General features: G+C 38.8%; 4 protein-coding genes, 1 non-coding gene and 1 pseudogene across 6 annotated transcripts; 1 reads left to right on the top strand and 5 right to left on the bottom strand.

Annotated features, from left to right (window-relative positions):
* Positions 1 to 5,997: 5,997 nt before the first annotated feature.
* On the bottom strand, positions 5,998 to 28,514 carry LOC128531400 (cyclic nucleotide-gated cation channel beta-1-like; annotated as a pseudogene).
* A 2,540-nt stretch (positions 28,515 to 31,054) lies between these two features.
* On the bottom strand, positions 31,055 to 33,735 carry LOC128531401 (cyclic nucleotide-gated cation channel beta-1-like). The gene is made up of 5 exons (XM_053505213.1): positions 33,664 to 33,735; positions 33,363 to 33,390; positions 31,582 to 31,858; positions 31,363 to 31,506; positions 31,055 to 31,106 (listed from the first exon to the last, which is right to left on the bottom strand). The coding sequence occupies exons 1-5, from the start codon at positions 33,733 to 33,735 to the stop codon at positions 31,055 to 31,057; spliced, it is 573 nt and encodes a 190-aa protein (XP_053361188.1).
* A 7,561-nt stretch (positions 33,736 to 41,296) lies between these two features.
* Positions 41,297 to 61,923, bottom strand: mmp15a (matrix metallopeptidase 15a). Its single transcript, XM_053505529.1, has 10 exons — positions 61,396 to 61,923; positions 58,067 to 58,215; positions 57,259 to 57,381; positions 56,018 to 56,322; positions 55,724 to 55,885; positions 54,307 to 54,680; positions 53,515 to 53,653; positions 48,913 to 49,060; positions 46,276 to 46,391; positions 41,297 to 45,832 (listed from the first exon to the last, which is right to left on the bottom strand). Exons 1-10 carry the CDS (start codon positions 61,498 to 61,500, stop codon positions 45,399 to 45,401), a joined length of 2,055 nt encoding a protein of 684 aa, XP_053361504.1. The 5' UTR covers positions 61,501 to 61,923; the 3' UTR covers positions 41,297 to 45,398.
* A 2,546-nt stretch (positions 61,924 to 64,469) lies between these two features.
* Positions 64,470 to 71,554, bottom strand: zpd (zona pellucida glycoprotein d). Of its 2 annotated transcripts, XM_053506380.1 has the most exons (9): positions 71,087 to 71,175; positions 70,933 to 70,984; positions 70,747 to 70,851; positions 69,727 to 69,935; positions 68,809 to 68,966; positions 67,043 to 67,285; positions 66,093 to 66,297; positions 65,885 to 65,990; positions 64,470 to 64,700 (listed from the first exon to the last, which is right to left on the bottom strand). In XM_053506380.1, exons 1-9 carry the CDS (start codon positions 71,120 to 71,122, stop codon positions 64,579 to 64,581), a joined length of 1,236 nt encoding a protein of 411 aa, XP_053362355.1. In that variant the 5' UTR covers positions 71,123 to 71,175; the 3' UTR covers positions 64,470 to 64,578. The 2 variants fall into 2 exon arrangements, with proteins under 2 accessions (XP_053362355.1, XP_053362356.1); XM_053506381.1 differs by lacking the exons at positions 70,933 to 70,984; positions 71,087 to 71,175 and adding an exon at positions 71,530 to 71,554.
* Positions 71,555 to 73,902: 2,348 nt separating this feature from the next.
* On the top strand, positions 73,903 to 95,358 carry vac14 (vac14 homolog (S. cerevisiae)). The gene is made up of 19 exons (XM_053506595.1): positions 73,903 to 74,384; positions 75,791 to 75,941; positions 76,500 to 76,667; positions 78,755 to 78,817; positions 78,900 to 79,007; positions 79,682 to 79,791; positions 79,879 to 80,000; positions 80,737 to 80,874; positions 81,408 to 81,548; positions 83,162 to 83,225; positions 84,715 to 84,859; positions 84,955 to 85,020; positions 87,520 to 87,667; positions 87,903 to 88,035; positions 88,359 to 88,533; positions 90,177 to 90,295; positions 91,244 to 91,323; positions 91,934 to 92,084; positions 94,560 to 95,358. Exons 1-19 carry the CDS (start codon positions 74,281 to 74,283, stop codon positions 94,717 to 94,719), a joined length of 2,346 nt encoding a protein of 781 aa, XP_053362570.1. The 5' UTR covers positions 73,903 to 74,280; the 3' UTR covers positions 94,720 to 95,358.
* Positions 82,105 to 82,175, bottom strand: trnag-gcc (transfer RNA glycine (anticodon GCC)). The gene has a single exon. It is a non-coding gene; the product is annotated as a tRNA-Gly (tRNA).
* Positions 95,359 to 102,228: the final 6,870 nt, after the last annotated feature.

Genomic DNA, 102,228 nt, shown 5'->3' on the forward strand with positions numbered 1-102,228 from the left:
TGCACGGGTGTTTCATCCCCCACCCCACCCCCGCGGTAAAAAAAAAAAAAAAAAAAAAGTAACTCGTTAACTTTTACCCTGAGTAAATTTTTAATGAGCTACTTTTTACTTTTACTTGAGTAGATTTTATAAGGGTAACTTTACTTGTACTTCAGTAAAAGTTCACTAAAGTAACAGTACTTTTACTTAAGTACAAAATTTTATTCTCTTTCCACCTCTGGTCAAAACCCATCAAGCACCATGATGAAACTGTCTCCCATTCAGACCTTCCCAGTAAAGCAAGACCAAAACTTACCTCTCTACTGCAGAGAAGTTCGTTTAGAGTTACCAGCCTCGGAACTGACCAATTAACACCATACCTAATTAAAATTATTTAAAAATATTACATTTATTGTCTTTTTCTATTTTATCATCTCTGTATACATGTAAATTTTATGCATTGCACTTTTTTATCTTCTAATCCTGTGCTTTTCAGAAATAGAAATCTCAACCCACCATTAGCCATTACCCAATAACATATATGTTAATCTGTTAGTCCATAAATAATATCAGCTTGAATCTAATGTGTCCTGATGGAAACTTCAGAAATCAAAAACTCAGTGGCTTTAATATATAATCACAGTGTTACTGCACAAAGTGGATATTAGATCATTAGATCATAAGTCCTCTTCATCTGTACTTTATCTCCTGTATCCATGACAGTATGATACTGATGAAGTCCTATAATGGATCCCAAATCTCTTGGCCGTGTATACTACTGTCCCTTATTACTTTACTCACAGGTCTAGGGTTAATTCCATGCGTGGCATCTGCATTTAGAATTCATTGCTCTTAACTTTTGACTTATATATCAAATCCAAAAAAACTGTCCCTGCCAGTAAGGCAAGCCATCATTAGGCTAAAAAAATCTAATTAAATTACTCAGACCAATCAGGAAGATAAGGTGTGGGCAAAACAACTGTATTTGGTGCATTCTTAAAAAATAAAGAAGGCACTGTGATCAACATTTAGAAGAATCTTTCCTCTCATGGTTTCTTCTTCATGTTCTCTCAAGGATTTTCTTTCCCCCAGCAGCATTTGGCCTGAATATTAGGGATCTAACTCTACATTTATATTTTTATAAAATGGCAATGCCAAAATTACAAATAAACGTAATTAATTTGATAAGAAAATGATTTGAAACTTTTTCTAAATCTAATTTAATAAGACATTGTACATTAAGAATTTACGAATACAAACCAGCGTCTCTGTGTATATGCTTAAAATTTGTGTGTTGAAAAATCAAGAGTAAATTAACTGAATTCCTCTGAAGATCATAAAGGGCCACACTGATCTAAAATTTCACAACTATTTATTAAAATACATATTACAAATTTATATAACATAGTGAGAATATTAGTGAGACAAATAGTTTGTTTAGTCCTAATATGTCATTCAAGATTATCAAAAATATCTACATTTGAGGCAGTGTATGCTGCATGTTACAGTAAATGCATTTAATCTACGTACCAAACAAAAGAGTGAGATGTACACTTTTCTTGTAAACACAAAAAAAATCCTCATACATGATTAATAAATAAATACATAAAATAAATAGTCTCTTCACAAAATCAGACACTAAAGATTGAAAGATATGTAATACGTTACTATATAATATTTACAGACAGGTCTAGAAATAGCACTAAAGATGTTTCTCAAAATTATTCTAGAAATTACGTAACAAATTGGAAATAATCGCAAAAAATGTATATCTTAGCAAGTCAAGATATCTTGAATATTATTTCTCATTATGAGATTAAAAGACCATTAAGCCTGTCTGAAGATATAGTTCTTTATTTAACTCTAGAAATAAACATATTAAATAAGTACAATTATACAACAGTTTAGTCGTTTGATTGGAGAAGATGCTTTCCACGAGTGCTGATATAGAGTATAACGGCACTGGGACATTTAACTATGTGTATCATCACTGGTGTTCTAATAACTGTTAATTACACTAACTGTTGGTTCCAGCGTGGGTGAAAATACAGTATGTCTGTATGGTCCGCAGTACTGAAAAGAGGGGGGAGGAACTTCCTGCATTCAATACCAGTCACAGAAGCACGTTCATCAAGAAAACACACCTGATAAGTGTGGGGGCCAGGGGTAGCTCAGTGGTTAAGGCATTGGACTACGGTTCAGAAGATCCCAGGTTCAAACCCCACAACCACCAAGTTGCCACTGTTGGGCCCTTAAGCAAGGCCCTTAACCCTCAACTGCTTAGATGTGTAATGAGATAAAAATGTAAGTCGCTCTGGATAAGAGCGTCTGCCAAATGCCTAAATGTAAATGTAAATGATAATCTTAAGCAATACTTTTTCACCTTAATAATTGCTTTCACATCTGCACCTTCTGTGTTTTGCTGTTCAGGGCTAACGCAACAAGCCTACAAAACTAATTAGCTTCTAACATAAGGCTTAATCCTAAATCCCTCTCTAACAACCTGAACAAGGGCACTGCTTAGTGTGGGGACCAAGGGACTGTACACTCTACAGTACAATACACACTAACTTTCCATTTAACCCTAAACCCAGAAGTAAGATGATATTCTAAAGTAAAATTAATGGAAATATGAAGTTAATCTCATACGGTTCTCAGGACTGTCCACCTCCATGGTTTATTCTCTTCAACTTTTGTCAACATAAAACTGATAATGATTTAAAACTACTTTCACCCTTGTTTCACACTAACTGTGGGGTTGGTAGCTCCGCGAGTCGTGGGTTGTTAGGATAGGATATGTGTTGGTAAAGCAAAATGTAGCCTCACCGTTCCTCTTGGGTTCCTCTCATTCACACACATGTATTCCATCTTGCTGTGGCTAACCTTCATTCCTCTGCTCTCCAAATTTTCCTCGACCTGTTCCCTGCTCTCGCTACAAAGCACAATGTCATCCATGTCGTCCATGGAGACTACTTTCTAACCTCATCTGTCAACCTGTCCATCACCAAAGCAAACAAAAAGGGGATTAGAGCGATCCTTGATGCAGACCCACCTCCATCTTAAACTCTTCTGTCACACCTACAGTACAGCACATCTCACCAGAGTCTTACAGCTCTCATACATGTCCTGCACCACTCTAACATACTTCTCTGCCACTTCAGACCTTCTCATACAACACCACAGCTCCTTTCTCGGCACCCTTTCATACACTTTCTCTAAATCTACAAAGACACAATGCAACTCTTTATTACCTTCTCTGTACTTCTCCGCCAGCATCCTTAAAGCAAAATCTGCATCTGATGTACTTTTTTTAGGTATGAAACCATATAGCTGCTTACAAATGCTTACCCCGGCCCTTAACCTAGCTTCCACTACTCTTTTCCACAGCTTTATTGTATGGCTCATTAGCTTTATGCTGCTGTAGTTGCCACAGCTCTGCACATCTCCCTTGTTCTTAAAAATTGGCACCAATACACTTCTCCTCCATTCCTCTGGAATCCTCTCATTCTCCAAGATCTTGTTAAACAAACTAGTCAGAAACTCTACTGCCACCTCTCCTAAGCACTTCCATACCTCCACAGGTATGTCATCAGGACCAACTGCCTTTCCACTCTTCATCCTCTTCCTCGCCCTTCTCACCTCACTTTTACTAATATTTGCTACTCCCTGCTCCACAACAGTCACGTCTTCTACTCTTTGTTCTCTTTCATTTTCCTCATTGATCAACTCCTCAAAGTACCCCTTCCATCTTCCCATCACCCTCCTGGCATCTGTCAGTACATTTCCATCTCTATCTTTAATCACTCTAACCTCCTGCACATCAATTTTTGCAGCTTATGATGAAAAAAATTCAGGCTTGAATAAATAAACTTAATAAATAAATGAATTCATAAATGCACCAAAAGTTACCTCAAGTAGGTGTGAAAAAGGAGAAAATCTCTTAAGTGTTTCGTTTAAAAATATTTCCACCATCTGTTCCTTGGTTCAAACCCTTCTATATCTTTCGTTTTTATTAACGATGGTCTGTCAAAATAACGCCCAGCCCTGTTTTTCCTTAACATCTGGATGTTATAATGTAGGAAAGTCTGCTTAATGTTCACACCTCAATAAGTGTTCATCATTCCTCCTAAAGTAGGTGTGAACATTTCTTCTGAGTGCTTTCTGTCTCAGGCCTTTTGATTGTTCTTAAAGGTGCAGGGGGTCTTTATTAAAAAGTGCTCTAACTCTGTACAAATAATCCAATAAAAATACTTTTACAAAAAAACAGTGCATTAGTTGTCAGTTAAATGCAAGCTTTAGTGTAGCTTATGCGAGTGTGTGCAATCTCCTGCAATGATAAGTGAAACAAACGAGCACTGTGGTGTGTCACACTATCATGAAGCACAAACTAAATTATAAGAAAAGCAAATAACAGTATGGAGCAGATTTGCCTTCGTTGACTGTTGAACACATGTACATGTCCATAAGGCAATTATAAATAAACACCAAAGCCATTAGCATTTATCCCAGATGCCCAGGCTACTGATTTGTCCATCCCTTATATCACCCGTGTCCAATGAGAATCCAGACAGCATTAAAGCATGACTACAGCCTAATTAGTGCACTACAAGTAGAGAATAAATACACTATAGACTGCGTATAATTTTTTGGTTGTACTTTTCCTTTAAAGATGATGTGAAAGTGCTTTACCAACACTTGACAGTGATCAGGGTTCATTAAGGCACATGGCGGGATATTTCGGAGACAGACAAACATTGTGTTAGCCTGACTAATGACATTTTGCAGGAACGCTATAAAGTCAGTATGCTTCGCTCTAACAAGCACATTGGATCTCAAATGAACTGAAGCTATAACAAATTACATTAAATGTGAAAATCATATGTATTAAATTATATAATTATTTTGTTAATGAAAAATGTATTAATCATTAATCAATTTATCTACACAAGTGTAACATGTGATTGCTATTATCTTAAAAAAATACCTTTAAATGAAAAACAAACCAAATATTTAACATTATTACAGATTCAAAGCTGTGGCATTACATGGAATATGCTTTGGAAGAAAATAATTATAATGGATACTAACAAAAGACTTAAAAATGATAATATTAGGAGGTGGACATTAGAGGATTTATTACTGATTACTGATTTAAACATTCTTGTAATACAGTAGCTAAAACACAATTGATTATTATTTTTCACAAATTATACCATATAGTCTTTTCTTCAGTCGGTTTCTGGAGGTGTGCAAATGTATCCCTATAAAATATAATAAGAATAAACATGAAAAGTATACTTATGGGGTAAGGTAGCTGTAAAAAAAGATGTGCGTGTACTAAAAAACATTCATATAATAAAAATATGTAAAGTAAAATGTGGAATCGTAATTACATGCCTGAGAATTCTGAAATAGGAATTAAAGCACCTCCTACCTTGGCCTTAATTATGGGATAAAGTTAATTAATTCATTTAGTTATCATGAGCTATTTCTTTACACAAAACAATACGATCAATGTACAAATCATGTAATGTCAATTTGCACTGTACTTTATACCTTATACCTGCTCTTGTGCCTTGAAAGATTTAATCTAAGCTTTAAATATGAAGTTGAAACAAATTCTTTGTCTTTATATATTTGCTCTCCCTCGTCATATACAGGTTCAATTAACTCCACACATACTTGTGTTTTTCCTACTAATGGACGACTTTAGGAGTGTGACAAGTGACTCCTATTACCTTAAAAATGACAATTCAAGGAAAACACAAATAAAAAAAACAAAATACAAAACAACAGATTATCACACATATAAAACAATGGTGTGACATGACACATGGGTTGGGAGGCAATTCTATTAAATAGTAATAAAATGTAAAGACTTGTTGTTACAAATATAATGTTGAGAGGTGGATGTTAGAGGATGTACCACTATAATTTCTTAATACAGTATAAAAGATTTGAAGATCATTGTAAATGCTAAACCAGTTTTTTTTTTTTTTTTTTTGTGGTTTATGATGATGATTAGTTCTTGTCCTATTCAGGTTATAGGGGTGTGTAAACTTTTGCATTAATTTATATAGAATATAGTATAACACAAAAATTACATGTTGTAAAACGTGTCATTCTCATGCACGAAAGGTCGGAAATAGAAATGAAACCAACATTAACCTGAGCCTTATTTATGCAAATAAGTTAATTGGTATCTTAAGTCTTTTCTTGAAACCATATTTAATGAAGAAATTCATGTCCTTAACACCTGACACCTAAATGATCTCATGGGTTAAAAGATCATTGGCTATAGATGTACAAATGTTTATTTATTTCTCTTTTAAAGCTGGCATTTTTATCTCTTTATATAGCATACTTATTCATCCATGCGATCTTTACAGGAAAATGAAGATAGAAAAATAACCCAGCTGACCGATCATACCCCTGTTACCTCATCACCTAATACTCTTCTGGGTTACTCGTCTGTCTTGTCCTTCCCCAATACCATCCTCTCGTTTAGCCCTTGTCCTTCCTGCACTGAGCGGCTGTCGTCTTCCAGGCCGGAGGGGCTGATGGGAGCTCCTTGTATTGTACTGTCTGAGATCTGAGAGATGACATCGGCCTCTTGCTCCGAGTGCTGCCTCTCGATCGGAGAGCCAGGTATCACAGAGGAACAGATGGATGGCTGGATAGTAGAAAGGTGGGAAAAAAAGGTCAGCATGACAGAGTCATGTATAATAGGATAAGCTGGCCCTGAATCAATTTAGTCATTAAATAACTTAACTTTAGTTAACAGCTCATACTGGTTGGAGTTATGACAGATTAATGAAAACCGGAAGGCGTCCTTACTGTAGATTTAATGAGACATGCGCTGTGTGTATGTGGATACCTGCAATGAAACACAGGACTTGTTATGCTTTTTTCCCTTCAGCTTGGCCAGAGTGCCTCGCAGACCCGATCTCTCAGTCATTTCCAGCGCTGCCTTTAACAGTTTTGGGGTTTCTGCCCGCGCAGGGATCACCCGCACTGGCTCCTTCTCCTCCTCTTTCTTCTTCTCTGGCTTCTTATCTGCCAGCATTTTCCTTCACAAGACACAGAAACCACAGTATCAGCCAAATAACACACTACTAAGGTCACCTGCCATGCCTTGATAAATCTGTCTACAAGATATTCTGAAGAAGGTAATCAATTGATCTGATTACCTTCTTCAGAATATAATATAATGTTGCCACATCATGTGCATGGCGTCTTACTTTGCTTTCTTGCGTAGCAGTTTCTGAGACTCGGGATAGTGCACTAGGATTTCGTTGAGGCCCTTCTTTTCCAAGATGAAAAGATTAGCAAAGCCGTGCGCTATGACGTTGGCAGTTCGACGGTTTCCTCCTCCAACCGCTAACAAGCTTTATGCCAAAGAGACACAAACAAACACAGGTTAGCTTTGAGTTACCCTGAAGGATACCTGGGGTGAAGGATAACTAGCTAAATGTTTTTACCTGATTTCGCCAAACACAGATCCTGCTTTCAGCGTCACAAATATAGTTTTTCCATCTGGTCCGCCAACCACCTGAACCTCTCCTGACTTTATGATGTACATCTCTCGACCAACTTCCCCCTGCACCAGAACGAGAATGAGTACAACAATAAGCATGGCCTGTCTGTTCTTGTAGCTTTGGGAATAAAACATTCTGTTTTATCCAGCGAAAGCAAGAGTTAAATGTAGAAAAAAGGTGGAGTCTAAGCCACACTTACAATAGATGCATAAAAAATATATATACTATAGATTAAATAAAATCTGCCAAACAAAGAACCCTATTCGCTTAAATGGAAGCAGATAGCTGTTAACAGATTCATATTCATCTGATCTGATTAACCTTGAGAATGTCAAAAGGAAAAAGAAGCTTGGGTCACATCCTCCTGGAACAGCTGCTTCTTATTATTGTTTCAGGACAACAAACTACCATGTCAAATTTTATTATTAAATTCTTATTTTTTATATTCTTTATTTGAATACTTTAAGGTCATGGGCGGTTATTAAAACATTTCACTGCATATCATACTGTGTATGACTGTATGTGAGAAATAAAATTTTCATTTTAAATGGTTTTAAAGAAGGCCATACATCTGTTAATGACGATCCCAGCCGAGGTGACTCGAAGCCCATAAGCGAGTGGAACGCCTGATCCTTGAAACTTTACGAATAACTTGTCACCTTGTCACACTTGCGATAGAAACGTGTCTGTCTGTGAGAACTGTACACACAATCATTCAGCAAAACCACTTGCACATTACAGGAACATTAAAGGAGTTCCTGGGAGGCCAGCGCTTCAGACTTTCAATCATGGTTCCGGCATAACGAGAAATCTTTCTACGGTACCTTGATGGTATCCAAGCACTCGTGAAACACTGGGATAAGTGCATTACAGTAGCAGGGGATTGTAATATAATGTAATATACCATTTAACATGCTAAAAACAAGATAGCAGCTTTTAGCGGTGTATAAAACCAAAATTTTCTCTTGTTACTCAAAAAGTTCAAAAAAACTCTCTGGCTAATGTTGATTGTTTACTAAACCAGAAACCTGTCGCTCCAGGACCATCTAACATCCACTGATTTCGCTCTGCTATTTATATAGGGTTCATGGTATCAAAACTGGATTTGTTCAAAATAAATAAATGTTACACTTCAGTCATTACATTCCTCTGAAGCATAGTTTAGTAACGCGACAACTACCGTATACTGTATGAACATGTATTTAATAAAAAGAATGTCTTGTTAAACCTTTTTGCAGACGTAGTCTCCAGGAAGGTACACGACTGATCTGAGCCTTTTCAGCATGTCATAGATCATCTGCCTGTCACAGCCCTGACATCAAGAAAAGAATAACACAATAAAAAGTCACCTTGAAAAGTCTACAATGTAAAAAATTAGTGCAATATATTGCATTTCAGTATTGTGAATGCTAGTTCATACCAGATGTGCTTAAAATTATATAAATATTTATATAATTTGCATTTAGGGGCTCTTTTAAACATTATAGTTTACACACTGCTATGAAAAATTAATATGCACATGGTTAAGTTACAAAAAATGCGGGCTATTTAAAGGAATCTCAAAGCAGGTTGTTCATACCTCAAACAGTGGCACTTTGCTGACAATTGAGTAATTCACATCCACTGCTATATCAAGCCTCATCTTGTCTGGCAATTGCACAAGCAACTCTTCTTCATCTGGCACAGAATTAGAGAAATGTAAGCTAAAGTAATAGGCCATGTTTTGGTGTCCAGGACAACTCTAATGCAGTATTCTGTTAGTCATTTCCCCCTTTTTCTTCTTTTTAATTCGCCAAACACACTTGATTACAAGGCCTTCTTTAAAGAATCAAAACTAGGAACTGGCACATGGAATAAAAGAAGTGAAAAGATGCTTTTTATGCACGTTATGTTGTCTTTTGTATAGTTCTTAAATAGTTTTTTGTTAATGTATATTGTTAAATTGTTGCTAGTCAGCTAATTAGGTGTCTTAGTTAGCTAGTTATATTCCAATAAAAGCCTACTTGACTTGACTTGACTTGAGGATCTTAGAATCTTACCCAGCATGCCTTGAGACTGCCAGGTGTAGTTGTACCAGGTCTTTACCCGGTACTGCACGTCTTTGGGGATGCGGTTAGCGGCCATGTACTTTGCGGTGCTGTCCATGCATGAGCGGTAGTGTGTCTGATCAGCTGTTGCAGCACCGACCACATCTCTCATCTAGCACAACAAAGAGCGTTTAATTTTATGAGGCTGGAAGTGAGCCATATAACAAAACCTATGCATGATATACTGTATAATAATAATCATCATAATAATAATAATAATAATAATAATAGTACATTTTCTTTATAATGCACTTTAAATTTGAAGCAAATCTCAAAGTGCTACAAATGATTTTCATCCCAAAAGCTCTGATAAAAAGATAAGTTTTAAGACCAGATTTAAAATCATCAACAGTCTGTGGTATCCTCAGATACTCTGGATGAGCATTCCATAGTCTAGGTGCCGCTGAGCAAAAAGTCTGCTCTCACATAGTACAAAGCTCTGTCTTCAGAAGATGAACTGAGACAGAGCGTAGGGTGCGTGTAGATGTATGTGAAGTAATAAGTTCTTTGAGATACGGAGAGGCATCCCCATAGATGCACTCGTGGATAAGAAGGGCAACCTTGTATTCAATTTTGAATGAAACAGGAAACCAATGAAGACACTTAAGGATAGGCATAATATGGTCAAATTTACGTGCCTGCATCAGGATCGTAGCAGCGCAGTTTTGAATATACTGCAGCTTTTAAAGGCATCTTTTTCCAGAAGTCCCAATGAGGAGTGCATTGCAGAAGTCCAGCCTGGAGGAGACAAACGCATGGAAAAACTTTTCCGCATCTAAAAATGAATGTGCTGGACGCAGTTTAGTAATGTTCCTGAGGTGAAAGAAAGATGTCTTACACAGATGTTTGATATGAGCCTCATCTGTCAAATTACAGTCCATTTTAACCCTAAGGTTAATAACAGATGTTGACAACGGGATATCCTGACCAGAAAAGGTGATGCTAGTGATGTAAGATGTCTTAACCTGGTGTGGGGTGCTAAAATAGCTTCAGTTTTAGAGCTGTTCACTTGCAGGATAAATTTTGCTTAATCCATGACTTTACCTTCTCCAAACAGATGGTCAAAGTGGATGATGGCAGAGTAGATGAGAGGTTGATTTTATTCTGAGGTAAAGCTGAGTATCATCAGCATAGCAATGAAATAACATTTTATGCCAGCTGATGACCCAGAGAAGGCATATACAATATTAACAACATGGGGCGAGCACTGAGCCCTGAGGAACACCACAGGTAACACTGTGTGTAGCGGATTTAGCGTCTTCCAGGGCAACATCCTCCGTACTTTCAGCAAGGTAAGATGAGAGCCAATTGTCAACAGAGTCAGAGAGACCTACAGTATGATGTAATCTGTGAAGAAGAATGTTGTGATCAACATTAGCAAAGGCCAACAGAATGAGAAGTGATGGGGAGCCAGCATCAGCCGCCATCAGCAGGTCATTCGTGACTCTAACCAGAGCTGTTTCCACACTGTGGCAGGGGCGGAAACTAGAATGGAATTTCTCAAACAAATAATTTTGTTTTAGATGAGACTGAAGTTGTGCAGCAACAACTTTTTCCAGAACATTTAAAAGGAAAGGGATGTTAGAGATAGGCCTGTAGTTTGCAAGCACTTCTGGATCTAAGGTGGATTTTTTTAAGAAGTGGTCTGATGACAGCAGTTTTCAGTAAAGGGGGAACATATCCATACTGAAGAGAGTGATTTATGATCCTGGTAATCAGGAGACTTATAGCACACTGGTTGGATTCAACCAGAACTGCCGGAAAAGGGTCCAGAGCACAATTTGATGGTTTCATCTTTTTAATAATGACCTCAACCTCTTGCTGCGTAATGTCAGAAAAACAGCTAAAATGTTGCAAAATCCCTGGCCGTTGGTCATCCATCAAGACAGGCAGTGCAGAGGAACTGGATAGAGATGAGGGGAAGGTATCCACTTTTCTCCTGAAGAAAGTAATGATGTTATTGCATCTCTCCTCTGTAGCTTCCAAATGAGATTGAAATTGTGGTTTTAGGAGGCAATTAAAAGAAGAGAACAGTTGCTTGGAGTTTCCAACTTGGAGTTTTGCTTGTTTATGACATTTGAGTAAAACTGTAATCTTGCAGCTCTCAGCACACTTGCATAGGCCTTTTGATGTTCCCTGTAAACTTGCTTGTGAACAGCGAGTCCTAAGGCTTGCAGACAGCACTCAAGAACACACCCAGCTGTGTTCATATCCCATTATTCACAAGTATACCAGGGGGCTGAACGTGAGAAGCAGACAGGGGCATGGAGATTGAGAAGACTGCTGAGGCATTTGTTGTAAAAGTCAACTGACTCGGTGACTGAGGAACATTCAACAGAGGAGAGATCCTAAAGATCTTTGCTCAGGGTGTCTGGGTGGATCTTTTTCAAAATTCTGTAACATATTTGCCATTTTGCTTTTGTGGGAAAACAAGGGAGTTACAGCTCCATTGAAACGACATTGTGGTCAGACATCTTCAGATCATACACAAAAGGTTTGCTTATAGGGACAGAATTTGTAATAACCAGATCCAAAATATACCCTCTGAAATGTGTAGAACCATGAACATGTTGTTAAAGATTGAGGCAGTCCAGTAGTTGCAAAAACTCAGCTGCCAAATGGCAGGAGGGGGTGTCTACATGAAGATTAAAGTCACCAAGGATAATAATGTTGAAAGAAGTGGGACAGAAAGATGTAAGAAAATCGTGGATCTCTGAGATAAACAATGGGTTTGGTTTAGTGGGTCGATAAATAAGCAGTATTGTCATGGGGAGAGAGACTTTACAAAAACAGCATGGGCACAGGAAGGGGACACAGGTCCAGTTGCTGTCGTTATATAATACAGCTAAGCCACCACCACCTCAAATGCTTCGGGCTTTCTCCAGGTAGCTATAACTAGGAGGACAAGCCTAAAAAAAAATGCTAAAAAGACCTCAGGTTGATGCCATGTTTCTGTTAGGCACAGAAAATCCAAGCCTTTTTCAATCAGATTTATTTAAGAGAGATTGTAAATTAAAAAGTAACATTTTTTAGCATTTTTGGTTAAGTATATTTCTGTAAGCCCCGTAATACACTGAGATTCACTCCGTGTTTTCTATCCAGCTTTGTGAGTGGTGATCTCAAAATTTTTCCCAAACTGTCCGACAGAAATCTTGCGGTGTATCCCAAACTACAAACACCTGGTGCGTCATTGCTCTGATGACGTGTTTGATGAGCGACATCGGTCCAGATGGATTGGATGAAACAGAACAGCCAGGATGATGATAAACAAACTTTCGCCGAGAACTTCTATGGACATAGATGGACATGTTCAGCGCAGAAGTCCGAGTTCTCTTATGGCAGCAATGCACGTTGGAATGGAATATTTGCTATGACTTAACAACTGCGGGATAGTGTACTTGAGCTTCATGCCAGTTGCCAAAAGAAAAAACGCCCAAAAAAAGGTATAAACTAGATTTTTTTTTAAATGGTAGCTAAAAAAAAAACATCCTTCGGGTTACCAATAGTATATATAAAAAGGCTAGAAAACATAAAAATGCTAAACTTTTAAACGAGATAAACATAAAAATAGAAGTAAAAGTAGCAAAAGAAGCGGCGAACAGCCAGCGCCAGAGTCCTCTCCCTGCATTTGAAAAAACCTACTACATATTGTCTGTATATAAGGAATTAAACACTTCTAAGGACTATAAGGACTTAAACATGTTTATGGGGTGGTTACATGGAATGGTTACAGGAAAATCATCAAAGACAGAGAAGAGGTTGATTAAGTGTTTAATTGCGCTTATACCATAGAAATAAAAATTCACGAAATAATTATACTTAATTTAGCTCCTATTAACACTTACATTACAGCAGCAATAAATATATGTTCCTCTGATTGCTCCTCTTATTTTTCTTTTTCATAATACAAAAGAATAATGCACTTTACTGGCTTGACTGTCAAATAAATCTCTCACTAAACAAAGTAAAAACATGTGTATTCTTTAATTAACAAGACATCTGTAAATTTTTATTGTTAGCCTTGTTAGATTTTATGGAAGTACAATTCCATGTAAATGAGCAGTTCCTATACAGAAAATTAATTAAAATCTGCTGACCAATTGGAATTGACAATTCCAGTGTGCTCTGGTATACAGTATATAATAATAAACAGCTAATGTACCTGTCCAATCATGATGGAGAAGGCAAGCACGCCAATAAAATAGTTGACAAGCTGAAATATATACTCTTCCTGTGTAGTCGGTTCTGGCAGTCCACCGACCGTGATCAGAGTCTTTACAGCGAAGTAGTAACACCGGATGTATCTGTGGAAAAATTGATACAGAGGATGTTAGGTGGCAGGTAAGAACCCACAGTATGAATTAACATTACAATTAGATATAAAGTTGAATTGATATTAATAAAAAAAAATTAAAACAAAGATTAAATAAATGTATCAATTTATTTTGTAAAAATATATATATGAAAATAGTTTCATTAGTTGTTTATTTTTCCTTTGAATACATATGAGGATGAGTCCAAAATTTTCCACACTCTGGCTGTAAAATTTATTGTTCAACATAATCTCCTTGCTTTGCCCATCGGTCAACAAACTTTTATATTCCTCCATGAAAAAATGGTTAAAACCATGAATGCGCCGCTGTCTTCACTTCTTCATCAGAAGTGAACCTTCATCCTCAAAGGCCTGCTTTCAGGAACAAACAGGTGAAAGTCCAATGGAGCAAGATCAGGACTATAAGCTTTAACACCTCAGAACAAAGTTTTTGCAGAGTGTCGACAGTGAGGGCAGAAGTGTGCGGACGTGCATTGTCATGAGAGAACACAACAATCAGTCCTCTGTCCTCCTTCTGGCCCTTGAGAATCCCAGAAAACTGTAAACACTGATGAATTTTCCAGCTGATGGTCGACTTTTAAACTCTTTCTCGGTCGGCAATTGAGGATGTTTCCATTCCATACGTTGTCGTTTACTCTCAGACTCGTAGTGATGAATCCGTGTCTCGCCACCTCCAGTAATGATTCTCTTTAAGAAACTTTTAGCTTTCAACTTTCAGTCCAAATTTTGTCGCCAGATATCCGAACACTTTCTCTATACTGAGCACAAAGTCTTTGATAAATAACAGCAAGATCACAAAAAAGTAAATCACACCATTACATTTTTGCTTGCACCACAATTACAAATAAACTGATGTAACACGTTAAGACCTGAACAGCAGTGCTGATAAGGCCAAAAGAAATTTTTATATAACCAGAGTATGCATAATTTTTTACTCTACCTTAGTATCTACCTTACATTTATCTCATAAAATTTCTTTTCCGAATGAATTTCTCCTGTTTTTTCTAGACATTTTCTACTTTAAATCCTCCTAGTGAAATGCCAAGATTTGGCCAACAATAGCAACAATCAGTTTTTCTGATTTTGGAGTATGAATACAATTCTCTGGGCCAAAATCATCCCCTATATCGGGAAGGGCATCTGGCGTAAAACCTGTGCCAAGGTGTTGTGCGGATTGGATGGTTTGCTGTGGCGACCCCTCGGATGGGAGCAGCCAAAAGACTAACAACAAATGTAATCAATGTTGATAAAAAATTAACCCTCATTAATAGAATAATAAAAACACCTACGCATTTCCAGTTCCATTGAATACCCACGGGGTAGCTCCAATTCCTCTTAGAGTCGACATCCAGTAATAAAGGCAGGCATTAACATGAATGGAGTACAGAAGGTAACTGGTGGTGCGAATGACTCTGGGAATGGAAAAGAAAAAAAGTAAAATACACTGTATATATTTTTGGGAGTAATTTATTCACAGGAACGTGACCTCATCTAAGACTAATAGTAATTATGTTGTTGTTCAACCAAGAAAAATACCCAAATGTTAATAAATGTCATGCATGTAGAAATTTATTTACCATTTATGGAAAGTTTCAGCAATTTGTAACAATCAGAGATCAAGTGTTTCCACCAAAGGAACATCTTCAAGACAAAGGAGTTGACACCTGCATTTCTGCCTAAGCACTTAACAATAAAGTGAGGAAACCACTGTTTATAGATCTTGTGCAATTATTTTAAACATTGTCATGTGATTTTTGTTGCTACAGCCATCTTGCCTGTTATACTTACACCTCTACAGTCATCAACTTGCCAAGTGCTTGTGCTGAGTTCAGAAAAGTCTGCACTTAACTTAACTACATCTTAACTATAGTAATCTAGACACTGTAGGACTACAAAATAAAGTGAACGTTGTAGACAGCCTAATAGCCTATTAAATGTGTGTTTAGATCCAGATTTAAAGAACTGACTCCAAGACATCTCATTAATTCTGACTATAAAGACTATATAGGGTCACAGGAGCCTAGAGGCTATCCAAGGGGACTCGGGACACAAGACAGGACACTCACACTCCTCCTCACAATACATGCAATTTGGGTCAAATATTAAATGCATGCACGGGGGGCGCAATCCAGTGTCTTCTTGTGCCAGTCCCAAGTCTGGATAAAAGCAAAGGGTTGTGTCAGGAAGGGCATCCCACGTAAAACATTTGCCAAATCAATTATGCAAATCACAAATATCACTTTCATGCCCAGGTTAACAAAGACCGCCACCGGTGCTGTTGACCTACAGGGTGCCGGTGGAAATTGGAGAGAAAAGGAAAGGCAAGAGTTTAGGAGTGATAGTAGGGACTTTAAATGTTGGTACTATGACAGAGAAGGCAAGAAAGTTGGTTGATATGATGCAGAGAAGGAAGGTGTATATACTGTGTGTCCAGTGTATTGGTGCGGATTTTTATGAACAAGGGAGATGAGCAGAGTTGTGGCAATTACAGAGGCATAAAGCTGATGAGCCATACAAAGAAGCTGTGGAAAAAAGTAGTGGAAGCTAGGTTAAGGGCAGGGGTAAGCATTTGTAAGCAGCAATATGGTTTCATATGTAGAAAGAGTACATCAGATGCTGTATTTGCTTTAAGGATGCTGATGGAGAAGTACAGAGAAGGTAATAGAGAGTTGCATTGTGTCTTTGTAGATTAAGAGAAAGCGTACGAAAGGGTGCCGAGAAAGGAGCTGTGGTGTTGTATGAGGAAGTCTGAAGTGGCAGAGAAGTATGTTAGAGTGGTCCAGGACATGTATGAGAGCTGTAAGACAGTGGTGAGATGTGCTGTAGGTGTGACAGAAGAGTTAATGTGCAGGTGGGTCTACATTACAAAAATCGTCTCTAAGCCACTTTTTGTTTGCTCTGGTGATGGACATGATGACAGATGAGGTTAGACAGGAGTCTCCATGGACTATAATGTTTGCAGATGACATTGTGCTTTGTAGCGAGAGCAGGGAACAGATGGAGGAAAATTTGAAGAGGTGGAGGTATGCTCTTGAAAACAGAAGAATGAAGGTTAGCCTTAGCAAGACTACATGTGTGTGAATGAGAGGGATCCGAGTGGAACAGTGAGGCTACAGGAAGCAGCGGTAAAGAAGGTGCAGGACTTTGGGTTAACAGTCCAGTGTGGAAACGAGGTGAAGAGATGGGTACAGGCAGGTTGGAACGGGTGGAGAAAAGTGTCATATGTGCTGTGTAATAAAAGAGTATGAGTGAGAATGAAAGGAAAGGTGTTCAAGACAGTTGTGAGACCAGCGATGCTCTACGGCTTAGAGACAGTAGCACTGAAGAAAAGACAGGAGGCAGAGCTGGAAGGTAGCAGAGCTGGAGATGTTGAGGTTCTCTTTGGAAGTGACGAGGATGGATAGTATCGAGAATAAGTTCATCAGAGGGACAACCCATGTTAGATATTTTGGAGATAAAGTCAGAGAGCCCAGATTGAGGTGGTTTGAACATATTTAGAGAAGAATTTGTGAATATATCGATGGAAGGATGCTGAGGTTGGAACTGCCAGGCAGGAGGTCTAGAGGAAGACCAGAGGGGAGATTTATAGATGCAGTGAGAGAGGACATGAAGTAAGTTGGTGTGAAAGACGAGGATGCAGAGGATAGGATTTGCTGTGGCGACCCCTGAAAGGGAACAGCCGAAAGACAAAGAAGCTTTTAATTTTTAATATTTTAATTTTTCACATTTGGGAAATAACTATAAAACTGTTTGTTTACTGTTTTCCTCTCACAGCCGGAGGCACAGAGAGAGCTGATTGGCCGAGCTCTCTCAGGGGGGAGGGATGAGAGGTACTTGCGCTTCCACAGTAATCACGGCTCTACAGCCAATCAGGGGCGTCTGTGAGCTCGCGCACGCGGAAGGAGTGGCTAGCGCTTTCCTCCAAATGTGTTACTCCGCCCCTAACGGTGCGTGAGCAAGCAGTTCGAAAAGATGCGGAGGTGGTTCGGAGGAAACACGGGATAGTCTTCGCCCTCCCGACTAAGGTGGTAGTAGTAGCCTTAACGTGGGAGCCCCCTAGGGACGGGGAGGAATTGGCCACGACTAAATTAGGGAGAAAAAAAAAAAAAAATAATAATAATAATAAATAAATAAAATAAATTAAAAAAATGTTTGTTTAAAACTGGGTTAAAAAAAAAAAACTTTACAGTGATCACATCAGATAAGCATTTCCGATTGCCTTGGGGTGATCAATACTGTATTCAATTTTTCATCAATTAGAATATTCTGTGTTCACCACACAGCGAGTCTCTGGCATGGTCAACTTAATAAGCCCCGATGATTATCTTTGACTTGCGCTGGAGTGGAAATTTGGTGGCCTCAACAAAGGGACGTCACTAATTACATCACAAGCCCGATAGGAGCTAGAACATATCTCGGGAAGTCAGTCAAATTTTTAACATGAAATAACATCCCACATCAATTAATAATTTAAAAAAAAGGCGAACTGGTATGCTAATATATAAAAAAATAAAACTCAGGTTTAAAAATAAAACAAGGTTTTCTTGTTATAAAATTACATCATTAACCTGTTGTTGATTTATTTTTAATAGCTGCACACTTCACGAGTTTTTATTCCTTACTGTAATGGGAACTTGTCAAAACACTAGAAAAGTATCTCCGAATCCTCAATGCAAGCTTGTGCTCACCTGTAGACATAGGCTTTGGCCAGAATGGCCTCCAGGCGGGTGTTAAACTCAACGAAAGACAAGACCTGAAGCACAGAAAGAGAGATCAAAGTGAATAATTCTTGATTCAGCACTGGGTTTTTAAGTGGTGCAGATTGTTGAAACATGCTGCTACTGGTGATAATCACTCAAAGCTACCAATAGTGTCTCAGCCTGAGAATTAAATTGTGTTTACATACTCTTGAAAGAACTATTTTGGTTAACTGTTCAATTAAAATTAGACACACAGAGAAAAATCTGAGGCCTGCCTTGAGTATACGTGAGCAGCGGAGAAGAGGTTTGACCCCATCTATGAGGTAAAAGAGTTCCAGGGGAAGAAGGCTGATCACATCCAGCTGAAATATATGTAAAGAAAAACCATATAAGCTGCAGGAACCAATGGACATCAACAATTCCAACACAAGTCAGAGTAACTGAGTTGACTGCTGAGAACGACCAAAGCTTTGCTCCAACCTTAAATCGCAAATCTTTCATGTAATTGGCTCTCATTTCCTTCTTGTCACTCTAGAAAAAAGACAAATGCAGAGAGGTCATTTCTGCGGTGTTTAAATCAAATGTACATCAAACTCAAAAATCTCAGATCTAAAATCTCATGTTTGGTTTGACGGCTCTAATTCCTACTGGCTGTGATTTCCCAAACGGCACGTACGACAATATCACCGCCTCGAATGAACTGCAGTCGTGGCTGAAACAGGAGGATGTCCAGAATGTAGATGGTGTCACACAGGTAATCAGCAAGCAGCCACAGGTAAAGGGAGCCATTGATGTCATAGGAGAAAGCCCAGCGCACTGGGATCATCCAGACGTTCCAGTTCCAGGCCACTGTGACTAAAAAGAGCCATAAGACATAGCCCAGATCTACAGACAACAAAAAGACAGGACTGGTCTGTTTATTGCGAAAACATAACAAATTCATTTGAACTGATGGATAGCAAGGTGAATGACAGAAGATGAGATAAGAACTCACTGGTGAACGGGTCGATGCTGGCTGGGAAGCGGTAATGAATCAGGCGCGCAATCCTGGACTGAGGCCTCACCATAAAGCACAGCAGTTTGGTATATTCTTCTTGTTCAACCTTCTCCTCAGTAGGAGCAGGCTGACTCTCATCAGCAGGTGCTGGTTCCTTTGCAGGCTCAGGAGGAGGAGGAGGAGGCGCTGCAGGAGCTGTGGTGGGTTAAAAAACAGCAGTGTGTGGACCTTATTCCTTTTTTAGATAAGAATGAAATGCTTTATACTCTTCTGAGTCTTGGTTCTAAACATTCAAAAAGCATGTTTCTGTTCATGCACTAAATTGTGTTGTTCTATGCATCTTCTTCAGGAAGGTTTATTAGGTGCAATCTGGGAGGATACATTTGTCTAATGAACTGTAAAACGTTGCATTAATTAGGATATTACGTTATTGGACTGGGGAGTGACTAACTATACCCAGCAGGATCTTTAACTTTGGATGAGCGTTGTAACATACTTGTAGAAATGTTTGGGTGACGTCCATCATCAAGACAAAGTCAGATCTCCATTATTTTGACAAAATTCGACTTTAATAAAATGATGCTGAGAAAACATTGAATAAACTGAAACACAACATTGCAAATGCTACCTCGAAACAACAAAATTTAAACCTTTATTTGAAACATTTATGCCGATTTACATCTATTCAAACAACATCCAACCACATCCATCGTCCCTGATGTTTCCAACGCGGTTTAGAATTCTGAGCATGGGACGACACAACAGCTTCCCACACACAGTGTGTGTGTCTCAGGCATCTCATTCTGGTTTTGCAAAACAGATCTCAGATCTTAAGCATTTTTAAAAGTCTATTGGCTGCTTTACAATTTAATATTTTAGTAAATTCCTGTCATCTGCTGTTTTTTTGTGGTGCTTATTATTTTTTACATCCATTTACTAGCCTCAACAACATGTTTCCTAGTGGCAAGTGGCAAAGCTCCCACCGCAGTTACTGGAGTTTGGGAATAATGTTGTTTTGAGGTCGTTTTTGCAACATTGCAATTATTTTATCAAAGTAATTCTAACTTACATGTATATGTAAAAACAGCCTAACATCAACAGTTTTTTTTTTTTTTCAACAAAAAAAACTGGTAAGAAAAGTGAAAAAAACTAAGAAAAGTGAAAATATAAAACTGAAAAAAAGTGAAAAGATAAAGAAAAGTGAAAACTCAAAAGAAATTGAGTCAAAAAAAAGAGAAAAAAGATAATGCATAACCTTGTCTCAAGGAGGCAGGGGATTTCTGTGTTCATGTTTGGTGTTTAAGTTTCGTTTTTGTTTTATTAATAAACCCACGATATCTCCAAATAGGAACCTTCCCTGAAAGTTTGCTCTTCCGTGGCTCACACACACAGCTTCCACGCAAACGCTCTGCATAGGGGCTCTGCATAAAATCATCCAACGTGCTAACACTATGTGCCGTCCCTTCACATCATAACATAAACATGACCTATTTGACATATACTGTATAACTGGGCAGCATCGCACAACGATCAGCAGCAGACACAAGAGAACCCAATTATTCTCTTTTGTATGTATGAAATTGGCAAGAAATAAGATAATTCTGCCACACAGGAGCTTGTGTTTGAATTAAGGTTACAGCGAGTTGAGCTCACTTGCAGGTGGTGTGTCCTCATCCAAGTCGTCAGGATCTATAAGTTTCTCCTTGGCGCGTTCTGTCCTCTCTTTAAACAGTTTGACAAGCTCTTGAAGACGCTCGTTCACCATCATGCTGGCTTGACTGGCGGCTGATGACGGACGCTCCTTCAACCTGTAAATGTCACGTATAAAGCTAAGAACAGAACATACTGAAGCCTACAGGAATATCAGTGCACACTATTTATTTATCTATCTGTCTGTGTATCTGTTTGTCTGTCTATGAAGTGTACTTCAGTCATATAGATAATTTCCATCCATCCAAGTCCCCCGTCTATCCATTCAATCATCCACTTTATCGATGTAGCTACACTCTACTTATCTACCCTACATTTATTTAAGTGTAGAACCACTTTAGGTTCTTTGTACCTTGGGGATATATATATATTTTGGAACATCATAAAATATATTTTATATAAATTGTTATTTACAATACCTTATAATTATTAAGACTAACCAAGCACGCAAAGCATTTCCATAACATTAATACGCACAAAATTATACATTGAACAAAAAACTATTTTGGCAGCTCTACTGTAAGACTTTCATAATAAAACCACACAGTTTTGCCAGACATTCCTCAGAGATGATTATATGTGCCTCTGGCAGGACATCTTAAAGATTAGCTGTTCAGACATGTCTTTCTCACAGCTTTGATGTGTTTTATAGAAACATATTTGATCGTCTGGTACTCAGGTGAGGTGTTATGTTATTTTTGCTTACGGATCTTCACCACTCGTGATGCTGCTCTGGCTCGGCCAGGCCCTGACTGTAGTCTCCAGCTCCTCATCTTCCTCATCTCCTGAAGAGTACAGTTTCTTTCTGTCACAAAATAATATAAACAAAAGTTTTTTTTTTCTTTGTCTTATTCCTCTTATACCACAACAGTTTGCCCACACTGACAATTATTTTGTCAAAAATTATTTTTAAATCAATTAATAATTATTTTTAATGCTATGTAACAACATCAAAACTGTTACCTTTCTCAGTTACAATAATTAATGTTAGCACTGATATTGGAGACTCCTTCCATATAAATATACATTCTAATCAGGATGCTGCTTACTATTTAACTTGCTTATTAAACACTGCTTGTTTATTGTTAGGCTTACATCACGTGGAGCATCCTCCATCAAATCCCTTTAAAGAGCTTTTACTATAGAAACCATAACATATTAAAATAAGTACATCAATGTTAACTCATGATTTGCAGCTGCACTAAAGTGAATAGATGCAGAAATGGAATGAGGGTGGATAAAATGCTTGTCACGCACAAGACACTTTTTATGACTTTATGAGTTTGCGACAATGGGATGAAGCCAGACAATAAATCATATTAAGCTTCTTACATTTTCGTCCAAATAGTTTGTGGCTTTCGGTCCCTTACAGCAGCATAGTTTCCATCGCAGGTTTACAGTATGTGTGTGTGTGTGTGCGTGCGTGCGTGTGTGTTTGAGTATGCAAAAATGAAAGAAAAAAAAATTATATTAGACAAAATAAGTAAGGTCATAAAATAAGGTAATTGCATGCAAATTCATGTAATATATTTTACAGACTTTGCTACCAAACATGAGCTAACCTGTTATTATTCATAAATATCAGCTAAGCTAGCAGAATTTCTGAAAGAACTAACATTTGTAACTGTTAGCTAACTATTTAACCTATACTTCCTGAGATGACGTTTAAAGTCAAATTTATAAATGTTGCTAAAAATGTAAATGCATGTCACAATGCTCACTTGAGTTAATATTTGCTAAGCCTTATTGACAAACATTAATAATATTAATTCCTAGCTCTAGCTAACTCTCTACCCTAAGCTAATATAATAGCTTAGGTGGCTAACAGTATACCTTAGAATATTTAATCCTAAAAGCATAGTCCTAAAAAAAAAAACCAACTAGCATAAGTTTATATGCTTATGCTAGTCAACCATCTAACTTGAGCATATCTAATATCTAACGTAATTTTTTTGGAGCTTTTCCCCCTTACTGTTTATGGTACCTAGGATTTACCAGAAGATTATTAAGGCTATATTTTATTCTTATCTAATTAGCACTACTACCTCACATGAAACTTCTTAACATATCTTTCAGAAAACCTTGGTTTATCTTAATCTTATCTTAATATCTTACGTTTGTTTGCCTATTAATGCTAGCTAGATTGCTTCAAATTTTAAACATTACTATTCATAAACATTTTATTAGTTATTTAGTTTGTTTCAGATGGAAAAGCGAAATATTTCACAAGATAAAGAATATAAAGTAAATCGCTTCATTTTAAAGAAACAACTGCTTTAGATATACAGTATATTAAGAAATATAGCCATTTAATATAATTAATGTGCTTAGTTATGGTTGTGAGTATTGCTATGCATTAAGTAAAGATCTTCAAAATTACAACAAAATATTTATATTGCATTATTTTCTTACTATTAGGATAGTAGTGTTTGTTTGCTACACTTTGCATTCAGAGTCTTCTTACTGACTAGGGGAATAACAGAAAATCCAAACCTGGTTCGGCTTGTTTTGGACGGTCCTGGCACAGTGAGGGTTTTGAGGTTTGGGTCCTGTGGGGTAAGAATCTGAGGCATGTGGTGGGAAGATTTCCCATGTTGCTCATTATCTGAGTCCATGTCTTCCACATTTACGGCTGGGTGCACGCTCAATCTGGAGCTAGCTACAAGTAACAGATCGTAATGAAAATCAACAATGGGATATGGCAAAAATATAAATCCTGGTTTGTTAGTGATGGTTTTACTGTAGTAATTCAGCAGAAAGCACTATTTACAGTATTTAGCATTTATTTTTTAAAGCCTATGTGATTGCATAATGTTCAGCAGATACATAAGAAATTGCTAAAGTTTGGCTTCATTATTGGATTATTGTTTGGATTTGGATTATTGGATCATCTTTATTTTGTCAGTATACACTGTTAAAAGGTTCACTCTAAGCCAAAAGATTTGGAAAAGAAATATCTTTTTGCTTAGGCCTGATTTTGCAGAGTACACTAGAGTGCTTTTATACATACTATATACGGAGACATTAAAAAATATATACCATGCCCTACAGCGTTTAGATTTAGCAAGAGTCACAAATGGATCACCTGAAGGTCTACTGGAGGCAAGTTCATCTTCACCATTAAAAATGGGGTTAGAGAGACCTGAGAGCTGATGTGATGGGCTGATAGGCGGCAGACGAGGATAGAAGGGCACATTGGGCAAGTCCTGAACGGAGCTGGGCGAGGAAGGGGACGGGGTACGGGAGATCTGGAGGGGGGACTGGCGGACCAGACGGTCCAGCACCAGATCCCGACTCTGCTGCTGCTGCTGAGGTTTAGGCATTGTTCTGAGGTCTGATGCTGCTCAGATGATTCTGAACAGTGTTGTAGCACTGCCGAGGAACACTAGTCAAGTGCTGAGGAAGGTTGGATAGATGGTGAGGAATGTTAGATAACCGCTGAGGGAAGTTGGATAAGTGTTTTGAGAAATCTGGTAGCTTCTGTGGAATTTTGGGAAGTCCGTGAGGAAAACTGAATGAAATTCGTTCAGCGAAAGCAGGAAGCTTCCGTGGTAACGAAGGGAAGTGCTCAGGAAGCTTGGGTACACGCTGGGAAATCTGCTGAGGGATTTGAGTGATTCGTTGAGGTAGCTGGTTAAGTCTTGTAGGCAGTGACGAGAACTGCTGGGTGACCTGGGATATGTGAGATGGCAGGTTAGGTATGGGGGCCACTTGGGGCAAAGTGATATTGTTCTGTTTGAGCAGCTGGTTAATGTGATTTAGGCAAAATGGAGCACAGGGAACTTTCATGAGGCAGGCCTTCAAGGTGTCACACCTGGAGGAAACTGAAAGCAAAATGGCAAAGTCATTACCTGCATCAGGAGAAGTCATTTGTTCATTTATACATTTTTCAAGCATGGTCAGGGTAAAGGCAGAGGCAGAATGAGTGGCACATCATTCTGTCACCAGGCACAAGAAACACTCACTCACAGCCTCTTTTTATGCTTCATGCTTGTAATTAAATGATGGCCCCATGTCTACTGTAGTTTCCTTCTCCAGTTTCCTTTTATCTCCCCAAAACATATTGAAACATGTTGAAAGGGTACTATATATTTCCTGTAGGTGTGTGTGTGTGGATTTGTGTAGTTGATAGTAGTAGATAGTGTGATAGTTGTGAACACAAAGTCTTGAGCAGTTTGCCATCTCCCCGTTGGCTTTAAAATTCCCCAATGACCAGAGCATTAAAGCAAACAATTCCAATGAACATACCGAAAATATATTAAATGATATATACATGGATTTTCATACTATGTATATATATATATATATATATATATATATATATATATATATATATATATATGAATCTGATTTATATAACATATAATATTATATAAATATATATTTATAAAACAAAAAAATAACTTACCATTAGTTCCGTCTTCAGTTAACACGCCTTCATCCTAAAAGCAGAAAAGGTACTGTGACAAATAAATAACAGTGATCTGTAATAAATAACTCAAAAAAAAAAAAAACTTGGATAGGAATGATAGAAGAGCCTCCAGGATCAAATTGCTGCAGTGACAGAACGTTCAGATTAAGATGTAAAGATTAAAGATCCCGATTGTTTAGATTTTGCAGTATTTTTATTATATAAATACAGATGTTTCCTTTTATATCTGGATGAATAGCAGCTGTTTCGACAGGGATTTCTGGTCCCAGGTCAGTGCCCCTTCCTCAGAGATCTCGGATACAGATCGGGTGTGTAAAGAACTTTCTTCTAAATGATAACCAGGTCTTTTTTCTTTTTTCCTCACAAAGTTCAATTATAGCCAGTATTAGCAAACCCAGATCAAAGCAAATTAAATGTGTTTAGAGGACATATAAGAGGACTGACAGAGTCAAAACCCGATTTAAAAAACTGTGGAGTGAGTTATAGAGAAGAGTTCACCACGGAGGACCCTGCATCTGGCAGCTGTGGAAAGAATCTGCAATAAGGTGTGGATTGTGCTGGTATGCTAGCAAAGCACAAAGTACTTTGAACTGTCACATATGCTACAGTATTTGGTTACAATAGTTTTATTGCAATCAAATCGTATATTTTAGATCATTTTAGATTTTGGTTAATTACACACAAAGACCCATCTTACTTAAAGGTGCCAATAATTCTATCTTCTATACTGCTTATCCTATATATAGGGGAAGATTCAGGAAGCCTGAAACCTATCCCAGGAAACTTCGAGCACAATGCAGGGTACACCCTGGACAGTGTGCCAATCCATCGCAGGGTGCACATGCACACACTACACACTCATTCAAACATTACAGGGAACTTGGTAATACCAATTAGTCTAATCTGTATGTCTTTGGATGTGGAAGGAAACCCACCAAGCATGGGTTTGAACATGCAAACTCCACACAGAGGCCACACACAGAAATTGTACCATCGACCCTGGAGATGCAAGACCACAGTGCTAACCACCAAGCCAGTGTCACCGCTGACAAGATTTTGGTATACCTAATTTGACATGAAGGTAGATGTAGTTGTTTATGCATTAGCCTTTAAAGAAGCCATTTGTACCTTTTGAAGCTATATTGTCTTTGTCATTTTGTAGGGGAGAGGTAGCCAGATTTATTGCATTGCAATATCGCAACTCTTAGATTTTCAAAATGGCATGCTTATTATATCTAAATACACTTATTACTTAAACAAATATTGCGCCTTTAATTAATCTTAAATAGTAACGTATTCCTTGTAACATATGACAGAATATTAATAAACTCTGTAGCCCAATGTATTTAATAGCTAAAGCTTTTCAGAAGAATAGGTTTGCCCTGACAGTGTAGCCAGGTGAATCCTAACGTGTCACTTCTCACCTGGATGACGTTCTGCTTCTCGCTGGCTCCGGCGCTTGACTTTGGCTGCTGAGTGATCGTATCTGACTCTGATTCAGTCTCTGATGTGCTACCAGACTCCTCCTCCTCTGGTTCTACTGCAAGAAAGGTTTGTGGTCTAAAAGGTTCAGGAGAAACAGATTGATCTGCTGTCAAAATGTTCGGCTTGGAAGAAGGAAGTGCTGGATCTTCTACACCAGGTGCATCTTTATCCTCATCATCTTCTTCTCCTTCTTTTTCCGGATCATCAACCTCCTGGATGAAGTTCTCAACTGGAGATAGTTCCTGACACCTGTTGCACACACACATACACACACACACACACACAATATTATATACAGTATTGTTTCACATAATGCAAATATTATATTACTCTCATAATCATGTGATAATTCATATTATTTCAATGTACGCTGATCAGCCATAACATTATGACCACCTGCCCAATATTCAGTAGGCCCCCCTTCCCTTTGCCACCAACTCATGACCTGTGTGTTTTGACACCTTTATACTGGCACCAACATTAACCTTTTTCTCAAATTGAGCTACATCTATTGCTCTTCTATTGGATTGGTCTACATGGGCCAGCCTTCATTGCCCATGTGCATCAGTAAGCCTTGCCCACCCATGACCTTGTCGCCAGTTCACCGTTTTTCCTTCCTTGGATTACTTTTGGTATGTCCTGACCACTGCAGACCAGGAACATCCCACAAGAGCTGCAGTTTCTCTGATCTCGCTATTACAATTTGTCCCTTCTTACATTATATCTCATTACAATGGCAGCTGGAAGTGGGTGGGATTATTAGGCAGCCATCCATCCATCCATCTAGAATCCTCTGTAGTCCAACTAGGAAGTGTGGAGGCTAGTTTATTTATTGTATTTATTCCCATTTTTATTACGACAGTGGTAGGGTCAACAATCACACATGCACTTACACACTACGGGCAATTTCGGAACACCAGTTAGTGTTCTAATCTGCATGTCTTTGGGCTGTGAGAGGAAACCAGAGTGCCAGGAGGGAACCCACCAAGCACGGGGAGAACATGCACACAGACCCGGAGGCGGGGATCGACCCCGAACCCTGTAAGTGGGAGGCGACACTGCTAACTACTAGAAAGTTGATCTGTTGGAAGCAGAAAAAATGGGTAATGATTTGGGGCCAGATCGTGATGGCTAAACGACTGGGTCAGAAAAACTGCAGTTCTTGTGGGATGTTCCCCGTCTGCAGTGGTCAGGACATACCACAAGTGATCCAAGGAAGGGAAACTCGGTAAACTGGAGACAGGGTCATACATGGTCAAGGTTCACTGAGGCACATAGGGAGCAACGTCTGGCCCGTGTGGTCCGATCCAATAGAAGCGCTAATGATGGAAAGGTAAAAGCAGGTGGTTATAATGTTATGGCTGATCAGTGTGTATAATATTCCATATTAGAACACTATAAAAATGCATGTACAAAGAAAATAAGAAACAAAACTAGCATTTCATGTTAGCAAGGTTCGTAGCATATAATAATTATATATAAAAAAATAAATTCTGAATGAAACAAATCCCCCAGAATATGAACTTACTTTGAGATGCACGGAGATATCCTCTTAAAGCTTGACCTATTAATCCCACGTCATTATAATTATCTTAATTATTAATTAATGATACTAAATAATGATTACCACTTAATGACTAATAAATATTTACTTATTTGTGCTCGGAATGTTTGCGGAAGCTCGGTGCAGCTCCGCCACCCTGAGCGTAAACAAGCAGCAGGATGCTCGAGCGGTAACCAGGCAACCGTCGTTGCTATGGGATGCGGTTGCTAGGCTGGCTGTTGTCCAGGCTAGTTTGTTCAATTATCCACAGAGATGTTTTATAATAATAATAATAATAATTCCAGATTTTTTTTATACACTGACGGAAAATTTAAATACTTTTACACTAAATATTAAATGTAGTGTTTTGTTCTCCTTTTTTTTCTTCTTCTTCTTTTTATTCATATTATAAATCCCATTTTGACCTGCAGGGTACAATCTAGTCTGCACAATAATACACTTCTACAGCATATATGGACGTATACCCTACCTCCTCAATTTACGTAGGAAGCACTTGTTGGGATTGAACCACTAATTGGAAAACTAGTAGCTACACCATGTTGCCGGCAGAGGGCGCTGAGGAGTCATTAATATATATGGTTATACAGGAAGCCAAAACGCTTTGGCTGCGTTTCAGAGTCCATACAAATCAGCTAAACATGGTGTATAAATAAATCCCACACCACCTGTTACACCACAATGCCCGAGAGTGAATGAGTAATTTAGAAAGCTTATGTAGCCTTTGTTTTATAACTGGTTTCAGTGGAGATGTGCTGAGGTTGCAAACAGGGTTGCCAGGTTTTGGGGTTTCCCTCAAAAATGTGATTCCTCACCTGGTTTAGTGGTTAGCACTGTACTGTAGGCATTGCACCTTCTGTGTTGGGGTTCGAATCCCACCTCGGGGTCTGTGTGCATGGAGTTTACAGGTTCATGTTTGGTGGGGTTTTCTCTGGGTCCTCCGTTTTTCAAAATTCCAAAGACATGCAGATCAGGCTAAATGGTGGTTCCAGATTGCCTAAAGTGTGTGAAGGGTGTTTGAGTGTGTGTGTGTCCTGTAGAAGATTGCCACCCCATCCAGGGTATACCCTGCCTCATGTCCTATGTCAACTGAGATAGGCTTCAGGCCCTGTGCGACCCTGTATACAGGATGTGGACGCTGAATGAGTGAGTGAGAGCAGGGTGCTCCAAATAATTATTAATTTACCCTACTTAAAAATACTTTAACTTATATACATTGTATACCTGTAGAAACTGACCTTAAAATCGTGAACATTCAATCAATCAATCAATCAATCAACCTATCAATCAATCAATTAATCAATTAAGATGAGAGTATGACGTCACTTTCCTCAGTCCCTCAGTGCATTCTGTGAAGTTAGGGTCTGGCATTTCTACTCTTTGGTACCGCTCCTTTTAAGCAAGGATTCCACATACTAATTCTTTCACACACTCAAGATCCAGTGTCCCCTTACACACCCAGCATCTGATACCGATCACAACTCTGGCTTTGTCCCTGACTCTGTAAAAGTATTTCCTCTTTCCTCCTTTACCCACCTATTCTTTATGTAGGACAATATGTCTGATAACAATAATATGAGAGTGAGTCAAAAAAATTAACCAGACTCTGGCTGTAGAATTTATTTTAATTAACTTTTAGAAAAGACCTTTTTTTTTTTTTGTCCGCCTGTCAACAAGCTACTTCATTAAAAAAAATGTTTAAGGCTAAGCTGGAAGCCATGAATGCGCTGCTGTCTTCACTTATTCACCAGAAGTTACTCTTCGTCCTTGTAGGGCTGATTTCAGGGGACCAAAGTCAGATGGAACGAGATCAGGACTATAGGAAGAATGTGATGTTTCAGTAGCCGTGGATGTGGACGGTCTGTCCGACCTTTCTTGAATCTATTTATAAAGACTCCTGCGTGACTAAACGCTTTCTCTATACTGCGCACAAAGTCTTTGATAAATACCGCCATCAGACCACCAAAAACGAATTACTGCACGCTGCTGTTCTTTTGTGCAAATCACCAGTGGGGTGTGCCCGGTTTTGCTCGCAACGCAGTTACGATTGAACTGATGTAACATGTTCACACCTGCACAGGAGTGACTGGGGAGACAGTAGCCTTGAACAGAAAGTGCTGATAAGACAGTAGTTTTAGTTGCAGAACATTTTTGACTCACCCTCATAAATATGAAGATTTGCTGTTGAAGGAAACCAACTAATGACTTTATATGTGTTGTGAAAATGTGCCCTTACTCTGCGCTTTGACTGTTGACTTCTTTCTCGTCCTGCAGCTCCTGTAACCTGCAACATAAAAGGTGAATATACAGTAGAAGGTCGCATGTAGTAAAATGATTTTCTGAAATCTAAGCTTGTACCACTGTAAACAAACACTAGATTTTCTCTGAGTGTGTGTCTGTGAGCCCGAAGTGTGTGTGTGTGTGTGTGTGTGTGTGTGTGTGTATCAGCATTAATTAGCAGCATAAGAATAATTACATTAAAGGAAGGTTTTAAAAGTATAATGAGATGTGTGTTTGTGTGTGTGTGTGTGAGTGATTACTCTAGCTCAGCATCTTCCTCCACCTCCAGGATGGGTGTGTGTACGGTTACTCGGGTTCCAGCCAGCTCTCTGACGGTCACCTCCGCTGCGTGTCTCGCCACTTCCTCAGCCATCCTCGCCATCTCCAAACGCTCCTGACGCAACCTACACACACACACACACACATAAATAGTGCCACTAATATCTATTAATTTCCATAACCCCAACCGAGACACCAACCGTTCCTCAATAGTTGCCATGGCTTTGTCCTCTGCCTCTTTCTTTATGCTCTCAATGAAGGGGGTCCATCGTCCAGTTTGTGTCTCAGCATCTTCTTGCGTCAGGAAGGATGTTGGTGCTGATGGACTCATGGCTTCCTGATCCAATCGCTCCTCTAACTCTGCTTGTTTTGTGAAAGACGACTGCTCAGATCTCTTCTCCTGGTCCTTGTCCTGGTCATCACCTGAGTCGACCTCCTCGAGGACCAAGTCTGTGGAAGTTAACCTGGTGTGGACAGCTGGAAATATAGTCAACATGGAGATTGTGTGCTAAAAATATATACCTTGCATGAATGAACTCCTCTGTTTAACCTGATTAAGTTTGTCATTAAGTAGAAGGTAGCGAAACTTTAAACTTTAAGTGCTGACCCTGGAGACTCCTTCTATGAATTTGAAACAAACATCTCCTAGAAATCTGCACAATATCAGTAGTTAATTATTTTATTAATCACCTGTCATGCAAAATCCTGGTGAATAGGTTATTGCTATAGAAACGGTCATGTGTTACAGCACCACATCGGATCAATCAGAATTCAGAATTGAAAAGTGCTTGGGTATAATTGTTATTATACTATTTAATAAAGTACTTAACTAGTCTTATCATGTAAAACAGATGGTAACTGAATGATGCCTGACCAAATTAAGGCTTTGTTGTTTCCACTGTTCAGTTTCAGTGCCTCTGAACATTGTTTAGCGCTGCATTTCCTATTTAATTTCCTGTTTAGCTTTAGACCTTTAGACCTTTGTTCACGCTATCCTGCTTTTAGATTTTTTTTGTTCACGTATATTTTGCCAATACACCTCATGCACTTTTGTCTGTAATATGGGCTGGTGCACAAAACCTTATGCACAAATAAATGTGAAATTTAGTTAAACGTATTAGCAATAATTTTATAGACCACAAGATGAAACACTTTTCACGTTCCGATAGCTTGTGATGTTACCTAATGAACACAGAATTATTGAAGTAAATCAGAGCTTAATTAAATAATCACTTACGTAAAAAGTGCCCTCTAGGTTGTCTTGGTTGATACAGTAAAATGCCATAAAGAACTTTAGAGTGTACCTTTGGTACATAAATGATCTATAAACTGCCTTTTAGGGTGATTCTGTAATAGATAAACTGCCATTAAATTGTTTTTTGGCCTGGTGGCGTAGTGGTTAGCAGAGGGTTTGGGTTGGATTCCATCCACAGGGTCTGTGTGCATGGAGTTTGCATGTTCTCCCAGTGCGTGGTGGGTTTCCTCTGAGCACTCCAGTTTTCTCCCACAATCCAAAGACATGCAGACTAAGCTAACTGGCTGTCCCTAATTGCCTGTAGTGTGTGAATGCATGTTTATTTTAATTTTAATTTTGACCTGAGGACCCACCACAGTAATAAAATTGGAATAAACACAGTGGTTGTCACCATAGGCCTTCACAGTCCCTAGTTGGACTTCAGAGATTGATAGATGGATGGATGGAAAGTCTGGCTTATGGATGAAATTCCCCCAATGGCAGTATAGAATATGTGTTAATATGTTAATATATTTCTGTGGTTTATTGGTTGCTGAAGATGTCCTGCAGTCCCACCTGTGCCCGCTACGCTGTAACTGTCTGCTTTGTTTCTGCTTTTGCGCTGAATATTATATCAGATAGGTTTCGTGGTTATTTATGCACTGTTCTTCATGTCAAGAACTGAAATCACGTCATGTATATTGTGTAAGTGAAGAGATTGGAGAAATCAGAAAAGGTGATACATACCGTGTTGTGTAACCGTTTCTGCCACCTCCTGAAAAAAACGGAGGGGAAATTGAAGCATGGTTGAAAAATTAGTGGTTTAAAATGTTCAAGCGGCATTAAAGAGATGCTCAAGACAAAATTGAAGTGTGCAGTGTTTATTATTATCTATAAAGAATGAGCAACAACAGCGCAAAACTAAGGAGACAAACTTCTAACCACAGAAACGTTTTGCCTGATGAGCTGCATTTACAGTTGGGTGAAAAGCCGTGTGATAACTTTTTACTGATTTATTCCTTTGAAGAAATGCTTGTGTCTGGCTTACCCCATAATCCTCTTTACTCCTTATAACAGGCTGTGGTAAGGCCAGGCCAAAACCATGAACAATCCACCCCATCATGCTAAAAAAAAGTGATAAAGACACACAAAGCAAGGTATTATCGCACAGAACACATGTTACAGAGAGAGAAAAGCTCAACTAGTGACTGATTATTACGATCATTTGGCTTTTTAACCTACTTAGCTTTGGTGTCGACGTCTGTCAGGCTGGTTACTGACTCAGGAGGAGGTGAGAACGCTGTGAGGAAGGAGAAACCAAAGCTGATATCAAATGTTTAGACACTTGCACAAGAACTACAGTTGGTGGAAAAATCTCCAAATGAAATTTAAGAGATTTTAGATTTTTTTTTTAACCATAGCTAACTTTATTAGGTTATATTTACCGACCTAGTGTACTCCATCTTTTTGCAATTGTTTTGAGTTACAGGAAGAGATTGAGCTCTAGCCGGGTAGGAGCTGCCTATCATGTAGCAGGTAATCTGTATTACTTTGGATTTATACCTTTATTTGAGCAGCGTGATGATCTTTGGGAGCCATTCTCTGGCTGGTCTGGTGGGCGGGGCATGTGGTAAGGCAGAACATTCTGGAAACCAGTCTTTATCCACTGTATCACTCTGATATGGGGGAAAAGTGGAAGATGCTTTGGATTAGGGTAATGAATGTAAATGGTAAAATCAGTAACACATGGCTATACTTCAATTTGATCTCTTAATCCTTATCTCTTAAAAAAAAAGGAAAAAAGAATTTCCTATGAAGACAATCTTTATGATAGGTTGAGGAACTGCTCCCCCATTTGGTACAGTAGCTACATAAAGATAAAGAAGGAACGTGCAGAATATGGAGTGATTCGTAAGTTATTGAAGCATAAAAGACTCAGCGTTTAGGAAAAGTCAGATTTTATGCTTATCCTAGAAAATCATTTTAACTAACACTACTTTACCTTATATTGCTTAAGTTGCCTCTTGTCTACATAAGTATTTATTGTAAAAATCACAAATGCACTAACTTTTCATCTAAAAGGGTTGACAATTGTGAGATGCTTCATATTGAAATAAATGAAGTGTTTTAAGAACAGATTTCAGCCTTCTGTAAGCGTGTAGCTCACCCTGGACGGAACTGAGAAGAATGTCGCTCTTCAGACACTTCATCCTCCGAGACCATTCCCACCACTGGAACATTAGGAAGAGGCTCTGCACCTGATCACACAATAAACAGTCATTGATTTGCTTCTGAGTAAAGCTCAGCTACCTCATTATAATTAGAGTACATGTCTGAAAAATCACTCACCTGGAGGTTCTTCAATATTGCAAACCTGAAAGTAAAAAAAGATTTGCATGAGACGAAACAATGCGTCGGCAGGTAGATTTTGTTGGTAGAAAGTTATTGACTTTTTAACAAAATTATTATTATTATTATTAGTAGTAGTAGTAGTAGTAGTGAACAATACCCACAGTACATACAATACATGTTTTTTGTTGCTGTACTTAAGTATTTTTTTTTTATTCTGTACTTTTTCGCATCTTTATACTTTTACTCCACTATACTGTATTTATCTTTACATTTATTCCTTATTATTTTAAAGCAGGAAACTGGAGTTGCTAAAAAAAATAATAATAATTGTAATAATACAATACACGCATGCATTGAAGCAAACCAATTATAGAGCAGCGCATCATTTCAATAGTTAAGAAAAAATGAGCGATAGATTTCGATTTCATAAAGTTATAGCATTAAGAGGGTGGACAACTGCCTGACATACTGTATCACATGAGGCTGTGGTGGTGCAATATCCTTGCCCTTAGGTACGTCTAAAACCTTGGAATAAAAGAATGTACAGTATGTGTCATTTACAAATGCGTTCGTTCGGTGAGATACAGAAAATGGAAATATATAAGGCACAAGGCGGAGTACACCCTGCATGGGGCACCAACTTGTAGGATGGCACAAACACACACTCACACACACCCAGTTACATACCAGAGGCAATTTGGAAACACCATTCAACCTAACAGCATGTCTTTGGACTGTGGGAGGAAACCAGAGTACCTGGAGGAAACTCGCCAGGCATTACAACCAAAGCTAAATTATTATCTGAGTTATACATTTACTGGGTTGCACTGTTTAGGCCACCATCAAATAGTTACATCACAAACTGGAATAGTCAGATATAACATATGGCCGTTTTTACACATGGCTCTGTCTAACTAGTAATGCAAAATGCTGAACAGCAACATGTTACAGGCTTATAAAATATGAACCACTATTCTTTCCTTAAGCCTCATGTTTTATAGGCGGGGTACCCTAATCTAACCTGGACTTTTGATTGTGCAAAATAACAGAACACAGTTACTTAGAATAAAAACCCCCTTTAGCTAAACTTATCCCAGTGTTTTATGAGTGTTTGGATACCATTAAGTTAAAACGTTTTCTCAGTACGCCAAAGCCATGATCGGACTGCCTTTTGCAATTTACTTCTGGATTTTTTTTTTGTTTTATTTGTTTGTTTGCAATGAGAGTTTGTATCTTAATGAAAGTTAACAGTAAAAAACCACCTCTGTATCTTCTTCATCAGATTTCGTTTTTTCTTTCTCCTCTGTGTACTTCATCTCTGGCTGTGGTCCGACCTTCCCAATCCCTCCTGAGATCCAGCCAATAACTCCCGATCTGGTTGAGGGTTTACATGGTTTATTATTTTTTTCCGAGCAACGTTTCATTCGTCTTGCAGCACAGCATTTGCCAATTGTGTTGTTCCAAATTTCTATTCATAAATGGCTTGTCATACTTTTTATATCTGTTACAAAGTGCGATTACTAAAAACTTCTTTACTAAAGGTTACATACAGTCTACATGTACTTACAGATACAACATATGTGGAGAAACCTGACCATCACATCAATTGGCTCCAGTTAAGCATCTCATTCCAAATTTATTCCCCCTTTTCTGTTACAACAAGTTCTACTCTTGGATTCTGGTAAGGTTTGCCGCTAGATTTTGAAGTGTGACAGTGGGAATTTGTGTTAAAGCGGTTAGAGCGTTAGTGAATTAGTGAATGATGTTGGAATGTTGAGGATGCTCTAGTTCCACTTCATCCCAAAGGCTTTCTGTTGGGTTGAAGTCAGAGAGCTCTGTGCCTGACTACCAAACCATTTCTTCATGGAGCTCACTTTGTGCACAGGGGCATTGTCATGCTGGAACAGGTTTGGACCCAGAAAAGTTAAATTACTGTAGCAACAGCTTGTTGAGGAACCATGTAGTGGTGTGATAGTCAGGTGTCCATATGCATTAGACCAAACAGTGTACAGTATAATAACACATAACTATGTGGTTTTCCTTCAATTATAATACCTGTCTGAATCATCATCTGAAGGTGACTGTAAGAGAAGGACAAACAAGCAGGAGGTTAGGAAGATGTTTATGAAATTCCTTTGATTATATAGGTTTGTGTGCATGGAGCAATGGTTCACAATGAAGAGAGGACCTTGGTCTCAGTGTTGGTGGCTCTGTGGAGGTTCGGGCTTCCGCTAGGCTGTGGAAGGGCACTGACGAAACCATTAGACAGCCAGTTCAGCATCCCACTCTGAACACTGCAGATTCACAGAGATTTTTTTTTTTACATCATTGGAATTCATTTACAGGAAGACTAGAACAGGAAATGTTTACTGCTGTAAGAATTATAGTCGTTGGAAGTGGGCCTGACCCCTGGCCTCCAGCGCCTGACCCCCTCATCCCCACCATGTAGTGACCCCTTGGTGGGAGAAGCTGAAAGATTAACACAACTTCAAAGGTCTAAATAACATTGTAAGAAGAAAGATGTATTTTTTCTTTGCAAATGTATCCAAGTATCAAATGAGACCATGAATGGCCAGGTCTCAAAAAATGTAACGTATGACCCAGATCTATTAATTCATGCCCACATCTTATTAAAAACCAACAACCATGTTCCTTAGAAATGTGAACAAATTGATGGGGAAAATATGAGTCATGATATTTGAGGATTGAAGTTGCAGGTTTTTTTTTTTTTTATGGAAATGTATAATGACGTGCACAAGTACAGTACTTTCCACCTTTGGTGACTTGCCTGCTCTGGGACGTTTCTGATGCTTGATCATCCTCCCTCATTGATTTGACTGACTTCAGTTTTCCTGTCAGCAGTTCAGAAGAAAACACTAATGAGCTTTGACAAAAAATAAACTGAATAATTATTTTTTCTTTTAATATCGAATGGAAATTGAGCAGGTCTCCACCTCTGTTTCCTGTAACTCTTCCAGCCTAATGATCGAGAGCAGGGCAGAAAAAAAAGCGCAGAAATAATGAAGTCATACCATTAAGAGTGAAGAAATGTTCTCATCCTGGTACAGACTATCACTGAAAGGAAAGAACTGTGTGTGAAATCATCCTGTACTACGTGCCTGATGTTATGGGGTTTGGGAACACTGGAGAACGCGGGAGAAATGTACATACTGTATGTAGAAAAGAAGCTGGAGAAAGAGAAGAGAAGAGAGCAGGCGGATATGTGTGTGTGTGTGTGTGTGTGTTTGTGTGTACAGTTGAGTGCACAAATGTGCATACTTGTAGAATTTTAAATAATTTATTATTACAAAGAAAGAAAGATTAAAACAGTTAAAGAAAATTTAACTTTTATTCCTTTATAGCTTAGATTAATTCCTTTGAATGTAATTTCTATAAAAGAGGTTCTATGCAAACTTTTACAGTCAAGGGTTAAAAGAGATATATAAAGAGTTGTAGGTGTGGAAGAGCTCTGTGTATGAGCTAAACAATCTGTGTGTGTGTGTGTGTGTGTGTGTGTAATGCTTACTGCAGTACTCTGCTCTCGCACTCCTGCATGATCAGGGCCAGTCAGGGCTTGTGGCACCACCTTCACCATCCAGTTAAACATCCTAATATGCAAAGACAAGCTGTATTTACACACTCATACACTACAGTAAAACGATAAACGATTGACACCAAATTTTAAATTCTCACGTCATTTTCTTACAAACTTCTTCTGTTATACTGTATATAACAATACAATACTACTCAGTACTGCACTACTGATCATAGCCATGGAAAGCCCCTATGAAGCCCTCATCAAACCTTACATCCTGGTATAATACATGGCTCTTCTCCAGGGGAAAAAAAATCACAAGTAGGCAGAAATAGAATGACGTCAATCTTCCTCATGTCCTTCCTCAAACAAAAGAAACAAGGCTCGGTTCTGGCAACAGGCAGAACAATGAGGCCAGTGAAAAGAGCACGGACAGGATGTGGGGAAGCCATTTGGTCACATCGGAGGTCTGGGTTTGAGGTTTCACACACAGTCTGAGAAAATACTGTACTGTATGTATTTAAACTTATCTGTGTGTCTTAAATGCTATTTCTAATTTAATTCCTCTAAACACTAACACTCCAAAAAAAAAAAAAGAATGAAAGAAAGAAAAGCCTTCTGCTGCAGATGAATATCCTTTCCTTGTTTTTCTCGTCTTACTCCACTGACATATTTAATCAGAGTTCCTGAGCATCTTTTGGGAACCTCCTTAGATTTAGAGATATGAGAATAAAAAGAGAAAACATTATTAGAAAACAATATTAAAATGATGACTGTTCTTACCTGATTCCAAAGCAGGGTGCTGCATCCCAGGTGGGATTGCAATTAAGCCCAGAACACACTCCAGAGATTTGTGTGTGGATTAGGATTGATGCGAAACAGACGTAATGTGATTACGGGCTGAAGGACAGCAACCCGGTGTGCTGTTTATGTTGGGCACATAATATCACATCCATCACACATTACATTAATATTGCAGTAAAAATCCAGACTTCAGCAATATCAAACATGCCTGTGGTATTTTTAAATTAATTTCATAATAATCTTTCATTCCTAAAACAGATTTAAAGTTACGTTGACACTTGTGCATTGAGAAGATGATCATTAACATGCTACATAATGAGGATAACCCACAGAAGGTCCACTTTAAAAGCATATTCTTGTAAAGTTGACTGGATGGAAAAAGTCTGGTTGGAGAAGGTGCACAAGCAACAGAGATGAACGCAGATTTACAAAGATTGTCAAGCAAAGCTGATTCAAGAAATTGAAAGAGCTTCACAAGGAGGGGGGTGAGGCTGGAGTCAGTGCATCATGCACTGATGTCATCAGGAAATGGGCTACAACTGTTGCATTCCTAGAATGACGTCATCACTCCTGAACCAAGGAAAACATCAGAAGTGTCTTACGTGGGTTAAGAAGAAAAAGAACAGGACCGGGGTCCATGGTTCGCTTTTTAGACGACAGAATTTTTTTTTTTGTCTTATTTAGACATGAAGGTCCCAGGGTCTGGAGAAAGAGTGGAGAGGCAAAGAATGCAAGTTACTAAAAGTCCATTCTGAATGATTTGGGGTAAAAAGTTACTTGTTGGTGTTGGCCTCAAGTCCAAAAGGACCACCACTAACTGGTTTGTTGTCTGTGACACTGTTGGGCTTGATTGCTCAGCACACTCGCCTGACTTGAACTCCATAGAGAATCTATGGCCTATTGTCAAGTAGAAGATGAGAAACAAACAACCAACCAATACAGACGAGCTGAAGGCTGCTATCAAAGCAACCTGGCCTTCAATAATGCCACTGCAGTGCCACACTCCGATCTCCTCCATGCCGATTGAAGCAAAACATTTCAGAATTTTTGTACTGTAAATGCAATATATGTATTTTTTTGTTTTGTTTTTTATAACTATGCTCTCAGATAAATATTTTCCTTTTATTAACCATTTAAGATTAATTGTATAATCCGTATAAAACAGAAGGGATGGCAATAGAAGCCCTTAATATGAAACTGGAAAAAAAAACGTGTTGTGTTGATTCTTTGACGTTTGAACATGAGCAGTTGAACTGGGTAGTGAAGCGGGTATTATCACCATCTTGGTGTGTATCTGCGTCAGTGTTCCTTTGGCCGGATTGTGCGAGTTGAGCAGCTGAAAGGCAGGAGATCCTATAATGAGATAATGAAAGGATTAGCTTGGCCTGAGAAGGCCCACATCACTGGACTGAAATTCCTCATATGCACAGATCCTGGACCAGCTGCTCATTGCCAAATCCTGATTTTACCCATGCATAGAAGCGTGTGTGACATGGTGCGATAGGGACTTTGAATGTGATTGGATGAGGACGAGGAGAAACAAGATCTGATCCAATAGAGAAAGGCTGCCAGAGATGGGGGTCTGGTTGTCGTCCACTTATTAAACGAGGAGTTTAAGTCACTATATATATATTGCCAGTGTAGCAGGCTGTTGTTAATCCCAGATAATTTTGCTGACTAGGTCAGTAATAAGTAGGCTTCTTTGACAGTGTAAGTAGTAGTGGAAAATTCTTCTTAAAACTATCTGCGCAGACACTTCTGCATCTCCAGTATTTATGCATCCTAGTCATCCATTTATTTATCAAGCCTTCCATGCATATATATCTGTATTTGCATCCAGACATGCAATAATTAGATGGTCAAAAGTATGCAGACACCCCAAAAATGCTTCTTCTAGACCTCATGGATGTGAAACAGAGTAAACTTTTACTAAACTGTGCAGTTTATAATGTGTGAATGCATTTTGAATAAATACACACAAACAGCCTGATATGATAGTTTTTTTTGTTTTTTGTGAAACCTTTTTTTATTGTGAGCAAGCTTATAATAATTGTCATCTTATAATATGCTACCTGTGTTGGGGGAGAAAAGCAATACATGCCCTGCATGATCTACTCAGTTCATTGATAATATAAAAAAAAAGTATAAAACTTAAATCAACCAACAAATTACAAGAAACGGATCAAAACTAAAACATTCGACATTCATGAAGATACACAGTACAAAAATGACACAGGTTTAAAACAATCGTTCAAGACACTAATTGAGAGCGTAAGAAAGAGAGAGAGAAGGAGAGGGTGGGAAGAGAGGGCAAGAAAGGGATCAGATTTCTTTTTTTTTTTTTTTTTTGCTTGCTGAAGTCGCACAGTAAAAACAAAGAGCTTGATGGAGAGCCGTAATCGCAGCAGTAGTTAATGGACATGAAGCCAAGATTCTCATAAACAGACTCTGGGGAGAGGTCCAGAGAGGGAACCTGTGGTTAAAATCTGGCTCAGAAAATGACACAAACCCACAGGAAGACTGACTTCATTTTTTTCCCCCACGAATGATATATAGCGCGAATACAGAGTGATACAAAAGTTTTAATGTAGGTCAAAGTGAAAGTAGGACTGTGCATGCTTCAGTGACATTTCTGCCTCCTTTTCCCTTTTGCAAAGCCAAATTTTTTAAGAAGAAGAGAAGGAAATGCTGTATGGATATAGAAACCCCCTTCCCCCATCCTCTCATTCCCTCTCTCACTCTCTTTCCCTTTGTCTCTCACCCTCAAAAATCCCTAAATCAGCACCATGTGTGTAACACAAGCCAGGCTCGGCCCCGTCAGCACAGACAGTAAACCCTGCAAGTATGTGCAAAGCAATTTATTAAACCAGACTCCTTTAACTCCTTTATGCTCTCCATGATGCTTTTACAAACACAAACAGTTGGATGGTTTTTTTTTTCTTCTTCTGCTTTTTCCTAGACCATCTAACTGAAGAAAGCGAGAGAGTTTTTCCTGACGAACACACTCGTACGTTCCCAGACATTTGTAAAGATCGGGTTCGTTAGGGAGAGAAGGAGAGAATGTGCTTTATGCACAGACGTTTACACAAGAACACACACACACACACACACACACACAAAAAGAAACCACGACGTAAAGCCACCACAGAACAAATCATATAATCATTTTTTAAATGACGTGAAAGTGCAAATCCTCTGTTGAGAGCAGAGTCCTAAATGGGAAGAGCACCACAGTTGTGTAAAGGCAAAACAAAAAGTGTCTCGCTGTGGAGAAACTATTTTACTACATCCATATACGGTCATGTCTTCACCATGTTTACGAGAAGATTCCACTTAAACTGCACATTTTTTCGTTATTCACATGTTCGTTAGGCAACCCTGTGGTTTCTTAATACGGCGGAACCCACGGAAGTGAAATTAGCAGCTAATGCTAAATGTGTTTTCAATGCAAAGTGTGTTTTTTCTCAGGAATTCGCCAACACGTCTGAGGAACAAGTTTAGAGTCCAGACACTTTCCTAACATTCGTGTCTTGTCTCCATTATCACGACACTTTCTGGGCAGTTACGTCTTATTTCCACCCGTTGTAACATCTGATAGCAACGGATGCTAAGACTTATTACACTTTAATTGTACTCTTTACCAACACATCTGAGGAAAATGGCTATAGTTTGTACACTCGTGTCTCATTCCCACCGTTATCATTTCTGATGCTAATGGTTTAATTGTAATCTGTGTAGAATTTTTCCATTATTACGATGCCTTTTTATTGTGTGATATCAACTGATGCTAAAGTGTTATTACAGTTTAAGATATGGAGTCTTTTCCTAGTAATTTATCAGCACCTTTCAGGGAAATGTTCTTACTACCAACATCTGTGTCTCATTTCCACCTTCACCGCGTCTTTATCTGTTAGCAGCGGATGCTAAGTGTTATCACAGTTTAAATTTTAGTCTGAACAGCCTTTTCTTGACACGTCTAAAGTAAATCTTCCCAACAGCTACCTGGCGTGTCTTGTTTCCACTGTCACAATAGTTTCTGGATGGTTATATATTGTTTCCATACTCTCTCTGCCTTTGTATTACCTGATAGAAGCTGATGCTACAGTAAGTTTTATTTTTACAGTTTAATTTTAGTCTGTGGGGTCGGATATTTACACTGGGGCCTTGCTCCCATCCTCGCTTTAGAGCAACACGTATAGTCTAATACCTTCTAATGCTAAGTCTTATTACAGTTTCATTTTAATCCGAGGAGCTTTTTTACCAACTCATCTGGCGAAAATACTCTATATGCTCCTGGCTATGTTCAAGTTGGTGGTATTAAAAAGTTTCAAGACTAGTTTTGTAACACGCCAACAGATGGCAATACCAAGTTGCACATAGGAACCCTGTTGGAAGCTGTCCAACTAGTGCTATTCTGACCACGTCTGTGGCCATGTCTGCTATTTCCGCATGGACAGCAAAACAAAGAGCAAACATGTAATTCTGCGTACGACTGGGCGAATCTGCCACAAAGACGTTCGATAGAATTCGGTTTATGGCAAGTTTCCAGCGACGCTTCAATACGTCGTTCAAGGTGTTTTAAGTGGCACGCATGCTTCAAAAGCGAAAGAACATCACTGGAAGACTACAAGGTATCACAAAAACCTTCAACAAGCTTAATCTCCAAAAATGTCGAAACCGTTCGGCAACTCGTTCATGATGATCGTCAAAGAACAATCCACAACGTCGTACGGAACAATCAATCCAGGCAATCCTCATGTGTGATTTGAACATGCGCTGCGTTGCTGTCAAGTTTGTCCCCAGGCTGCTGACCCAGCAGCAGAAGAAACATTGTTTCGAAATCTGCCAAGAACTCCGTCAGTATGCCGTCAGATGACCCATCCTCCATGTCGTGGATCATTACCGGTAAAGAAACTTGGGTGTAGGGGTACGACCCTGAGTAGAAGCCACAGTCTTCACAGTGGAAGAGCCCATCATCTCCACGACTGAAAAAGGCGAGGCAGGTTCAAATGCATGCGCATCATCTTTTTTAACACTTGTGGCATTGTGCATTGAGAATTCATCCTCAGTGTCCAGACCATCAATAGCAAAGTCTATTGCAAGGTTTTAAGGCATTGGAGGCAGGACGTACGGCAGAAGCGATTAGATCAGTGGTGTCTTAATGTCAAAACTTTGATACCTTTGATTTTCTCAATGCTTTTGTCTTATCTTCACTCTAGAGACACCTTTATATTGTCTGTGACAAGCTAAATTGTCCTCAATTAGGGGTGTCCCTATGTTCCCGTCGCTAAATGTTCCCCAGTTTTAGGGTCTTATGTTCGCAGGGTCCCTGAAAAAGATGCTTTTTAGCTTATTTGTCCGATTCTTTTTAGAAACCTCCAAAACCATGTGAAATGATAACCATTAGCTTGTTATGTTTAAAAATTTGACATTTGTTCCAATAAATTAAACTAGACAATATTCAGGACACATTCTATCTTAAAAAAGACCACATGTGCTCCAAACAGAAGAAGAGGGTTAATGTACAGTATGTTAACAGAAAAATGTACTAGGGAACATAAGGCCATGGGAACATACTGTAGGTACGCTGCCTTCAATCATTAGCTAGCTGTCATGGCAGCCATCTATGCTTCTCTCAACTATGTTATAACCACCTGGTTATGAAAATATGTTCCATAAGCTTCATTTGAAAACATTTAGAAGTCGTTAAATATGGACACAAATGTCTAAAGAGAATGATTTAAATAGAAAAAGGAATGTCTGTAAAAACAACACAAAACATAAGGAAGATGAGAAACATTAGCCTCAGAAGTAACTATCCTAGCAACGGCTCCATGTGACTGAAATGACCCTTTATTACACTTAGCTTTAACTGCTAACAGATGATCCATGGGTTCACCGCCAACACTGTGTCACGAATGTAAACTCTAAGAAGGAAGATCATCTTCCAAATTCATGAGCATAAAAAAAAAAAATGGTCAGTTCATGTGGGTTCTTCTTGTTAACATGCGGAAAGAGGACACCAAACAGCGAGTGTGTGTGTGTGTGTGTGTGTGTGTGTGAAAGTGTTTATGTGTGTGCTCTTGTGTGCATCACACCCACTCCTGCAGCGAACGTCTACAGTGAACCAGCACTTTGGGAGTCTCCTTTTTCTGCAGTGTGTTGATGATGATGTAAATCACTCCCAGAATGCACAGCACCAGGATCAGAGGCACCATCACCAGGACGAGGGTCATGACGTAGTCGTTAGTCTCCTTCACTTGCACCACTACTTTTTCATCTTCATCGTCATTATCATCGTTATTGACATCGTTGTCTTTGTAGTCGTCACTGTTGTCATCTTGGTTGTTTCCTCCTGTTTCTGGCCACTTGGGGTCTGGTTTGATATCTGTATCCAAGCCTGGATCGAAGTGAACGTGACATCCCATGAAATCGTTCAGGATGGATTTCGGGTATCCTGCATCGACCTTCATGCGCTTGTTGTCGAATCGCCAATATTTGGTCCCTTTGTAGAAGTACGTGTAGGCTGGGAGGAAAAAAGACAGGCACGCGTTTAATCAAACATTCTACGTGCATGAACTTGAAGTAAGATAAACACTTACTAACAGTGGCAGCTCAGTGGGTAAAAGGAATGTTTTGGAGTGAAAAGAAAAAAACTAATTTACAGCACTTGGATTGGATTCTGCCTGACTAAGGCGTTTTGTATTTAAAAAAAAAAAAAAAACATCTGCTAAACGAATGAATAAACCCAAAACGTAAAACCAAAATGTAGTTTCACTCCTATACATCTGTTGCTTTAACGAGGATGCCGGTGCCTGTGTGCGATGACGCAAGAAGGCAGGAGCGGAGATGGAGCTTTAGGGAATTGTTGCCCTACTTTTTCAGTCAAATTTTCCTTCTCTGAGCTCGGAATTGCATTTAAAGCAGGCACATTCGTGATGGGCATGCTTTTTAACCCCTTCAACTCACCTCCATCGTCACTCAGGAAGGCCCCTTTGGGAGACGAAGGGATGGAGTCCCAAACACTTATGGGTCGTGGGTAATCTTTATCCACAGCCCGAGACTCCTCGCTGAAACGCCAGTATCTATAAAAGAGGGAGAAGAAGGTGGATTTTATGTTAAAATGAAACACTGCGTAAACATACAGTGTGCGCTCTTTAGGCCTATTTACTTTATTTCCAAAGTATTTTACAATCACATTTATGGCATCTGGTGCACTCACTTATTCAGAACAACTTACGTTTATTTCAAAAATTCTAGAAATCACACATTTTGAAGGCAAACACAAGTCAAGTGGCTTCTATCGTCATTTCATCCACAGACAGCAGATAAAATACAGAGAGATTCTCCGTAACTAAAAGGAACATTCAAGTCAAACCCGGGCTTTTAATTGTGCAGAGTAAAAAAAAAAGTGCTTGAATACCATCAAATTAGAAAGTACTCCGATATCTATAACACTGGCCTCCCAGAAAATTGTCTAACAGTCCACACATGTGGAAACAGAGATCAGAACTGTACAAGAGATGTGGCAATAACTCCCAGCCAAGATCCTGTAATGTGCAAGCAGTGTTGATGAATGATTGTGTGCACAATTCCCACAAACAGATGCGTCTCTTCTGCAAGTTGGTGACAACTTATCCATCGATTTCTAAGAATCAGGAACTGGGTGATCACAGGAACGGCTGTAGTGGGCTCCGAGCCACATCGGCCAGGATCGTCATTCACGGTGCCTTCTAATATTCACCATTCAGAGGTTTTACTGCGGCTAAGAGTCTCATCACCGTACTGTGCCTCTGAAGTCTCAATCTGTTTTACGCCTTCCTTAACCATAAAATTCCTCATGAGTCCCAGTTTGACTTAAACGAACCTTGTAGACAGCACAGGATTTCATAAAAGTGCATGTGTGCAAATGGGGCGAAACAGTAGAGTTACGACTAAAAACATTAACTTTATGTGAATAAAGTTAAATTAAATATAATATGCCTTTGAGCAGCATTAACGCTGGTGGTCAATGGGGTACAGCACTTGCACACTGTTGCACAGAAACACTTCCATTTAACACGCATTTCAGTGCACTGCATGATATACACATCCTACACCCATAAAACAGAAGCACATGCATCCAGCTGTGTTTCCTGCTTAATGCACACTCCAGATGCATGCACACTTTCTCTGTGCTCTGAAGGCCATGATGTGTCCAATATTAACACGCAACATACTGAATATTCTAATATACACAAATCAATATGTACACTACCAGTTAAAAGTTTGGACATACTTCCTAATTACATAATCTTTCCTGATTTTAACATTTTTACTTCTTTCTACATTGACATCGTTTTGGTCTTGCTTTCCTGGGAAGATCTTCGTGAGAGACTTCACGAGTTTCATCATGGTGCTTGATAGGTTTTGCAAAAACTGTACACTTTATTATACTGATTTTGCCACACACTGTCTGTAGTTGTTGTTGTTGTTACTTAATTATCTATGCCATATGTGTTATTTCATTGTTTTGAAAAAATGCATTATCGTTCTAGAATGTGGAAAATAATAACTCCAGATTTGTGTCCAAACTTTTGACCGGTACTGTACATCACATATAGAAACAGCCATATGTACAGTATGAGGAATGGTTTAATGTAAAGGTGAGGCTTTATGTAATTTCCTGGGGTAATTCTGTTTATCTGATGCACCTATACTTATTCTTCCACAACAGAAAAGCATTTACCCCATCAGTGGAGATCGCAAGGGGTGGCATACCTGTGCTCACACATATATCATAGTGATGCAAACCAATTATGGGCGTCTGTGATTTTATCCAGGTGGAGTGGCACGGATAGTGTTAATGGTACATTCTGCCCCCAGGTCTCTAAGAAAGAAAGCATGAGATAGCTTTTGTACCTCCCTAGTTGGTAGCGGTCAGTTTATAGGGAGGGGCTTTACGAAGGTCAGGGAAGTCACTACTACAAAATTAGCGGAAAATTTTTTTTGGGAAAAAAAAAATGTAATTCTGTCACACTGACCCCATTCAAAAAATTTTATAACAATACATAAATAATAAATAATAATAATAAAACAATCAGAAATGCATACTAAAAAACGTAAAAGGCTATTTTACCCACAACTTTAATGAAGGCAACAGTTCTGTACTGTTGCTCTTTTATTGAAATAACAATCTATATGGTTACAGAAAATAAAGGAAACAAGACTTTAACTAACTTTCCTTTCCTTACACCATTTGGATACTGTCACTCGCGCTCTCATTGTGTATACCACTTTATCCTCTATTGTATATGGTTGCGGGGGCCTAGAGCCTATCACAGGAGACTTAGGGTACAATGCGGGATACACCCTGGACTAATCTGCATGTTTTTGGGCTGTGGGAGGAAACCGGAGTACCCGGCGGAAACCCACCAAGCACGGGGAGAACATGCACACAGAGGCGGGAATCGAACCTGGCAGCGTTTCAAACCCAGACCCTAGAGGTGCAAGGTGACAGTGTTAACCACTAAACCACTGTGGTTTACGTCTTACTACAGCTCTGCGTAAGAAGCTATTGTATATCTCATTTGTTCTATATGTTTGGACCAACTCAATTTTCATTACCTGTCTCCTCTGAAAAAGTAGGTGTAACCAGTTGGCTCCCACCACACAGCTGTGTCAACTCGATCTGGCATCCCGTGACCATAATGCATCAGTTCCTGAGGATATCCAGGCAGCACGTCAGCCTCTCTGAATAGCCAGTATTTAGTACCTAGAGGAAGAAAGAAGCAAAGCGATATAAACACTTTCTCAGAACTGTTTACTGGATTTAAAAAAATATAGCTTTTTTTGATGCTGGAATTTCCCAGTGGTGCACCAAAAGGCATCTGGTGACCCTGAGTTCAAATCGTGACAAACACGCAACCATTGTTTGGACATTTTCTCAGTTACAGTGACACTAGTAAACTGTGGGCATCTAAAAGCTCATGTATGCAGAACAGGGCAGATAGCACTTGTAGGAGCGTTTCACTTCCCGGTGATATAACAAGATCGGGGTGACTGGCTTCACATTTCTCGAGGGAAGCATGTGTTAGCCTCCATCATCCCCCGTTTGTTAGCTATATAAAGATGGGGTCGAGCTGACAGGTGGATGATCAAGCCAAAATAGTTTCTTACTGGTGTCAAAAAAAAAAGGACCTCCATCCTTTGCTACTATGACGACTACTACACACACTACTAACAGCATGGGAGTGGTTACTCACGGGTCGGCACATACCTCAGTTTTGAGAACACGGTTCAGTCAGTTCATGAGACAGTGAAGTGAAAAAAAATGTAATTTGTTTCTTTTTTTTTTAAGAATTTAAGTCAATAACATATAAACCTGTACACATTTGCAAACTGGTCATAATTTCAAGATAACTAGGTGTACCAAGTTTTGCAAGATAGTAAACATCTATACATCCATCTATTATCTATCAATCAATCAACATTTATTTATATAGCACTTTACAGCAACCTAAGTTGAACCAAAGTGCTTCACAGCAGTAAAAATGACAATAAAATAGCAATAAAAATAGAAAAAAATACAGGAACAAAAAAACATATAATTATAAATAAATAAATGAACAATATAAATGAAAATTATAATAACAGTAATAATAATAACAATAATAATAAAAAAATAAAACAAAATTATAAAATTATAAAAAGCATACAATTATAAAATATTAAAAGTAGTTCTAAATAAGTGGTATTTTAGTTGTGCTTTAAACAAAGGGGGGTCCGTAATTTTGCGTAACTCAGTTGCAGACGATGTAAACAAGCTTGAGTGATTCCCACATAAAGTGCGTTGCAGTAGTCTAGCCGCGAACTAATAAAAGCATGAAAAAAAGCTCCAGGTCGCTCCGATTTAGAAAGGGTTTGACAGCATAGGTGAGATTCAAACCCCCAACCCTGGAGGGGCGAGGTGAGACCATGCAACAGTACAGTATTAACCACTGTGGACTTAATTCCTTCACTTCACTTCTTTTTCAACAGGGTAAACTGGGAGCATGACTTTTGTGAAATATCACTCCAACTGAGACATTAAATCAGGTTTTTCTTTTTTAAATCGGATTTAAAGTAAAGAAAAACCTCTTACCTTTAAATGATTTATACTGTATACAGTATGTGGGTGTTGGCTTTAAATTAATCAACAACAGATTTTTGTTAAACTTAAAATACTGACTATACTGCAGTTCGCTGTTTGAGAAAGAAAATACAGTACAGTACATCGCTCATCTGAGTTATCTGCCTATCATGTTGGTAACAAAAAACGAAACACAGCAGGGTGTCCAGTTTCAAATGCACAGAACTTGAAAATGACATCATTCTGACCACTCAGAATGTAATCCTGGATTATATCTATATAAATAAAAGAAAGATTTAGTCTCAACATTGGTCACAACTTCCTCTTCCAATGATCTATCTTTATATTTCATACATTGGATGACCAGAAACCAGTCTAAAAAAAAAATATGTCTGTATGTCTGTATGTCTGTCCAGCTAGAATTTGTCACAGCATCACGCAACTGGCTGGACAGAATTTAATGAAACTACCAGTCCTCAGGATTTTGCCTAAAGTTAGACATGCACCATAACTGAAATCCAAATGTTGAGAATAAGGGAAGTTTTGTGCCAGATTATACATTTTGACAGCATACTGCGCATGCATCAGACTGTAGGCGCGTCTTAAATCAACCGCTGGACAGAATTTAATGAAACTTTCGCAGCACTTTTGAGAGATTTGCCTGTAGTTTAACCTGCACCATAAAACGAAACCAAATGATAATCGACTTTAAAAAAAAAAGAAAGATACTAATAAACTACTTGCTCAATGTAAACAAACACCTGGACCAATAGATATTAATTAGAAAACCTAAGCTAAACGAATATTTTTACTAGTAGTAGTTCATATTTTCACTTTCGCAGAAATAACAGCGCTGAAGTGGTATAAGTGGTATAACACTCTGGAGTCGTTTTAGGACAAAACTTCATCTTTATTTGATACTCAACCTTAGACAGACAGACATGTACATGGGCTTCAACCAGACATAATAATAATAATATCACTGATTGCATTAAAGCTGATCAAATTATTTTTAGCTTTAACCTTTAATCTTTCTACCATCTTTGTTCCCGCCAATGACGACAATACTAACGCTAGTATTAATTAAAATGTTATTCTAAAGCAAACCTGGCAACCCTGTCTAAAGACGCGAGAAAAAAAGAGGACAGAAGGAGTCATGATCTTTTCTACTTTTCCGATCTGACGGGACAGAGGCTGTATTATATTGCATGAAAGTCCACTTTCCCTCTCGAGTCGCTGCACACAAAGCTTTCTTTTAACTGAGCGATGGCTACCGGAGCTCTAATTAAGGTTAGTGTGTTCTGTTAGCAGCTGACACTCGAGCCACAGCGCTCGGCTCCTGCTCGGTCTCCACAAGCTGATCACCATGTGGTGGCTGATGCAACACACACAGGCCCGATATTCCTGCCAAAACCCCCTCCCCTCTGCCCGAACCTCCCTCACTGAGTGCTTTACCACTGACGTAGTTTGGCCTAAAGAGTGTGTTGGAGCACAGAGAGCAGATGTTTTCAAGAAAACAGGGAAGCTGTGAAATATTTAACATTGTGCACTTGTCGGAAATGATTGGTACCTCAGACCGAACAAGTTTGACAGAAGCGTCAGCATTGCTAACAAGAAGGTCCTCGTAGGGAGAAAGATAAAAACTGAATTTTACCCACAACAACACACATGTCGGAGGAGTTTCAGATGTGGGACAATGAGGAAAACAACAAGGCAAAAATGCAGTGTAAAGCTGGACACTAATGCTTTTTTTTGTTTAACAAGCAAAGACTCTACAGTCCCAACTCCCAATTGTTGGAATGTTCTTTTTTTTTTTTCTTCTATCCTCAAATGTCTAATAAAGGCCTGTGTATCATTTGCCAAAACAGATTGGGATTTAGGGCTATCCATGATTCAGTTTATCTTGAATAGAGCCCAAGTCCAAGGGGAAGAGAAGCAGAACCATAGTATTTTTGCACCAAGCATGTAAGTCTTTTGGCTGGGGTGCCACAGTGGACCATCCAATCTGCACAACAACTTGGCACAAGTTTTTACGCCGGATTCCCTTCCTGGTGCAACCCTTCAATTTTATCTGGGCCTGGGACCGTCACTGCACCCAGTGGCTGGGGTTTGGGCAATGGCTGGGAATCGAACCCAGGCGAGAAACCTACCACTGAGCCCCCAATTACCCCCCGCCCCTTTTTGTTGCACCAAGAATAAATAAATCTTTTAAAATCGTAGCAAAAAAAGTTGTACCCCCTTTTTACCACTTGTGGCTTTAGGTAGGATTGAATCTGTTTTTAATGAGGAAGTGACCACTCCTTGCCAGCTCTCTCTGCAGCCTCACTGATATGTTTTATTCCTGTCCTTCTTTATCAAATTTTGGACGAACATTGTGTCCTTGATAATGTCACTGTTGTGCACAATTTCTCCACAATGGCCTTCACTGTGTTACATTGTACATCGATTTCAAAAAAGCTTTGATACGCTTTTAACACTGTTGTTTTTTTTTTTGCCAGACACTGGCTTCAAGCAGGCGGATAAAACCAAGAAGATCAGAAGTTAAGGAAAGGTGAACAGTGTATGAAAGGTTTTGAATACGATTAGGTATTTCTTTATAATCACAGTCCTTATTAATATGAGAGATGTTCAATTCAAACCAGGACTTTTAATTGTCCAGAATAACATAATAATTTACAGAAGTAAAAACTCCCTCTATTTCTCTATATAATCCCATTCTGCACTAATGCACTTATCCCAGTGATTGACTAGTGCTTGGACATCATCAAGGTAGAAAGTTTTTGTTTGCTTCTCCATCGTATATATATTTGTTTTGTCTATTTACATTTTGGTCATTAAGGGTGGAAAAGATCTACCAAGAATTATATCAATTTTATTTTTTACATTAAAAAATACCTACAATTATAACAGAAATGTCTTAGGCAACCAGTTTGAAGTTGACCATCAGAAGTCAGCTGGACTTCTTTCTTGTTTCTTGTTAGATCTACCTGACTCAACTTCCTTGTAACAGAACTGTGTAGCGTGTAAATGCTGCAGCTGTGTGTTGGCACTCCATGAGTAGGATGAGTGTGTAATCTTTTTTCATCTACATCACTGACCTTTGAAGAACACAAATTTCCCATCATGGCGCTCGTATGCAGCGTCTATGTCTTCAGGTAGGCCGACCCAGAAGAAGGAAATGGGCATGGGGTAATTATCCAGAACCCGGTTCCGCCTGACTCTCCAGAACCACTGACCCTAAAAGAGAGAGAGAGAAAGAGAGAGAAAGAGAGAGAAAGAGAGAGTGTGTTAAAGTTCAGTTGAAAGCATCTGCACATCAAAAAAAAAGCACATGACTTAGGGATTAGGAAATCTATTTGTAGCTCTGAAAAGCAAAAACTATTCCTAGAATGGCCCACTCTGTTCCAGGATATACGGGAAATCAGCTTCAAACATGACATAGCAACCAAGCTTTTTTTTTTTTTTTTTGCATAAACATCACATGGGATATGACTTGATGGAATCTAAAATCACATGTCTTGTTTTGTGCTGTTTGTGGAGTTTGCACAAGTTTCCTTGTGTTTATCAAAGCTGAAGAGCTCCATTAAACCAAGATTGTTTTTGGCATTACATTCTCATAATTCGGTTTAAAAAACATCTTGTACTGGAAAAATAATGAAGTTAAAAAGGTTTACTTGTAGTTTGAGTATTCTTATCTGTTTTGGTGTGCCAATATTTCCAGCAGCAACCAACACCTGAATTAGTAGATCCTACTGACCACATTTGTTTTCTACCTTGTATGAATGCAGCTTAATTAATTCCCAGGCATCTGTACTGTTAAAGAACTATTAATAATTCCTAAAAAAAATTGAACAAATACAACATATGTTTTGGTGTGCCATGATCATTACCTTGAAGACAAACATCTCCCCCCTGAGCACCGCAATCGTGTTAAAGTCTCCATCGCAGATATCAGGAGCGTCCTGGTCTGAGCGGCGAGTGGGTCTGGGATCAGCCGGAGGAACCCATGGCTCGGTGGCTCTCTCAGGAGGTCTGGTGGCTCTTTCAGGAGGTCTGGTGGCTCTCTCAGGAGGTCTGGTGGGTTTCTCTGGACGTCTGGTGGGTTTCGCTGGAAGTCTGGTGGGCTTCGCTGGATGTCTAGTTGTTCTTAAAGGCTCCGTAGTGGTCGAAGTGGGTTCTGGTTCTGGTTCTGGTTCGGTTGTGGTCGTATGTGATGGAGTTGTAGTGGTGATTAAAGGCTCAGTGGGTGCAATCACAGGGGGGCCTGTTAACACATGTAAATATTCAGCTGTAATTTCCTCCTCTTGTCCAGAGAAACTAAGTGGTGTCATGTTTTTTTTTTCCACGGAGGAGCAGTTGTGGCAGAAAGCCCGGCTCTCACAGTCTCGGTATTACAGTGCATCCGGATGAGCCACGATGGAGAAAACACTCACACTGATTCACAGTGCGTACTGTAACTCAGTCATGTGACCGTGCCACTTTCAGTTCAATGCTGATGTTGCACTTATATGGTATAAAATAAATAAATATAGAGCAAAGACACATCTTGTGGCAGGAATGTCTAATAAAGTCTAAAATCCTATTATTATTATTATTCCTAGCATTAATTTTTTCTCATTCTTTAAGAAGAATGTCCCAGAGCTCCCAAAAGTGTGTCTGTTACCGCCCTAGCAGAAATACCCATCAGATAATGCAATCCCTTTTTTTTATCAGTCCTCCTCCAACTGCGCTGTTTAAGTGTCTAAGCAAATAAGATGCAGCTGAGCCACGCCCCTCGCGGGAATGACCGAGCCATGCAACAAATGGGGGAGGCGATCTTCTTATATGAGGTCATATTAGAGGAAAAATCTAATCGGCTTGATTAAATGTTAATAAAAAGATGTTTTGTTTTTATTATGTTTTTGTTTGTAAACACACCATGGAGACCTACCTTTGTTTGTAAACACAACATGGAGACCCACCTGAACATCTAAGCCTGACTAAAAAGTGAATTTTCGATAATACTTCACCTTTAAAGTCACAAATTACAAATATTTATACAATAAAATACCATTTTTATCCATTTTTAGACAACATACTGTACCTTTTCATGGGGAGGTAAGTTATATATCAATATATCTGGGATTTGAATGTTTATGGGATTAAAGTAAAGTTTAAACATACTTCAGAAAGTCAAGGACAATAAATATACACACTGTTTAAATGGATGTCACAAAATGCTTTTAGGTTTGAAGATAATGTTTTAATCTATTACACCACCATCCTACATTAACAATCCTGAAATCTTTACATTATCACATTTCTCACCGTAGATCTGCTGAATGCCACTGATGTCGTCCTTGCCTAGAGAGAAGGTCTCCGTGTCCATCCACTGGTAAAACGGAGCCATGATGGCTGAGGCGTCTTGGGAGTGCTCGAGACCCAGCGCGTGCCCCAGCTCATGAACCGCAACCAGGAAGAGATCAATGCCTGGAGACATGACCACATTGGGATCAATGAATACATCTTATTAAAACAATCAACGTTTACGAAGGAATATGGCTTTAACATGTTAAAGTATTATTAGTATTTTGAAAACAAGCTTCTGAGATTCATTGACACCTGCTCCTTCTCGCTGGTTGAGCGTCCACGGTTCATCCATGTCAAAGTGAGTGTCTCCTCCTATGCCTGGACCGGGGAAGAATGCGTGAGCCAGAGAGCCTCCTTCACCATCAAAAAGGGAGGTGTCTCCATGATACCCAGAGGCAAACAGCAGAATAATATCCGGCCCCTCGCTGCCGTTTTTGATGTCATGGTAAGGAATGTGCTCGAAGCGTAACGGGGTTACTTTCTCCCAAACTCTAAAGGCCTTGTGGATGGCCTCGTTTGACTGCTGCTGACTGAGGCTGGATGGGAAGTTCTGAACGCTGGAAAAAAAATAGGCAACATAATGTCAACCTACCGTATCTAAAAAAAACATATTGAACAAAATAAATGCGCCATTCAAAGTAAACTGGTTGAACAAAATAAATGCGCCATTCAAAGTAAACTGGTTTTCTATGAATGTAAGATTTTAAAACAAAGCCACATTTACAACATGAGCAGTTTCAGAGGAATGTATTCCATTTGTTAGGCCACACAGGGACCTATAAATCATTCAAGCATAAAAACATTTAACTTATGTTATGAACCAGTGAGAAACAGGTGCAGAAGATGACAGATGATCAGGGTGGTGATCAGTATACAGTGACACCTCAGATTGCGAGTAACGCGGTTTGTGAGTGTTTCGCAAGACGGGCAAAGATTTTTAACTAATTTTGACTTGGAAAACGAACAAGTCTTGGTTTACGAGTACCGAGTATCATGTATCACGCGTGCGCTTCTTGTTTTGACCCGAGCGTCACGTGATCACAACTGAGCCAACGGTTTCTCTCTCTCTTGTGGAATTGTGGGTAATCGTCTCCCCTGCTGGGTCTTAGTGCTCGTCTCTTACTGGTATAATCAACATCCGTGCACGTGTGTACTGTTTACTATAACACTGTGACCACGTGTGTGTGGAAAACATATTTTATTTTGTGTTTGAAGTGCCTGTGTACAGCGCGCGTGTACTGTTTCTTATACTCTCTCTCTCTCTTGCCTTTAGTGTGTGTGTGTGTGTGTGTGTGTGTGTAAAGCACCCCCTCTCTGCTTCACACTACACACACACTAAAGGCGAGAGAGAGAGAGAGAGAGAGTGTGTGTGTGAACCGGCATGGTGTCAAATTACGTGCGCTCACACATACACACAAATAACAACAGGCTGAGGCGCTGAAAGTAAGACACTGTACTGTACTGTAATTATTTAACGTATTTGACTAACTCACCTGTAGGTCAGCTTGACTTTGTCCCACCGGTGACCCGTCAGAGCGAAGCGTTTCCGCCTGACGCCCCCTGCAACGTGCACCTCGAAACGATCAGGAAGACCACATCGCGGGCGCCTCATAGCTCTGAACACAAAGGGGTTCAAGATGCTCATTTACCAAAACACCATCAAGTTCACACTATAAACATGAAACCAGAGTTCTTTCCTTTGCAGGGAGACTTTAAACACAATTAAAGACTACACTCTAGATTTATTTAAACAAGAACATCCATAGAGTACAATTTCCATAGAAACAAAAAGTCAAATATTTTGTCAGCACAACATCATAGCAAGCATCACAGTCTCGTTTTTGTCAACTTTAAAATATCTGAAGCTCTCTCAGAAGCAGATGTTTCATGTCATTACATGATTGATTCACTGCATGGTTTCACTTCCCCTTTCCCTTAGTTCTAATGAGAACACTTTTAGAAATCCTATGATTCACATGGGATATGACAAAAATATTGCCTGGAACAGTACTTATTATATATCACATGGATTAAAATATTTACGTATAAAGTTTATACAAGAAACTCAGCCTCACTTTAACCGTGTTCTCATTATTAAAGAATAGTGTTACATTTAAAAAGCATAATACATACATCCAACTGTATTTTTATTTTATATTAAGAAATACACATTACATACTTCTATCGTGAACAGTAGGATTGATTATAATTTAATTCGTGAGCAGATAGGAGCTGGTTTGGGTAAAAAAAAAATTGCACGCCTCAACGTTTAAGGCTCTGTACAAGGACCTAAGGCCATACTTCAGAGTGACGGGGTCCACTTGGCCTGTGACGTCCAGGCCGTAGAAGCGCTGCATCTCCTTTATGGCAGTGGACAGAATCTGCGCCGACTGCATGGTGGACATCTGCCTGCTGGCCTGGGACAGGTAACCATAAGTCCTCAGCCATGTCTGATGACAAGAGAAAAACAGACAAACATCATTTTAAAAAATAAATTTACTTTTAGCATTAATGTTGACATTTTGTTTTTCACTAACTGAGAGAGACACACAGACCATGTCAGTGGTTAAGGCATTGGACTGTGGTTCGGAAGGTCCCAGGTTCAAATCCCTCTACCACCAAGAGGTCCTTAACCATCAACTGCTCAGATATATATAATGATATAAAATGTAAGTCGCTCTGGATGAGGCTAAATGTTAAGGTGCAAATCGACAGTGACAATCCCTAAGCCACTGTGCCATCTTGTTTATGTACAAAACAACACACAGCTGATCTGGTGTGTTCTCACTGAAGAACTAGATCATTACATCATAGCTCCAGCACAAACTAAACATGCAAATGCTGGACCCAAAAAATATCCTGGCTGGTTGACTTGAGGTAAGTGGAAAATCATGTTAAGTTCCTTGAACTATGAAGATCCAGATCAGAAAGTTGGAAAAACATCTAACGCAACTTCTCTAGCTTGTTCACTCTCTTCAGCGTGTGTAGAAAAGCGGCAGAGCCATGAGTGAACGCAGATGGAGGCGAAATGCCTTTCTGGGCTGCACCGATAAACTCCTGAAATCACAGCACGACCTACAGAGCGGGGCTGGAAACTTTCCGACAACTCAACCCAAGGGAGCACACAAAGGAGAGAAAGCTGTCCGGGGAGGATCTGACTGATATACGGTCAAGTTCAACACCAACTCTTGTTTGTTTTAACTCAGGAACGTACTGTAGGGATATGCACTGCATTGGGATTTAAATGAAAAGTATAGAAGCCTGAGCACAGCTATCCATTACGGAAGACTTGTTTTTTCAAGCTCAAGAGCAGGCTGATGGGAACAAAAGGAAAATGGCTGGAGTGAAGTTAATTCAGCTGCACAGGGAGTGGAGTGATTATGAACTCCAATATAATATTCAAACCTTAATATGACGTATTGGCATAACACAATAACTAATATAGGAGTAAAATCGATAAGCAATAGATTATAGTTTTCTTTTTATGATGTGAATGCTTCACTTGTCTTTAAATACAAAAGCTGGTATTTACAGTACACTGCTGTATCAGCACTGCAACTGTTGTACTAATAAAGTTGTATTTTTATTTCTTTTTTCTCTTTTTTTTTAACTTCTTGGATGTAAATATGGTCGAATCAAAGCCTGAGCCACCAAACACCACTTCAAACCATTTATATTTAATCCATCTTCATTTATGATGGTTTGCACATGCGTGCAGATTTGTAAATTGGTGACACAACGGAAATAACTGACGTCAATAATCTGATATAGAGCATTACATAAATGCTCACATGGTGTCTTGATCTGATTAATTAGATATTGCTTGCTTTATTAGCGTGCATCTAAACATAGTTTCATTTTGAGGATAAACATTGTACAAACAAAGGACAAAACAAAGTCGAATCATGACACAAATCTCTAATCTGATTTAGGGCAATGTTTATATGAAGCATTGTTCTGATTAAGCGGATATTGTGTCATTAGTGTCTGCGTAAACACAAAGATGTTTGTAATGATCAATAGTCTATAAACCTGTACCAGATGGCTTTATTCTGATTTAAAACATCATAACAATATTTACATTGTGACCTAATCTAATTAACATGTTTGTTTTATTGTTTGTAAACACAGTTACATGACAACTCAAGTCTACAGTCCTCTTATCTGATTTAAGGCACAGTATCAATGTTAACATGGAGTCTTAATCTGAATAATCAGATATTGTTTGATTATTGTCCATGTAAACATAAAGATTTATTTTGTGATGATGAACAGCGTATAAACAATAAATAACTAAATTCCAAACAGATTTTTTTTTTCGAATTTTAGAAACCATAGGAATATTTACGTAGGGTGATAAACTAATTAATTAGATGGATGGATTGATCTGATTAATCTGACATATTGATTGGTTGAGACCTACAGTATATTGTCCTGATTAACTGTGCATAAACGCCAAATACCTACAGTACAGATAGCTTTATTTCTTAATTTCGACACCATTGCGATATTTGCATGGAGTCATAATTTGATTAATCAGAAATTGGTTGTTTTAATAAAGTCTGTATACACAGTTACATTTTGATTTGTGGAATAACTCAAATGTAGAGGACTAATCTGATTTAAAGCATGGGGTTTACATGACGTCCTAATTTGTTTAATCACATATTGATTGCTGTATTGATTTGATTTGTCTGTTGATTAATCAGACATTGGTTGTTTTATTAAAGTCTATATACAGAGTACGAATTTTGATTCATGGAATAACTCAAATCCAGAAATCAGATTTATGCATGAGGCTTACAGGTCTTTATCTGATTATTCACATATTGATTGCTTAAGAGTTACAAACACTAAAAAACTCCAATCCAAATATTTCCAATTTCGACATCAAAGCAATATTTACTCGTCGTTGACTCCTATACCACGTTAGCCTGTACACAGGATGTAGGGGGCCCGGAGTCTATCCCTCCCTATTTGGGAACGCCAATTACCCTAATCTGCATGTCTTTGGTCTGTGGGAAGAAAACGGAGTACCTGGAGGAAACCCCCCAAGTACGGGAGGAACATGCAATCTCCACGCACTCGGACCTGAGGTGGGAAATGAACCCTCGACCCTAGAGGTGCAAGACGGTATCGCCATCAGCAATATTTACATAATTTACAGGGGATCATAATCTGATCAATCAGACATTGGTTGTTTTATTAAAGTCTGTCTATATACAAAGTTCAATTTTGATTTATGGAATAACTCAAATCTAGAGGACTAATCTTACTTATGGCATGAAGTTTACATGGGGTCTTAATCTGATTAATCACATTCTCATTGCTTTTTTGATCTGACAAAACACATATTGATTGTTTTAGAGTTATATTGTCCTGATTAAAAGAATGAACTAAAATTTTGATGTTTTATTCCCAATTTGCGCACCATAGAAGTATATATATGGGGTCATAATCTGATTAATAAAATGTAAACAAAGATTTATGCTGTCACCATGTAGACAGTCATCTTAAGTGTCCCTCCACCTGGATTTGGATCAATCCCACAACGTCCTCGAACACATTCATATTTATGATCATTGAACAGAAAAAACAAACAATATTTATTATTATTATTATTATTGTACCTCGGCATTGAACTCATCCTCATCCGATGCACCACCGACTGCCTTCAACACCAACACAAGCACAGAAAAAACAACTGCAGGTGTGAAAACAGGTTTCCAACTCATCTCCGTGCGTACAGTATGTTCAGATCCCAGGGGAATGTGTATCCGCGGTTGGGGTTTGTTTCTCTTCCCCGAAAGTGCGCACTCTGTCCTTGGAGAATTAACGGCACCGGCGACTGTACCAGTTTCCCTGGGTTCAGATTTACTCGCGAACTTCACATTCCCATCTCAGATGTAATCATCAATCTATACAATCTGCACATTTATGTGACCTTTTCCCTAAAAAAAATACTTTTCGAGTCTCACTTCTAATTTCAGCTCACTCGCTTTTCACTCCTTAGAATAAAGTTTTATTATAGGCTACTGCAGATTGCCGACTTTCATTTCGCAAAACAAAAGAAAAAGTGCTACTTGTTGCCCGTCGCCGTGTCCTGTGCTGCTGCTGCTTCATGCCGGTAGAGTTCTGCAGAGAAAAGTTTCATGTTGCATGTGTGACTGTAACTGTGTAAAGGTTGCCAGATTACATCCTAACCCCGCCCAAAGTGTCCTTTTTTCTTCCTTCCTTTCTTTTTCTTTTTTTTTTTTGTATCGGGTAACCAATACAAAGGATACTATTGGTGTAGCTCTTTATTCACCCTATTCTAAAGGGACTAAATTTACACTGGGTAAATATTTTTCCCATTTAAATTTTTTTTATTTATTTATTATTATTATTATTTTTTTTTTTTTAGAGTTTTTAGAAATAGTCAAAAGGTTAAGCGTTTAACAGCTTAAATGTAATCAGTGATATTATTTCAGGTTGAAGCCCACGTACATGTCTGTCTGTCTGTCTGTCTTTCTGTACAGCAGAACTCTCTTTCTATATTATTAATACAAAGAAATCACATTCTGTAAGGTTGAGTATCTTCTGCCTTGTTTACACCAAGTTGTCTTTCTTTCATCGAAGAGAAATCAAAAAAGGAGATCAGGTAAAGTTTCTTTTTAAAATGACTCCAGGGTGTTAAAATTCACTTATACCACTTCAGTGCTGTTTTTCTCATTAATTATCATATCTAATGGTGCAGGTGTTTCTGTACATTGAGCAAACAGCCCATTAGTAGCTTATGTTAAAGTAGATTATTAAATAAGACAAAAACCTGTTCATAACATCGCTTTTACTCAACTTTTCGATTTCACTTATAGTGCAGGTTAAACTTCAGGCAAATATCTTACTGCAAAAGTTTCATTAAATTCTGTCCAGACAGTTTTGCGTGATGTAACACAATCTGGCAGGACAGACAGAGATACATTTTTCTAAGACTGGTTTCAGGTCCTCCAATGTATAAAACGGAAAGATCATCGAAAGAGTAACTTTTGACCAAGGCACAGACAAAACCCTTCTTTTATTTATATACTGTAGATTCTCTAATTTTATTTTTCTAGGATAGGTATGTCATGAAAAAAATTGTCCTCTTCTGAGAAAATTAATTACTTAATATTAATTTTGGCGGCATGGTGGCTTAGAAGATGATTGAGTGAAATTGCCCCCAGTGTGTGAATGTTGACCGAAAGTCCCTTCATAGTCGTAAAAATAAATGCAATGGATAATCATGTATGCCTTACATGCATCACTCCTACCTAACCTAACTTTTAAGAATGCAGTACTGCAAAGAGAGCAGTTACCTGCCAAAATACGCATTCAAAATCAGACACAGATGCATTTAAGCAAGAACCTAAAGTACTGTACAGTTGGTGTTGGGAAAGAACATCACACGGTTGTGATCAGGCTTTACTGTTAACTCTTCTGGTTCACTTATTGTTTGAATCTTAAGCATTTTGTTAATCAAAAGAGAAAACATTAGTTGAATAAATGTTGCTATTTAATCACAACTTGGATTGATTATATATATCTTAAAGTTCATGTCCTCCTAGCAAACCCATCCGGAGCCAATTACAGATTTGAGCAACGAACAATGGAACAGACCGTCACCATGCTGGCCTCCCAGGAGATAAAAAATAAATATAAATATATATATATATCCTTATCCATGTCATTTTGTTATATAATGCAATGTATATTCATTCAACAATACGTATAGACCTTACTTTACGTAGGCTTTAAATCGGCAAAATTTTCAGTGCAGCAATAAGAAATATGTGGCAACAAGCCCATTAAAAGTGAAAAAAAAAAAAAAACAACAGCACACAGTTGCCTTAATACTTGCTAAAAGACGTCTACTGATTAATTTCTCCACCCCATTCCGACTACTTATGAGATACTTCGCTAAACTGGAAAAGGTTAGACTTTCATTAAGGGGTTATCCCAATGCATTTGGGAAAATCTAAGACCCTTTTTTTTTTCCTCCAGCTGGTTGAGAGAATAAATTTTATACCCTCCTTGAATTGAGATGATTTCCATTCTTTGGCTGGGCACTACTATCATGTTTGGTGCGTCATGGGTGAGGGTCTCTGGTACTGGTCGTCTTTCTATTATGGTCATGCTTGAAATTTTTTTTTTCCTTCCCCCTCACTTTTATGTGCATGTTTTTCTCCCCTTTTTGTTCCATATGTAATTTATTAGCATTTTTATTTCTCCCGGTTGTATTTTTTTAATGCGTCTAGAATTATGATTCTTTACAAATGCCGACAACTGTTTTTAAAAGAGTGATAAAAAAAAGGCCAAAGATACAAATACTTATGGATGGTCCCACTTCCATTTGGTCTCCCTAGTTTAGTTACCCACCAACATCACAGAAAGCTTGCTTCAAGTAAAAACTACTGTCTTGATGATGCCTAACGAACTTGTACTCAATTGCCCCAGACAGTGTGAGATCACTGGGATTCAAGTTCTTCCAAAAAAGTGTCAACACTTCAGCCCCTTTGTTTATAGTAAGTAAAAATTATGTGTATTTATTCAATACACACACACAAAAAAAATCTGTTTTTGATTTTTCTTTTTTTGTTTACAAGCTTCAAGTAGTTCAACTCATCCACAGTCAATAAATAAGGTCCATATTGCCAAAAAAAAGAGGAAGGAAGACAAGGAAGCAGACTGGCATCGGCACCATCTTTAGTTCACCAAAATCTACAAGTCATTATTAAGTCCTTGTAAGCACACTGAAAGTAAAAATAAATAAAAATAAAAGTTTTGGTGAAGGTGCACTAAGTTGGAGTGTTTGTGGTCATGCGTTTGCTCCCTGCCTTGGCGATGTAGATTAGGAGGATGAGAAAGAGTGCCAGCATCCAGACAAAAGCCATGGACACCAGCAGGGTAAAAATCACATCTACAGAAACAAAGCCAACAAGAATGTAATTAAAATATAAATAATCACAGAGGGAAATAAACCCAAGCTACTCCCTGAAGATAAAATCATTAACCCATAATTTATGCATAAAAATATTTACCAGTAACCAGTAATACAGTGTCTGGTCAAAAACAAACAAACAAAAAAAAACTTTCAAACTAATTTCATTCATCCAACTTTAGCGTTGATCACGGCACACAATGTGGTGGCCAGTTCATGTGCTTAAATGTTAGTCTTAAAATCACCCCGACAACCCGAGTCCTGGGGAATACCTGTGCCAACAGGGAAGTAAAACTCCATAGATGTGATAACCTGGTCATTCAGTACATTCGGGTCGTCAGCTGATGTTGCCGAGTCTAGACCTGAGCAACCCCAGATCATAACACTGCATCCAGAGGCTTGTACAGTGGACACTATGCATGATGGATGCATTGCTTCCTGCACTTCCCTTCTTAACCGGACATCGTTGTGGAATAGGTTCAGTCTAGACTCATCAGACCACAATCTTGAAAAGTCCTTTTTTCTGATTAGCCTCACTACCAAGTAGTTTTCTTATGGCCACAGGTTCTCCATTAGATGCAACTTCATGCGTTTCAGTGATCTCCAATCACATTCATGGTGGATTCCACCTTGGACAGTTTTTAACCCAATTCCAGTCATATTAATGTTAGCTTGATGCAAGTCAATAATTTGACCCTCCTGAAACAGCAACTTTATTTGGCCAGACAGTACGTTTTCATTAGTTATATTTACCACAAATACCGTATAAAAGATGTCCTTTTTGATTGAGCCTCACCATGTACCATCAACATATCCATGAAGATTGGGACATTTCTGTAAACTTGCTTTAAAACATAAAACACTTGCCCATAAACACACAAACACCCATAAACACTTTAGCTATTAGGAACCATATTTGAACGGTTTGAAAATAAAAGCCTGTTTCTTTCCACTGAAATCATAAGACACTATAGATAATACTTCATTAAAGAATTGGTGGATGGATTTATTTTTACTGGTATACGAGGGAGACTCCAATCAAAGTATCTAAAATATCAACAAATAAATAATAATAATAATTAAAAAAAACATCCTAAACACCACATTTTTGCTGTATTTGGTATCATCTTGAATCAAACACCAACTACACAAGCTATACTTACTTATCTTGGGCTGCTCAGTCACTTTAAATCTGATCGGGCCGTAAGACACAAGACCCTCAAATGCTTCCTTTAAGGTCGCCTCCCTCTTGACAACAGATTTACATTCCTAAAAAGCAAGCCAGAAATAATCCTACACATCAAAACCCACACTGATCAATCCATGTTAATACTTAAATGTAAATGTTTAAAGTACATGACGAACACTTACAGGAACACAAGACTCTCCATGCCCGTGGGCACAGAGGTGAACAATGCAGTGCAGAAATAGCTCATAGGGCTCGATAATGAAGCGAAACATTTCAAAGGAGAAACGCACGGTTGAGCCCACGCCATTTTGTCCCCCTTGTTCCATTGTACCGTTACGATGTGTAATGGATTTTGCTATAAACAAAATAGTTTCATCATCAGCACATCTGAAAAGGAGAGCGGAAGGTTAGGGTCGTGATAAAATAAATATTTTGCCCTTAAAGGAAGGGAACAAACAAACAGGATATGCATTGTGAAATGATACAGGCTAAGATCTTAACTCTAATTTAAGATATTATTTTCATAAGTTTTTGGTTCAGCCATTTACATGAATGTATCAAAGCACGTTCACTTCACAGTATATACGTTCGCATTTATAAAAAGAGAAACTTCGATTTTCACGCACGATGTGATGAGAACTCACAGAATTGGGACTAAACAGTCCATAAGAATATCACTTGTTAGGACACATTAGAAAAAATAGCTTTAGGTTTATTAAAGGTGCATGAAGTTTTGATTTTTGAGCGATGGAAAAAAAGGTCATGTGGTCTGATGTTCAGACTAATCCTATTCCAGAGTGATAGACACGTCAGAGTAAGAAGCGAACCACATGAAGCGATGCTTCCCATCATGCATAGTGTCCACTGTACAAGCCTCTGGAGACAGTGTTATGATCTGGGGTTGATCAGTTGCTCAGGTCGAGACTCAGTAACGTTATGTGGAAATAAAATGAAGTCAGCTGACGACCTGAATGTACTGAATGACTGGGATATCACATACATGTGTTTTTTCATAAAATCAGCTTACTCTCTCCCCCCCCCATTGATTTATTTGTTGCTTCACTCATTTAAAATAAATAAGTCCCACATAGGTTTTGTTGACATGAACATAGGTAAGAGTTTAACAGCTCACCCATTCAGCAGGAGTGTGTGCGAGAGGCTCAGTGTGGTATTGGGATCAGGGGTCTGCGTCACCCAGCACTCATCCACCCTCAAGTTGAAGAAATCTCTTGGCCGAGTCACACTGACCTGCACAAATACTCGGTCCCTATAGTGCACAGTCGGTATGCCTCCAAAGACCTCCACGTACCCCTCGTCCCTGTACACCGTTATTTCCACAGCTGCATCCAGATGATCCATCATCAATACGGTCTCACTGCGTGATGCAAAAAAAAAAGATCGACCTCACAAATTTAAGTCAGCAGTCCTTAATTAAAACGTCATGTTTCAATAAATGATCGAGAACTACAGTTACAACTAATTTCTCCAAAGTAAAAAGACCGAGCGCAAAACTGCATCATTTTCAGTCTCTAGGAGTCGTCAAAATAACACCCACAAGAATGGCAGGAACCAAGGTTTTCCAGCAGGACATCGGTCAGAGCATCACATTACCTCCACCAGCTTGTGTTCTTCCCACAATGCACCTTTGTGCCATCTATTGCCCAGTGAAGCGCACACACACACACACACACACCTCACAGCCCGCATGACAAAAAACAAAGTGATTCATCAAACCACATTCTAACACGTTCAAATTCCATGTGTAATCTGCCATCCTCCGAGTCCGGCTAGAACATCCAAGAAAAGGTCTAGAACCTTGTTTCTCAAATGGAGGAATGCATACCTCTAGGGGTACTTGGTGGAACTACAAAGGGTACATTGTAGAAAGGAAATTCTTACACACACTACTGAGCTCTGGACCCCATATTATATCACACTTTGAAAGAAATACCAATCAATTATGTGCTACAACAGGATTGTGTACAATTGGTAATACAGCATGACACACGTGCACGCGTATGGCACCAGCTATCACTTTCAAAATCGTGCCAAAGCGGAATTTAGTAAGTACTAAAAATTAACAAAAATACTGCCATTTGTGTACAGACAGTAATCATCCACAACAGTAAAATCCCTCCCTGATGAGAAATACTGTAACACTATGATCACAAGAGAATAGTCAGGTCTCAAAGTTGATGAGTTAGAAGCAAACCCAAAACTGCAGCTCTGATGGCACCAATGAACCAGCAACATAATCATCCATGCCCTAGACTTACTGATGGGCATGGAGTGAAGGCTAGCCCATTAGTCTGATCCAACAGAATGTGATACTTGGGTAATGCTCTGCAGTGAAACTTTGGCTTCTGCCATTCATGTGCACGTTACTTTAACACGTACCACCTACCTAAACGTTCCTGCAGACCAGGTTACACCTCTTCATGCTGAAAGTATTCCCTATTGCTAGTGGCGTCTTTTAGCAGGATAATGCATCCCTGACACACTGCAGAAATTGTTCAGGAATAATTTGAGGAACATCAGAGCTCAAGATGCTGGCTCGACCGCCAAACTTGCCACATGCTCAATTGGATTGAGCATCTGGGGGATGTGCTGAGCAAACAATTTCAGACTCAAACTTGCAACTTAAAGGGCAGGCTGCTAACGTCTTGGTGCCAGAAATTTGGACGTTTTGTTAGCGACAATCAGGACCTATACAGTATTGGTGGCTTTAAATGTTACTGATAATATATTGCAATAAATCATTGCAATCCATGGCGGCTACTTTTAAGTTATGGCTATAGGAGGTGGGTTACATGCAAGTGTTGTTTTATATATTTTAGTTGTATTAGCTTTAAAATCGTGTCACTTTTTTATGTTTATTATTAAAAAGAATTTAATTACCTTGCTACAGGGAGGACGGGAGAAGACACACTGACCATGTGGATGAACGGGTAGATGCACTTGTAGTCGATCGTTATGACCGGATCCCTTACAATGTTTGCGTACACTTGCTGATCCGACATCATTCTTAATGAATACGTCACATGGGTAATATTTTTCTGTGCAAAGAAGAAAATAGATTCAGAACTGTGGTCACCAACCTGGTGGAAGACTGAAGGACGATGATGAGAGATGTAACTTTCAGGGAGTTGCAATCCATATGATCAGAATGTAAACTTCAAGGCATTAAATTTATTTTTTTACCAACAACCTTCAGTACTGGGTCAGATTCTGTTATGTACAGGTAATGCATTTTGTGCAATGAAAATCATCCTGAATGTATTATGTACCTTAAACTCAGGTTAATATAAACTCTTCAGGAGGTGGCTATATATATATATAAACATATAAAATAATAAAACTAGCAAAGTGCAATGGAAATGTTTTTTTTAATCTGCAACTCCCAGTTAGGAAAGCTTGCAACATCCACCTTGCAAGTTCTTATATATATAAATGTACCGGAAGTCATAACATAGTGGCACACGGTCAATAACAAAGATATTTGATTTGGGATCTTTTTACAGCTTTTGTGAAAAGGCAATAACAGCTTTTAAAAAAAAAAAATTCCTTCAATTCATGCATAATTGCCCAACACAAAGCCCATTATGATACATTTTAATCTAACATGAACAAGACAGTTAAACTCTTGTATCCCATTTCTTTTTGTCAAATCACACAAACGTACTGTATGAAGTTGATCCTAAATAGCTTCCATGTTTACAACATTTACAGACTTAGCAACAAACTCTCGTCAAATTCAATGGATCGCAGCATAAAACATTACTATGAATGAAATTTTCAGCAGATGCCATTTCTAACCTCCACAGGTTGGCCACCACAGTCATCGTATTTGTCTTTCGGCGTCCGCACTGTGTAAAACGCAACATCACCAATCACCTCCTTTTTGGCACGGCACTCAGGGTTGCTCAAGTGAACGGACTCAAGGTCGACGTTGTAGTATTTGAAAAAGTCTTCGATCACAAAGACAGCGATCGAATCTTTTCCACATACCACCTTGATTGTTACAACTTAAAAAGAGAGAGGGGAAAAGAAATACATGTTGGAGGAGGCACATTACACAATGCAACACTGAGGCAGCTTTAAATCAAGAACCTGAAACCACTGAGAAAATCATTAAATAGAAACCCTACAAGTAATCAATATTACATTTTGACTGGTAATATAGTTATTTATTTAGGTCATTTGTACTGCTGCATTTACACTGAGGCTTTTTGGTAACAAAAATATTGCATCACTCCAGCACTAAATATTGTTTGTCTTTTGGCCAAGGCCATCTGAGCTGCACAACACCTTGGCACAGGTTTTATGCCAGATGTGACACAACCCGCCCATTTTGGCTTGGGACGAGCTCTGCGTCCAGTGGCTGGGGTCCCAGCACTACAGTAAATAAATATCCATTTTTATCTATCATCAACCTGATTATAGCACCACTTGCAAGACAACACACAACTGAAATGCATGTATATACATATTTGAAATATGAGTATCTGAGTAACTACTGTACGTGTCCTAGGCAAACGAAATTAAATAGGCTTCATGTTGAACAATAAAAGTACAAGGTAAAGACTGTCCTGTTCAGTCCAATCCAAAAGAAGAGCTACTATAGCTCGAATTGCAGAAAAGGTTAAAGCTGGTTCCAGTAGAAAGGGGGGGGATGTGGAATTTAAGTTTGTCACTTTAGACAGATCAGTTTAAGTTAAGCAAAACTGAAACTATTTCCCAAAGCAAAATGATTTGGGTTTTTTCAATTTCTGCAAACACAAATGTCACCAGAAAACATTCCTAATCACTCTGTGTGTGTGTGTGTGTTAAAAGCACCTTGGTCACACTGGTCTCCAAAGTAACCTGCTGCGCATTTACAGCTCTGCTGATCATCGGATAAGATGCATGTGTTTGGAGTGCACTTGGACGGAATGCATTTCCCTGAATAAACATCAAACATCAGGTTAAATGTCACGTGAGCAAGTCAGACATGAGGACAAAATTAATGATTTAATGACTTACCAGTAACATTTTCAAAATTGCACAAAAAACATACTGCTAGTACTACAGAACCCTGTGAACCAACAAAAAGCGCAAAAGACGCACATAAAAAAAACACCTCGCATATTCTAATAGTGTGCTATAATTAGACTTAATTAACTCTTGCTTGACTCACCGACAGATAAAACATCGTAAATTCCCACTGATGCATATCTAGATTTGGGGGGGGTCTTTAATCCAAATATATCAAAATCTGAAATAAAGACTTCTATTAAGATTGAGACACACCGACGCTACGGACAGCCTAGAAATAAATGCGTTAATTGGTCCTAATGATGCGCACATGGTGCTTTAACGGGTCCCTGCGTCAAGCTGCGACAGTTAAGCACCGTTAGGCAGTGTGGTACGCACGTGCAGGGAAACTATCCTTTACAAATGATGTGAAATTGAAAATTATTATGAAGCTTTTAAAGAAAAAAAAAATATATATATATATATGAAATGCATGTCAAACCAAAATACCTTTATATTAAGGAAAGGTACAACAAAAACAAATTAGACAAAAGTAGTTTCATGCTGAAAAAACATGGCAAGTGTTTTCCTGTTTAGTCTGCCTACTGGGTGGCATGGTGGCTAGCACTGTGGCCTTGCACTGTCAGGGTCCAGGTTCAATTCCCGCCTTCGGTCTGGAGTTTGCATCTTCTCCCCATTCCTGGTGGGTTCCCTCCAACAGGCTCAATTGCGAATGTGTGTGTGGGCCCAGGCTTTGATTACACAAAACCTCTACCATCAGAACCATCCACGTTAAAATGTGGATGAATCTTCCTGCATGTTATTTTAAACATTTTTGCCCGTGCATCCTCATCGTTGAGGCTGATGAAATGCTTGTGTCTCACCCCTCTCTCTCTCTCAAATTGCTTATTAATCTCATATTGAATAGTTTGTGCACTAAACCCATTTTGTAATTTTCAACGGTTTCCAAAGCAGGCCTTGCTGCTGCTTCTTACCTGTTTTTCCTGATTTCACTCACAAGTATGCCGATGTGTTGTCTTTTACACGTTTTTCATCTTTAAACTTTTTTGCAATGTATCCAACTATTGAGGACATCACCCCCATGTTTAAAAATAAAAAGAGCTAATATTTCAATGGCTGTCTTTGGCTTTTCCACTTCAGTTTTTACCATTGCACTGGAATGGTAAGCTAATTCTTCCAGCAGAAATAATTTTGGTTGGAAACTAATATTCAATATGGCAGTGAAGGAATTTGCTGGAGCTTATTTATTGCTTGGAAGTTAGAATAAAGTTGGTGAATAAAAGTAGTACTGAAGAAACTGAAAATGATGTTGATGATGATAGTGATGTTTTATCACATGGTTTTACTCTTTGGTATTTGATTTACTTTTCATCTCAATTGCCGTCATGTGACGTCAATTATAACGTAAGCTCTTAACCAACTGCTGATATTTGAGGAGTTCAGCCTGGGGGTGATCTGTTCATACTGAAGGTTTTTCCACTTCTAGTCAAATAGAAAAAAAAGCTTAAACCACACTATTCCATTAGAACCTGTTAGTACCTGCCAATATTTATTATATAACTGTGAAAAACAGGCAATACCAGAAGCCTCATTTGTCAAGTTTGCAAATCTTCTTACCATTCTAATTTCTTTCCCCAACATTTGACCTACAACTGTGTTTTTCCTGAAACATTAGGATTTTTTTGTCGAAAAATAACACGTTTAATCTTTTAATATTTTGACTTATTTCTGAAACTATTATACAATTTGTTGCAATTTTTTTCTTATTTTGTATTAATTCTTAATTGTTTCATTTAAGTATGATGAACTTTTCATAGAATGTTGGCATTTTTTTGGCAATCCATTGCAGACACACACATACACACTCACATTTATTCCTGCAAAGTTTTGTCCTTTTAAATAAAAATATTCAGCCTTTTTTTGTAAAATAAATAATATTGCTTGTAATTTTTTTAATATTCAGGCTTCTTTCATTAAAAAAAATAATAATTTATATCTAATTAATATGCTGATTTCTTCTTAAAATATTCAGACTTTTCTGTTGCAAAATTATGGGTCTATATACTTTTTGTTGTAAAATTATTTAATTCTTGTAATATTTAAATTTTTTCCTTAAATATTGTTATTTTATTGTGGTAAAATAATTCTTTTATTCTTAAATATTTCACATTTCTCATCTGAATTAACTACTGATTATTTAATCTTTAAAGTACAACTTTAGTCTCGAAATGTATAACTTTCGATGGGGATGGTGGCGATGCCTGGAGCCCCGAGCCTATCCCAGGAGACTTTGGGCATGAATCTCTCACAAAGCACACACATTTGTTCTTGTAAAAATGTTGTACTTTCATCTTAAAATATTTTAATTTCCATTTACAGAATATTCCTAATATAAGTTTTTACCTGTTTCTCTGAAAATATTGTGATGTCTTGTAAAACTGTGTTGTAAAATTACTAACTTTTCCTTGGTATACTTCGACTTCTTCATTTAACTGTTTAGACTTTTCTGTTTTTTAATTATGAGTTTAGCATGATTATATTTACAATTTTCTTAAATTACTAAATTATAGGTTATTAAACATTATTACTGTATTTTTTCCCTTTATTTTGGAATACCAGCATTGCCATTTCATTTAACCCATTCTTGGCTCGACATCAAATAATTTAGATATTCAAATTCAATTAAACAGTGTTACTTTGTTGTGGATAAATGTACAAATTGTGTCTTATATTTCACCTTCTTTTCTCATTATTAACCTTAATTATTTAGTAATTATTTAGGCTTAAAAATACTACTTTAATCTTGTAACTTTATAATCTTTTTTTTTTTTTTTTTTTTTAACTACCATTTTCTTTTTATTGTACAGTAGATCCGTTCCTGGCTCGACACATCAGCCTGCTCTGGGATCAACTAGTCAGCCTGCGGATGCGGAAGCGGCTGCTCTGTGCTCGGCTAAGCTGCCTGTGTTGTGGCCGGAGGAATCATGTGAGCCAGCGGATACTGCTCCACCTGAATGAACACACACTTCTCGAACAGCAGTCGGGTCGCGTTTTTACGTCTTATTTTGCGGTGTTTAGTGTTCTATAAACGCGGAAGTGGACGTGCTTCATGCTGCTCCTGGTCGCCTCATTCATCTGATCTTAGATTAGTAATGTTTCCTGGAAATCGGGCTTGATTTTTCTTCTCCTCCGTCAGCTTCAGACATTCGGATAAAGTCCAGTCCTGTCCTGTCCAGAAGATTAACAGCTTTATAACTACCCTATGAAGAGGCTGAGCACTGAATAAGGAACCTAATTATATATTTATATCTTTTATATTATTATTTGTGGGGGAAAATGAACACGGAGAAAGATTTTTCCCCTTTGACTCCGAACATTGTGAGAGCTCTCAATGACAAACTGTATGAGAAAAGGAAAGTGGCCGCACTGGAGATTGAAAAGTGAGTGTGAAGTGGTGATGTAAAAAAAAAATGCAGGGGGTTTGATAGCGTGAGGCTGATCACGTGATCTGTGATTAAGTTCTGAATGAGTGCATTCACATTTAAAGCTTATTGAAGTCTTAATTTTTTTTCATTCCCATGTATTATCTTGTAAAAGGAGATAAGCGTGTGTGTGTGTGTGTGTGTGTGTGGGGTCATGGGAAGGTGGGCCGGAGCTGGTCACATGGATGGGATGTCAATCAATTGCACGCACAAGTCTTTAAGCTATGTGGGAAACCTGAACATCCAGAAAGCACAACGAGCCGCTCGTCATAAAGTTAGGATGACTGCATTAATGCGAGTGCTATGATTCGGGGCAGCGAAGCGGCTTAGGGATGAGCGTCATCACCTCACATTTTCAATTTAGAGGTTCGAATCTTGCCTCCAGTCGGTGTGCTTGGAATTTTCTGGTCCTCCCGGTCCTCCTGGGTTTCCTCTCATGGTGTCTCAGTGGATGTATGAATGTCTATGTATGTATACTGTATGGACAAAAGTATTTGGCCAAACCTGGAATGACATTGTATCCAAAAACATACACTTCAGTATGGAGTCGGTCGTTCCTTTGCAGCTGTAACAGCTTCCGCTCTTCTTGGAAGGAAGGCTGTAAGATTTTGTAAGAGTGTTTCTGTGCCAATTCACTCTGTAGAGCGTTTATGAGGACAGGCACTGATGTTGGACGAGAAGGCCTGGCTTTTCGCACTACTTCAACCCACTATTACAGTAGATTACATTGTGTCATGTTGTCGTGTTGCTGCGCTGCTCCGGTTTGCACATTTGCATGTGCACACTGTTTTGTTTCACTGTGTACTGAACTATATATGGTTGAAATTACTTGACTTGATCTCCGTTCCAGTTCATCCCAAAGGTGCTCGATGGGGAAGCTCTGTGTTAGGACCGGGAAAGTTCTTCTTGCTTTGTGATAATCTTGCTTTGAGTCATGTTAAGAAAAGGGCCTTCCCAAAACTGTTGCCACTAAGTTGGAAGCATAGCATTGTCCAAGATGTCTTGGTATGCTGAAGCATTAAGTTTGATCTTCACTGGGGATAAGGGTTGATTGAAGCAACCTAATCCAATAACTAACAGGTTTGGGCAAATACTTTTGACCATATAGTGTGTACGTGCCTGTAGGTTGTAAATATGACAAAGTTTACAAGTCTAGGACCGTTTCTTTCACAGTTGCTGTGTGTGTCTGGGATGATGTGAAATGTTGCACCGTTATGAGAAGTGAAGCTGCACTGGGTTTATTCTGGTTAGTGATCCGAAAAAGACAGTCCTGAGGCTGTAAAAAAAAAAAAAAAAAGGTCTCAAATTAAAGGAGTGAAACTTTTAGTCATTGTAATGATGTGTGTGTGTGTTTCTCACTGCAGACTCGTGCGGGAGTTTGTGGCTCAGAACAACTCGACTCAGATCAGACATGTCATTCAGATCCTGGCGGCAGAGTTCGCGCTCTCGCAGCACCCACACAGTCGGAAAGGAGGTCTGATCGGACTGGCCGCCTGCTCCATCGCTCTCGGCAAAGTACATGCATCGCTTCACCTGTACATACACCGACACTGTACCGAGAGAATACAGTATTTTTGAGTGTCTAACATATACACAATCAGATGTATGAGCCTCGTTTATGCACGTGGATTTATTTATGAGAAATTCTTGGAAATCCAGATTAGGGTATATTTTGGAGTATATTTCTCTATTCATATTTGTAATTTTTGGGGTTTTTTTTCGATTGTAATCACTTTAGGAAAAAATTGGTTAAGATTGTCCAAATCTTGTAGTAATGTGTATGCGTTATCTATTGAAAAGAATTCAGTTTATTTACAAATTTATAAAAAGTAAGGACAAAATAATTACTGACTAAAATTGCAAAATAGCATAATTTTTTTCCATAATCAGATCGTAAATTTTATATCTTCAGTGTGTGATGTCATCCTTTGCCTCATTGATTGATCTGAGCAGTGGCATTGGCACATGCTGGCATCCTTATTTTTTCATAACACAGATTTTTTATTGTGATTAAAACACAATATTTCATGGGAGGATTATTCGTATAGCTGAGGATGTGTTCTGTGTCTTCAGGATTCTGGCTTGTACCTGAAAGAGCTGATCGAGCCGGTGCTAACCTGCTTTAATGACTCGGACAGCCGCCTGCGGTATTACGCCTGTGAAGCTCTCTACAACATCGTGAAGGTGGCCCGGGGAGCCGTGCTTCCTCACTTTAACGTGCTGTTCGATGGCCTTAGTAAGGTAACGTTGGTGATGATAAGAGATGTTGCTGTTTAACCTCCAGCTGCTTTTGTTTTGTCTTGTGATTTAATCACACTTAGATATAAGAAGATGAATTACAAGAGCTTTATAATTAATCTTTGGTATGAACGCATTATTCATCAACACAGCCTGAACTCTCTTAGGGAAGATTTCTTGCGCCCCAAGCATGTGCAGAGGCAAATAGTCACATGAACTCCAATCTGAACGTTCTCATTCAAGTCACATGACCACGTATCAAATATGTATTCGATCACATACAAAAGTGACTCTGATCCAATCTAAAAAACATCAGATTTGTGCATTCAGACAGCAGTAAAGTCAGATCTGACACATTAGGCAAAAAAAATTTAGTCACTTTAGGCTTTTATTGTGAGGGTAGCCGGGGACCCAGATCCGTCCCCTGACGAAAAAGAGGAATATGAACTAGGCTACTTTTAGGAAGTAGTCTTACTCCAATAACACACACATGTGAGCATTTCCTGCTTTCTCCTGTTCTATTTATAGGCTATTTTATGTTACATTACATACATAACAGTATAATTAGTGTTAAAAACAAATATATTTATACTTATATACAGTGATAATATATACTGTGAATATGTACTGTACAGTATAGTTTCACATTTATATTTCATGTTTGTTTTGCATTAAAATGCAGTCAGCAAATCCCAGAGAAGAAATGGTTTAGTCTCGAATCTTAATTAAGGTTGGGGTAATGATGTCCTGACGCTCGTCTTATTATAAAACCAGTTAAAAAATAAAAAAGAGGAAATGATTGGACAAACGGGCAAAAGACCGATGTACAGTATTTATCTGTCATTACTTTATGAGTATAATTTTAGGCTCTGTGTGCAATAAAATAGGCTGGTATACCAGTTATATTGGCTAAGGCAAAAGGTGGCCTCAAGCGTAAGTGTAGAATCATAAAAGTTTATACATTTTGTAATAGTTTAGTAGTCCCTCTCCCATTTCAAAAAGCGCTCATGCTACGATTGTGCTCTTGCTCTGCTCTCCTCTTGTTTCTCTCGCCCTCTCTCTCTCACTCACACACACACACACACACACACACACACACACACACACACACACACACACATTAACCACATTCTGGTCTGGCGTGCATTATTTCCCACTTTACTCTTCTCTGCTCCCTTCACAGCGTGCCACTTGACCACGTCCCCAAGACCACAGACTTCATCTCAGTTTGCTTAATATTTCAACCTTAACTGCCCCAAGTGCCATCTGCCAGCTTTACCCTTTAACTTTTACTTTGCTCTTACCTGATTTTTAGATTTTGACAAATGTATTTATTTGTTTCAGCACGACAGCGTATTAAAAGCCATATTACTGAATGAAATATGAGTATCTTTATTGTTAGTTAACACATGCCTAAAACAACCTTAAGCTAAATGTAAAAGCTCATTCAGTTCGAAACTTTCAGTTGTTTGTGATGATAAACCCGCCCCAAGCCCCCGGCGTAAGCGGTTCTCTGTTCTAGTCCGGCAAGGTGCATGGACTGGTTCAAAATTGGACACCGGCTCTGAACTAGTTCTGGAACCACCATGATGCAATAGGGGTACATGAGATAACAACACTAAGAGACCTTAAGAGGAACCAGATTTAACAGGAAACCCAAGCTGAGAACTATACAATATATGCCCGAGTAATTACGTCATTCAAAATCCGAACAATCGATGATCCTTTTCAGTAAACAGATTATTTGATTATCATGGTACTTATAATTTGCATCCTGAGTGGTGATCATATCCTTGATGAAAGATGACAGCTGTTCCGTTGTTTCATTTTACGACTCGGTCAACAACAGGACATCAATCAGCCATATAACATCCCTCTTACTCTTCAATAGGCCCAGTTTATTCTCGAGTTTTCATGTTTGAAAGTGGAATCTCCATTAACATTTCCTTTTTTAGCACTGTTTCTTTTCTCGTTCCATGTTTTTCTGTCCCCTATCCAGTCTAAGACTATTGTTTATTGCATTTTGAGCTTCTTGCCATGTCGTTTTAAACTCCCTGTTACACTAAATACACTGTTTATCTGTTTCCCAGCTGGCAGCCGACCCGGATCCCAACGTGAAGAGTGGCTCCGAGCTGCTTGATCGGCTACTGAAAGTAAACTTAAAATACAGTCCATTTAAAAGGCAGTGATCATAATGTCATGATATCATTTCATGAGTGCTTTCTGTCTGTCTAGGACATAGTGACAGAAAGCAACAAGTTCGACCTGGTGGCGTTTGTTCCTCTGTTACGTGAGAGGATTTACTCCAACAACCAGTACGCTCGCCAGTTCATCATCTCATGGGTGAGTAGAGCTGCTGCTTCTCCTTTACTATGTGAGGAGGCGTGGCCTGTGTTATATTTCAGTCCAAGGAGTATTGGCTTCCTGTAGTGATAATTAATGAGGCATGGTCTACGTGTGCATCAGTCCTAGCGAAGGATGTACGGTGTGGTATAGGTGTGTCAGTCTCAATGAAGGAGGCGTGGTCTCTGTGTGTGTTGTTCAGCGTTCCAATCAGTTAGTGGGTTCCTGCTAAATGGACTGCATGGGGTATTTTAAGTAAGATTCAAACCGTAGGTGGGAAACTGCTCAGCTTAGAGGGAACTGAGAATGGTGTGGGGAACAACCGAACAATGGTTCATCACTTCGCAGGAAGTGGACCAGCAAAATTTCCCATGTGCCATGAGACACATGAGACCTAGCATTCATTTTATGAACCATTTATATGACATTATTATGATGGTTTATTAATAATTATAATAATAATAATAATAATAATGTGTAAGGTATATATAATCAATACACAGAAGGAGGCTGTGTTAGCTCAGTGTGTATGTATGTGATTTCTGCATGAGTTAGTCTCAGTGAAGGAGCCATGCCCACCGTGTGAGTTGGTCCTATTGAAGGAGATCTGAACTTAAGGCCAGTCACTTCCTGCAAACTGCTTTAATCCCCCTAATGTATTAATGTCTCCTCAGATCTTGGTGCTGGAGTCAGTTCCAGACATCAACCTGCTCGACTATCTGCCTGAAATCCTAGATGGCCTCTTTCAGATCCTCGGAGACAGCAGCAAAGAGATCAGGCGCATGTAGGAATTTAATTATTGTCTTTTTTCCCCCCTCTCATCTGCTTTTCGTGCTTAACCTGTCCTGCACTCACGCATTCTGTGTTGTAGGTGTGAGGTGGTTTTAGGAGAATTTCTCAAAGAAATCAAGAAAACACCTTCCAGCGTAAAGTTCGCTGACATGGCCAACATCCTGGTCATCCACTGCCAAGTGTCCGATGACTCCAAAATGAGTAAGTGGAAACAGCGCTCGGTTAAATTGCATCTCGGAAACCAAACCGTATAATCCATATAAAGACCTGTGAGAAATTTCTGGGATTATACAGCAGTAGGATTATTCATTTCCTGTTTTAATTTAGATCGATTAACAAATGCACAATACTATTACTGGCTTACCAAATCCTTTAGCCTTCTCCGGTACTAAAAATATAAACTATATACTATAATACTGTGTTGAATATGCTTTATCTTCTTTATAGGAAATGTTATTCTAATGAGCAAATTTGCTTTATTAGAACCACTTAATAAAGGTAAATCCTTGACTTGAATGACTTTTGGTGGGGTTTCATCTATCTTGGAGACTTTCTGTTAGACACCACAAAAGAAGGTTATAATTGGGGAAAATAAATAAATAAATAAATAAATAAATACACTTGGTGCAAATTAAATCGGTGCATTGGAGCAGTCAGTTGTTGATTTTATCTCATAAATTCCTGTAAGCATATTATTTATATTTATTAATAAATATTTTTCAATGTGGTTTTCACAGTAAAATGAACACTGAAACTTTACTAACACACTAACCCACAAACTCAAGTTGGTTATGGACTCGTTTGTTAGCCTTTAATAACCTACCCATAGCGGCTCACTCGCACAACTTTGTAGTTATATTCGATGGTGTTTTAGCAGTAATTTCTAAAACTATATTCTGAAAAACCTGATCTAACTCTCTCTCTCTCTCTCTATCAGCTAACGATCTGATCCAGCTGACGGCTATGACCTGGATGAGGGAGTTTATTCAGCTGGCAGGGCGAGTGGTCCTGCCTTATTCCTCTGGCATTCTAACAGCAGTGCTGCCCTGTTTATCCTACGATGACCGCAAGAAGAGTATCCTTCATACCCACTGATTTGGATTCCACCACCGCAGCAGACTTTATGCAAAAATAAATAAAAAACTAGAAGTTTTGCCATGCATTTTCCCACACACACAAAAAATTTATTACATTGTTGCTCAACCAGAAGCCCTGGATGAACCAGGAGGTCTGACTTCTGCTCCGAGCGTGCAACATAGCATTCAGGTCTGGAGACCCAGAGGCCTATAGTGTCCTATTATATCCAGGGCTAATCAAAGGAGAGGAAGTCACGTTACAAGTCACTTAAGTCACCTTTCTTCTCCATTCTGGTGCGCGGTTTGAACTTCAGCAGATGGTCTTGGACATCTCTTCATGCATAAATGCATTGAGTTGCTGCCATGTGATTGGCTGATTAGATATTTATGTTAAGAGGCAGTTGATCTAATTTAATCTAAAATAATGAATGCGCAATTAGATTACCATGAAACTCAAACCCTGTTAACGGCGTAAGAACATTGCTAATTGCCCAAACAGCCTTGTGTCGTGTCCTTAAACAGTTCTGAACAGGTACTAAAGAGGCCGCAAGCGCCTGCAACCACAGCCTCATGAAGCTTGTGACCCCTGAGGATGATGAAGATGACGAGTCACAGACGATGAGCTCTCCTATGAGTACAGACACGGCCACTAAGACTGAAGTGGATCTTAATGGTGAGTCAGTGACACTTTAACGTGTGTGTGTGTGTGTGTTGGTTTAATGGTAACTAATCACTCGATGACCTGATGCTCACTATATTATTATTATGATTATTATTATATTCCTATTTTGGGGCATTGGGGGCTTAGTGGTAGGTTTCTTGCCTACCATGTGGAGGGTCTGGGTTCAATTCCCACATTGAGCATGCGGTACTGGTTCAAAGCCTGAATAAAATGCGAGGGTTGTGTTAGTAGAAAGGGTGTCCGGATCAGATGGTCCGCTGCGGCAACCCCTCGATGGGAACAGCCGATAGGAACCAACAACATTTCGTTCCCTATTTTTTTTTAAACAATTTCGAGAAGCTCTGTGAAGGCTACATATATATTATATTATATTATATTATATTATATTATATAATTATATATAATTATTATATAATATAATTAAATATAATTATATATATATATATATACATATAATTTTTGTAACGTGTGTGTGTAAATATATTGTTAATAATGACTGTGTCTTAAGTGCTTAAATTACAGAGAATAAAAATGAAAACTAAGATTTTGCATTGGCCGGGAATCGAACCCGGGCCTCCCGCGTGGCAGGCGAGAATCCTACCACTGGACCACCAATGCTTGCCTGTAGTCTGATATCGCCCCCTGGCTTATGAAAGTGTCACTGCATGACGGCACGCGTAATAGTTTTATAGCTTTTTTACTTACAATATTCTGAAATTAGAACAACTATTTAGTGAATATTGAAAAAAATTCATTAACAGGAAACGTGTCGCGTTTTAGGTCAAATAATATAGTTTTTTTTTTTTTTTTTATTGCTGCCGTCATACGCCAGAGGGCGTGTGAAGACTGCTGCCAAAAAAATTAAATAAAAAAATAATAGTTTTGATACTATTGATTATGTTGATTTATTTATTATTTACTAACCAAGATCATAGAAGTAAATCTATAAACTTTTTGTCATTTATTAGCCAGGGTAATTAAAAGGGAAAATAGTGCATAGGCCGGGAATCGAACCCGGGTCTCCCGCGTGGAGCCGCTGCCAATGCTTCGCCGTAGATCCCGGTCGCCCTCTGGTGTATGAAAATGCCATTGCAACGTGGCAAAGCGATCTATACGAGCGAAAATATTCACAAATTATTATTAAATGAGAAGTTTATTTAAGCTAAATTCCCGTTTGTTTGCATTTAGTATATGTTCATTGGTATTTTTTCACGAAATATCAGATTCTTCTTTAAATGTTATGTAAATAAATGTAAATATCGCAATGTCATTTTCATACACCAGGGGGCGATCGGGATCCATGGCAAATCATTGGAGGTGGTTCAGTTGTAGCGTTCTTGCTTCACGCGGGAGACCCGGGTTCGATTCCCGGCCTGTACACTACTTTTTCTTTTTATTTAACCTGACTAATAAATAACAAAAAGTTTATAGATTAATTATTTGAAGTAAATATATGTTTTAATATATTAATTTATTACTCAAAAGTTCAACAAATTTGTGTACAGTAGGATAAACGGCTGTAATAATTTAACTTGCGTACGAGACATAAAGCGTTTAAAATGAGTGACTTTTAAAAATGTTAAATGTTTAACTTTCTTTTTCAGATTCACTAAACGCCTCTCAGGAGTCAGTGGGTTTAAGTAACATTTCCTTCTTCACACCAACAGGGTAAGACGATGTATTGATGTGTCAATGATCTCAGAACAATTGTTGATGTTGGGTTAGAACAGATGCACATATGATTTATTTGTTCATTTGAGGCAAAATTCAAATCTGCAGCAATGGAAGTGTGAGGCGATCGAGCTAACCACTGAGCCACAGTGCCCCGCCTTACGTTGTAGCACTTATAATAAGCACTCGTTCATTTAGCAGGAATTTGGAAGAGTTAAGTACACTGTGAAAAGTACACAGGTGGCACCCTCTGAACTTTTTACACATTTTCATCCAGTGTGTTAAGTTTGTTTAGAAATAATAATTAAGTGCTCGCCCCCATGATCCAGACATTGCGAGTTTGATTCCCGGGTGATTCTGTAGCCTCCCGCAGGCGGGGGCCTGAAGAGAGCTGATTGGTCGAGGTTTCTCTGCGGGTTGGGATGGGAGTCACATGGCGCTCTTACACCAATCACGGCTCTACAGCCAGTCATGGGTGATTGTGAGCTCACGCAAGCGGAGAGCATTGCCCTCAGAGTGTGTTACACCGCTCCAATGGTGCGTGTGCGAGCAGACGGGTCGGTGGCATCACATGGTTCGGTAATAGCTTTCAGGCCTCCCTGACAGACTGGTAGTAGTAGCCTTAATGTGGGAACGCCCCTAGTGACGGGGAGGAATTAGACGAGACTAAATTAGGGAGAAAAATCGGGGCAAAATAACAAAATAAAAAAGTTATAATAATTATGGCACATGACGGAAATATATGCTGCTTATGTAAATGTTAAACTCTTGTATTTAAAGTTAGTTTGTATTGTTTAAATGCTGTGCCTGGTTTTTAAGTAAGAAAACTACTGTTATAAGGAGCGAGCTGCATTTATTTACTCATTATAGCATTAAAATTGTAACAAGATTGGGGAAAAAATAGGATATTTCTGAAATTGTAATACTTATAGAATCAGCACAGAGGCATTGTGATAATATCATATCGTGAGGTGACAGTTGATTCCTGTCACTACAAGACAAAATTCCCTTTCCTCCTTACGACACAAAGGCACCTTGTCATGTTAAGTGTTTTCTTCCCTAAGCCTTTCTCGTATTAGGAAACATAAAGTCACACCTTTTCTTTTGACCATTACAGAGGGCTGAAACTGGAGACTCATTCCATAAATGCTACATAAACATGTCCGTACAGAAAACCAAAGAACCAATTTGCTCTTCCTTGAGAATCTACCATACAATTCCTTGACCAAGTTGTTACTTGATAACACATTAACCAGGAGTACATTAGATCTAAACCTTTGATATAAATTACAGCCATAAGTACAGTTCATTAAAATTAATCTTTATCATCTGACCAATCAGAATGAAGGATCCAGTAGTGCTTTGGTATAAAACGTGTTTAAGAAGGTATTTGGATACGCAGGAATTAAAAGGCATATAGTACCTTCAGCATTGAGGAGACCGTGAATAATCTCTGCTGCGTGCGTGTCCTCTCTTGTCCCTGTAGAAATGACAGGACCCACGTGACCCTGGACCTCGACAGCATCGTGCAGGTTCTGGACAGACATTTACACGACTCTTCGACCGGAATGATGACACGTATCGCTGTTCTGAAGTGGCTGTATCATCTCTACATCAAAACACCTCGCAAAGTGAGAGCCAACATGGAGATCTCTTAGGATTCACAGGTTACTAACATGCACGTGTGAGAGGTTTTAAACACGCATAACCTGTCTATTGTGTGCAGATGTTCCGGCATACAGACAGTCTGTTCCCCATGCTGCTGAAGACTCTGTCTGATGAGTCTGATGAGGTGAGTGCTCCAGAAAAAATACCTCACATAAAATACCCTAAAAGAATCGCTCGTTTCAGTTTTCACCGCACATGGATCCCTCTAGGGTTCTTTATATAGTGGAGGATGCGTAGCTCTGTAAAACGGTCCTACAAAGATATGGCTCTCATAAAAAAATTATTTTATGATCCGGCAAAGGGAACAAATCTTAAACATACTCTTAAATTTCTCCTATTCACTTATTTCTTTAACATGTTAACTTAACTCTCAGGACATGTGCGTTAATGCTCCGGCTGTAATACGCCTCATAATGCATTTTTTCACACCACACCTCTGTTTCACACCTTCAACAAATACATATAAATGAGCTACTTGTGAGCCACGCCCCTCCTGCACTTCTTATATGAGGTCACAATAAGGGAAAATTTAATTGCTTTGTTTAATACAAAAATGGAAAAGGAGTTCCTGGGAGGCCAGTTTTTCAGATTTAAAGAAGGCAGTCCGATCTCCAGTTAACTGAGAAAACTTTCTACCATGATGGTGTCCAAGCACTAGTGAAACACTGGAATAAGTGCATTAGTGTAGCAGGGGATTATATAAAGAAATAAAGTTTTTTTTAAATTTAGTTTTTGCGATGCAATAAAAAGTCCTGGTTTGACTTGAACGGCCTTCGTAATTTTTGAAGGCTCAGGAGACGGACAGAGTTTCAGCTGAGCATTAAGCTTGCACTTATTTGCTCTGTATTCTCCAGTGCACTTGTGAACTCAACAAAACCAAAATGTCCTAGTTTCCTGTTCCCGTGTGTGTGTGTTTGTGTGTGTGCGTGCACACAAGCTCTCCAAATCTTGTGGTGTTTTGTCACAGGAGCATACACAAGCCAAAAAGCTTCCTTCAGAGGAAGGGTTTTTGATCTGCCTGCACAAGTGCACACAACTTTCAAGGCTAATTAAACACAGTACAAGCTGTATCTCTAGTTCACACTTAAGCACACACACTCCCTCCCTCTCACTCTCACCGGTTACAAAACAGACAAATCCATCTTCCTGAAAAGTCTAATTTTTACTTTTTTATTTTACTTTATTTTTTAAAACCTTTCATTCCATTGTTTGTGGAATAAACTGTTTTAATCAGAGTGTTCAACAACCTCAAGGGTCCGGGTTCGATTCCCACCACGGTCTGTGTGCATGTTCTCTCTGTGCTTGGTGGGTTTTCTCCTGTACTCCGGTTTCCTCCCACAGTCCAAAGACCTGCTAATTTGTTGTTCCCAAATTGCATGTGTATGTGCGCCTTGCGATGGACTTTCACCCCATCCAGGGTGTACCCTGCCTCATGCCCTAAGTTTCTGCGATAGGCTCCTGGCCCCCCATGACCCTCTATATAGGATAAAACTGTATAGACAAATAAAAGTGTTCAAGTTTTTTTTGGAGGAGATTTTCTCCCTAATTTCGTCGTGACCAATTCTTCCCCGTCGCTCCCACATTAAGACTACTACCACTTATTCAGGAGGGTTGAAGACTATCACATGTTTCCTTCAAAACACGTGCTCAGGGGCGCCTGTGAGCTCATGCACCGTTGAGGGCGGTGTAACACACTCGGAGGACGGCGCTATCCGCTCCTTCCATTTGTGTGAGGTCACAGACGCCCCTGATTGGCTGTAGAGATGTAATTAATGTGCTCTCTTCCCCAAAGAGTGCTCGGCCAATCAGCTCTCTCTAGGCCTCCGGCTGCGAGAGGTTACAGCATCACCCGGGGATCTCTCGATCTCCAGATGATAGGGCGAGCTCTTTACCACTGCGCCACTCGAAGGCCCAGTGTTTAAGTGTTCAGCACTGCCTGTGCGTGATTTTGTCAGTCTGATCTGGCAACCCTGGGTTATATTATATTTTAGTTGTACTATGGAAATTTGAAGAATGGCTTTAGAAATAAGACTGTTGAAGTTTTTTTAGTGATTTTTTTGTGAATCTGATATTTTCATAGAAGTTCATATTTAAGAGGAAAACCTACTGTTTTTGGATTCACCATAGAAATTTAAGATTTTCACAGAACAACAAGCCCAGGAACATTAGATATTTTGTAGGATGAAATCCTTAAGAGTTGGTGGTGATGCTTTTCCTATGCAGCTTCATGTTAAAATAAACACACAGTAACTGAGTTCTAATAAATGCAATTGCAATAAAACCTGATTAGGCAAGACAGGATGAGCAGATTAATGACCAAAATGACTCCCATTGAGAAAGAAATGGCTTAGCGTGTTCAACTAAAAAAACATAAAAGCAAGAACTTTCCAAATTCAGCACTGATACTTGGATATAGTGCCACGCACTCTGTAAAGGAAACACTGACAGAACGTGTGTTTTGCCGTTCTGTTGCCCTGCGTCTGATGGAAAAGGTTCCTTCACTGATGCTTATTGGCATTTGTGTAATGGTGTACAAAGCCAATAAGCTGGCAGTTATACAGGTCATTTTGTGATTTGAATCCTGATACAAACAGCCATTTCAATGCAAATTGTTCTCTAAAAGGTCATCCTGAAAGACCTGGAAGTTCTAGCAGAGATTGCGTCCTCCCGGGCCGGACAAACTGAGATGTCGGAGCTGTGCGAAGGAGCCAATAAAACCGAACTTCACATTCCAGAAGGAGGCAAACAAGCGCAGAAACAGCTGGGGCCGTGTGAGTAAACAGCTCTGATACTTGGTTTATTTACTACAAAGTCTTGGAAGTTTTTCAGACATCAAGACAAGAACGAGTCAGTTATCATTTCCAAAATGCGACCAGTCGTGTGTTTTTGTACTGAGGCTCATAATTTCTTCTTTGATGTCACTTGGAAGGACTCGATATGAGAATCTCAGCTTCAAGCGTTGTATTGTGTGTGTGTGTGTGTGTGTGTATTGTCCTGCATTTTCAGGTGCCAAAGTGGTCGACTCCTCACCCTCGACTCCCAGCATGAACTCCTACTTCTACAAGTTCATGATCAACCTCTTAAAGCGCTTCAGTCTGGAACGAAAGCTTCTGGAAACCAGAGGGGCCTTCATCATTAGGTATGACCTGTTATGAATCTGATGTGTCCTTTGAGTCTGATGGTCCCACTGAAGCCAACAGAAGTGTCTGAGTTGTGACCTCACTTCCTCTCAGCTTTATTAAAGGAAGCATGGCCTTTGTGTTTGTCAGTACTGAGTGAAGAAGGTTTGGCATTTGTATCTGCCAATCCCACTGTTTGACACCTGGATGTTCCTAGGCTTATTAAAATATATTTTTAACCACACTAATATTTCAGTGGCATTAAACATGGCTTTAGTAGGCCCGTGCTGAATTTTAGTGAGTGACTAAATCTTATTTATTAATTTATGTTTTTACCCTGCAGACAGCTGTGTCTCCTCCTACACGCAGAGAACATCTTCCACTCCATGGCTGAGATCCTGCTGAAGGAAGAGGACCTTAAGTTTGCGTCCACCATGGTACAGACGCTCAACAGTATTCTGCTCACTTCAGCTGAGCTCTTTCAGCTCCGGAACCAGCTCAAAGACCTGCGCACACCTGTGAGGATCACGTACACACACACACACACACACACACACACACACACAGGAATAAATTGCAGCCATGAAGATTGACGTATAATAATAATATAGAATAATTGTAAAGTATTGGCCTGCAGAAACATCCCTTTCAAGAACATATTGCCCAAAACAGGTGATTCCTATTTCCCACAAGCCTTTTTATATGAGCATCAGCCCTGTGAGTGTCCACCAGAGGGTGTGTGTGAGTGGAGGGGCATGGCTTGGTCTCGCTGCAGCTCGCAGACATAGAGAATGTAACCCGATGTCTTGCAATAATTTAAATGCCAACAGCAGTGCCCTGATTCTTTTTCTTAGGATCCCTAAGTGTTAAGGTTTTGTCCTTTGGTTAGTTAAGACAAGAGGTTTTAAACATGTAGAATGTTTAAAACACACAAATTGTGTGTGTGTGTGTGTGTGTGGCAGCTTTTTCCTAAGTGGTTCAGTAGCTTTCAGCCAAAGTGCAAAATTAATGGATTCCTAAGTAAAAAAAATAATTTATCCTCCAAAACAGACCTTCATCTAATCAATCCATCTAATTTGATCAAGACAGGAGGCAAAGCTCTCCGTGTTTCGTATGTTTTTTTTTTTTTTTTGCTGATTCATTGCTTCTCCACTGTAAAATGCAGCTCGCTCTTTATGCAGCGAGTTCCATATTTGAAGGTGTTGATTATGTGTGATTGGACATGACTTTTGCCAAGATTTTAAAGATTTTCACGCCATCAAGTTTTCTCATGGGACCAAAAAACGAGCGAGCTAGGAGTCACAGGAACAAAGGCGTTCAGCACAGATCCCAAGTGAATCCTTATAACTCGAAAATGGTGCATTTAGTTTGTTTTGAGTTTCATGGAGATGATACAAGTTTCAAAATTAAATGAGTCATAAAAAAGTTTAAAAAATGATAATAAATTAATTTGGGGAAAATCATCAGTCAAATTCCTTAGAGAAGTAATGCCCTTGAAAAGCGCACCAGTAGGGAGCAGCGATTGGACCAAACCTGTTTTTTTTTTTGTTTTTTTGATGAAACAATTCAGGAACCCATACGAATTATCTAAATGAAAAATTAAAGGTTTCAGTCAATTCAGTTTGCACGGTAGGCACCACATAATTAAGGGCTGATGAAACATTGGAGCAGGATGAGGAGCGGGAGCGAGCTGACCACACATTTACATTTACATTTGGGCATTTGGCAGACGCTCTTATCCAGAGCGACTTACATTTTAATCTCATTACACATCTGAGCAGTTGAGGGTTAAGGGCCTTGCTCAAGGGCCCAACAGTGGCAACTTGGTGGTTGTGGGGTTTGAACATGGGATCTTCCGAACTGTAGTCCAATGCCTTAACCACTGAGCTACCCCTGACCACACGCTCTATTTGAAATGGTAATGGTTGCATGCATCCGCAGGTAACCCCTAATTTATTCATAAAGATACCTCAATGAACATATTGCAAAAGACAAGTTGGTCAAACCTTCTATATTGATGGGAAAAAGCATATAATATATTATAATATAAACAAACTACAGTACTTTTGTGCACAGAACTAAAAAAGTGTACTACAATATAACAGGTTTCCAAAATAGTGCATTATATAGTGACGTACTGTATCTCTGTTGTGTTCCGCAGGAGAGCTGTTCTCTGTTCTGTTGTCTATATCGTTCCTGGTGCCATAATCCCGTGGCCACAGTCTCGCTGTGCTTCCTGACTCAGAACTACCACCACGCGTATGACCTCATCCAGAAGTTGTATCCTTCAGTATCATGCACGTTTCACAAACTAACACACAGATGACTGGATCCCTCCGGTACATTAGGCTCTGATGGATCAAACCACTGTTAAAGGTTATGAAGAACTTTCATAGAACGTTGCTGCAGCCTCATTTCAATGTCCCCAAAAAACTATCGAGAAGTGTACTCAGGTTTTAATCCTTGCCGTGTCATGAGATGTTATGTAGCAGTAATTTTATTGGGGGTAATGCTGATATAAGACAAAACATGAAATGGAGTTAAATGCCCTTCACTAGAAATAAAATTAATATAAAGCACATCCTAGAATGGCCTTTAGCTTTTATATAAAAAAAGAAGAAAAAGCTATGTAAATCCAATGTTGAATAAGTAATTATATTTCATTTTCTTGATATACAAAATATATAATTTTTGCTTTGAAAGGTATTAATATGTGAGGGCTGCTAAGAAACATAATGGACAATGATTAGGGATTATATGATCAGGCCACTAGGTTAAGTCTAAAGGTTTAAAAATGCTTTTCAAATACTTTGACGAAGCCATCGATGTTTTATTTTCAAATTACTTGATCAATCATCTTTAAACTGTAGAAATAAAAACTTGAAAACTCAACAGAAATATTATAAAGTTTTTTTCCCCCACTTGTGAACACATTATCTCAAAGTTAGATTAGCAACTCTGATATTTTGCCCGCACGACACAATTGCATCAGATCATATTACAAGGTTCACCACTAAAACGTTCGCTTCCAACTCTAATGGAACCCATGTATCTTTAAAATGTTCATGAGTATCCTTTATAATACTTAAGGTCTGAGCCACGTGTGCTATACCTTAAAGCACAATTTTTTTTTACTCTTTTAAGAACATTACATCTTAGTTTCTAAATTAGTGAAGAAAACCTTCCTCCATGTAGTATAAGTTTAATCCCTGACTTCTGACTCATCAGCGGTGATCTGGAGGTGACTGTGGATTTCCTGATCGAAGTAGACAAACTGGTGCAGCTCATCGAGAGTCCCATTTTTACATGTAAGTTTCTTTCAAACTAACAACCACTAAGCAGGAAAGTGTATCAAGTAGCTTTAAGGTTGTGACCTGAACCCTCGACACAAACTACAACTAGCACAAAATCAAAATAAGAGCAGTTTGAGTGTAAGTGTTAAAGGAGCTGTGAGAAATATCAGGACTTGCCACGTTTGCGGAATTAAAGCAAGAGGAATGCAAACTCGTGAAACTACACAGCACTATATTACTGAAAATATGTGTAACAGATTTTAGGGTATAACTCATTAAAGGATAAACCTTAAAATAAATTAAGAATTAGCTCTTTGGTAGGGTTTAAACAAGCCAATTAGATTTCCCTCCTAATGTGATGTCATATAAGAAGATGCCCTCAGCTTTTTTTTAGGGCGTGGCTTGGGAGTGGCTAATTTACATAGACATTAAAATGGTACACCTGAGTGGTATTTCACCTGGGGCATTAACACACATTTTGTGGAAGCTCTGAGATTTGTGTCTTTACTAACTATAAATAAATTATAACTATTTTTTAATTAGTTAAACTATAATTAGTTTTTCTTACATTTCTAACCCCTGATAATGTTGTTTCCCTCCGTGTTGTCTTTGTCTCGCCGTGTAGACCTGCGGCTGCAGTTGCTGGACGTGGAGAACAACCCGTATCTGATTAAAGCTCTGTACGGACTGCTGATGCTGCTACCGCAGAGCCAGGCCTTCCAGCTGTTGTCTCGCCGCCTGCGCTGTGTCCCAAATCCAGAGCTCATGAGGACGGTGTAAGTTGTGCAGTCAAACAGAAAATTTGAGCACCTAGCCTAAAGTAATCAGTTTCAATATAGTATGGTTTTAATCAAAAGGTAAAGCACAAGCCAGTGGTAAAAGGAAACATTTACTACAAAAATGTCTTTGCACACCTTTTTTTTTAATGGAAACGTCAACGAAAAGAAACAGATCACATCTTCTTATAAACACTCACGGACCACTTCATTAGGTACAGCTTGCGAGTACTGAGATGGACCATCTTTTGCCTTTAGAATTTACTTATTCTTCATGGGCATAGATTCATCAAGCTGCTTAGAGAGTTTGGTCCATATTGACACGGTAGCATCACATCGTTGCTGTAGATTTGTCAGCTGCCAATCCACAATGTGAATTTCTTTTTCCACCACATCCTGAAGATGCTTCATTGGATTAAGATCTGGTGACTGTGGAGGCTGTTTGAGTACTGTGACCTCATTGTCATGTTTATGACACCAGTTTGGGATAATTTTAGCTTTGTGTTATCCTGTGGTCATCAAGGGATGGACAAGAACACTCAGGTAGGCTGTGGAATTTTAACCATTGGTTTTAAATGGCCCAAAGTATACCAAGAAAATCTCTCCACCACCATTACACTGCTATCACCAGCCTAAACTACTGATACAATCAGGATGGATCCATGCTTTCATGATGTTTACACCAAATTCTGGCCCTACCTTCTAAATGTCGCAACAGAAATTGCCTCATCAGACCAGGCAACATTTTTCCAATCTTTTATTGTCCAATTTTGGAGAGCCCATGTGTATTGTAGCCTCAGTTTCCTGTTCTCAGCTGACAGGAGTGGCACCCGCTGCTGTAGTCCATCTGCCCCAAGTTCAATGTGTTGTCTGTTCAGAGATGCTCAGATGCTCTTTGGCACACCTTGTTATGAGATGTTATTTGAATTACTGTTTCTTTTATCAGCTTGAACCAGTCTGGCCATTCTCCTCTGACTGCTGGCATAAATAAGGTGTTTGCACCCAGAGAACTGCTGCTTACTCTTTCTCACACTCATGTAAACCCTAGAGATGGTGGGTGTGAAAATCCAAGTAAATCAGCAGTCTCAGAAATACTCAGACAAGCCCGTCTGCAACAACAACCATGCCATGCTCAAAGTCACCACCATTCTCCTCCATTCTGATGCCCGGTTTGAACTTCAGTCGATCGTCTTCACCATGTCTACATGGCTTATTGAATTGAGATGTGCCCATGTTATTGGCTGATGATTAGATATTGTGGTGATACACAGTTGAGATGCCTTCTCTGGTAGCTCGCAGGAGAATCCCGTTACACTGGGAAAGTCTTATTCCAGCTCATTTGCCTGCTTGGCTGGAGGACGTTATGTCTTTCTCCTTCATTCGAAAATAATAGATTTTAACCTGAGAGGCTCTGAAGCTCGATTCCATAAAGGATAGGACTTTTTACCCAGCCATTTTTTTTGGGGTGTTCAGAGCAGAGAGCATGCAGTACATTGACAGCGATATTGTCTTCTACATTTTCATTTTCTTTTGTTATGTCCTTCCTTTTTTTGTGGGTTTGATGCTTTTGTGTTGTTCTTTAGTTGGTTTGTTTGTCATTAGTTATTTAAAAAGACAAAAAAACCCAACCATGGAACAATTATTGTGTCTTCATTTTATATTCGCTTATATTAATTTTTGTTCCTTATGAAAGGAAAACAATTTTTCAGCTGAAACACATCTCAGCTGAAAGAGTTAGAGAGCATGTGAAAGGATCTGTGGTCCGCCGAGCCAAAAAATATGTCACTGATGTAGCAGTCTCCAGTACTGCTTAGCCAAAAAGCTTATAGTCCCTGATGTTTATTGTAAAGTTATGAACGTTCTAGCGGAGGTAGCTGAGGTAGCATTATACAGTGTTAGAGCGGTAGTGGATTACACCCAAAGTGTTTTTTGAGCAGTTGCATCCCCTGTGCTGAGAAATGGATGCCTGGTTATGGCACTATGATTTATGGCCAGTCAAAAGGGAGGGTGTTGGAGATCTATTTTTAGGGACAAAAGGGATGAGAACCACTGCATTAAGGAACTTGATCAGGAAAAAAAAAGGAAAGAAAGAGTGAGGGTGAGACGGTAAGAATGCAGCTGAAGAAACATGCTTTGAATTACAGTTGGTGTTATCATCAGAACTGCTGTTACAGAAAATTAAATCAACACCTTCTGACCAGTCAGAATTCATTAGGCTGCGGTTTAGTCAGAAATGAAACTCCTAGTAGAAAGAGCAGTGCAGTACAATCTTTTGGAAGGATTTTACTGAAAAATGTTTTTGCTAGTCAGGATCTGTATCGAAGATGATTTTCAGGATGCAGCAGTTCTGACAGTAGTACACCTGAGTAATTTCTCACTCTTGCTGTGTAATAAAAGTTAACAATGTTCAGTGGAACTGACAAACAAATAAATAAATTCAGCTTTAATATGCAGTTTATCATCTATCCTTTTCAGGGGTGACTCCGAGCAAACCAGTGTCAAACGTCCAACCCAGCCGCAGGTCGACTACAAAGAGCTGCTGCAGCATTTCGAGCATGTGCAGAGTAAACACCGCGAGGTACGGCACCAGAGAACAGGCCACTCCGATCATCCGGATCGCAAGCTGGTGCTCTGAGTGCTCTCTGGATGAGACATGGCACTATGATGGACCACTAAGTGGATATTTTAGTGGATTAGCGCATTAGTCCTACTCTAGGAGCGGAGGACAGAGAATGTTTCTTCTTTTAAATGTTTAAAGTGCTTTGTCATTTAAATGATCAAGATTTGGAATGTATATAGAGACTCAGGAAACTGCAGTCACACTTGTTTAGACGTTTTAAGCCAGATTACATCACCTCTAGTCTTATGCATTCATTTACCATAGTAACATAACACACTATCCACTATGTACAGAACATTATGTGCATTCCCAGCTCAAGAGTTTTGTCATGTATCAATAGAACAGTACAGATAATAGTAGACTGTAATCATTTTAATGAGTCTGTGTGTACGTGTGCGAGTGTGTATCTTAATGTAACTTGCATTCCTTGTTCACAACAGAGCATGTGTCTTGTGTAGCGCCATAGATGCAGAACGCATTAAACATGGGACAGTTTAAACTTGAGCGCAATTAATACTAGACAATTATACTATGGATATACTGGTTTTATGGCGTAATCAGTGATCTGATACACATGTGCTGCGATTGAAGAATTAATTTTTGTAAATTATCATGTTCTGAAGAGACGTATTTAATAAAGTGGGTCATGTGTAATCAGTTTTGATGATTTCCTGTTTTTCGAAAAGTCAGCCTAAAATGTAAACTACTTGAATATGCTATTGGATTTATTGTGTGTATACAAAATGTGTATTTGTTAATGTGGGGGTGTATTTTTTTTTTCTCACTAAAGGAAAGATCATTTAACATGTAGACAAGGAGCCTCCAAAGCTCCGAAGTTTTATAACAGTAAGTTGTCCACCAGAAGACTTTTGGCTGGTTGTGTTTAACGGTAACATACATTTTTACCTTATTAACCCCAACAGCAAGAAAAAATCATTTTGAAAATCTCCTGCAATGTTAAATAACTGAACTGAAAAACAAATTATAATTGTCTTAAATTAATATGAAAAGAAATAATTACCAAATTGCTAACAGTTAACTGCATCACCAAAGTGATTAGTGATTAGTGCATTCTTCTGGCTATGGTAAAAATCTATTCTATGATCTGAGTTAATATGGAGCATGATATCGTCATGTATTTGATCATTTTTGTCCAGATGATGGCACTGGTGGTGTATTAGGAAAACATGGTCCGCTTTCCACAAAACAACCCAACAGATTGTTTTAAATCTTAAGTTCTGAGCCCTGATTCTGGATCGTCATTTTGCCTATTTTACCTGGTTCACCAAAATCCACTCATGAAGGATGGTTAATTAGTTGATTAAAATCTGAAAGAGGGGGTAGTCCATGACCAGGGATAAAGAGATGATTGCCCATGCCAGGGATTAGGAGGGGGGCGGGGGGATTACAGAGCCAGAGACATGGATGGGTACCAGGGGAGAGGAGGGATACACAAAGACCACAGTCTAGGAGGGAGGAACTCAAGGATAAGGGTTTAGGAAGGGTATGCTACCGACAGGGTTAAGGACGGGGAACAAAATGCCCAAGGTTTATGCCCAAGGTTTATGCTACCACCAGAGTTTAGGAGGGGGTACTCTAGGACCTGGGGTTTGGATGGGCCCTTTTAGGACCAAGGTTTAGGAGCAGGTACTCCAGGACCATGGATAAGAAGGAGGTACTCCAGATTCAGGATTGAGAAGTGGTAGACCAGAACCACAGATTAGGAACACGTAAACTAGGATTGGGGTTAAGGAGGGGGGCAGTCTAGGACCAGGGATTAGGAGGAAATAAACAATAGGGTTTAAGAATAGTAGCACATGCTAATGATATTGACCATGAGAAACACTGGTTCAAACACTCTGTCTTCTGGGACATGAGTCATGGTATATGTGGACAGATGTTGAAGATATTGCTTGTCTGGATATGAGAAGTATGTTGTTGTTGTTTTGCCAAATGTACAGTACAGTATTTTATTTATTTAATTAAATTGGCTAACATTAGTTAATCTTTCAGGGTTTCCGTGAGGATTATATCCTTTTCATAAAGTTCTGAAAAACTTAGGATAGGATTTGTGAAACCATTTAAAGATTATAAACCAGCAAATGTCAATAATTTTCACTGATAAACATAACGAACTAGCTTACATGAGCTAACCTGACAGACCATAAACAGCAGCAGCAGTACTATCACGCTACCATGAGGTAATCAGACCGGGCGTCTCAGGAGAATTTTCCTGAATGTTGATTGTGTTCTAGTACATGAACATTTTATTGGCCAATAGATTACTTTTAGATAACAAATTTAAGAGGGCTGGTTGCTTATATGGTAATAAATGTTATTTAAAAAAAAAGTTGTTTTACTGGTTATTTTTCAGCAATCTTTATAACATTCAGTGCTAACTAGCAAATTAGCTAAGTAAAGCCAACCTGATAGGAAATTTAAGTAGATTTTTAAGTCAAATGCAAAACACAATATTCACTGACAACATTAGCCAACTAGCTAGTTAAGGAGAGCCTGAGGATTTCTAAGTCAGATTCATAAGGATGCGTAATATTCACTGCTGATTAGCCGAATAGCCATTTCTGAGAGGATTTACAGCTCACATGCCTAATAAAGTTTAATAATTAATATTGCCAGCTAGATGACATCAGCTGAATTGACAGAATTTTTGAGAGAATGTTAACTTGCAGTCATAATAATTATTTCTAACTAGCTATCCTGACAGGATTTTCAGGATGATTTATTCCTGAATCTATTCCTTTTTTTAAGTCTCATCATTGCAAAAGCTAAGCACGTAGCTAAGATGTGCTTACTTGACCTTAAAAATCTTTGCCATGTTCATTTACACCATCGCGAACAAACACTTCTCCGTACAATGAGACTGTTTCTGCATTACGACTAAATAGTTGTCTTCAGGCATTTCTTAAAGTAGGATATAAATCTTATCTAGCAGGCTGAAAATACATTTATCCTCTTTATTAGTCTGGTCTTGCTTGAGGTTATTTATCACGGCATTAATCTCCAACTGTCTTCATCCAAAGTGGAAGAAAATGCTCAATAAACTTTGGTGTAGACTGAAAAAGATGGATATGACATGCTATCACTGAGATCGCTCTAATACCAGAGTGTTTTTGTCCTTGTTTAATGCATGTGACAATTACAGAAATATATCTCAGCTTGACTTGAGTTTTTGCTAACAAGTCCAATTAGGAATTAGGTTTATTGAGGAATCCAAGTTTAGTGTCTGCCTGATCAGGAGTTCCCCAGTTTGAGCCCCATATCTGCTAAAAAAAAAAAAATCCAGATGAGGCGTCTATCATTCAGATGAAAGAGCTAACTTAGTGAAGACTGTGGCTGAGCGACCACATTTTGGGAAGATGAAAGATTTGTAAGTGTGATTTTTTTCCTCCACTCAGCTCAGCTTCGTCTTTGAGTAGCTTAATGTTTTTGGCATGAGCAGAAATGAGTTATAATGTGCTAAAATATTATGTTGATTAATAGGAGAGAGCCTACAACGTGATTTTTTGCCTCTTTCTTCTAATTTGCTCAAGGTGTGTGTGTGAGAGAGAGAGAGAGAGGGGTTACAGAGCAGGACGAAGTTCATTATGGAGCTGTAAGTAGAAATCGGTGAAGCTGCATCATAAAAAAAAATTGGACGGGAACTCACAGGACTGGGGCTAAACTGCTGTGTTGCTATAAGAAATTACTTGTTAGTGAGACTGATTAAATATAAGCTTCAGAGTGGATTTTGGAGCAATGGAAAAAGGTCATGCAGTCTAGATTTGACTCTATTCCAGAGCGATGTGCATGTCAAGGTAAGAACAGAAGCGCATGACAGAAGTGTGGGCTTAAGCAAGCTAATTAGATTTTTTTTTCATATAATATGATCTCATGTAAGATGACACACACACACGCTTGTTGCTCAGCTCCGCTGCTCTCTGGAGGGTCATGGCTCAGCAGTAGCTCATTTCCATAGACTCAGAAATGGTGTGTTCAGAAGAAGCGTGGAATGAAAGAAGTTTAACACAGGAAAATTATACTATGGGAGAGGTATTGCAGCTGGAGCATTAACATACATTTTGGGGAACCTCTGAGACGTATGGCAACATGTTAAAAAAAGTTTAAATATGGGACCTATAAAGGTTGGAAACGATAAAACCTTTATTCGTAACATATACATTACTGCACAATGACATTTGTTATTCTTCAAAGAGCCCAGCTTGTTTTTAGTAGACTGATTCGCAAAGAATGGGAATCTTGCATGATGCCACTTCACCAGTGGAGCGATAGATAGATAGATAGATAGATAGATAGATAGATAGATAGATAGATAGATAGATAGATAGATTGATTGATTGATTGATTAATTGATCCCAAAGGGGAATTATATTAAATATGGTCTTATCCTTGATGTCTTTCTGTTTTTCCCCCTTGAATTAAACATGACCATTTGCCAGAGATCTAATTTGTCTTATGTTATTAGAGTAATGTGCTTTAAAGATGTTTTGAAGATGTTAAATGAGCAGAAAGGACTCACAAGATGAATATATGTACATAAAAATTGTGGTCAGATTGATAGTTTATTTATACCCTACCGTTTAAAAGTTTGGGGTCACTTGCAAACTTCTTTGTTTTTGTTTAGTGATTTATTTTCTACATTCTACGACAATACTGAGGATTTCAAAACTATAAAATAACACATATGGAATTAGGTAATTACGTAACAACAACCAAAACAACAGTTAGTTGTTATTTTAAGACACAGAGGTCGGCCTTTCTGTAATAGTTCTTGCAAGAACAGTATTGTCAAGTGCATTTGCAAAATCCGTCAAGCACCATAATGAAACTGGCTCTCATGAAGGCCGTCCCAGGAGGGCGAGACCAAAACCTACCTCTGCCGCAGACGAGAAGTTCATTTAGAGTTATCAGCCTGAAAAATGACCAGTTAACAACCAGCACCTCAGATTAGAGGCGTTATAAAGTCTTTACAGAGCAGAAGTAGCAGAAACATCTCACCATTAACTGTTCAAAGGAGATTAATGCATTTTTTGGATGCCTTCAGCATTCCTTTACAATGTAGAAAGAAATAAAAATCAGGAACCATCATGGAGTTAGAAAGTGACCCCAAACTAATATATATATAATTAATACTTTTATATTCAAATTTTAATATTGGCTACTGAACTAAATGACTCAAATTACTTTATGGAATTTTGCTTTACTGTTTCAAAAATCCCCCCGACACCTCAAGGAAAATAAATCCACACTTGCCCTTGGTGGTGTTCGGGATTCACTAAATTGCTCTGTGTATAGGTTTAACACCACACTACCACAGGGATACTGAGCCGATATAAAGCTCATCCACTTGCTACTTTTTTTTTTTTTTTAAATAATTGGCTCACCAGGGATTCAGGATTTAGGGATTCAGATGGATTTGGCTCACAACATTCAAGGATTATGGTGTGAATGGAAACCTTGGATCTGCACAAGTTTTTTTGTTTGCTTGTTTGATATACTGTATATAGCCTACTGTATAGAGTCTATAGTTAAGAGCTTCTCCTCAGCCTTGAGGACAAAAAAGGCTCATCCTAGTCAGTTATCAGCGTCCAAACTAGATCAGAAGCAAACGATTAAACTGGAACTGGAGTCGCTGGAGCTTACCGTTCATATCCGTTCGATCGGCTTACAGCCAGATCCCAGTTCGCACCGGGAACAGCTGTGCTTTGATGGCAAAGAAACGGACACAGAGCAGAACCGAGTCGGAGCACTCGCATCTATGGAGAGATCAATGATGATGAATTAAAAATGGATTGTGGGTTGTTACATCCCCTGATATGCTGCACGCAGCTGTCCTTTTGGTTTAGTCTGAGATCAGAGATGACTCTTTCCTGCTCAGGCCACGCCAAGCCCTTCATTTATTGATCATTTACTTCACAGCTTATACAGCTTATACTCTCAAAAGTGCTCTCTGTGCCAAACGTTCTGGCAAACTCTATGAGAAAATATTGAAAATGTGACATAAATAACATATGTAAATAATGACATTTTCATTTTCAATCTTAAATTAATTAGAACGGTGTATAGTGTCCTGCTGGCATGGTGGCTTAGTGGTTAGCACTGTTGCCTTCAACCTCCAGGGTTTGATTCCCGGCCAGGTTCGATTACTGCCTCAGTGTGCATGGAGTTTGTATGTTTTCTCCATACTTGGTGAGTTTCCTTCTATATTGCCAGCCATTACAGTGTATTTAAAATGACTGATTGATGACATGTACTATTTTGTTCTCTCTTAAACCCAATAAGACAACAGTTTAATTCAATTCTGTTAGTAGTGCAAAACAATTTTTTGCAAAGCAGCTTATAGAAATAAACATTCCATATATAAATTTAAAATATGAAAAATATATATACATTTATAATTCTATCATTATATCTTCAATGTGGTGAAGGTGGCAAGAACAAAAACACCTTAATAAGACATAAGAAAGAAACCTTGAGAGGAACCAGACTCAAAGAAGGGACTCATGTTCATTTTGGTGATATCAAATTGTATGACTATGAGTAAACGTCTTGGTTGAAAGATGCAATTTCTCTCACTCACTCATTCTCTATATCACCTATCCTTTACAGGGTGGCAGGAGGCCTGGATACTATATCAGGGGACTCAGACCAACAAGGGGTGGACACCCTGGATGGGAAGACTATCGATCATAGGGTGTAGGCACATACAATACAGGCAATTTGGAAACAGCAGTTAGTCTTCATGACTTGGAACTGTGGGAGGAAACCCAGCAATCACTAAGAGAACATGCAACCTCCACAGTGCTAACTACTGGGCACTGTGCCACCGAATGCAGTTTCATAAGAGGAAATGTGTTTAAGTTAACATGAAGTCCACTTTGTTAAGATTTGCAAATATTCACTGATGGAGACTTTACTTCAAATCCGCTCATGGCAATTTCAGTCCCAAATCCCAGGGTTTCAAAATCAATGCATTATTTTCAGAAATCATGATGCTCATAGACCAAAGATGGAATGTCTTTTCTTAGAAAAATCTGCTCTGTATTTGTCCCAGCTGGCAGAAATCTGTCCTCACTGTCTGTAAAAAGTGGCTGTACAAAGTGCTCAATCATCCCACCGAGTTGAAAGAAAAAGATAGCGTCATCAAACTGGGACAGCGCACTTGTCTATAATGGTGTATTCACACTTGAACCGTTTGAGAAGTGTTGTTCCAGTGTGTTATCCACTCCTGAACTTTTCGCTGTCATTTTTGTCCTAACTACAGTAAACCCTCTGTTTAATTGAATAAAATGACCTCTCCTAATAAAGGTGCATAAACAAACATGTACGTAGGATAAAGGAGTATATACTGTAGTAACAGGGGGGGGGGAGGTCGGGGGACACCATTCAGTGATGCTGTTTTAAAAACGTCCCACTGGCTTGGAGTCTGTCAAGTAAAGTTTTTTACCTATTAAATTCAAGCTGTGAGCTCCATGGACGGCGCTTGTGAGCTGTAGCTATCATTTT

The sequence above is a fragment of the Clarias gariepinus genome, chromosome 10, assembly GCF_024256425.1.
Source record: "Clarias gariepinus isolate MV-2021 ecotype Netherlands chromosome 10, CGAR_prim_01v2, whole genome shotgun sequence".
NCBI classification, from domain to species: Eukaryota; Metazoa; Chordata; class Actinopteri; order Siluriformes; family Clariidae; genus Clarias; species Clarias gariepinus.

Excerpts from the sequence above, each read along its gene's own strand:
- LOC128531401 (XM_053505213.1), bottom strand. The coding sequence starts at position 33,735 with ATGGGGTGGATTGTTCATGGTTTTGGCCTGGCCTTACCACAGCCTGTT. Across the intron at positions 31,507-31,581 it reads ATGGCAACTATTGAGGAACG|GTTGCGTCAGGAGCGTTTGG; the intron begins GTTGGTGTCTCG and ends GTGTGTGTGTAG. Across the intron at positions 31,107-31,362 it reads GAGGAAGATGCTGAGCTAGA|GTTACAGGAGCTGCAGGACG; the intron begins GTAATCACTCAC and ends TTTATGTTGCAG.
- mmp15a (XM_053505529.1), bottom strand. The coding sequence starts at position 61,500 with ATGAGTTGGAAACCTGTTTTCACACCTGCAGTTGTTTTTTCTGTGCTT. Across the intron at positions 58,216-61,395 it reads AGGATGAGTTCAATGCCGAG|ACATGGCTGAGGACTTATGG; the intron begins GTACAATAATAA and ends TCTTGTCATCAG. Across the intron at positions 46,392-48,912 it reads TACTTTTTCAGAGGAGACAG|ATACTGGCGTTTCAGCGAGG; the intron begins GTAATGAAAATT and ends CCTCTTTTATAG.
- zpd (XM_053506380.1), bottom strand. The coding sequence starts at position 71,122 with ATGCATCAGTGGGAATTTACGATGTTTTATCTGTCG. Across the intron at positions 69,936-70,746 it reads TGGAGACCAGTGTGACCAAG|TTGTAACAATCAAGGTGGTA; the intron begins GTGCTTTTAACA and ends TCTCTTTTTAAG. Across the intron at positions 68,967-69,726 it reads GTGGTGGCCAACCTGTGGAG|AAAAATATTACCCATGTGAC; the intron begins GTTAGAAATGGC and ends TTCTTTGCACAG.
- vac14 (XM_053506595.1), top strand. The coding sequence starts at position 74,281 with ATGAACACGGAGAAAGATTTTTCCCCTTTGACTCCGAACATTGTGAGA. Across the intron at positions 78,818-78,899 it reads TGCTTGATCGGCTACTGAAA|GACATAGTGACAGAAAGCAA; the intron begins GTAAACTTAAAA and ends CTGTCTGTCTAG. Across the intron at positions 88,036-88,358 it reads AGAGGGGCCTTCATCATTAG|ACAGCTGTGTCTCCTCCTAC; the intron begins GTATGACCTGTT and ends TTTACCCTGCAG.